This window comes from Oculina patagonica, chromosome 9 (genome assembly GCF_052425735.1).
Source record: "Oculina patagonica isolate OP01 chromosome 9, crgOcupat, whole genome shotgun sequence".
Taxonomy (NCBI): Eukaryota; Metazoa; Cnidaria; class Anthozoa; order Scleractinia; family Oculinidae; genus Oculina; species Oculina patagonica.
In genome coordinates this window covers 24492951-24637129 of record NC_135766.1, presented here as the reverse complement: position 1 = coordinate 24637129, position 144179 = coordinate 24492951, and the positions used below count along the sequence as shown (strand labels likewise).

At 38.9% G+C, this 144179-nt stretch overlaps 8 protein-coding genes and 1 pseudogene across 11 annotated transcripts in view; 1 reads left to right on the top strand and 8 right to left on the bottom strand.

The window, feature by feature from the left end:
• Positions 1-2891, bottom strand: part of LOC144665539 (anthrax toxin receptor 2-like) — a 16962-nt gene extending 14071 nt beyond the window's left edge. The window contains exons 1-2 of the mRNA XM_078526777.1: positions 2190-2891; positions 1604-1681 (exon numbers count right to left, since the gene is read on the bottom strand). Of these exons, the coding sequence (XP_078382903.1) occupies positions 1604-1681; positions 2190-2311 (200 nt within the window). The 5' untranslated portion in view covers positions 2312-2891. The remainder of the gene's footprint in view (positions 1-1603; positions 1682-2189) is intronic.
• A 5323-nt stretch (positions 2892-8214) lies between these two features.
• LOC144665056 (octopamine receptor beta-1R-like) lies at positions 8215-10406 on the bottom strand. Its single transcript, XM_078526234.1, has 2 exons — positions 10372-10406; positions 8215-9309 (listed from the first exon to the last, which is right to left on the bottom strand). Exons 1-2 carry the CDS (start codon positions 10404-10406, stop codon positions 8262-8264), a joined length of 1083 nt encoding a protein of 360 aa, XP_078382360.1. The 3' UTR covers positions 8215-8261.
• A 980-nt stretch (positions 10407-11386) lies between these two features.
• Positions 11387-19790, bottom strand: LOC144665055 (uncharacterized; annotated as a pseudogene). Its single transcript, XR_013572888.1, has 3 exons — positions 19682-19790; positions 14492-16056; positions 11387-13593 (listed from the first exon to the last, which is right to left on the bottom strand). The product of XR_013572888.1 is annotated as an uncharacterized LOC144665055 (transcript).
• Positions 19791-23966: 4176 nt separating this feature from the next.
• LOC144666921 (uncharacterized) lies at positions 23967-30197 on the bottom strand. Its single transcript, XM_078528359.1, has 7 exons — positions 29688-30197; positions 28095-28463; positions 27225-27392; positions 26847-26984; positions 26335-26520; positions 25819-25881; positions 23967-25586 (listed from the first exon to the last, which is right to left on the bottom strand). The coding sequence occupies exons 1-7, from the start codon at positions 30078-30080 to the stop codon at positions 25368-25370; spliced, it is 1536 nt and encodes a 511-aa protein (XP_078384485.1). The 5' UTR covers positions 30081-30197; the 3' UTR covers positions 23967-25367.
• A 23028-nt stretch (positions 30198-53225) lies between these two features.
• LOC144665922 (putative E3 ubiquitin-protein ligase HERC4) lies at positions 53226-75710 on the bottom strand. Of its 2 annotated transcripts, XM_078527205.1 has the most exons (31): positions 75366-75710; positions 74413-74575; positions 73958-74040; positions 73615-73807; positions 73055-73086; positions 72580-72677; positions 71944-72027; positions 71784-71830; positions 71324-71549; positions 71000-71127; positions 70234-70290; positions 68970-69078; positions 68110-68305; positions 67213-67262; positions 66221-66283; positions 65392-65451; positions 64692-64799; positions 63160-63204; positions 62139-62228; positions 60845-61015; positions 60453-60500; positions 59362-59457; positions 58772-58890; positions 58193-58240; positions 57181-57247; positions 56602-56684; positions 56346-56454; positions 56171-56245; positions 55756-55858; positions 55263-55315; positions 53226-54839 (listed from the first exon to the last, which is right to left on the bottom strand). In XM_078527205.1, the coding sequence occupies exons 1-31, from the start codon at positions 75595-75597 to the stop codon at positions 54678-54680; spliced, it is 3198 nt and encodes a 1065-aa protein (XP_078383331.1). In that variant the 5' UTR covers positions 75598-75710; the 3' UTR covers positions 53226-54677. The 2 variants fall into 2 exon arrangements, with proteins under 2 accessions (XP_078383331.1, XP_078383332.1); XM_078527206.1 differs by lacking the exon at positions 63160-63204.
• Positions 75711-77318: 1608 nt separating this feature from the next.
• Positions 77319-90442, bottom strand: LOC144665923 (uncharacterized). Its single transcript, XM_078527207.1, has 17 exons — positions 90293-90442; positions 89655-89990; positions 88914-89078; positions 88162-88278; positions 86166-86291; positions 84628-84724; positions 83984-84202; positions 82890-83050; positions 82116-82337; positions 81452-81619; positions 81053-81163; positions 80840-80953; positions 80587-80680; positions 79687-80018; positions 79020-79167; positions 78296-78399; positions 77319-77800 (listed from the first exon to the last, which is right to left on the bottom strand). The coding sequence occupies exons 1-17, from the start codon at positions 90407-90409 to the stop codon at positions 77447-77449; spliced, it is 2985 nt and encodes a 994-aa protein (XP_078383333.1). The 5' UTR covers positions 90410-90442; the 3' UTR covers positions 77319-77446.
• Positions 90443-92304: 1862 nt separating this feature from the next.
• On the bottom strand, positions 92305-137962 carry LOC144665920 (protein scribble homolog). 2 transcript variants are annotated; one of them, XM_078527203.1, is made up of 37 exons: positions 137644-137961; positions 137449-137566; positions 137109-137187; positions 132181-132270; positions 131660-131716; positions 130786-130849; positions 130613-130687; positions 129814-129958; positions 129617-129689; positions 128860-128905; positions 128575-128658; positions 128243-128358; positions 127631-127697; positions 126910-127009; positions 122740-122882; positions 120898-121035; positions 120614-120799; positions 119270-119494; positions 118066-118099; positions 114438-114565; positions 113711-113800; positions 113483-113563; positions 111961-112212; positions 110677-110769; positions 110176-110271; positions 109804-109884; positions 109088-109258; positions 108884-108967; positions 108093-108203; positions 107944-108003; positions 104526-104642; positions 102484-102663; positions 101621-101878; positions 98315-98371; positions 96217-96270; positions 94983-95004; positions 92305-94585 (listed from the first exon to the last, which is right to left on the bottom strand). In XM_078527203.1, the coding sequence occupies exons 1-37, from the start codon at positions 137800-137802 to the stop codon at positions 94191-94193; spliced, it is 4329 nt and encodes a 1442-aa protein (XP_078383329.1). In that variant the 5' UTR covers positions 137803-137961; the 3' UTR covers positions 92305-94190. The 2 variants fall into 2 exon arrangements, with proteins under 2 accessions (XP_078383329.1, XP_078383330.1); XM_078527204.1 differs by lacking the exon at positions 109088-109258 and having other exon boundaries at positions 137644-137962.
• Positions 137963-139927: 1965 nt separating this feature from the next.
• On the top strand, positions 139928-140958 carry LOC144666011 (uncharacterized). The gene has a single exon (XM_078527349.1). The coding sequence runs from the start codon at positions 140039-140041 to the stop codon at positions 140855-140857; it is 819 nt and encodes a 272-aa protein (XP_078383475.1). The 5' UTR covers positions 139928-140038; the 3' UTR covers positions 140858-140958.
• Positions 140959-141502: 544 nt separating this feature from the next.
• LOC144666078 (N-acylneuraminate-9-phosphatase-like) lies at positions 141503-142723 on the bottom strand. Its single transcript, XM_078527427.1, has one exon. The coding sequence runs from the start codon at positions 142721-142723 to the stop codon at positions 141968-141970; it is 756 nt and encodes a 251-aa protein (XP_078383553.1). The 3' UTR covers positions 141503-141967.
• Positions 142724-144179: the final 1456 nt, after the last annotated feature.

Here is a 144179-nt window from a genome sequence, read left to right as displayed (position 1 = left end):
ATTAAAAATAAGAAGAACGAACGGCAGGAGGATAAATTCAGTTTCGTACATGTTACTGAACAAACAACACGCCCCCGCGCCCCTGATGGCCATGAAAGGTTTATAGCCTGAATAGGCGTTGAGGGACTATAATGTCGAAAAACGATAAAAATGAAAGGCTCAGGATTCAAACCCACAAAAAAAAAAAAATAGAAAAAAAAAAGAAAAAAAAAAAAACCTTAGCCGGATTCGAACCCACGCCATCAGTCCCGAAGATCTGATTTGAAGTTCGACGCTCACACCATTAGGCCACCAGCGCGCGGCCGTGTGTCGTCATTTCCGCCAGACACCAAGCTCACAAATATATATATATATATATATATGACCGTAAACTCCACACGAGATTTCATCCCGCCTGAGCCCTTTGAGGGACAAAATTATACACCCCGCTACGCTCGGCCTTCGGCCTCGCTTCGCGAGGAATAACTCTAAAACTTGGCAAGTTTACTGACTCCATCGCGCTCTTTCCAGCGGTATCGCTGGATTTTCGCCAACTAGTCCATGTGAAAAGTTGAAAACCGTGAAAGAAATTAAAAAAGAAGCGCTGCTTTAGCCCAATAGATGTTTAGTTTTGCTATCTGGTCTTGCTGTTTCACTATCGTCGGTGACATGGTACTAAAACTGCAAAACTCACGTATATGAGTAGTAATTCGATACATATTCACTCAACAGCTGAATGTACGTAGATAGGTATGATTGATGAACTAATAACAAACTTAAACGAATATTTTTCGTAGTTGAACAATGGTCGCTTGACGTACCCGCGTCAACAAACAAATTGTTTAATGAGCAGAATAATTCTGCACGTGCGTTTCGAATCTTGGTACATTTCAATGTGAAGAAATATTGATCATGACTGGAAATAGAAATGTCGAATCAAAATATTGATCTCGAATGGTTATTTTTAGTCAATGTGAAAGAATATGACGCACTTCAACTTGCAGATGTCAATTCTAATATATAAAACGGATGCGAAAAGGAAAAATATACATCCTAGAGATAGGTAAACAACCAAGGAAACAAATCTGTACCAACAGGTGAAAATAACTAACTATAATGTCCCTACGACAAAAACGACCTTGATTTGTCCCACAGGGAGCTCATTCGATGCATGAGATTATTATTTCTAGCTATGTCTACATGTGAGCTCAAAATAAACGCAAATCTACCTCAAGTGTTTTATTTCGCCGTTTCTGCGGCTCAAAATGGTGAATTTGAGCGATTTTGCGTTGACTGTTACTACGGTTATAAGTTCTAACGGTTATAATGCAAAACCCTCAGCTCCAAATCGCTCGAATTCGCCATTTTGAGCCGCAGAGACTGCGAAATAGAACAATCAAGGTAGATTTACGTTTATTTTGAGCTTACATGTACACATCACTAGCAATATTTGCTAAGCAATATATGATAAGACCCCTTCGATATTCTCTTTTTGAACATGCAAACAGTCACACCGCTTGTATGGGCTCCCTGTGATTGTCCTAGCACTAAAGGGATATCATAAAGAGAGGTTGCAGGCAAGTCTAGAGTTAAGCTTGTTCCCATTTACTGAATTTGAACTCACCCATCAAAACTCTCCACTGTCTTCTCTACAAAGTCGACTGTTTGGTTCTGGAAAGACTCTAGACTGACACTGAAAGATCTGTACAATTTTTAAAAAAAGAAACTGTTAGTTTAACTCAGCTAAGAGAGGGGGGAGGTTGCTTTTATTAAGTCGTTCATTAGCAGAACTGAAAGAACGCCCTAGCTCCTGTAATCTTTACTCTTAATTTGCCATCTGTTTCTTAATAAAAACTACAAATACACGTATAACAAAAACAAGCATAAACGACAAAAAAAAAAAACAGCTTGACTCACTCGGTGTACATTTGCTATTCGAAACTGAAAATCTTTTCATTTTGTATGCTAAACTATATTTACCACCTGGGAGCATTCAGTCATTTAAACAGCTTGCCGGGTTACCTACCAAGCTTTCAAAGCTAAAAAGATGTCAAATTATTCAGTTTTACAGCACTCGGTTCATGGACAGTGATACAAGTTTTACGTCCCACGAACATTACGTAACGCTTAAGAAAGTATGAAACTGCTATATCGAGCTGTATGCAGGCTAATTTCTAAAAAGTTATCCAACTTGTGCACTACAAACTTACTTGTCTAGAATGAAGTAAATATCGAATCCACCAAGACATTTCTGCTGACTAAAAACAAGTTTAGGAATGATCCACGCCTGGAGCAAAGCAACCAGCACAAAATAACGCCAAGTAATCGCCATTTGTTTCTTCTTCTGTAATCGATAATTTTTCAGTCCCGTACAGTGTTTTTTCCTAACCTTGCACTGTTGATACTTGGTTGAGTTTTATTGCAACCTTCCAGAAACTGATCCCTACAGCTATTAACAAGTAATTGTGACTGCCGTCCGATTGAAGTCTTATATATGTCCTCTCAAGCACTGTGAGCTTCCGGTTAGTGTATAAATAGAAACTTGACGGCTAAAGCTCCAATCTCGGTCAATCGAAATGAAAACTTTTAATTTTTCAATGATTGACTTTGGAGAGAAGGGGAGTTTCATTCCTCTTCCTTAGAGATTTGGTAACAAAAAAATAAAATCCAAATAAGGGAAAACCACAGCAAAAGCCAATGAGGAATGCCGGATCACTTGAAGACTCGGTAAGTATAAACTCTTGAGATAATAAGTGAAAAACGTAAGACTGATCATCGTACGTGATAAGGAAATTATATTTTGCGTGCTCTCTAGACGTTATTTGGTTTTAAGAAGCAACAAGTTGTTGACAAAGATCCATAAAAGGCTAGAATCTTTCGCACTTCATTTTTGATGCTAATAACAATCACAGGACCTTTGCAAGACATCAATCAGTCCATAGTATTTCCGGCCACTTTTTAGAACTGATACTCCGTGAAAATTATTTATTTACGTGTCCTACCTTCATTTCAATTTACTACCAAGATGAATGTTTTTTTATCATATCATGAATTTACTTATGATATGATATCATCAGGGGCAGATCGTGGGGGAGGGTGCAAGGGGTTCACCCCCCCCCCCCTCCCCCTGAAATGGCATGCGGCTTTCTAACACAACATACGTGGTTTTTTGTGATGCATTCCTCCTAAGAAAAATCCTGGATCCGCAATAATCATGGATTTACTGCCGTGGTCAGATTACATTCTACCTTGATATCAATTTACTACCGTGATGAAATGTTTTCTGAAATATCAATTTTCTACAGTGGTAAGAATAAATGCTATTTTATATAAAGGTGGCGTTTATTTCATTAATTATTTTACCGTATGGAAGTAAATCAGTGGTATCAGTTGTATCAGGATAAAACTAATTTCATCAAGACTAGGGTAGTAAATCGATATTAAGGAAAATTTAAATTATTTACCATGGAGGGAAATTGATCTTTTGGTGGGAAATATTCAACACGGTACACTCTTTTCTTTTCTATAAGAATATTTTTTTTCCAGTCCAGGCTGAATATTCTCATTTTTCTACCGATATTCTTGTGAATATTCTTAGATTATAGCGTACGACATTTCTGTTTTGGAATGTATTGGAGTATCACATACATACATACATACATACATACATACATACATACATACATACATACATACATACATACATACATACATACATACATACATACATACATACATACATACATACATACATACATACATACATACATACATACATACATACATACATACATACATACATACATACATACATACATACATACATACATACATACATACATACATACATACACAGCTTTTTGTTAAGGCAGGTCTCGTAGGGCAACCATAAAGGCTGGTGTGGACCTGCCATTAAATAATACACTAACTAAACATATAACTATTAATGAAAAAGAAATATAAAAAAAAATAAAAATATATGAAGTTAGAATCCTTGAAATTAATCAAGCAGGCCTCTTTCTCAAACTGGATTAGGTCTATAGATCTCATTACAAGTGTTTGGTGTATAACGTCTTGCAAAAATTTTTAAAGTGTTGCAGAAATTTTATAAGCATCAAAACACACGGCTAATGCTGTTTTTGTTGTTTTCTGGCTAGTTTTGCCATTTAAAGTTAGGAAGAATTTTATACTGTTTAGTTGAAAACATATAAATGTATTGTATTTTACAAATTTTCAACACACAAATTATATTCTTTTCAAAACCTCAGCCTAGGGTTTATTCTTAAAATATTCTTAAAATTTCGCAAAGTTTAGCCTTGATTTTCTTATAAGATATATATCCTTATAGAAAATAAAAAAAGAGTGTAGTTAATCAAGGTGGAATGTATTTACCACGGTAGTAAATTGATATCAAGGAAAACATTTCATCTCGGGAGAATTTATTCCAGCACGACATAAAACACGATAAAGGTGGTACGAAGGTTAAATGTTTTTCATGCTATATTGCTACGTGTTGTAGGTCACATAAAAATTATTTTTAAACAAAGGGTGCATCAGTGACGTCAGAGCATGGCGACTTTTAAGGTCGGGACACACTAGGCGACAAGTCGCAGCGACAGGTATCTGCGACAAGTCGGTCCGTGTGTACTACATAAAACAAGCTGCTGCAACAAGGCGCTTGACACGCAGCGAATTTAATTTGGAATAGTGGGAATATGAACTAGTTTTCCAATTCAATATGTCAAAAATACAGGACGCTCTGTCATTGGTTAGTTTATATTTTGTCACAGCGACTTGTCGCAGAAATATGCACACGCTGAGACAACGCTGCTTTCGCTCATTTTGTCGCTGCGATCAGACGCACGAATTCAAACTGGTTGGAATTCGTGCGACTGATCGCAGCGACAAAGATTGTCGCAGAAATGCACCGTGTCACACGAGGATATACGTTGCAGACAATGGTTGCAGCGACTTGTCGCGTAGCGTGTCCACTCGCGAAAACTTGAAGTCTTCGCGAGTGGACTCCACTTGAATTCTTGATTTGCCTTTTCTCGTCTTCCCGGTTGCGTTACCTTCCTGTTAGTAGGGCTGCTATATATAGCTCTAGGGAGCTTAAGCAATGACGACGGCGACGCCAAGGCGACGCCTAGTGAAAAATTAATTTTTATTTTACTCGAGAATCTCGCAATTATCCAGATGTATTCAGTGTATCTATTGGTTTAAAATTGAACGAGTTAAAATCCGTGCAACATGTCGCAGGGACAAAACTGCTGCAAAATTCGTGTTGCATGAGCCAAAAATTATCAGTACACACGAGGGGGACGTGTCGCTGCGACATGTCCCTGGGTCATGTCCCCGCTACATCTTCTTGCGTGTGTACATATTGTGTTCTTTGCAGGAGCCCATGTTGCTGCTAGATGTTCGCGATACACGTCCCTGTTACATGTCCCTTCAGTGTGAACAACACAACATTTTGTCGCTGCTGCATGTCCCCGCTACACGTCCCTGCTCATGTCCCTGCAGTGTGAACAACACATGATTTTGTCGCTGCTACATGTCGCTGCGACATGTTATGTCCCTTCGTCTTGTCCCCACGTGTGCGGAGACCTTTAATTAGTGTTCTTAAAGCACACAAAGTCACAGCCTAATTATATGTCTTTGTAACTTGTACAAATAGGAATATTTAAATTCTTTGGTGGACGATATGTAGTTCTTCTCGAAATGGTTAATTCAAACAACGCCTTCTCACCATTGCTTGGAAAGCAGTTGTTTTCAAAAGCCAACTTTTTGCCAGGTTTTAGTTGGAAAGTTGTTATTTCTCTTATAGTGATACTTTGTTGCTACATGTACGTACCATGTAATGACTAAACGCTGGATGACAATAAATCCATTTCGATACATATTTGTGTCTTTTACTTTTCGTGTTCGCTTGAAATGTCCCTTTAATTAAATTTGACAATAACAGTTTTCTTTGTGTATTTAATAAGTTGTTTTAAATGGTCACGTTTCGCCTTTTTTCACTCAAGGTTAATGAGAACATTTCTGAACTGAAAGGAAAATTCCCTTGGTAACAGATAACGTACTTGCCAAGTCGACCCCACTTCGTCGCCTTTTCTCGTCTTTTGTTTAAAATTGTGATCTATGATCTTAAACAACTTTACTGAGGAATGCTGGAATGGTTGTTGGTTGTGTTACTCATTCTGACTGGTCTTATGTTTCGTAAAATTTCTATTACGAGGACAAATGTATACCTTATTCTTACTTATTTTCGCGAGTACTAATTTTCGCGATTTCAAAATAGTCGCGAAATTTAATACGCGCGAAAAAAACATTGCGCGAAATTTAAGAACGCGAAAATTAATACAATATTATAATTTTTATCAAAACAGTAAAAAATTTAAATGTTTGGAACTGCAACTATTTATCCTTGAAAATATATTTTCGTCTTGTTTTCGACTAGCACTCTTCTTCTGATAACTGTTTTCTTCAGCTTGTAAATCGGCCAAAACCTCTTTAGTACAGTCAGACCAAAGTTTCCGTTTGCCGAGACTCCTTGTAATTACATTGAACAATACCTTTGTATATGTCTAGTCTTTGACTACTGAGCCATATAACACACTGACAAAATCGCGAAATTTAATACACTTTTGCTCTAATTTTTCTTGCAATCGCGAAAATTAATACTCGCGAAATTCGGCTCTCGAAATTTCGCGAAATTAAGTACGCGCGAAAATTAGTAAGAATAAAGTAGTTTCTCTCGCTCGAGGAAAATTTTCTTTAAGTAAATATTGAGAAGCCTACCCTAGACAAATGTAGCTGAGCATGCTCTGTTTACAAGCTCTCTGCAAGCGCCAGCTGATTTTACCAGTTTTAAATTGACAAATATTTGGTGGCGGATTGAAATGCTTGAAAGAAAATTGTTGACTTATAACCGGACAAACAATAATGCAATTCGAACTGTTCACCCGTGTTAATTTTTCTTGCAATCGCGAAAATTAATACTCGCGAAATTCGGCTCTCGAAATTTCGCGAAATTAAGTACGCGCGAAAATTAGTAAGAATAGGGCTTTTGAAAACTCGTCGCCGAGAAGCCCTGGGGCGAGGTTGGATTTTACCCGTTATTTGTCGCTCACTGAAGTTGTAGACAAGGCATGTTTTCCGAATTCCTAATCTTTTATTAGTTTTAAAACATTAATATGCACTTACAGATTAGAAAGCTGTTTGATTTTAAAACCTTTGTCCAAAAAAAGGAACAAAAAACTTGGGTTAATTACGGTAGTGCAGGACCTTTGCTCATTAATAAATTCATTGCCCAAATTTCTTGATGGGGTGTTATCTTGTAGAGCTTACATTCGCTGAATTTGAAACATCGATTCCGCTAAAACTTAACAAGGATATCAGAGGATGATGGAATTATATCATGATTGCCGTTTTACTGAGAGAGGACCATCTACTGTGCTGTTACAAGTCCTTAAAAGTTTGACAGCAGATGATGCGATTTTGTGCCGAAGTTATCAGCTGGAATAGCACACCAAATTAAATGACAATATAACCTAGTGATAAATTATAACCTCTTTTGTGTTATGACAGAAACGAAATTCTCGTATTCAAAAACTGCTGGAAGTTTATTTGCTTCTAAGAAAGTAAAAATGTGAAATCCAAACTTTAAAACGTGCTATCTTCTTTTTAAAAAGGAAATTTTAAAATTCGCTTCTGTCATAACACAATAGAATACACCAAGTTTATGTTCCTCGCAAATCAACTCCTGAAATTCTATATCGGCGGAGAAAACTTGGTCACAAAATTGCAGGTTTTGAAGCTTCCGAAGACCTTCAGAGTCAACGTTTACAACAACGTGTGATGTTCGCTACGTCCTAGCGCACGGGACACAAAGCTGAGAACAATAACGTGTAATTACTTATACAATGAACTATATTCTCATGAATATTTCGTTTGTTGTCGGCTTCACTCGTTGCAGTTCGTGCATACTCTTTAAATAAATACATACATAATGATTTCAAGGGTCCTGCGCGACCTTAAAGGAAAGGTTCCGATGATTTTTCTTTATTGTTACATCAGTCTAACTAATTTCACCCCAGGCCACGATTTCAATGTGCAACTTTAGAAGCAGAGATGAAAAGGATACCCATGTGAAGACGGCTAAGGAAAAGTTCGTGTAAATGAGGTGTGGTAGTGCTACGATATTTATGCAAATGATTATTATGAAGATGGCCTTTTCAGTATTTTATAGTGGTGGCATTATCTGGAGAAATAGACAGGAATTACGGATGTTGTGTGACCTGTGCTGCTGTTGGTCTTGCTGTGGAGGCTTCCACGCCGAGGTTATTTTCATATGCAGAGTTGTTCATACCAATCTCGTTGTCTCTGCTTCCGAAAGAACGTACACAAACAGCCATTCGCCTGAATACATTCTTAACCCCGGCTCGAAAGTCTTTTTTACGGATGCAATAGATGATCGGGTTACACAGGGAACTGGCGCAAAATATCGCGTTGGTGACAAATAAGAGCTTGGCTGGAACTTCAATGTTCTTGACAAACTGACGACAGATTCCCACGATCCAGACGGGAAGAAAACACACCATAAACGCCGCAATGATAATGCAAACATCGACAGCTGCCTTCCGTTCACTTGTTCTCCTTGACATCTCTTGCAACTGGCTTTCAGAGTGGCAAAGACCTGAAGCTCTCACTTGGCTTGTGTTACTCTGCAGAGATTTCGCCGTCTTGAAGACCGACCAGTTCAGGAACATGATTATCAGTAAAGGAACTACAAAGGTAATAACGAGTAAGGCCGTTGTGTTCCTTGCAGTGGAATCACTGTGTACTGCCCACGCCTGTTCGCAAGAGAACACTTCTGGATTGTAAACGTACTGCCCCCAACCGACGAACGGACCGACAGATATTGGGATTGGTGCTACCCAAATAAAAACTATAAGCACTACTCTGCTTTTGGTGATTGTACCATCGTAGGTCAATGGAGATTTCACTATGGCACTGTACCTCTCATATGACACGGCTATCAGATGAAGAACTGTGTTAAGGTAGAAGTATCGCACAAAGAATGGATTGAGATCACACATTGTTTGGCCGTACAACCATCTTTCTTCTGCTGTACTGGCGATGCGGAACGAGTTAACGAAAATTAAAGAAATGAAGTCTGATGCTGCGATGCTGGCGAGTAGAATATACCGCATCACATGAAATCTTCTTTCCAAGACGATCGTCACTATTACTAGTAAATTTCCAGAAAGACCGATCACATTAAAAAGTGCGTAAAACACTGCAATGACTTGGGGAAAGGCAATGCCGCTTTAAAAAATAACCTCAGCAAGAAATCGTAATTATTTCAACCACATAAAAAAAGAATTCTGATCAATCTCAGCCTTTAAAACATCTGCGCGTCCAAACAGTAATAATAAAATATAAAAAACGTTCATAAAAAATAAAATCCAATCACAATTTTTCTCTTAAACAGATACAGGAATCAACATGCCAAAACTCTGATGGATTGCAACTCAATCTACCTGACATGGTATTTGACATACTGTATGGCTGTTTTCACTTCATTTTATATATCGTTTTGTAGTCGGGATTCTGGAGCATTATATGAATTTATTACTACTGTTTTTTTAATTACGTTATTTTGACTATATTCTAGCCATTTTCTTGTCCTTTCTCTCGAGCACAAAAACAAAGCAAAGCAAAACAACACAAATCCTCCCGTGACTTTTTTTCATTTAACTTCCTTTTGTTTTTAATTCCTAGCAGTGGAAAAAGGTGTTACTTATATTCTACATACAGCTATTTCAATAAACGTTGTCGGGTCAAAGCTTAAAGCTAAAAAGCAAGACCGTATGGCGTTCTGGGTATTCACTACAAATTTGCATATAAGCTTCATTAAGCATCATCGCACGTGGAAAATTCACGAGTTTGTCTTTTCCTCTCAGGAGGACTTTCTGTAGCTTTACCTTCACTGTCGCTTGGTTCTGAGTTTTGAAAATTCTTCTTAAATTCAGTGTGGCTAAAACCACTTTGTTTCACATGTCTGAAGAAATAGAAAACGTGCAAATTCGCGTTTGTCATGTCATTATATATATTTAGTATTCAGCACGTGCAGTTGCCCTCTTCTTCTACCCATACTACCTTTCAGTCTTGTCTTTAAGCTTTGATCCGGACAACGTTAATTGAAATAGCTGTATGCAGGTGAAAAAAAAATGTTACAAGATAAGCATTGTTTAATTTTACAAAAATCTGGTTAATCGACAGACGGATACGAAAAAAAAGTTAATTAAATGATGTTGGATGGACAATTTTATTTTCAAGGATGTCATTACCGGACCACCTAGTGCGATTTAAAAACTCTGAACACACTCTGAGAGGCAGAGCAGGTAAAACGTGAAAATCATGTTTGATCGTCTGGTTTCGCGTGGATATGAAATCTGTATTATAAAACATGTAAGGCAGCCAAGGGTTTTATTGTTCATAATACATGATAATAAAACATTCAAGTTATTTGAAATACTCGAGAATTGAAATACTTAAAGAATTAGTAGACATAAACTTGATGAGGGCAAATGCTTTGTAAATTTCTCCAGTGCTGTCAAATTCCCTTCCTCATAAGAAGTTATGACGGTGCTAGTACAATACATAATTTTGGCTTCTTCAATATTTCGTTAATTAATGTGCATTTAAGATGCTGCCTTGCACGTGAAATGTCTTTTTTTTTAATTCTGGCAAAATAACGAAATTAAACATGACAAATTTAGGGATTAAGAGAGTAAAATTTTACCCTTCGATGTTATGATCTGGAGCCAAAATCAGAGCTTCGCGTGGATTGACTTTAGCACACTAGACTTATTGCAGTCATCATGAAACTTGATGAAATAAAGCAAAGGTTTTGGCGTATTAATTAACAATTATCTCAGTAGGGCTGCAAATATCCGGAAAAACAGAAAGTGCCCATCTGAGAAAAAAATTAAAGTTGTTTTCCTAATGAATCTGTCACTGGGATACGGAATATTTCTTGAGTTTAGGGAGTGTTCGTTATTTATGCCTAAGGGGGGGGGGGGGGTGTTTAGAGTATGGGCAGGGCAAGTTTCAAAATCAATGGAATAGGGGGGCGGGATTTTGGGCCCATCACATAATCGTTTAATAGATGTAGATACATTTCCAGAGGTTAGCCTATACAAGTTGACACTTATGATGGAATTTATCATTGATATTGAGGAAGCTAACAAAAGCTTCAACTGCAGACCACGCTATTCTTTAGTTAGTTGGTCAATTCTAAGAACGACAATAATTAATAATTAATTCTACAGATCGAACAAACGAAGACTTCGGAGCATTGTTTTTTTTTTTTAATCCAATCCTCAATGTCCAGTATTGTCCAGTTTTTAGTAACCGTACTCGGTATTAATTTTGGCTTTCCAGTGTTTCTTCTGTGTTTTTCTGCATTAAAAACTATTATTTTACTATAGAAGTTTAATGCAGCTCCGTCAGTTTAATTGTATTTAAAATAGCGTGTCTTAGCCTGGGCGCGCGAAAGAGAGAGTTCAGGGACTGGACTAGTCTTAGCCTAGAGGCAGGGTGCCGTCGCGGCCACACAAAGGCTAACTGTTGATTAATGCGCCTATACTAGTCTTCAATACAAAATGCCTTCTGCTTGCCTTCCCATTTGCTATTAATGAAATAACAACAAAACTAGAGCGAAGAACTAGATCCGGAAACTTCAATCACTGCCGACAGTTTTCAAAATCAGTGTGGATGGGAAAGCGCATTGTTAAACATATAAACGAACTTGACCACTTTATAATTGCAATAGCGGAATAAATATTCAAAAATCACACTAGACACACTACGAGAAGTTCCTCTTTTTCCTAGTCCGTCAAAGAAAAAAAGAGCGCGCAGCAGAAAGGTGAGCGTGGGAAATCTGAGGTCGAGACGCGAGCCTTGCCCCCAGTTTCCCCACGGCCATTTTTCCACTCGTGCTCATTCTTCTCTTCACACTCGACGGACTCAGAAAAACACACACTGGTATAATTTTCACACTAATGGAAATAAAGCATTTTTTGTATGACCTTGAACCGTTTTCTGAGTGATTTTTATTTGTTCCATCTTGTAGTAATTGAAAGGATCACTGAAAGAAAGTATTGGGCGTTTTCCGGCTAAAAATATTCCTAAATGGAAAGAATTTCGGTTTGATTGATCTATTAAAATACTGAAGAGAGAGTGACGTCAAAGAAAATGCATAGTGAGGCAGTCTGTACGCCTTGCTTTGCGTATTCGCTAAAACAACCAAAAGCCATTTGCGTTTGCCTCTGTTCGCTCAGCCAGTGGGCTAACCTGAGATCACGCCGGCTCCCTCCCTACTTACCACTCTTTTTTTCACTTTTCCCTTCGAAAAAAGAACGCCTGATCGCAGGTTACCAGTGGGCTTAAGCTTGGTCTTTTTTTTTTTTTTCAAGCACAAGAATTTCAAGGTCACACAGAAATTGCTGTAATAATTAAGATACTTATGAACTGGTGTTGGCTTCGTTGCCAGTACACACAACAAGAAAAAATGCACAATAAAACTGTTTTCTCACATGGTTAAACAATGTCCAATCAATGTCCAGTCCATTCCATAGCCGTGGTGATTGCGTTAATCGTATCGGAACTGGTATTCCATCACTCGTCCGGTATCCAACTCTCCTATTTCTCCAAAGTAGGCTTTCTGCCCGTACACCGAAAGGACGCCCCGCTCGGATCCGGCATCTCGCATGAAGTCCTCGGTCATCAGATCGCCAGCAAACACCAGTTTCTTGTCCTCGCTGGACCAACGGAAGGCTGCCAGCCTGCCTTGTTGTTCGTAGTTTTCAGCTCCCAACGCCACCAGGGTACCAGTGTCATCTTTGAACAAGTCGGTACAGAACATCTCATCATGAGACCAGTGAAAGGTAGTCATCTGGTCATCATAGTTCGACTCGCTGCCAAGTATTTCCACAACTTTGATCTCACTAACTTGGCCCGACGTATGCAACGAAACGGCGAAAATATTGCCGCTCAGGTGAGCAGATGCCTGGACGTAATAATTCCAGTTTTCCATGTTAAGGATGCGTTGTATCTTGACATACCCGCCAGAAGAACAAATATTCTCAATCTTCCACAACTCGACTTTTTCTCCTTGTAAGCTCAACAAAAAGCCGTTAGCGTCGCCGTAGAAGGAAAGACAGTTGTAATACAAACCCCAGATGCTCCTCTGGGGCAATCCGTAGTCAGAAAGGTCGACGACTTCTTTCGCAGTAATCGTCTTGCCGTCTTCGCTGACTTCGTACATCGCTATGCGAGCGTAATCATCGTTGTCTCTTAACAGGACGCCCAAACGACGTTGGCCGCGACAAACTACCATGTCAAAGGCACTTACATAATTTTCATTGATCACGTCTTTGGAGGCTACTTCGACTGAGTCCTTAAGAATGGCCAGTTTCCAACCGCCTTTGTGTGCTCCGCCGTGGACCACTGCCATGGTGTTTTGGTCGATCATGTCAACACCGCTCACTTGCCTATCTGTGTAGGTTGCATAGGTCTTGAGGCCTGGGCCGTTCTTGGCCATGTCTAACAAGAAAGACAATTAAATAATAATGCAAATACTATAAATCCATTCGGCGATAGAGCTAAAGTTTTTAAAGAACTACCAGACGACAAAGGACTCTTCTTCTTTTGAATAACACACATCGAAAGGCCTTAAATAACCAGCTCTGGATGCTACTCAATTGCATGCCACCAGCATATTTTTGAGACACCACCAACAATATTCTGGCGCACCAACATATAATTTTGGATGGAAAGAGCCATTGTGTAGTTGCGCGTCTTGCCTAAGGACACCGACTAAGGCCTAGAACCAACGACCTTCAAATCGTAAGTCCGAGATCCTAACTACCTGTACGCCACGCCATAACTCATAAAGTAAGCGAGTACCTTAAAAAATAGCCAAAGGTAATCCTTGTACTTATGGGGAACACATTAAAAACAATGTGTGAAAAATACTATTTACTGGCAACTTCACCATGGAAAGCTAAAAAGGATGATATTGTCTTTAGGGAAGTGGTCATAACAAGTGCAATCGATGAGGACCCACCTTGTGTAGGGGGTAGGAGGCAATGCATGAAACCACCTGTCTGATTGCCCAAATGGAAAAAAATTCATTGGCCTCAAAATTTGAGTTTAGACTTATATCATATTCAATGTACATGAAGCTTTTATTACTGGAGAAATAGCACAAGAAGGTTTGAATCTTTTTTTAGTTTCTATTCCATCTTTCGGCACAGTGGTGGGTCCTGTCTGAGTAAAATAGTTTTGACCATTTCCCTTAGGGAGGTTTTTTCTAATACCCCGTAAAACAATTATTAACATTACGTAAAACTATCAAGTAACATTGCGTAAATTTAAGGAGCTGCTTAACACTGAAATAAAGTTATGGCAATTAGGACCATCTGAGAAAAGCCATAAGTACCTGTTGGTGGCATGCAGTCCTTTGCTTTTTGCTCGTCCACGAGCTGAGAGCAGTACTGGGTCAAGTACTCAATCAGAGGCTGCTTTAATTTTTCATAGTCGATGCCTGTGTCACCAAGGAATTCTTCAGTCATGAGTTCTGACAGTGCTGAGATGTCCATGTTGATTGGCATAGGATCATCAGAGCTCTGCGAAGCCCAAGTGTTGGCGTCACCATCAGAAGGGATGTTGGAGCCATACGAATAGGTGGTTTTGCTTGTTCTGGCAGACTCAAACCTCTCCCGTTGCTCTTTCTCTGACGAAGTCTCTGTTGTCACGCCTGCAGAAAATTTCCCAGAGTGTCCGGCAGCCGTGCCCACGTCAAACCCATCAGCTTCCATCTTCTCGTATTCGTCAGTTTTAATTTTGCTTTCTTCTCCAAACTTTGCGCCCATGACGATATCTGTCAAGGAGTGAGTACCATAGTTGTCGATCAGATTTCTAAAGTTCTCATCTGACGGGTCTTTGTCACATTTTGAAAGTGAAGCTATGAATTCATCTGAGGGTTTAGGAGGTAAATCCATGAAGATGGCGCCAGTGTAAACGCTACAGATAGCCTCGGTGTTGACGTAGGAGAAACTGGCCGTTTTCAGTTCTTCAGTCTTACTCTGAACCGTCGTGCTTGCTTTAAAGCCGAATCCGAGAAATGAGCTTTCAGTTCCAACCGTGTTAGACAATGAATTCATGTACGATTTCTCACTGCGACCCTCTGTCGAACTGAAGTCAATTCTACAGCTCACGGCCTTCAAGAAAGATGTGCCATCAGGAACCAAATACCTCATGTCAGATGTCATAGAACCTCTGCCAAAGGAGGCCTTGAAGATCGGCATACGGGAAACACCTGGATCGCTGCCTTCGTTTGGATCAACAACCGGATTACCGTAAAGGTAGTTGTAGCCATGGAAGATGTAGCCAATGTTGGGCATTGGCAAAATGTCTCTCACTCCTTGGCCGACTTGGTGAGAGGCATTCTGCTGGATGGAGCCTGTATTGCTCGAATTCCACAGTTGGCCAGATTTTTTCTTGCATCTGCAATGTCTTTTCTAGCGATCGAGAAGATCACCATAACTGGAAGCTTCATGACAGCCTTCATGTTGCAAATTTGGGTGGCTCCTTGTTTAGATGGATGCAAGTGAGAGTACATCAGCATGGCCTTGGCTTTCTTGTAGGAGTTGAAAACACGGTTGAATGTGACTTGTTTGTGGATGGTCCAATCTGGAGTGTGCCTGGAGTCTATCGAGCGTGCCACAATGTAGTTTTGCATCTTTGAAGAAGACGGGCTGAAAATATTACTTGGGTCGAGAAGAGGAGTGGACGGTCCTTTGGGGCCAGGAGGAATGTACTTAAAGTCTCCGGTCTTCACCTTTGGGAAGGTTTCATCGAGAAGCCAGACTGCACTAAATTCCAACTCTGAGCGGCTCTGTGGGAAAACGTTTGAAACCTGTTGCTTTAGGAACTCGAGAAGTCGGTATGGGATTCGTGAAACAGAGGACATCGAAGGACGAATTGGTTTTTTCGCTCCGCATCCTGAAAAGAAAGAAAAAAACGTCCACTAACAGAATTAATGACAGTAAGATGCAGCGCAAACAAATATGCCAACGTTTGGGGTAAAACTGCTCGAGATGCCACGTTATATAATTTAATTGGACAACAACAATCGGAAAAACCTCGGGTACTATTAGGTACTCAGTAATGGATAGTGTTTGGATTATATTCGGGTATGGTCGGAAACCCTTTGCAAACTATAGCTATCGAAAACACGTTGGGTACTATTCATTTCTACCCTGTTTTACCCTTTTGCGCCTACTCGGAACGTCTACCAAAAATTGTACTTGCTGTTTTGGTTGTACTTGCAAATGCATTTACAGCAGAACCCCGGTAACTCGAACCATGAAGGAAAACGAAAAACAGTTCGACTTGTCGGGGTCGATTGATTGTTTAACTTCCCAAGTTAATAATTGATAGTTTACTGATTTTTTTAGAACTTCAGTTAACAGTACGATGTGGATTTTTCGTCAGAAACGCTGAATTATCATGATAAGAGTGGAAAATGTTTGTCAAATCTGTTCGTTGCTCTATCAATGGTCAACCGTGGCGAATGGCGTAACTGTAATTTGAGTTAGGGACGGACCATTATTTTCTTGGAGGGGGGGGGGGGATGAAAAATTTTCCTCTGCAAACTTTTTTTTTTTTTTAGTTTATGCACCTCTGCAAACATTTTTTTCGAAATTCTTACTATTTTTTGTTATACATATCGTGTTTGCAAACAATTTATTTTGTCTTTCCAGGCCCTGCAAACAATTTTTTTCAATATTTTTCACCCCCCCCCCCCCCCTCCAAAAAAATAATGGTCCGTCCCTTATCGAGGTTAAAAAATAAATGAATAAATAAAGAGTATTTTTATAGCGCCAAAATTCACTAATTGGTCATGGCGCTTTACAATAGAAAAATATTAATAAAATGATGTTAAAAAAAATGTACCTAAAAAATAAAATAATTAAAAAGCCAGTTTAAAAAGGTACGTTTTTAAATGTCTCTTAATAATGTCAATAGAAGGACTTAGTCTAAGTTCAAGTGGGATTGTGTTCCACAGTCTTGGGGCTGCCACGGCAAACGCTCTCTCTCCATATGTTTTTAATTTTGCTTTGGGGGTCGCCAGAAGGTGCTGTGTAGGTGATCTTAAAAATCTCTGAGAGGTGTGATAGTAAAGTAACTCTTGCATGTAACAAGGCGCTGCCCCATGGAGAGCTTTGTAGACTAGTAAGAGAATTTTGTAAATTATACGATAGCGGACAGGTAGCCAGTGTAGCTTCTTAAGCACAGGGGTAATATGATCGAATTTCCTAGTATGTGTAATAATTCGAGCTCCCGTATTTTGAACGGATTGTAATCTTGAAAGTAGATGCTGTGGAAGACCATATAGCAGTGAGTTGCAGTTATCCAACTTCCAAGTAATCATAGGCGTACGAGGCGGGGGGCGGGCGAGGGGGGCTGCAGCCCCCCCAGTGCCGAAATTTTTCGGGCAAAATGCTTAGAATTCGGGGAAAAAGCCTAGAGAAAGCATAAAAAATAAGCCGACAAATCTCAACATTACGATCGAAACGAATTACATCAACAGAAAAAAGTATTGAAAATACACCGAATTTTGTGGTTCAAAAGTCCAAATTTCTCATTCATCTGTTTTCGTTTTCTCTCGCAAAATTGCTATAATCATGGTCAATTTTTCGCGCAAATTTTGCGTGATCCCTCAGTTTGATCTAGAGTTTGTGCGCGGTGGATCCAGTGTAAGATCTTGAAACAAATCTGTTATTTTTACAAATGTGATGAGGCTAGTGCTTTGACTCAAATATTAAGTTTTCCGGGCTAACTCAAAACTTTCAACGAGATTTTTTAACCCATTCATCCCTGGATGTTTGACACGCTTTTGTATAATTTACAAGTGGGAAAAAACAATATAAAATGGCTTCCCCAAAATACTTAAAGTTTTGCTAAAAAAGAGTAAAGTGAATAAATAAAATATTTCCGAAGAAAAGATTTCGGTGCAATGACACGTTCGGGTAACGCCACGAAATTAATAAAAGAACTATCGTTCCTTTAATCAAGCAGGCAAGGTTTGTACACAACTATTTCAATGCACGTTTTTTATCCATTTTACGTGCCTCTTCCTTTGGATTTATTTATTTACCCATGCCATTTTTTTTCGGGCAATAAGGTCATCCGCCCCCCCAGGTCCGAAGGTGCCCGTACGCCTATGCAAGTAATAAAGGCATGAACAACAGTTTTGGCACTCTCTTCATCAATTGACTTTCTAATTTTGGCTAGATTCCTTAGTTGGTAATGAGAAGACTTGCAGATTGATGTAATGTGTTCTTCAAGGTTAAAACACTGATCAAAAATAGCGTCCAGTTTTCGAGCTGAGGATGTTGGTACAACATTCACATTGCCAATTTGAAGAGACTCTTAAGGAGGCCTAGGGCGATATCTTGAGCTGATAAGAACAACTTCAGTCTTGTATTGATTTAATTTGAGCTTGTTGATAGCCATCCAGTTGTCAATATCACAGGCACACTGCTCAATCGAGGTTTTACACTGTGCCATTCTATCAAGACTGTCAGTTTTAAACGCCACGTGTGTCGTCAGCATAGAAATGGTACTCTAAGTTGTGACGCTTAATAATGTCGGCAAGAGGTGATGTATACAGTAAGTATAAGAGAGGACCAAGGACTGAGAGCACGTCAATTAATCCCAAACAGTGCAGAAAGTTGAAATTGAGGGCAAAAAGTTGAAATTGAGTGCAGAAAGTTGAAATTAAATTGATTGACTTGAAAGTCGGAAAGCGCGCCAAAACAAAATGGCGGCCGATGTCGGAGTGTTTGAGAGAGCAAACATCGAGCAAAAACATAACGATTCATGAAAAGTTTGACCGATTTAACGAAAGTTATAAGTATATAAACCAAAGTACTAGGAATTGGACGTGTGTTCCACACAAGAGAGGCTTTACGAAACTACTGAAAGCTACCAATCGTGGCTTTTCTTACGCGACGGCTCGTAAAGAAAAAACAATTGCAAGCGTGAATTGAAGTTGGACATTTCAGCCCATACCAATACAACTGAATAAGGATAAAAGCATTTGATAATCCATGACAGAGAGCTTTAAAATTCCCTACGGCGGTATCTGGATTTTACAAATCCCGGCAACTCCGTTATGTTTAAGAACGAATCGGAAAGGTATAAAGCTACTGAACACGTTTTGTTTGTCATCCACTTCAAGTGAAATTTTTGTATGTGTATTATTAACATGTAATCACATGATTTTTCTCGTACAATTTGGGATTCAGCACTCGTAAATTTTTCAAAGACTACAAATTGCACTCGCCCAGGCTCGTGCAATTTGGTTAGCCTTTAAAAAATTTACTCGTGCTGATTTATCCCAAATTGCACTCGAAATCATGTGATTACCTATACAAATTTGACCCAAATTTTGATCAAGAGAAACGAAATTTAGTTCGAGTTAGCGGGGTTTTTGAGTCATTGAAAAGTGGGTCAAATCCAAGGGATATAAAAGTTAGTTCGAGTAAGCGGGGTGTTTGAGTTATCCGAGGTCAATTTACCAGGGTTCTACTCTATTAGGAAATTTACAAGCTGTACTTACCGCCTTGTTTACAGGATTTGTTATCCTTGCCAACTGAGTCCGTTATAGATGTGGAGTTTGCATGATAAACAAATAGGAAAACGACAAACACTAAACACAGCTTTTCCATTGTCACCTGAAAATATATTTAAATTCAAATTGCCTTAATTGTATTGAATTACTAAAAAATATCAAACACAGACGCTAATGCTAGGGTATCTCAATGCTAGAAATTCCAACCCTTTCAAATACCTAAACTTTCCCTTTGATATACCTGAAGCCTGAAAAAAGGTACACCTTTCGGGTGGAGCCTCCCAATATAAGCCATTATAGGAAGTACCCCCCCCCCCCACCCCCCGCAACCCGCAACCCGGGAAGAAAAGCTATATGGGGGGTATGGGTAGCAACCAATCTGTAATCTGATAATAACAAGGCAGCTATGACTCGCGTAGGGTGAAAAGCAATCGTAGAAGTGAAATCATTTTAAATTCTTATTTTTTAGCATTTTTACATTTCAGGATCTAGTATTTTGCTATTTCGGGGAATTTAGCAGTTTAGTTCAAACGTCGGTCCAGCATTTGTTGTTTCAGAAGCTGTTCTTAAACTAATTTGGACATTCCCAAAATTTTGGCTAACAACAAAGCTTAATCTTAGTAACGGCAGACAAAATAACAAAAACGTAAAACAAATCCTTCTGTCTCTATTGATTTCTTGATTGACAATGTTATTGTTTGTGCTTATTGCTTTGAGTATAAGTTATGTTCTACTAGACAACTTAAGATCAAAAGAAAGTAATGTGGATAATTTTTTTCTTAAAAACATTTTAAGTACAACATCCTTCGAATTTCATACGGATTTGCCTTGAGAAACGAAAGGGAGCCGTCCACTCCACACTCATAGTGGCCGTTTTCACACTAGAGACGGACAAATCGTCTGAGACGGACAAGTCGTCGTAAGGTGGATTTCTACTGACGCGTAGTTTTTTACGTGCGCTGACGTGCGTGAAAAAATTTAGAGACAATGTATGAACGACTTGCGTTATCGCGTTCGCAAGTCGTTTATACATTGGCTCTAAATTTTTTCACGCACGTCAACGCACGTAAAAAATACGCGTCAGTGGAAATCTGCTTAGTGTGAAAACGGGACGGACACGATTTTGGGCGTACAAGTCGTCTAAAATCGGTCCGTCTATTTGTCCGTCTGGGAAGACGATTTTTCAAAGACGACTTGGTCGTCTACATGGACACGTCGTCAAAAAGCCGTCTTAAATTCACACTAATAACGGAGGCTTTCGACGTTATTCGAAATTATTATCGCTGATTTTTATTTTTAAATTCACACTAGACGAACAAATCGTCAGCCCAGACGACTTGTCCGTCATCTAGTGTGAAAACGGCCATTGGCTCAACCTCGTTCGAAGGACTTTTTTGGACGAATGTAAAATTACAGGAGACAAAAAATGCGAGGCTCAAGTTACTTAGTGTGTTTTAAGCTGCGTAGGTGTCTAGGATCAGACTAATCTTGAAAAACGGAAACAAGGATTGTTTTGTTTGGTATGGCCCTATTCTCCCAGAGCAGACCTAGGATAAAGAAGTGTATTGTTTGGGCCGAAAGCAGTCCTTTTTGTATGATATCTTAAAATTTGCATCTAGAGCAGACAAAGAACAAAAACCAACTATTGATGCATGTGGTCCTCTTGTGCAACTCTCTGGAACAGCCTACCCTGTAATCTCAGGATGATCAAATCCGTTAATCAATTTAAAAGTAAAGTTAGACACGGCATTCATGGAAAACAGGATTAGTTTAATGGATTTACTTCTTCAATTTTTATTAATTAGTATTGATTAATAGTGTATTTGTATTAACTTTTATTATAACTGTAATTTAGTAGTATTTTCCTGATGTTTTTAACCGTGTATAAAGAAATGTTAAGAAATAAATACAATAAATAAATACAATGTTCAGGCCAAGATAAAATTGAAATCGCATCTGCTAAGCTTATTATGACTGCCTAACTGAGAGAATAGACTAGAAGTACTTTCAACGAATTCAGATGAAATAAATGTTGTGAGTATTGTACAGTTATTGTACCGCATATTCTATAGCTAAAGCCACATCTTGCAATAGTGTGTTGGTTACAACACCCAGTATACTGTATACATGTCTCTTACATACAAGTCGACACGCTTTAAGTCTTAACACAAATGCAAAGTGGTACTAAAGATATTGACTTTCAAACGGTTTTCTTTCCAAGCTTTTTCATGAAGTTCTATATGTATGTATATATATCTATGGGCCACCTCTATTACTTTTCTGATGGTCCGTCCCTAAATGTTCTGTTTTCTTATGAGAATGCTGGAATATCCACAGACCCAACCTTGTCCCCAGGGCGCTTTTCCGGGCCTAACCCCCCTTCCAAAAAAACCGAAGGGAACAAGAGGAGCATACCTTAGTGACAATGGTATTGAAATCGACTCTAGGCTACTAAGAGACTTGCCCAAAGACCGAGTTTTCTTAGGGTTTTTTTACAAAAACTTTCAATGGACAGTTAGAATTCTGATTTGCTATATCTTTACGTTTTCTTGGTTTTCAAGTGGCGTCATCAAAATTCTAAAACCCAGAATCGCAAGACCCCTGAGCTTTTATTCTTCACTGGCTATTAGACGTCTTATATATATATATATATATATATATATATATATATATATATCTTGTTGAAGGATTTTAGTTCGATAGCATTCGCCGTCTTTAAGATAGAGCATTTTGAATTTTGGAGTTTTACGCCACACGAGATCAAAAATGGCCGCCAGAAGGCTGTCGCGTTTTCTTAAAAAAAATTTGCGGGTCCTCCTGTCGGTAGTCAGCTAAAACTATATGTCAGTTATATTTTTCACCCCTTGTCGCTCAGCGGGGCGGTCTTTCGGCTGATGGATCGTATCAAATATCTTCCCTCGAACTCTAGAGTAGGGCCTGGTGTCATTTGTGGGTTGAGTTTGTTGTTGGTTCTCGTCCTTGCTTTGAGGGTTTTTTTTCTGTGTTCTCCAGTTTTCCTCCCTCCACAAAAACCACGGACTCTTGGTAGCACGTACACGTCTTAACGAGCTCCTGAGCTCTTCTGTGTAACGTGGGTACAGCCAGAAAACCAAGAAAATCAAGGGAATCTGCCCCCCGGGGGGGGGGGGGTACTCCCGTATGTGGCCTATATAGGTATGTGCCGCCCGATAGGGTATGGTTTTTGAGGTTCTCGGTCCTTAAATAGGGTATCATTTTTGCTCCTTTTGGCAATGTGTTCCCGCTGTGGTCCTTAGATAGGGTACCTAAATTCTATTAGCTAAAATAAACGCCCAGCTAAACGAGACAAAGATATCTGAAAACTGAATTTTCAGTTCAGGTATTAGAAAATCGATTTTATAAAGATTTGTGTCTTGCCGTGCGCGGTTAGCCGTTATTGGGTCGTCACGGAACGTTTCTCCTCCCCTTAAATAGGGTGTCATTTTTCGGTTTTGGGCCTAAAAAATGGGTATCAATTTTCGCTTTCTTTATCCTTAAATAGGGTCAGGGTTTAAGAACCTTGGCGGCACACCCCTATCCGAAATTTATGGGAGTACCCCCCCCCCCACGGGGGGGAATCTGAGGGGTTACGCTTCAACTTCTTACATAAAACGGTGTTTTCGAGAGAGATCGACGTGTTCTCGGCAAAGAAAACATTAGAACCACTTTCAAACCTGTTAAAACACTAGGCAACATTTTTTAGAAGCGGAAAGACCGCCTCGCTGCAAATCAGATCAAGGGAATTGTGCACAAAGTCTTTTGAATTCACCTTTGTCGAAGAAAGTAAAAGATCCTGAAATTTGCGCGGCGCAGAGCATAAGCATGGCCAAGATCAAACAACGAAAAGCGCAATTAGACACCACGCGGCCGGAAACAACAACCCATGACATTCATCCAGATTTCGTAGAAATTCTGTCCAGAGAGGAATCTGAACAATAGAGAATAACGCCTTTTCTTTGAAGCGTTGCAAAAAACGTCACTTGATCAATATTTCCCTTTACACAACTCCATTTACATCCGTTTAATTATTTTGAAAATCATATAAGAGAGTCCGAAACTAGCTTTGTGAGTCACCCCTCCCCCCCCCCCCCTCCCCTTCCTCATCGTGCTACTGCTCGGGTTTTAATTGGATTCTTATCCAGGAAATATCATAACAAACATACCTTGGTGTCACCAGTTATTGCATGGTGTGTTTAAATACGTAATCAGATTCAAGACCCCTTTCCGCACTCTTTGTATCAAATTTTATCAAAGGTATATTGAAAGTTTTTATTATGCATTCAAACTTTCACAAAGTTGAAATAAAGAGTAACTTTACAAAATTTCACAATATACTAATCTTCACATCAATGTACAGTTTGCACCGACTTCGACAATCCAACATTTGAAAAATATTACAATGAACAGAAACTAACGAAACTAGTATAAAGAAATTTCTGGAAATGAAAAATGGCATCCAAAAATATAGTAATCATAATTACAGCTAAGCAAGTTGCCCTTATTTTATACAATAAATAATCATCGAATGCATGCTTAGCAACTATCCTGTATGCACACTATATTTACACTGATGCTTAACATTTTGCTAAGAATTCTTGAGCGTACCGTATGTGTATTTGTTCTTTTTTTAAGTTCTATCAGCAGCGAAAAATAATTTAAGCCTTGGTAAATTTTGCAATGTGTCTTTTTTTTACAACACACAAGTGAATAATAGCAGGTATTGGGGAGTAGTTTATCGTCTCTGTGGAATAAGCAGTACAAAACTATATTGCTTACTCGCAGAGATTCATTGATACTCCCCAATACATTACTAGTAGAAATCAATCATTTCGTAATTCAGTCTATGCCTAACTACATTATGAAACCAAAACATTAATTTGATGTCTTTATCTGAATTTAACTCCTCCGATCCCCCGCCATAGGTCATTGTTTATGCATATTTTTTCTTCTTTTTATGAATGAACAAAGAAGCTTCTGATAAAGGTGATCTGTGTATCCCTATGTCCCACTATGGGCACATCACAATGCTTTCTTCTACTGCATGACGTTACTTACCCTGAAACTATTTCTCCACGACCAGGACATGACTCCCACTATTGATCTTGAATGGGCAGAGCTTCATCATGATGAAAATGTCATTTCATGTTGTAACTCGCAATGTAATCTTGAGTTCAAGTTTTCAGTTCAAATAACAAATAAACTCAACAGCAGCAGCTATAAGTCTGTAATAAGCAAGCTGCATGCCACAGCAGTAGCATTAAACCTTCTTCATAACTTGACAACTCAAAAGCTTGCGCTGATCTCAACTTGGCGCAGCTCGTTTTGCTCCACCCAGTGGTAGTGGGCACAAGTTCCTGGATAAAGGCGACAAGTGCCTTCTTATGACGACCTAATCCTTTTTAGCTTACATGAGCAGGATAATGACGAGAAAAACAGTGATGTACCAACAAGCTAACAAACAACTCCAGCCAGCCAGCTAGTGATGTAAACAACATATGTTTACACTGAAAAGGCCATATTGGCTTAATCTGCCAGCCAGATGTCATCTAGCAATACTCTCAGAGCTCTGTCAACAAGCACTTAGCTTAATCCCTGTCAATACACAGCAAAGTCAAAATCTTGTCATTATCCTGCTCATGTAAGCTCCTGGCCATCACTAGTCGTCTCCCGTACAATCCCTCATATGGTTTTCAAGCAAGTCATGTGGAAATAACTTTCTGCAGTTCGGGCATTGCAGTTGACTGCCTTGGCTGTTGTAGCGACGTGGGGGCGGCGGTGTTTCTTTCGGCGGAGTTGTCGGTGAGTCTGTGAAATCTTCAGCAGGTCCATCTGCGCATGCTTCCATTCCAAATCCTCTTTGCCTCATTGCTGTTTGCTGAAAATAAATAAACAAATAAATAAATAAGTGGTTCAGAGAACATCATCCTAATTTCATCTCATTTGCACACTAATCACCTTATCTTCTCATGCCAGTAGGTACATAAGGTCGTAGCAAGTAAACTTGACTGGTCACAAGTAAAATCTTACATGTCCACTTCAGGGTGCAATAAAGTTTACAACTGATGGCTCACGTCTCTATATATTAATGAATTTTACTGTTAAATTACCTGTTGCCAAGGCTCCTGAACTTGTGATTGACACGTGCGGCCAGGCCTAAATGGTGCTTTAGCCTGTAAACAATGCAGATAGAGAAGAAATCAGATTGATGCAATATGCTGTACACTTACTGTAACTAAATAAGATGAGGCAAAACTTGCCATTAATTTGCTCTCATCCTTAAACCCAAAGGTTCCTGTTGAAAGCTTCTGCCCAAGCTTAATTTCATTTTGTTTGGAAAGGGAAAATGAATTAATGTTTAAACAAAGCCTAGATATTTCCTGCAGCATGGAAACTTGTGCACGGAACTCAAAAAATGTCACCAAATGGCCATCACTGTGCATGTTTGGAAACATTTTACTTGTAAAAATCCAAATTCTCCCCACTGCTTTTGCTAAATTTTCTATAAGTAACCTTGAGAGTCCCTACACATTAGGATCAGGTAATCAAATGCATCATTCTCATTAAATGCCTGCCTGAATTAGCTGTAATGTAGTGAAGAGAACTAAGGATTTGATCATTCTTACCTGCTGTTGTGCCTGAGCTTGGGTGTACATGCGTTCAATATTCTGCCTCAAGCCAATATGCTCCTGTTTCAGTTGTTCATAACGTTGAACAATTTGGTCTCGTTCACGTGAAACTTGCTCACGGTCTGACACAGCTTTTACTTTTTCTTGTCTTTCCATCTTAAAGTCATTCTCATAGCCTGCAAGCTGTGCAAAAAGAAAAATAATTACTTGTTAGCAAAGCAGATAATATTATTCCTTGAAATATGTCAAGTTAGGAGACCATCCTGTAAGGGGGGGGGGGGGGTTGGTGTCCACAACATGCACAAACTTGTACACTGTACCGTCTGTAACCCCTACAAAAGGTACACTTAGAAAAATTTCATGTGGGTCCCCTCATTTGGAAGATTGAGTAACCCACACAAATTTGAGTACACTGATGAGAAGGTGGCTGGTGTGAAGGGCAAGAGTTCAAAAAGTGTTCTGTGTCCTTTATTCGCTCGTCAAGAACTGGATGGAATGTTGACACTTACTGCATTCTGCATGAGTTCTCGCTCCATCTGCTGATCATTAAGCTGTTCCTCTTTTTGGTCACGATCTCTCGTCACCGTACGGAGTTCATCACTCAACACACGTAGTCGCTGTGACAGCATTTCCAGCTCTTCTTGAAGCTGAGAAACACAAAAAGGTAGGTCTAGGTTAATACCAAAAAGATACAATGTACCTGTAGTAAAAGTCAGGGGGTGCGGGCTAAGCTAAGAGAGAAAAGCTATTGATACACAGGCAGATAGGTACTTATATGTAGTTGTTACTCGAAAACCCCGGAAGGTTTTTGATTAATTTACAGTCATTTTGCACTTGAAAGAAGTCAATGTTCTCACCGATGTAAAAAAGTAATATTTCTCACTTACAGACTGCTGCTGAGCAGTATGGATATCTTTTGCTGTTGTTAATTCCTCCTTTGTTTTATCAAGTTCAGCTTTTAGATGTTCAATATCTTGTCCCTTAGACTGCAATTCATCCATAAGCTTCTTGACCTCATCTTTGAGTTTATTTACTTCTTCTGAAGTTGCAGGCTCCTATAAAAATAATTAATAATAATTAATACTTACAAATTGAAAGTTTTGAAATTTTGTAAATATCATTACGTAGTAAATAACTTAATTGTCTACTTGTACCTCATAGAATGGAATGATACTCCAGGAAACCAAAAAAATTGGGGTGTAAAGATAATAACTATCTTAACAGACTTTTTACGTCTCTAATAAGTCATTTTTATTTTGACTTCCTACAGGTTTGGCAATATACTGCAAGGCTCCTAAAAAAATACAGCAGTATACTCCATACTAAAATGTCTAATCAGATATGTGTTTACGTTTGATTAGCATCATGCAACAAAGGAAAAGATTACAAATCCCTGATGGGAGTCAAACCAATGGCCTTTCTTCCACGTGCTGGTCACAAGTGTGAGAATAAATGCTAAATAAATCTGGAGGTCCTGGGTTCAAATCCTCCTCCCTACCACTAAACGGATCTATGTTTGGTGATCCCAAATTCAACTCCTCCATGCTTTGTAAATAAACTGGTCAGCCTTCTGCCAGTTGGGATTTTTAATAAGTTTCTTTTTTATTTACAATTATTTGATTTATTTGTTTGCAGTGTCCCCTACTTAGCACACCATCAGTCCGTAGCGGTCCTAAATACAGTGACAAAAATTAAATAGCTTTTTTTTCTTTTTTTCATTTATTTTTTTAATAAAAATGTTCTAATAGTCTGTTTACCTCTGGTTCTCCATCTTGATTGTCATAAACGCGGCTCAAAATTCTTTGGACCTCTGGGGATCTTGTATGGCTACCAAGTTCCTTCTTCATTTCTCTTAATTGTAAGATCCTGTCATCTTTGAGTGACTGCAGGTCATTCTTGAGTGATTCATTCTCTGTTACCACAGTTTCGCAAAATACTTGCTTGGCATTTAGGTTCCTCTCCAGCTTTGTGACAAGTGCTGTGAGGCGCAGCACTTGGTTTTTCAGCTTCTCTGTGTTAAGGTCTTTTACAGCATCCAATGCAAGTTTCAGTTCGTTCACCTCATTACTTTTCAAATCTCTTTCGTCTCTTAGAGTCATGATTATTTCATGTAGATCTCTGTTTTCCTGCGCAGGTAAAAAAAACATTTTTTATGAGATTTTATGCTTCATTCAATATTATTTATTCAGCATACAGGTGAATATAGATTTTACCAATTTTGAAATTGAAAATTTATGCAACGTCAGTAAAAAGCAGTCTGTTGATATTGTTTTTCTGTGTAAAGAAACCAACATATCATGTTCTGTGAAGCATGTCACAGGTTTGTGTTCCTGTTATGATGAACATTCTAATTTAGCATCTTTTTCTCCCCTATCCTTAAAATCAGTTGAGTTTCGAACATCTACTGCTATTACAAGTTGCTCCGTATCTGCTAAAAGTTCACTTCAACTCTGGGCTGATTCGTTTTCAAGGAATATCAGTTTTCCACTGAGGAAGTTAGTTTCAAGACTAATATTTTTCACTATTAGAATGCAGCAGATCACAAATTAATCAACCAAGAAACTCGTAGAGCTGGTTTATTTGTTTGCAATAACGTAAATAATTGAAGTTCAGGGTTTTGCTTTCACAAGCATTTATTGAAATTGTGCTTTGCTTGGACTTAGCCAGTTTCTATAGAAAACAAAAGTGTATTCAAACGTGTTTGGACACCATATCTGGTTTTTAAATCGGACATTCTTGACACAGTGACGCTAAACACTTGGAATTTTAACCAATCGGGAGGTGACGCACATGAACGGGGAATCCCCGGCTAAACAATAACTTATTCAAATTTCTTTCGCTTTCGACTTTCGAAATATCAAAATTAACATAAGGAAGCGAAGAAAGCACATTAAAATTACGAAACATTTCCTTATTGAAAGTAATAACTTTCAGCCAGTGTGTCTAGAATGCGAAGATTCTAAATAGAGTTCACAAAAGTAAGATTTATCATCATACGTGCAAACCTGAAAGGTGCTTACAGAAGCATATTTTATCAATGCGTGCCCGCCTGCAGACCCGTCGCGTAGGGGTCGGGCATGCATGGCAAGGGAAAATTCCCGAAATATAATAAACGAAACGGAAAATGATGAATTTGCTCACTGTAGCTAAAATATTTGCTTCAGAAAAAATGCATTGCTTCTCCTTTTCTTCCTGAGTGCTTTTGCTAACTTGACATAAACTAATCGTCACAATGATGGTGCAAAACATAATTAAGCTTATATTTCTCTCCGCTTCACTAGTTCCGCCGTTCGTAAACAAAATGGCGCAATTTTTCTTAAAACGAAAATCTAACTTTATGTAGCACTTACCACTGCCAAGTCGACTCCAGCCGGTCCTTTGTTTGTTAAATGATCCAAGGCCTGCTTTAGTTTCGTATTATCGCGAGTTAAAGCTTCCAAAACTTTCTTTGATACGCCAGGAGTAACAATGGCGCCTTGACTACCCGACTGTTGCCCGTTACCCATTTGAAGACTTAACTGCGTTATTCTGTTCTCTGCTCTTGCTAGAGACCCTTCCAACCGTTCATTTTTCTCTAGAAGAGTCTTATTCTCTTGTTCCTTCTTTTGTAGCTGCAGTCCCAGGTTTTGAACTCCCGTAAGTTTTGACGCCATCTTCTTTCTGTCTGTGACCATCACGAATAACGTCTGGCGAAGACGTTGATTTTCGGCCGTTAAAGCCTCGATATTAACCTGCTCTGACATTTTTTAAACCAGAAACGATTGTCGGTTGTAACGATTTGCCGAGTTTGTCCTCTAAACTACAAACACAATGTAATGATTGGGTTACCTTGGTGTCCTTCCCTTTTATGCGGTATCACAGGGAAATTCCCTGATGGACAAGCGCGTGAACATTATCATGCGGGGTAAAGTCCCTGCGGGCTTGCCCCGATCGGGACTTTCCATCGACGCCAGTGTTGATTTTCAACCAACTTTGAAAATCTAAACTTCCATTCTAGTTTTCAATTATTGTTATAAAAGAAGTATTCACTAAGTTTCTTTTCTCCTTACTCAACCTAAGCTTTTTTTAAATTTTGTAATATTATTTATCTATCAAATCTCTTTGTCGTACAGCGGAAGTTTTCATGCTTGATCGAAGAAATTTAGCGTCGTGTTTATACGTCCCTTTTTTCTTAACTAAAAAGAGGGAAAATGACCTCTCAAGTTATAAATACGGCAGAAATTTTACACTGTTAAGCAAAATAGGTCGTAGAAAATAGAAGTTACACCACGGGCAGGCCACAATTCCCGCTGAATCATCGCTAATACTAACACAATATTAAACCCCGCCGGCCGCCGCTATTTTCACATTTTAAAAGTAATGTTCTATGACGACTATGGCTAGTCTATATAGGTTTATTGAATAAATTCGCAAAAAGAATTCCTTGTATTATTTAGTTTAAACAGAACCACGATTGGGTGTGTGGTCGACCACAAAACTAATCAGATAAAATAAAATCCCACGTTCCTTATACGAGCCCAGAGCAGGCACACGCGCGCGTACGAAGCCGCGAGAACGAGGCTTTAGGTACGGATCATTTAGAATTATGAGGCGAGCTAAAGCCGACTGGACTTCAGTTATCGAAAATGAAAAAAAAAAAAAATGATTTAACGAATGAAAGGATAATTCATATCGAACCTCGAAAAGTTATAATTGTAAATCCCGGATATACCTCTAATTACCAAAGGTCTATTTTAAGACATTGCATCTTTAGACTGAAATGACAGCCAATCAAATTATACATTTTTCACACGTGACCAGTAAGTTCTAAAAATAGATTTGGAGACGTTCAGCTCAGATTCAGGTCTCTTCCTACTCGTGCCTAGCTGTTATTCTCTCCCTTGCTGTTATTATATCATCTGGGGTCGGTCGGAGAATTTTGATATGTAATCTACTGGACTGACTGAATATACCCTACGAGTAAAGTTAAGTTCCCTTCGATGATCGAAGGGAACTCTGCTCGCAGGTTACTTATTATACCGTAACTTTCCGAAAATAAGCCCTTTTGCAACCCCTGGTATCCAAACCTGTATGTATCGTTGAGCAGATAAATTTTACGGTATCATCACCTGGATTAGCCTGAATTTCAGACATCCCTCTGTGCTCGCCTGCTTGCCAGAAGGGACGACGTCCCTTCTGGCAAGCAGGCGAGCACAGAGGGATGTCTGAAATTCAGGCTACACCTGGATAGCGTTACCCTCCTTTCAATTCAATAGCCTGGACTTGATCCAAAATTTCAGAGAAAAGTGCGTATTGGCAAAAGCCTAAAAGGAGTCCTAAAAGCTTGGAGCGCACAGGGTCTTAATTTGCAGGCTGTAGTAAAAGAGGAGCGAAAAAATGTCCATTCTGTCTACGGGAGTAGAGTGCCCGAACCCGATCAACTTGTTTCATAAAGTAAGTTTTTTTTTTTTTACTTGCAGCAAGGGAAGCATTCGTGTCTGCAGGATGACATGGCCACTAAAACGAATTTAACGGCCGTGAGGCGGTAATAATCGAGGTTAGCACAATAACAGACGGGGTTTTCTCTAGATCGCTACAAGAGCAAACAAACATGAAACCAAAATGCTGTAGCTCAAAAATTTCCCCAAGAAAACATATGGCTTACGGATTTGTCATCGTAGCTCTTTTTGTGAAATGTGACTTGCATGGTCAGGGTAAATGTTTTACAAACGAAAGCGAAATTCAGTATGACGACTTCACACCGAAATAGATCGCCAGCTTATTTTGTTTATTGCACGTCCGGCTCACGCTGCCAGCACGTGTAAGCTTGAAACTGGCACAAAAAAAGGCCAAGGGGTCAGACGAATTTTTATCACCTGATTTCCTTTTATATTCAGCCATGCAGTCCGCGCTTTCCCCCAAAGGAACACAAAGACCCGGTGGGAGAAACAAATACCCCGCTAAATTAACCTTAAGCCGAACCACGTGATGGGCGGAAGTCCCGCTGGGTCAATCCCTCGTGATTTGATTTTGTTCATTGATCTTCATTGAAATAAAATCTCTTTTCTTCTTTTCTTAAACTCAAGATCTCTTCTGTGACTAGCATTTTTTAATTTTCGCAGTTGTCAGAAGTGGAAGATAACAAAAGAGTGCGTTGAATATTAAAAAGTTTATTGTCTAGTGCACATGCATTCTCTTTGATTAATAGTTGTGCAATATGGACATTTGATCAGTGACCTCACTCAACCTTTTGAGATCTATGTTTACATTTGTGTCTGGATCTTCTTGAAACGGATGCAAGCACAAAGCCACAAAGGTTCGATTAAGTAGCCTTAGTTGTTACTAGCCTCCATAAATTTCTCATGGTACCAGTTGGAAGAATTTAATAAAACAACAAGACAACTTTCCTGTGGAGGAAATAGGAGGCTTCTGTGCGCAGCCAGAAACGAAAACAGTTTAACTCCCCAAAGATCTTTGCAGATCAAAGCACTAATTTACCAATCATTTAATTTTCTGATTGTGGATTCCATATTTGGTAATTGTCGCAGTTAATTTACAAAAAATACACCCAGACCCCCCAAAATGTTTCGAAACTTTCCTAAGCCTATGCAACGACAAAACCTTCCGACATCGGTCGAAAATCTTCGGACTACCTTTGTTTTAGCTACATAACAAGTGAACTTTGAAAGTCTTTGGGAAGCTTGAGCTATCCATAAAACAGGGTCCCAAAGTGGGGAAGGGCGGGGGGGGGGGGGGGAAGACGGCCGGAGCCCTGAGGCCGTAATATTTTCGCCCTGGTGCATGGAGTCCCATTGTTTTTCAGCTTGGAGCCTCCTGCTGCAGAACGTGGAAACCGGACATTGTTTTTCACAAAGCCCCGGGGGTCCAGAGCCCTGGACTTTTGTGCCTGGAGCCCTGGAGCCCTAAACCCATTTGGGACCCTGATGATATGAACGTGGAAAGAAAGAGGGCTCAAGAAACTGACAGAAAAAAATAAACACTGAAAGAATGCGGGAACTGTTCGGGAGGCGGGGGAAGATTAGAGAGGGCGGGAAGCAGAATTCCCAAGATGGCAGATATAGGGGAAAGTTTTGCAACATTTCTTAATATTTTGTAACAGAAATAGCACAAAGAAGCAGAAACCACTAAGGAAGAAGCGTGAACTGGAGTAAAAGGCACGGAAAGTAAGAAGTTCAGACCCCTCTGCCCCCTCCCTCCACCCTCCCACCTTAAATTCGTATGAGGGCAATTTACACGGCAGTTTATTGAAGTGTTTATTTTACAATCGAACAGAAGAAGAAGTATATTGTTTCGAGCCATTGGCAATCAAACAGCACAGCTATCAATCTTTGGATTGCATTTGTCAGTGCAAGCCGGTGTAGCAGGCTTGTAACTGCTTGTCGTCGCAAGAACGAGGTGATCCTCTCACGAAGTCCTCGTACCTCATGCCAGTTTCGAGGTTTTCCTAGGAGGATTACGGGCGAGGAAAAATGGAACGCAGTCTCTTTAATTTGTGCGCGCTCCTGAAACTGACGCTGTATATTTCAATTTTCTGTGCCGGTGTGTACAGTTTTTTACACACTACAAACAGTATTTTTTATTTTGTACCTTAACCTTCAGTTCAAAATGCGCGGTTTATTTACTATCGCCTGATCGGACACTGGTGATATCATTTGCGCGTCCCGATAGAATTGAAAGTAAAGCCTTTAACCAGTTAACTTTTCAAAGCAAGATTTATTTAACACAACTGTAAATTCAACAGTGATAATCAATTAAAAATGAATAACCAGTCACAATTAACACTTTCAAAATTAATGCAATTCAATTAATTCTCAATTAAACAGAATGAATTACAATGTTTTCAAAACTGCAATGGAATCCGAAAACTATTTAAAGTTCATAATTGTTTTGGATCGAAGACACTTTTTTAAAAATATTTGGGCGCATGTTAAAATAGTCTGAAATGCCTGACGATAGTGCGTCTTTATAAACATTACCACATTAATCCACGAACTGTGAGCTCATGAGTAACTTGCAAATTTTGCCGGTGTTTTTCCAAATACGCTCCTTGCTGGAACCAGTCCCTCTCTATCTCGCTGCAGATCGCGTTCCGCCTCCGCTGCAGAGTGTGTTCTATGCTTTTCTTTCTCATAGCAAGCTCTTCTGGTGAACTTCGCGTCCTTTTCCTTGACATTCTTGTTATGTCTCCCTGCGCTAGATAAACAGCCATTCTTACTTCTTCGATGATCGCCAAGTTGTTTTGGTTAAATCGCTCACCATCAGGCCGCATGGTAGCGGCACTGGTTGGAGCGTGGTGTCTTCGTTCAAAGAAAAGGCACGGATGTGTTTTACTTCGCCCCTTAAAGGCACGTTCATTACGCCGACTTTTAAATTTGGACGACAAATTATGTAACAAGGCCGGGAAATGTAGATTATGTAACCAACTCTGGAACAGAAAATGAACCGCAGCAAGTGTTAACTTCCACGACCGATCTGAATTTATACCTTTGTTTAAGTTTATTTGTTTCCGTGTGATAATTAACTACCAATTACGGCTAATTTGTCACAGTGCATAGATATTGTTTCATAAATACCGTAGCAACAGAGTAATTAAGGGCAAATTGTGAGTTATAAATTCCATAGCAACATGCCAATTAGTTACCATGGAGGATTAATTTGACACACTTTTGTAATAACATTTAATTGTGTCGTTAAATTGTAAATGACAGTTAGTCGCAAATCATGAAAACATACCAATTGGAACAAGAGTGTTGTTTTTTCTTCACATAGCAGTTTCAAGGTTAATTAAGGCACAATAAATGAACAATCAAGTGAAGAAACTATCCCGTCATCATTTTTGTGCAATTTAACAAGGATGTTTGCATGAATACCAACATTAATTAGACTACGAGCGGTGCTCCTTTTTTGCGAAAAAACAGCGAGTTGAAAAATGGTTGAGATTTCGCGCAACCAAATTGCCGCCGCGTGCTTTTAATTTCTTTGCTTCACACTCGCCGGACAAAGAAAATAGTATTCTCTTGATTTCATTACAGTAATCCTACCTCCTTTACATTAATACACATGAAAAAAACATTGCAACCGTGCCCTTAATAGTCTTAATATTTCCCACAGGATTTTGACGAACTTAACCCTCATTCAGAAGTGAAGTTGTCATGGCCAATTTTTCTTGCATTCATGGCAGACAGAATGCATAGCTATCCGTTTTCCGATAAAAAAAGAGTCGTACAAAAGACTAACGTGTTCAAAAAACATACACGAAAAATGTAACTGTACTTCGTTACAGTTACATTGTTGTTAGTGAAGAATAAAACGATCTAATGATTGAATACAGTGCGTACTCATAACCTGCGATCAGGCTTTCTTTTTTTTCGCGGCGGAGGGAAGGAGAAAAAAAGGAAAGCACAGTGATACAATTACTTGTCAAGTCGTCTGCCGCCCCCTAATTAAAATATCTGTCAACGTCATCGACAATGTCGGCGATGCCATCAGATAAGCGTGATTTTAGCGCCTTCAAATTATAGTTTTACTCTCACAAACAAACATGTTTTTGAATTACCCTTTTTGAACGAGCTGATCGGATGGTTTTTTTATTCGTCGAATACACTCCCTTTGTTCGTCTTTAAATGTTTTGTGAACAAAACTCTTGAGAGATTTTCTAAAAGCTAGAAGAACTCGCTCTCTACTTTATTCCGCTCAACACCCGCTATGATAACGGGATTTTTGCACTCTCCCCAGTTTTCGCTCGCGTTCGTAAACCAAGATGGCGGCCCGTCGGACTGAACGATCGATCTCTACGACATCACAGAAAAATAGGGGACTGTGGACAGTCTATTGTATCAGGCGTTCATTTTTCCGATGACCCCTCCGCCGCGAGAAAAAATAACGCCTGATCGCAGGTTAACGTACTCATTGCCTTACATCAAAATGAAACTTACTTGGTGTTAATGAATCATTGTTTGTGTCGATGCTAATACCCTTAATGATTTATTGAATTTGTCAAAAATCGTAATAACTGCTAATTTGCATTGATCACGGCTTTAAAAGATTATTTTTTTAATGAGTTGTCGAATTAACGTAATTGACGTATCAATATATACCGCAACGCCATATATGGCAGGCAGATTGACGTTAAGTGCAAAATTGCGTACAACGATCGATGTTCTACTGAGTCGTATGTGCACGAGCATCTATCGGCCCATCATCGGAAGTTCAAAGGACCTTCGAATACTATTCGGGTGATTCCCGGTAATGTTCGAAGACTGCTGGTGATCTTAAAGGAGCAGTATCATAGCGATTTTGATGCATTTTTGCCATAACGGAGCTAAAATTATGCCTCAATAGCTTTACTCATTTACAAGATGCACAGAGAACACCAAGGTGAAGATATTACGAGAATATTTCAAAGAAGAGCAAAGTATATTTAGTTTTTAACGATTTGTCCATGACACAGAGTATTGTCCATGGGCAGAGTATTAAAACGTCTGCCAGACGTTTTCAATTTTTGTCTGAAATCTCATGCCTGTATAACTCATGAAAATAGTCTTTTGTTACTTTAGTGGACTGTATTTGTCATTTTTAACAAAGCTAGACCATTATTTTAAAGTTTCCATTAATATAAATATTTCTTTTGACTTTGACTCTTCGAAGTGATTCTTGTGATACCGCCACTTTAACATAAGTTTTGAAAATGTGAACTTGTTTTCAATATTTAATATGAAATTGCCTACTACAACAACCAACAACAACAAAAATTTTATTTTGCCAGAAGAAAACATAGAGAATAGTAAATCATAAAAAATATCTTAAATCGGCAAAAACGTCTCAGAATGATAAAAAATTAAGCAGAAAATAAGATACAATCACGTAATTAAATATATATATCTAACTTGATTTGATAAAAGGTGTCTCCCGAAATTTGACATGACACCGTAGTTGTGAAGCCCTATTTCTGTAACGAACGCTGAATGAGGGCTAATTTTAGCTCAAGTTTAACGTAAGGTACTCTAGTTTATGTGTTTTTTTAACCAAACCAAAAAGACTGCATATACGGCATTTTGTTTAAATCAAGAATTCTATCAATTTAATTAAGAGTGTTTACAACTTGAAATGTGAGTCAAAATTAATACCAAGATAGACATAAGAAAACACTCGGCGGAGAGCTGAACTGTAGCTTTCTTAAAGCATGCACGTCTCAAATAAACTGAACTAAAGCATTCTACATCGACATTCGTTTCAACTTTAAGCAAATCAGGCGAAATATCTGAGGAAGCGGGCATGTGTTATCTCAATTGTCAACTCCATTGTCGCGGCCGGAAATGCACACGATCGCATCGCCTTCCACTAGCGAATCACAGAGAACTATGAACTATGAGTGTTAGCTAGGCGGAGAACGCCTAAAATTGAGGGAAAAAGAAAACTATGTACTTACATCAGCGCTTGAAGCGATTCCTTGGCTATCCACTCCGACATGTTTCTTTTAGAAATAACCGACAATGTCCCGGATGTATTTGAATGTCGTCGAGCGCGTAACGCCCGCTTCCCAAACTTCAACAGTAAAAAACTAAGTCTTTAGCCACGGTAAAGTTCAAGCCAAATATCGTTATGACCGCCTTCAAATCAGCCCGTATAGTCTAGTTCCGAGTCCTAATTGATGTGGCTAAAGACCTTTGCTGTCTAAAGCAAGCTCAACATTATCTGTACCTGGCAAAACGAGCCGACCGGTTATCTGTGTTTAACCGCCTAAAGCTCGGTTTGAGGTACGATAACAGCCGACGCACAACTTGCAAATCGTAAGACTTTCACCTTCACGGGACTTAATGATGTCCTCCGGCAAACTTCCTTTAGACAGCAGAATGGAAAGCTATAGATCACAACTGTTCTACTAGTTAGCGCGCGCAACTAGAATTCAAATGAAAGAGAGGGGTTGGAGTTAGAGACTGGGCTAGACTAACCACAAGTAATTCTAGGGGGAGGGAGACGGGGGGGGGGAGACAGGGAGGGAGAAAAAAAAGTAAGATTGCATTCACTACATTAGAGAGGGCGACATTTCATTGGAAGAAAGCCGAACAATTCTCCGTATCCTCAAAAAAAAAAAAAAAAAAAAAATGAAACCTCATACATTCCTTAACAGCCCGATAGCCACCTTTTATCAAATCAAGGTAGATATATACATTAATAGTAAATCAACGTACAACAACGTTCAAGCAAATCCATATTCCCACCGTGGTACAAGGGCGGGTGTGGATGGACCCCCCCCCCCCCCCTTCCTAAGGTTTTCGTGTTATTAATATGCAGCGAAATTATTTTGCATTGAGTAGAAAGCCCTCAGCTTACTTTACAAGATGGCGTATCTTTTGTTGGCTTTGACGTCATATGACGTCATTAGAGCCGCCATCTTGGATTTCACCATTTTCTTAGAAAGTCAAAAAGTAACAAAAATAGATTCAAGAATAAACCAGAACGCTTGTGGAATGATACATTAAACCAATCGATATCGTACAATTTTGTTTAAAAACGGGAAAATAAAGAAATATGTCAAAAATGGCGATTTATGACCAGACTTGCATGTAGATATGACGTTGCCATGGTGACGTCAAAAATCGTTGACACATAGTTGACATATCAAAATTTTCTGCAAGAGATGAATGAGCCGCTACTGAAATTTTCAGCGTCATTGAGTCAAATTTCTTTCCAAAATTTCAAAAAAAAAACTCAAGGGGGGCATCCAAGCCATCCATCGCCTCCCCCACCGCCCCCGAACGGGGTTTAAGAAAGAAAGTAAAAAAGACGCTACTAACCAGAGCAGGAATTGTGCAGTGGCGAGAGCACTCGCCTCCCACTGATGTGGCCAGAGTTCAAATCCCGGACCCGGCCGAAAAAAGGGGGTTGAGTTTGTTGTTGGTTCTCGGTTTTCCTTCTCCCCCCCAAAAAAGACACTCCAAATTCCAGTTCGATCTTCCATGCACGTCAGAAGTACACAATGAGACAATGATGCACGTACACTTCCAGAAATATGTCCAGTTCCCACACTCTTCTCCACCCCTCCCCCCCCCCCACACTATCAACTCGTGACAGTTAGCAATCGCATTATCGATCAGAGTACAAAGAGTTGATTACATGATTCACGATAAAAGGCCATTTCCGAGTTACCCTTTGCCTCTGTTTCAAAAACAGTCTTCGTTCGAAGCCATTCAAATTAAAACGAGTTTGATTTGCATGACAATAGACCTGTAGGTGAAATTCATTTTCATAAGAATGGTTTCGCACATAGACTCGCTTTGAAACAGAAGCAAAGGGTAACTCGGAAATGGCCTATCGACCGGAAAACTTTTGCATCACAAAAGGCACGGTGGCCTAGAGCTTATTGTACTAGACTCCAAATTTAGTGGCTTGGTTCGAGCCTGAGCAAGATATTTTACTCTAACAGTGCCATTCTCGTCCGATCCCCATAGCCCTTTCGTTTCTCTAAGCCGGCTTGGCACGAGAAAACGTAGGGCTCTGGGGACATAGGATTTTTGAATTAATTCGAACTTTTTTGATTGGCTGTTTGGAACAAAGAATTCCTTAACGGAAGTCGAAAACGTAACGACTCTCTCACACATTCTTTTGAAACGTCATAACTGCATACATAATAATAATTAAAACATATTTATACAGGATGACCATTTCAGTTATAAAAACTGCTATCAACATGGGTCCTGGGTTAAAAATAAATAAATGAATAGTTAATAAAATAGAGTAATAAAAACAGTTAAAAAGCTATATAAAAAATCTAAGAAAAGACATATAAAAAGCGATAAGAAGACTAGAACTAGATTCATATAAAATTATTGAAAATATCGGCCCCTTTATAAAAAAAACGCTCTTTTGGTCGATTCTAATTTAACCCTGTCTTACATGGAAATCCTGTGTCTCCAGAGCCCTTCGTTTTCATCGTACCAAGGCCCAGCCGGCTAAGAGAAACGAAAGGGCTATGGGACGAGATGTAACAGTGCCTCTCTCCACCCAGGTGGATTAATAGGTACAGGCGAATTCAATGCTGGGGGGGGGGGGGGCTAACCTTGCGATGGCCTTGTGTCCCAATCAGGGAAAGAGTAGAAATTCTCCTAGTCCTTCATGCTCAGTGTGGAAACCGGGATAAGCTCCGGCCTGGAGACCACACTAGGCTTTACTTTACTTTACTTTACTTACTAATTAACTTCATCTACGCACAGCTAATAAAGTAATAAACATTTTAATGCATTTGGATAGTACTTACATATATTTTACTTGAGCCTTAATTATCGATTAATTACATGACACACAACTTTGCGACAGCTCAGATTTTGTTCAAACATATGATCCATTTTCATGCATTTTCTCCGGTTGAAAATGCTCCTACATATTATCGCGTAGTTTGGCGTGAATTGAAACAGTCTCATTGAACACGAGAGTGCCACGTCAGTTAGGTCTCTGTTAACATCACCACATTAATCCTCGAACTGTGAGCTCGTGAGTAACTTGCAAATTGTGTCGGTGTTTTTCCAAATACGCTCCTTGCTGGAACCAGTCCCTCTCTATCTCGCAGCAAATCGCGTTTCGCCTCTGCCTCAGAGTGTGTTCTATGCTTTTCTTTCGCACAACAAGCTCCTCTGGTGAACTTCGCTTCCTTTTCTTTGACATTCTTGTTATGTCTCCCTGCGCGAGGAAAACAGCCATTCTTACTTCTTCAATGATCGCCAAGTTGTTCTTGTTAAACTGTTCAGGGCATGATGCACTGTCATTGTTGGAAGTCTTTCGCTCAAAAAATAGGCATGGCTGTATTTTTCTTCGCTCCCGAAAAAGGACGTTTTTCAGGCCCATTGTTGAACTGAACAACGACAGCAAACGAGGAAACTGAATGTAATTCTCCGGTGAGAACAAGGTTTAGTGTTTGCTTGGGTTAATGTTGTTACTGGGATACTTTGCACTGCGCGTTCGCTTTATACTCTCTGTATTTTGATCAGTATTTGTTGTTCGTTAGCAAGGAGTTATTAATAGCCGCAAAAAACAAGTCGGAACGCTTTGAAGTTGCTTTTGCTGCTCCGAACTACCAAAGATTAAACATTGAAAATAAACCACTGAAAATACTTTTAATGAAGTCCTTTTCTCTTATATCTCAATTTTTGCAACAAGAAATCGATCTGTTGTGCTGTGTTAATTGGTTGTAATTAATTGCTTTGGCAACATGTCAATGTTTGCCACAGAAAATGGCTCTGTTACCTATACTTATGCTAATTAGTCCTAATTATTCACCATGGTGACAAGTTAATCTTTGCCACAATAAAATCGATCTGCTAATTTGTGCCAAGGATAATTTGCACTGTTAATCTTCATATCAAAATGTCAATCACATCGCTCTGTTTATTTATGCCTACGTTAATTGGTCCTAATTAATTACCATGGTAACATATCACTCTTTGCCACAATAAATCGATCTGCTAATTGTGCCAAGGTTAATTGGTACTATTATCTTCATATCAACATGGCAATCAAATTGTTGTTTGTCTGTGCCTATGTTAATTGGTCCTAATTCATTACCATGATAACATGTCAACCTTTGCCAAAATAAATTCGTCCTGCAAATTTGTCAGGGTTTGCCACAGGTCAGGAAATGGTCAGGGAAAAATAAAATTCTTCAAGGTCAGGGAAAAGTCAGGAAATTTTATATGGAGTCAGGGAAAATCGACAATTTGAAGAAAAGTCAAGGAAAATTAAAATTATAACACCTCTGACTTAATACCACTAAAGGAGGAAAGAAACATTTCAGGTTAATGTGATCACAGCGATGCTTATCTTTTCGAAGCTTAAGCCAGAGGCCGCGACTTTATCTGAAATTTTGTATTCATTTGGTCAGGGAGGAGGTCAGGAAGGTGGCTCTGAAATCGCTACGGAGAAAATTTTTTTACTTTGCAAAAAGTTGTATCTGAACATGCTGATCATTAGTCAATAATGAAAAATGAGGGTCACTGGACTCGTTTTTGAGTAATAAGTACTTATAGCTAAAATTAAGGGTGTCATTTTAACAAGTTGTACTGTTTCTATGGTTACCAGTGACGTCAAGAAAATAATCACAAGGTGTTTAGCAACGATTGGGCATTTGTTTGATACCATTTTTGTAGTGGTAACTGATTAATGCTTGTAGCACTGACCCATCAAAGTATGAGAGCTGGAAAGTGCTGGAAACCACTGTGAGCCTCCTTTTGGTTGTGAGCCTCCTTTCCATATCAACATGTCAATCAAATCGCTGTTTATTTGAGCCAATGTTGATGTCCTAATTAATCACAATTGTAACATGTAAATCATTGCCACGGTAAATCGATCTAACTGCTCTTAATTTATCACCATGGTAACAGGTCAGTATTTGACACATTAATTACCATGGCAACATGTCAATGTTTCCCACTATCAAGTGGGTATGAAAATGAATTTTGCGTCTGCCAAAAAAACTCACGTTTGATGAGTGAAAATCTACACTTAAAAACTTCTTTTGGCTGCGTAAAATTTAAAGACATTGAAAGAGCAATAAAGCACAGGCGCAACTTATAGGCATGACTACTTTAAACTTAGTGTTCAATCCCTGACAAACAATGGAAAACGAAAACTGTTCGTCAAGGATTAAACAGCAAAGCAGCACAAAGATGTCCTCGAGTATTCAAAAAATTACCGACTGAAAGGTAATATAATGTGGTTGATAACCCAGCTCAAGGTCTTGACAACAGAAAGTCTGCATGCAAGACCAGGCTTTTACCTTTTTTCTCGAGACGAACAACCGGAAAGACCCCCGTGTCGCTACCCGAGCCGGGAGGAGAATGGGGAAAAGGGCATGCTTTCCCCATTCTCCGCGCGGATCTGATATCCTCGGTAAAAGCACGACAAGGACAACGACGATGGAAAATGAGTTTATCGGAGTCTGAACTATCCTTAGCTGAATATGTAAAGGCAGCGTTCAATTCCGAAAAGAAACAAGAATAAGTCGCTAATGTGGTTCACCTCTCCAAACTACGCAGAATTTGGTCATTTAACGTTGTTTTAAAGAGGCACGTGCGGAGTTATGGTGCTGCTTATGAAACCTTTTATTTACATCTAAAGCTTGTCCGCCGGAAGCACAAAAGCCTCCTTGCCTCCTTGCTCCAAGGGTTTTTCTCCGGGTTCTCGGGTTTTCCTCCCCCCACAAAAACCGACACTCCAAATTCCAATTTTATCTTTGATGCATGTATGCTTTCTAATTCCTGAGGGCTCTTGAGGGGTGTGTACGGAGCCTGAACTTCCCGCTTTTCAAATCGAGTGGTCCGGGGTCGAGCCTCGGCCAGGGTCAATGTGTTGTGCTCCTGTGCAGGACACTTAACTCATTGCCTCTCTCCATTCAGGTGGATTAATAGGTACCGGCAAATTAAATGTTTGGGGGTGGGGGAAACCGTGCAATGACCTTGTATCCCATAGGGGAGGGAGTAGGAATACTCCTGGTCGCTTCATGCTGCAGGAAACCGAAGATAAGCGCCGGCTACACCAGGCTCGAACACAGACATTTCCTTCAGGCTTTATCTATGCACTACAGATAAATTAATAAGCTGTTTAATTTATTTGGATAATATTTACGTATATTTCACTTGAGTAAAGACATAGCATAACTTTGAGTCTTAATTACACAACACACTTAACTTAAGGAAACCTTACGACAGTTCAGTTTGTGGTCAGACATCAGTCACAATTTCATGTATTTTCTTCTTTTGAAATTGCCCTCAATTTTTATCGCGTATTTTGGCGTGAATTGAAAGTCTCATTGAATACGAGAGTGCCATGTCAGTTCGGTCTCTGTAAACATCACCACGTTACCATATTAATCCTTGAACTGTGAGTTCGTGAGAAACTTGTGTCGGTGTTTTTCCAAATACGCTCCTTGCTGGAAACAGCTTCTCTCTATCTCGCTGCAAATGAGAATTATACTAGGGCCGCCAAGCGGCCGGAAGTAATAATTCGGATTATATAAACAGACGAAGTGAGAAATATATGAGAAAACAAATGGTAGGAATTTCCCAGTTAGTGCTTCAAACCACTTTTTAACGCTAAAAATATAAGGGGTACGCCCTTAAAAGCAAAACAAGGGCCTGGGTCTACCCATAAGGCCCTGGTGCCTAGGTCCCGCGGACCCATGATCCTTCACTGGCTTTTTGACACCATGGAATAGACAGGCAAAGCAACACCCTATAAATACACCAGGGAAGGGTGAAGGGTGGGAACCTCATATATTTCTCACTTCGTCTGTTTATATAATCCGAATTATTACTTCAGGCCGCTTGGCGGCCCTAGTATAATTCTCATTATATTTCACAGACTCCGTTCGAAATATATGAGAAAACAAATGGTAGTTTTTAACGCCACTTGTATGAGCAATTAAAAAATCATAACACAGCCAGTTTTCATGTAAACTTAAATGAGAGGAAAAACCTCGATGTCAGTGTAGAACGGCTGTTACATCCACCTTGAGGAAAAAAACCTCCATAGCAAAGTTTAAATTAAACATGGGATAACAGTAAAATGTGCTGAATGCAGTTTAAGCACAAGACCAATAGGTCATCTAATGCAAAAAGTAAGTGTGAGAAATATACTGGCGGCTGCTATTGTAGAAGCAACACACACTAGCATAGCTTTAAAATATGACTGTCCATTCCTAGGCCTGCTGCACACATAAAAATTTTCTAGCCAGCCCACAATGCGTTATAACGGTTTGTGGGGCAGTCTAATTGAAATTAACAACTAAACTGTTGACAGAATGTATGTTCCTAAAAAGATAAAATAACTAAATATCGTTCAAGACATTATTTGAGAGAAAGCTTTTTGCCTTGGTCAAAGACGGGCAAAATATACTTCTGTAGGTTTGTCTGAATCTGAACCTTAAGGACTGGTGGAGAACCACTTCAGAGTGTTTTGATGACTTCCTTTAGTTGTCGAAGTCAAAGGAAGAATATCGTCCAGGTTTATAAGGACTTGAATAGACTTTCCCTTGAAGAAAGTTGAAAGAGGCTTAATCAATTCTGTAGGGCCAAACACAGGCCGAATGGGCGGGTCTTGAACCCGAACATATTAAATTTTGAAAAACTCGTAACGAGAACTGAAATGAACGAGTCCTTAAAAAATGTACTTGATATAAAAACTCCTGGTAAAAGCGACGCTTTAAAGCAACTGATGTTTTCCGTCTGGAAAGGTTCGGTACAATATTGAACTTTATTTGATCGGGTCTATCACTAGACACATGGGTCCAAGGTTTTTGGTACCAGGAAAACGAGCTTTCGTGAAAAAACCGTGTCATGAAAAGGGGAATCTTTCATAAAGATCCTTTTCATGGTAACCTATGAAGTGCTGGAATAATACCAGAGCCTCCTGACCCGATATGTGGGTAAAGGTGGAGACATATAGGGATGGTATATTAAAAACCGAAGGCTCATTTCTGAGAGCCCGGAATGATGTGGAGAATACACGGTACGGTTTTGGGGGGATTTTTAAGTCACAAGGCGCTAGGAGTAATTGTACTATGCGAGTCTAATTGACTTCACCTTTTGACCGTCGTAAACGCTAATTCTGGCAACTAAGTTTGGAACGGTGCAAATACACATATCAAGTGGATTGATAATTGGTCAAGCTGTCTCCACGATGATTGTTACAAAAGAGGGAACTATATAACCTTGTTTAGAAAAGTATTGGCTGTATAATGCGCCATATCTTTTCATCTCCCATTTATGGTGATAGCGTGAGGGTAGTTCTGCAAGGGTTACGACCTGGTTCAGGCTGCAAGAAACACTCTGTTCGCAGCTTTTGTGAAAAAAAAAAACACAAAAAGAGCCATAGTTGTAATTTTGAACAAATTTACTGTGGTCAAATTAAGTTTCTATTTATCTGTCTGATGTCTCAAAATAGACAGATAAGCATTTGTTTTGCCAGCAGGTAACGCTTGCTCCATGGTTACTTTTATTATCACATAAGATGGACCTCAATCATTTTCGATACAAGCATGAAGGCCATACAGGGGGCCAGTGACATTTTAGAAGTCAAGGTGACCAGTAAAACACTGAACCTTGTCCCTTTCTTGGACAGAATATCTCATTCGAAGGGGAACTTGATTCGACAATTGCTGATGAAGTTTTGGGAGCAGATAGTGCATCCACTTCAGGAGTTCCCAGTCTTCCAGAATAAGAAGGTATAGCTATTTTATATATATATATTTTTTTGTATCCAAAAGTTAGTATCCACAAATTTGGGGAAAGAGGATAATGGTTTCCAAAAGGTTGACTTGGAAGTGAGTCGAACAGACCATGATAATCACTGTAATACTACTAAAGTTTGCAGCTTCGTCAGATAGTCTTATCAGACTCTGTTTGTTTCTAAATGGTCTCTACGAGTGCCATCACTATAAGACTGCATTAAGTTCCCAGTTTCTTTAGATGTCTATCAGGCTCTCTTTGTTCCTTAATAAGCTCGACGGGTGCCTAAAATAGGCTCTACAAGTGCCTGAATAGGCTCTATTGGTGCCTGCTCTATTGGTGCCGAATAGGCAATATTGGTGCCTGAATAGGCAATATTGGTGCCTGAATAGGCTCTATTGGTGCCTAAAATAGGCTCCACAGGTGCCCGAACGGGCGCAGCAGAAGTCCAAATGACTTATCGGTCGCCAAAGGTTCGCTGAACTTCTATTCTGACGAGTCATTAGCCATAATCGACAGATCATCAGACTGTACAGTATGTTGCCCTATTACCGGACACTTTTTGCACTAACCGTAATATCTTACCTCAAAACAGCACTTACGAGCTGAAACTTACCCACAATGTAGCTTCCACCGCTGGTAAGTAGGTCGTAGAGTTTTATCTTCTAAATCTCTTTGGCTTCTTTGTAATCATGGAAAGAGTTGGTCAAATTCGGTGCCCTAATTCCGGACGAGTTGCCCTAATTCCGGACGATCGTTACGAGGAAAATACTCCCTTTCTCTCGGAAATATTATTACCGATCATGGCAAAATATAAGTCATTAGGGCTGAATAAAGGATTATTCTTTTGAAAAATTGTCTTTCAGGCAAAATTTAAAGCATTTTTCTTTCAATTTTAGCGAGGAAATCATCAGGCCATTGACATAAACAATGTTCAGCGAATGTTTCGGCCACTTGAAACGAAGTTCGCCAAGGAAGATTAATCAATACCAAAACAGGTATCGAAGCTTTAATACAGCACAGACGGTTACAAAAATGCTTGTTTTTCAAGACCTATTCCATAAAATTGTTTTCAAATAGGTAAACAAGTTTGCTGTAGGTATGCGTCCGGAATTAGGCACACCTCATCAAAAATTCAACTTAACTCTTTGGTGACCGTGCTCGGAAATTAAGAGCGAAAACCGAAAATTTATTATATGCTGATAAACCTAGTCCTTTTACCTTTACTTTAATATATAAATAAATATAATATATCGCGCACTTTGCGAGAGCAGAGCGCTTTATTGAAACGATGTAGTTTGACGCGCTGTAAAAATCGGATTTACGAAGAAAAATTTTTTTACCTACCTCCACGAAAACTTGAATTTTCCCCTCTAAACGGAGCGCAGCTCGGTCGAAAAAAAGAGCAAACGAAAGCAGACTAATCGCTAAGTCTTCTGAACTTTTTGTTTAACTTAATTTTACTGTTACGACGATATACGAAATTTTTAAGTCGAAGTGTCCGGAAATAGGGGTGTCCGGGAAATAGGGCAACATACTGTACTTGTTCGCAGCGAATACTGGCTAAAATGAACGGGACTCCAAAGAGTCTGTTCGCTCGTAAAGACTCTCGGTCGAGAGAAGAATCTCCTGAAGAGTATCATCGTCTTCTAGGTGAAAGGTCTTTGCATCGTTTGGCAGGACCATTCATCACGTATTTCAGGCAGACGCCGAAACAGTTTCGGCGGGAAAGATGGCGACCAGCAACGAGTCCTTCTACGCACAGGCGGCCCAAGCTCACAATAAGAGGAGTTTATACAGTAATTCATATGTTAATTGTATGCAAAAACGTGACTCTCGCCTTGCACCATATGGAGGTGTTGTGTTACGGCGGGTTGCACGTATGTTTATGTAAAAGCCAAGCTCTCGATGATGAGATTTTACTCTAATTTAAAATTACCCAGAAATATGTTGCAATTTTTAAATAAAAATCAATTTTTCCTATCGCGCCGTCTTATTTGATGTAAACAGACAATTAGCCGATTTATTTGTGCGGTAAGCCTGACATGTTCGTGCGCGATAAGGCTAAGGGCTCCGCACGCGAGCGGTGTTTTGTTACATGATGACCGTTGTCCGTTGGGTCGAATGTAAATTTCAAAAATATAAGGATTTGTATTGAACGAAACGAAGGTGGTTAGCAAGCCAAATATGTTGGAAAATTTTTCAATAAAAATGACTTACCTTGCCTCTACGACGCTGTTGGTGAAGTTTGCGTCCTCCCTGAGCACAGAGGGGACAGCGCGAAAAAAAAATCGGCTAAAATGGCATTAAATCGCCAACGAACTGCCCAGGGAGGACGCAAACTTCACCAACAGCGTCGTAGAGGCAAGGTAAGTCATTTCTTTTTGAAAAATTTTTCAATATATTTGGCTTGCTAACCACCTTCATTTCGTTCCATACAAATCCTTATATTTTTGAAATTTAAATTCGACTCAACGGTCATCATGTAACAAAACACCGCTCGCGTGCGGAGCTCTCAACCTTATCGCGAACAGACATGTCAGGCATACCGCACAAATAAATCGGCTAATTGGCTTCAAAAATCGCCAAAACACCACGAATCGAGAAAAAACACATCAAATAAGACGGCGCGATAGGAAAAATTGATTTTTATTTAAAAACTGCAACATATATCTGGCTAATTTTACATTAGGGTAAAATCACATCATCGAGATCATAAGTGCAACCCGCCGTAACACAACACCTCCATATGGTGCAAGGCGAGAGTCACGTTTTTGCATACAATTAACATATGAATTACTGTATAAACTCCTCTTATTGTGAGCTTGGGCCGCCTGTGTTCTACGCGACTTTGTGTTGCCAAATGGATATCTTCAGCGATGCAATACATCTGAAGAGCGACAAAATATCGCTAAAAAGAAACCTACTGTGCCAAAAACACAGAGGAATAGCCTGAAAAGGTAAAAAATTAGCAAAAATGCAAGATAAAAGACAAATACTTACCGTAGGGTTTGAAGCACAAGGAAAAAAGCCAGTGAAGGATCATGGGTCCGCGGGACCTAGGCACCAGGGCCTTATGGGTAGACCCAGGCCCTTGTTTTGCTTTTAAGGGGGTACCCCTTATATTTTTAGCGTTAAAAAGTGGTTTGAAGCACTAACTGGGAAATTCCTACCATTTGTTTTCTCATATATTTCGAACGGAGTCTGTGAAATATAATGGCGCTTCGTCTCTGCCTAAGAGTGTCTTCTATGCTTTTCCTTCTCACTGCTAGCTCCTCTGGTGAACTTCGCGTCCTTTTCCTTGACATTCTTGTTATGTCTCCCAGCGCTAGATAAACAGCCATTCTTACTTCTTCAATGATCGCCAAGTTGTTCTTGTTAAACTTTTCAGGGCGCGATGTACTGTTATTGTTGGAAGTCTTTCGCTCAAAAAATAGGCACGGCTGTATTTTTCCTTTCTTCCGAAAAAGGACGTTTTTCAGGCCCATTGTTAAATTGAACGAAGAAATAGCAAACGAAGTAACTGAATGTAATTCTCCAGTGAGAACAAGGTTTAGTGTTTGCTTGGGGCAATGTTGTCACTAGAATAGTTTGCACTGTCTTGGCTTTATACCCGCTGTATTTTGGTCAGGACGTGATGGTTGTTCATAATGAATTGGTTATAGCGGCAGCAACAAACAAGTCGAAACACTTTGAAGTTGCTTTTCGCCATACCAACATGACGTGTTTGCCACAACAAATCGCTCTGTTTATTTGGTCAGTGTTTGTTGTTAAAGGAGCAATGTCACGATATTTTAATTCATTTTTCTGATTGCTTTTAAATTGAAGAAAACCTCAAAATAATAGTTTTGTAATGTAGAAAAACAACAAAGGAATAGTAAAAATGCGAAAATACCAAGGATGGTTTCCATTATCATCGACAAACTTGAAAAAACTTTCCATTTTTTTCAAGATGTGTTGTCCGCGACGTAGCTCCTTTAACAAACAAGTCGAAACACTTTGAAGTTGCTTTTCGCCAAGAAAACATGACGTGTTTGCCACAAAAAATCGCTCTGTTTATTTGTGTTTATCCTAATTGGTTCTAAATATCACCATGGTAACATTTCAATGTTTGCCACAACAAATCGATCTGCCAATGTGTGCTAAGGATAATAGGGACATTCCGATACATTAAAATTCTAACCTGGCTTGGGGAAATAAACTATAAAATATCACGTCGAGGTTGAGGAATGAATAAGAAATTTCTTCTGTTTTGTTCCCCCAATATATCGGAATTGGCCCATTGGTCCTATTAATGTTCATATCAACATGCCAATTAAATCGCTCTGTTTACTTGTGCCTATGTTTATTGGTCTCAATTAATTTCCATGGTAACATGCCAACGTTTCCAACAAATTCTTTTAGTTAATTCGCCTAAGTTGATTGGTCTTCATTAATTACCATCATGGTTACATGTCAATGTTTGCCACATTAATCGCCATAGCAACAAGTTAATGTTTGCCACATTAATTACCATGGCAACATGAAAATGTTTGCCACTCGCGTGCGTAAGAAAATGAATTTTCCGTCTGCCAAGTAAACTCATGTCAGATGTCTGTAAGTCCGTTAGTGAAAATCCACCCTTTACAACTTCTTTTGGCTGTTCAAAATTGGAAGGCAGTGAAAGGGCAACATAAAGCATAGGCGCATCTTATGCTCAATTACTGACAATTACTGTTCGCCAAGGACTGAAAAGCAAAGCAGCTCAAAGATGTCCTCGAATAGTTAAAAAATTTACCGACTGAAAAGTAATAATATGGTTGATAACCCAGCTCAAGATCTTAACAACATAAATCCTGCATGCAAGACCAGGCTTTTATCTTTTGTTCTCTTGACAAACTACCAGACAGACTCGCCTGTCGCTACCCGAGCCGGGAGGAGAATGGGGAAAAGGGCGTGCTATCCCCATACTCCGCGTGGGTCGGATGCTCTCGGTTAAAGCACGACGACGACAATGACGATGGGAAAATGAGTTTTTCGGCGTCAGAACTATCCTGAGCTGAATATCATTCTCGCGTCCCCAGAGCCGGATGAGCCTGTGTACGAGAACCAAGTGGCTCTGGGGGCACATGATTTAATTGGCAGGATTTTAACCAAAGGAGTTTCAAATCGAGCCAATCAAATCAACTGTTTTAAACTCTCGTATAACAAAGGGATTTAAAACGGTTCATTTGATTGGCTGTTCTTTTTGTTCAAATCCAGCTTATCAAATCGTGTGTCCCCAGAGCCACTTGTTTCTCGTGCCCAGGCTCTGCCGGCTAAGAGGGAGAAGTGGCTCTGTGGGCGAGAATGAGCCGAACATGTAAAGCAGCTTCAAATTCCGAAAAGAAAAAAGAAGTCGTTATCGTGTTCTCGTTCTCCAAACTACACAGAATTTGGTCATTTCACGTTGTTTTGAAGAGGTAGGTAAATAAAAACACTACATACAATCCTTACATAAATAATAAATTTCTAGTGATTAGCTAAAAATTAAAGCAGTGAAATCCAGTGATCCCAATGATTGGACGCAATTTAAAAAAAAAACGTAATACAGTAAATAGCGAAATCAGATTAGCCAAGCAAGTCTATTGTCAAAATATATAGTTTTAAAGAGTATGCAGACTATTAATAAACTAACTTCTCAAAAATCTGGGAAGAGCTATGGTGCTGCTGATAAAAAACCTTTCGTTTGCAGCTGTTTCGAGAACGTTTGTGCAACAGAAGCACAAAAGCATACGCTACAATGCCGAGAGGTACTATGGATAGTGTCAGTCAACCGTTGCTGGATCGAAGTTTTACGGCACTTCATCAGAATAAACGTGGCTTTTGATTAAGGTCAACTTTTCAATGAGGTTTTCTGATTATATTTTCTGTCCTCCAGTTTTGACATCGACTTATCTCAAACTCCACAAACCATAGGCAATAAAAACCCTTTTATACAAGAGAAATTGAAACCTCGATCAACTTTTAATCATGATAGCTTTTAAGCTTAAAAGCTTGCTAAGAACAACCCGGCCCTGTAGGACAAGCTCTCTCGAAACAGCGGCTCTATGTCAGCGGCGCTCTCAATTTGGTTTGCTAAAACTCCCTGTTACATGTATCACGTAAAAACAAAATTTCATAAAAATTGCAGTCTTACTCAGGTTTTTTCAGCCACGCCTTTGTTTTTTACATACAAAAAATCCGGTATTACATTTTTCGCGGAGCGTGTCTAAACGAAAAAGATCACTGAAACTGCTAAAATAATTTTAAAAACAGACTTCCAGTAACACAACTTACAGCAATGCAATAAGATTTCGCTTCGCCACATATATAGTTGTCATAATTTCGATGGCATCGAAAATGGCGCACGCTAACTTGGGTCCTTCAAGTTCAACTGATAAATTTATTTCACTCCAAACAAACAAAAGAATGAGAAAATAACTAGTAAAAAATAAGCACCGATAATTTTAAAAAGCATTTGTGGTAGTTTAAGACCTCGGTAACGCAAACGCACAAGGATGGACGCGGATTTCTTTTCAATATGCGAAATGTCCAAATTTAGATGGCAGAGAAAATGGCGGATGTCACACTTCGCGCGTGCGAGGTATCATGGTTACGAGGAATCCTTTAACGATCCTCTGCATACACTTCCATCATAGCAATTTACACCACTACAATTTTAAAAACGTTTATTTCAAAATCTTATATGCCAAATTTAGTTTCCCTTGACAAATCTAATATTGTTGTTGACCCACACCAAACGATCCTCTGTTATCGTTCAATGCGATGAAACTATTAATACAAAATGCAAGATATTTTACAAATGTGAAAATTTACACTGTCTTCTTGCCTATGCAAAACCTACTGGAAGTACCAGCGCTAGCAGTTCATGACATTACTGCCGCCATCTTATCTGGATTAAGCATTTCAGATGAGCAAGGAGACCATCTAGCCAGCGGTTTCTTTCAAAAGGTCGCTAAGCAACACGACGACTACATGACGTCACGCCATGCCGACGTTACACGTTTCGAAGTTCTTCTTGCGAACACTCATTGCAAAAACGAGAAGGAGAGCATGAACCTGAGCCTGTACATATTCCTGATAACTTGATGATGTCATTGTCACGTGACAACATACTATTCGCTGATTGGAGAAGAGCAAATCGCAACTCTTCGGGCAACATAACAAGAAATTCTCAAACATGGTTACCAGTCCACTGTATACCGACATGGAAGACCTACAAATCTCCTTCATATAATTTTGTCAGAATAATACCTTAACACTCTTTTACAGCCATTTATTCAGGACATCGTCCAATGAATCTACGTTCTTTTGCTGTCGAAACGAAAGCGATTAACGAGACCGTATCTTTTTTTCTTGACCAGATACTAAGCTTCAGCGAGCACAAGTACCCTTTGGACCAAAAACTGGACCATAAACTAAGGTTTCAGGTCGTCATGTCTGTTTTATAGCCACACGCTGTGCTGCAGAAAACCAATTGTCGTTCTTGCCCAGAAACAAAAGCTTTAACAAGGACATGTTTTTTGGCGATATACTACGGTTTAAGGATGGTACACATGTCTCCTTCTTAGTCAGAACCTGGGCTTGAAGGAGGACAGGCCAGAAACTAAGCTCTAACAAGGGTATGTCTGTTCTTGGCCATAAATCAAGATGTAAGGTTGGTATGTCTCCAAGGAAACAAATTATCTTTCTTGATCAGTGGCTGAGCTCGTGCATTCAGCGTGACGAAATAAGTCTCTTCCTTTGTCAGAAGTTTGGCTCGAAGGAGGACAGGCCAGAAACTAAGCTCTAACAAGGGTATGTCTGTTTCTTGGCCATAAACTAAGATTTAAGGTTGGTATGTCTCCAAGGAAGCCATTGTCTTTCTCGATCATTGACTGAGGTTTATAGACGTGCATTCAGCGTGACGAAATACGTCTCTTCCTTTGTCAGAAGTTTGGCTCGAAGGAGGACAGGCCAGAAACTAAGCTCTAACAAGGGTATGTCTGTTTCTTGACCATAAACTAAGGTTTAAGGTTGTTATATCTCCAAGGAAACCAATTGTCTTTCATGATCAGTGACTGAGGTTTCAAGAGGTGCATTCAGCGTAACGAAACATTTCACTCAAGCCAGTCCAAATCCTTTAGAGTACTCCACAGCTTGACTGAGTTTTGTTCTCATCATTTCTTTTGTGGGGTATCTTGGTAAGTCCAGCAAATTAAAGCAAGTGTGTGCCACAGGAAGGTGATCTCCGTGTTCTCCACCAGCCACAGGCTGGATAATGACCTGTGAAAACAAAAAATCAAGACAAATCGGGCTCGGTTGCTCAAAACGGGGAACATTAAGAGTTATAAAGCACTTGCCATCATTACTTTGTGGGGGGCGGGATGGCCTACTGGTTAGCGCGCTCGACTCCGAGCTGAACGGCACGGGTTCGAGCCCTAGCTGGGGCACTGCGTGACTCTCACAGTGCCTCTCTCCACCCAGGTGTATAAATGGGTACCGGCGAATTAACTGTTGGGGGGGGGGGGGGGGTAACCTTGTGATGGACTAACATCCTATCCAGATGGGGGAGTAGAAATACTCCTAGCCGCATAATGCTACAGAAACCGGGACAAGCATCGGCTGTATGGGCCACTTGGCTCGGACACAGACTTTTTTTAAAGAGTTATAAATCACTTGTTATCACAACTTTACAACAGCGAATACCTTCATGGATTTCATTCCCAAGATTGGCACCCTGTCACTTCCTGTCAAGAAAACTGAAAGTGCAAACAGATGGTTAACACAAGTTTCCCTATTATTTAACGCATTTTTCATGATTCAAATTTTCCTCACAATTTGGTTGAAAGTCGAGATTGCTAAACGTTGAACCACCAAGTCCTTCATTCGAAATATGAACCTGACAATATTAAGCCGGAGGGGGGAGGCAGGGCATAAACATGGAACTTAAGCAATTATCTGCCCTTAACTCTTGACCATTTAGCGGACCTGCTACGAAAGTTCAGTAACTCTTTCGGCTGTCCATAAATGCCCTGGAGTGGGGCAAATACCCTACCTTTGCCCACCTCGCATAGCTCCAGGCTAGCGGATACTAACTTCTTTGCACGCTGTATCTGAAATGTTCATCAGTTATGTTTTGGACCGTTAATCTGGATCATTAAAAAGGGCTTATTCACACCGCTATATACTACTAACGTACCAAGAAATTTTTTCTTCATGTCAATCGGGAAGTCAAAAAACACTTCCCAGAAGTTTTTGATAACGGGGTGGTACTTGTAATAGTCTCCCTTATACTCTGCAACCTGAGAAAAAAGAACATAACAGAGCTGTTATTCAACAAGCTGAGACAAACGTGAATTACAGGGGCAAAGGGGGTGAGGGGTCAAAGGGGGCAAGGGGGAAAGTAGGGCGTGGGGGCAAAAGGGGTGCGGGGGGAAGAACGGGAAAGTAGGGTAAGGGGGCGAGGGGCAAAGGGATTGAGGAGGAGAGGAGGACGAGGGGGCGAGGGAGGCGAGGAGGGTGAGGGGGAGAGGAGGGCGAGGAAGCGAAATTCCATACCATAGCTTCTTGTCCCCAAAACACTTGACATACTTGACATTTATTGGTTTTGCTACCTGTTCGAGTTCTCTGAAGTCATAATCCTGACATCCCACCACCATCTGCATAAGCTCCTCAGGGTGGAAAAACTCCTGTAACATACAAGACCACAATGGCAATAAGCAAGTGAATACATGGATACGCAACAGATCACATCTTGTTTTTAGTAAATAAATAAATAAATGCACTTACCAAAACCTTACCGCCACACACACGGTGAAATCCGATAGAAAAAGCATCAAACTGTTTTTCTACTGACTTGTTCAAATAGTAATCCATATAGACGTCTACATACTGCTGTCTAAATACAGGCAAACAATGAAGGTTATTACAATTGTTGCTCGAGTGAGTGATTTTCGATGAGTGTTGTAAAACCAAACCAAGGATGGCAAAAAGAAATGGCCCTTATCAAAACCTCAAGAGCAAATGATTCAAAAAAACACCGTACCTGTTTTCAAGTGTGACTGCAGTGTTTGCGCCATCTGGAATCAAATCAATGTATTCCAGTACCCCGTATTTCTCACGGACAATCTATATAATGAAAAAAAAAAGCATTTCAATTGGCACATAACGTAATCATTCAATTTTCATTCACTTCTAACAGTTATGCTTAGTTCCTACAGTGTACTCTGTGCTAACTAATACCTGTTATCATTATTTTTCAACAAATTGCTATGATGCCCCAATGAGGTCAGAAAGTACTTGTTATCTGTCATCCGTACATAACAGATATCCTGGGATATACTTAGCTTACCAAGACTCGTCCGACTTCTCGCAAAGCGCTGCATAACCACAGTTTTTCTAGCTGTAAAATATATTTCGTTGACAATTTGTTGAACATCAAATTAATTATCCTGCTCGATCTGGTAGAATATCGTCTGATCTTAGTACCAGGTGATATTCCGCGCGATTTCGCATGATAATTGTTAACTATCAAGCATGGTCCCTGTGCAAGTAAATTTGAGCAAACTTTCCAGCTGGTGTAGGAGCACGGATTTAAATAACAGCAGCAATACTGGTGACTTGCCTGAAAGTTGAGTCCAAACGTTTGTGTAAAGTCATCTTCATCATACTCCAGCAAATTCTCAAGATTTCTGTAAGTTCAACATGAGTCAAATTCTTATTATCGTGATTCGAACAAAACTTTACGGAACAACATTACTATATTAGTTAGATCAATTTTCAGTTGAGTGTCACAAAAACAAGCACAAAGTAATAACTCTTGAAATCACAAAGGACGCGGACAATCCAGTGAACCAATCAAAACACGAAGCAAATGCATGTAGCCAGCACGAAGCGCGGGAAAACGTGTGTGAGTGAGTCACGATTGGTTTTGGTGTTACTTCTGATTGGTTGGTAAAGTGCTGCGAGTTTTTTAAGCAAATCACTAAGCACAGTAATGTCAGATAGTAATGCAAAACCAAAGCAAACGCGAATTACTTTCGACACTCAAGTGAAAATCGCTTTACCAGTTTAAGAAAAAGTTAAAATAAAACACGGAAAATAAACACGGATGGTTACTGAGGAAGATTAAATAGAATTATAGTAGCATGATACGGATGTTTTACTCCATTTTTTTTTTTTTTTTTTTTTTTTTTTTGGGGGGGGGGGTTGGAATCTCACTAACAACGGGTGGATAACATAAAAGAACGTGACGTTATAGACTCGGAATCTCATTATCGTATAACCAGTTTGACAGGTTGGTCAATGATGTCATGTTCTACTTTTATCTTGGTTGGTATAACCAGTTTATAACCAGAAAATACATCGGGCAAGTCCATAAAACGATGTACTCTATAAACATTTAAGATATTTTTTATAAACAGTAGTCAAACCTGACAATTCACATGCCTGTCATAGCTTCAAGGACTTACATGCACCACACCCACGTTGACTACTTTACCAATATTAAGGATAATTTTGAAGAGTTAAATTTGAGAGAAAGCTGGTCAGTAAAATTGGAGGAATTTTATTTCATATGCTTGTAACCGTCCCGTGCAATAACATAGCAGTATATAACGAATACATGCAGAAATAACCTGGCAACTTGAGGCTTATAACCCCTGAAGTCATCAAGACTTGGTGTCCTGAAATAAAACAAAAACACAATTTGGATATCTGCTGACAAATCAACAAAGAAGGAGTGGGAAGGGTGGAAAAGACCATAATTTAAACAACTGTAAACAAGAGCAAGACTGTTTAGTAAAATTTCTTAGACAAGTGTTTCATTTACGTCTAATGAGTTTCAGTGACACTAGACAACTTACAGAGAAAAACACAATATTTAACAACAACATGCTTTAAAATAACAAATTTTACCAGAGTATTATTTTACCAGATTTAATAGTCTTAAAGGAAAGCTAATTCACCTAGCCGTTTTGGGAAAAAGCAAACTTTCCAAGCAGCATTACTCAATAGCTCTCACGCACAGGAGCTTCAAAGTTGTCATACATAAAGCCTGCATCGGGCAATATGATACATCTTGCCGGAGCTTATTCTGATTGCTGTAGCATTAAGCGACTAGAAGTATTTCTACTCCCCCTGGATAGAATGCTAGTTCATCGCAGCGTTACACCTCCCCCACCCCCACCCCCCTCCTCCAAGCAGGACAAACTTACCTGGCTAACAGTTTCTTGTACAGAACTGGAGGAAACCTGAGATCAATAATGGTTGAGTTGTAGATAGCCAGCCCACAAATGACACCAATCAACAAAAACATTGGACTCTCTTCAAATGTCTATAAGAAAAAATAACAGAATAACACTTAGCAGCCAAATACTGTTTCCAGCCATTGGCCTGAACAAGGATTTTGCCAAATTCCAAAACACATTACTCGTCTCCTTATATTTTATAAAGTCTTCTCTGGACAGGTCTCAAAGGCAGCATTCAGACTTTTATGACTTATATCGAAGAGTACATGCTCATGTGAACGCTGAAAGCCTAGCTTGCTTATATCAGCAATGAATTCCCCATTATTCTTTACACCCATTGTTGGGAAAATACAGTTACGAGTCTACTTTCTTAGAACAACGAGGACCTTGGTAGAACAAGGTAGAATTTGTCCTCAGAGGAAAGTGTTCACCTTTCCCAGTGTAACTTTTACAATGACACAAGCCTGAACAACACAAAATACACAGCAGTCATGCATTGCCAGGTGTCTAGAAAGGCTCACATGTATTCACCCAACCATGTACTGCTTCTAACATACCGTATCATTAAACCAGATCGTCTGCGACTCTTCAATGTAAGTGAACATTCCAAATTTTGGATCTAGGATCTCAGTCAGAAGCAGCATAAAGAATTCCTACAAAAATCACAGTTTCATTATCAGGAAAACGAGGTAGTACAAACCGTTCATTCAACAGATAAATGTACTCACAACACACACATAACATAAGCACTGATTAAAAAATCTATTATTGATATTGGCATGAGGCCAATTGAAAATTACGAACGCAATTACTTTCTGAATTGTACAGCACAAGGTCCTGTTGTTAATTAATAGCATCAATATCAAAGTTAGAAAAGTCTTTCAGAACCTCTTTTGAGTGAAAATTGAAAGGTATACGTATTCAATCAGTTTTTACAAAGAGAAGTAAACTTTAAGTTGATTAAGGCTTTTTTTTAAGTGGGACCGGTTTTAAACAGATCGGGTATGAAAATCGGACTGGATAGGCCTTCTGCTAACCCGAGACCGGTCTGGAACTGGTCCGGAACGGATCCAAAACTGGACCTGATTGGATCCGTTACAGACCAGTTCCAGAACGGTCCCATGTAAACACCTGGATCAGTTCCAAACGGTTCCATGTAAACAGAGGCTGATCTGGTTCAGTCCGGTTCGGAACGGCTCTGGTCTGGCCCCGTGTAAACGTAGCTTAAGTAACTTGATTGCAACAGACATTTATGAAATGAAACGGTTTTTTAAGCCGATCTGTTTTTTACAACCTAAATTTTCGGTTATTTTACTGTTCATCTTCATCGGAGTTCAAAATAATAATAATAATAATAATAATAACCTTTATTTACCCTCGTGTGTTTATAGCACAAAGGCTAGTGGGGCCGAGCAAATGACAGAAACAAATAAATCAAGTTCAACAAAAGTTCGTTTGTGCTTGCGCTACCAATCTGTGTGCTTCTTACGTTTTTAATTTTAAATTTTAGACACATAAGCTTAAGGGAATGCTTTCCGTTCGTTCACAGCATTGCTGTCCATAGACAGTTTGCTTCTAAACTGGTCTCCATACTCTAAACATTTTAATTTTTCTGGACGTTACATCAACAGCGGGATATGCACTTTACCTTTCTAACACCGCCAGCGTCAACACCCTCCTCACCATAAAACACAACCTGCAAAATGAAAATGCCATCAGACGTTGACCAAACAAACCCAGTACAGTCATACAGTCTCTCTTAATCACTTATTATCAGCATTTTATGATATGCTTGTGATACAATATTACATGGCGTAGTCAGGGTTTTCAGTAAGAGCCAGCATACGCCGGAGTTCCAGCAAGTATTCTATCGTGAATCTCCAGCTAAAATTAACGCAGCCCCCTATAAAGGCCAGGTAATGTTTTCAGCTTATTTTATTGCTACCTGGCGGGTACCGTACAATTGAAGCCACCCACTTCAAACCTTACTGAATGCCTTGTCTGAGTAAATGGATGCTACAGAGAATCTCGATTTAATACCTTGAGCGGTTTTTTCAAGTCACAAGGACCACACTTCATGATCTGATTGAGGGTGTTGTCCACAATATTCTCTCTCTTCACCACTATCACCAGTATAGGGTTGTCTGGATTGATTGGCGACATGGACATCATTGAATGCACATTGCGGCGAGTCACTTCCTCCACAGCACTCTAGAGATCACAAGCAGACAATGTTATGTCTCTTCAAGTTGTGGACAAAGTAATTACTTTAGTAGTAAATGATAGATTTTAAGCTCGGTGATAAATTGTGAAGAAATTATTCTACATGACACGAGCGTGGGACAAAGAAAGAATCTAAGTCCCCGACAGGAATCGAACCCATGGCCTCCCAGACACCGGTTGGGCGCTCTAACCAACTGAGCTACGTGAGACTCGCTGTGAGCTAGGCCATTTACTAGGTTGATATATGACACGCGTCCTGCATACTGCTAGGATCAGCAATGTCGAAATCATCAAATTTGTAGTAAATAATAAAGATGGTAGATTTTAAGCTCGGTGATAAATAGTGAAGAATATTATTCTACATGACACGAGCGTGGGACAAAGAAAAAATCTGAGTCCCCGACGGGAATCGAACCCATGGTCTCCCAGAATACCGGTTGGGTGCTCTAACCAACTGAGCTACGTGAGACTCGCTGTGAGCTAGGCCATTTACTAGGTTGATATGTGACACGATATGTTACTTTGTTATGGGAAATTGATGCTCCTGTATACTAAATTAAATGCTTTGAAATTAAAGCAACTTGAAATAACACGAATTGCAGGGAACATTTCTTTCAAATAAAGGAAATTAACGCGAGGGACAAATGTTCAAAACGAAGAAGTGAAATTATTTATGTCACTAAAGATATTTTAAATTTGGCTGTAGTACAAAAAAATAGATGTCAAGAACCGCTCTTCTAAAAGCAGAAATGAACTGGAAATAATGCAGATGACTATTGAAGACTTTTACATTGTTAAAGGCAAGGAGAGAGAGAGAGGGAGGGATGAAGGGAAAGGTAAGTGGGCAGGGTGGGATGAGATGTGTGGGTGGCATGGGTAGGTTGGTGGGTGGAGTGGATGGCATGGGAAGAGGTACATGTTTTGTTGAAGGAAGGGATGGGTGAATAAAGTCGAATAGGATAGGTGGGGTGGGGTAGAGTAAGATAAAATGCTGTGCAGTGGGACAAAGATGTACTTGGGTGTGATGTGATGAGCAGAGGTTGGTTTTGAGGAGGTGGGATGGGATCATTGAGTTAGGGTAGGTGTAAACCACTTAATTCTATTAACTCACTTGCATTTGCATAACAGCATCTGTTTGAAGCAGTGTTGTTTTGGCTTCAGCATCAAAAACAAATGGGTAGCGACAGAATGAAAAGGTTTGCTAAAAAAGACAGTAATGAAGAATTGTTCATCTCAATCTTTTATCTTGACTTTAAATAAAGGCTGAAGGAAAACTGTTGGTAAAACAGCAATCCTCTGCATTGTGTCACAAGTACAGTTACTGTAAGTTTTATCACAAGGTACTGTAAGTAAAGGCTGGTTTTCATTTGTGATATGGCCAGAGTCTTTATCAGAGTTGTAAAGTGAGCTTACCACTAAGAAAAAATCGAAAATTCTTAGTCTAAGCAAAGTAATGAGATTGGCGGAATCAGAGTTAGAAGATTCAGAACGTTTCCATTTTCTTCTGATTCTGTTTATGTTTAATCGTTTCACCCAGGTGGGGGATCAGGCCAGGACTCCGCTAATGACTCCGTCATTTATGATCCAGTGAAAAATACATTATCAAAGTTGCAAGCCAAAGCAGCAGAACAAACCAATCACAAAATAATGATGATGACAACGATGATGATGACTGCAAGTTCTCAGGTGCTCCGAGTTCTTCCTTCCTGCTTGTGCCACCGACAATTTTAGTTTTCAGTAGATCATTAGCAAGGGAGTCATAAGTGGAATTGAAAACTCTTTGCTAACGTAGCCCTTGTAATTATGAAAACCAGCCTTAATGTTGCAACAGTGTAACCATTCTCCTCCTGCCACATTGTTTGTAACACTTTCTGTGGTTACTATCTGTAACAGTTCCGAACAAAACAATCTGTTCCTGTTATTGACTTCGCAAATGGAAGCAAATTAAGCTTCTCAATCTAGAAGCCATCACCATTTTGGCACTTAAGGATTTGGTGCAATGCAATGTGATAACATAATTTGTAGTTTAGATTAATTTGGTGTCTAGCAAGGAATATGGAACACCCTGCTGCCAGATTCAAGCCTAGAGAGTTGATCATAAGCAAATGTGCTTTTGAAAATTAAAGGCCTACCACGTGATAGAGTTGGCGGCGCAATTCTTGATGGTTTGTCAGAATCTAAACAGAAGGAGAAGGATGTGAAGCATGCTGTGCTCTTATTGGCTGTTGTACTGTGTCGAACTTAAATAAGTGCAACACTAGTTTATTGTCAACTAGCATATAAGTAAATAGATTTCTCTCTTTTCATGTTTAGTTTCAAACCCTGCTTCACACGCTCCGAAATATAAGTTGTCAGTTCACAGGGCACCCATACAAGTGGTGTGATTGTTTGTATGTTCAAAATACAAATGTACAAATATTGCGAGTTATGTCTACATTTAAGCTCAAAATAAACGTTTATCTAGCTCATTTGTTTATTTTGTCATCTCTGTGGCTTTTAATGGCAAATTTGAGCAACTTGAGGGGTTTTGCGTTGACTGTAACTAATAATAATAATAATAATAATAATAATAAAACATTTTTATAGCGCCTATCCAGGTCTGCTCTAGGCGCTTTACAAATCTATAAAAATTCGTTAAAATTAGCTGAATAAATCTTAAAAATTAAAAATGTACATTAAAAGTAATAAAAAGTAAAAATCGCTAAGAGTAATAAGTTTTTTTAAAAAGATACAAGTGAGTTTTGAGTTTTGATTTAAAAGATTTTAAATTGTCACATGAGCGGATAAAAAGAGGTAGACTGTTCCAGAGTTCAGGCGACGAAACAGCAAAAGCTCAAGACCCATACGACTTAAGGTGGAATTTGACAGGGTTAAGGCGTGAAGAGTGTGACGATCGGAGGGTTCTTGAAGGTTGGTAGTGCGTTAACAAATCTTGAATGTAGATAGGAGATTGTTGATGGAGAGCTTTGAAGGTAAGTAGCAGAATCTTAAATTTAATGTGTTCAGAAACAGGAAGCCAGTGTAGTTCTTTCAATATCGGAGTGATGTGGTCGTATTTTCGGGAACAGGTGATAAGTCGAGCAGCGGCGTTCTGAACAGACTGAAGCTTTTTTAAGGCATACTTCGGCACATTATATAAAAGAGAGTTGCAGTGGTCGAGTTTGGAAGACACAAAAGCATGGACCAAGATCTCGGTTGTTTTCGTGGATACTACACATTATAAGAAACGAACAACCCTTTAAATCGCTCAAATTCACCTTTTCGGGCCGTAGAGATGATAAAATAAACAAATGAGGTAGATTTATGTTTATTTTGTTGACATTTCTTGCAATATTTGTACACAAAAAAGTCCCTTGCAATATTATCATACATTTCCTTATTATTTTGAAAATACAGTCACACCGATATTTGTATGGGATCCCTGTGGTTAGTTGTGAATAGAAGTGAAGAATAAAATGGTTTTCCCTGAAACAACATCAGATGAAACCTTGACTGTTTTCTGAGCGGGAAATGAATGAGCAGTTCATTGATCTCACATTCATCATTTGGTTTTTCTTTAAGACACAATTATATTCCACAACTAATTCTAGTTTTAATTAATAAATTAATTACTATTTCATTGCTCTTACACCATTATTTTTTCAACAATATATCAGTCTATTACCTGATTTTGAATCCAGTTGTAGTAGTCAGCTCTGATATCAATAGTCGCTTGAATCTCAGGAATGTAAAATTTTTTAAAAGGTACAATGTCACCAGACTCTGTGTTAACCTAAGGTAATGAAGGAAGAAAGAAATGGTTTACACCAAAATATTAAATTATTGCGCTTTTTGGAGGGTGTAAACACAGCAGCAAGTTTTCCTTCCGTTTATTTGGAAATGACATTGTCCTTCCATTTTAAGTACAGAGTAGTTTTGACACAAATAGACACATAGCCCATGAACATTGTCCTTGGCATTGCTGTAGTGGTTGCTTACCTCTATTGGTTATATCTGATTCACCTGCTTTCAGTTTTACATGCATAGCAGCTTTCTATCGACAACCATCTTTTGACGTGCTAAGCAAACAAGATGGATCGAAATCCACCAATCACAGCCTACTACTAGCATAACCTTCTCAACTTGTGGGCTCATTTGCATGAAGCCAACACAGGTATGCATTGGTTTTGTTTGGCGCAATTCAAACAGCACTTAGAGAAACGATGTGGAAAGATGGATGTAGAAAGATAGCTATGCACATAACACTGAAAGCGGGTGTAAGTCTAATCATCTCCACACAATGACAGTCTAAATGTGCACTCGCTGATAATAGGATCATTTTTACCTGAACAGCTTTAGCAGGCAGTGGTGTTTGGCATACTTACACAATTAAGCTGCTCTAAGACACCTAAACATGAAGCAAGGGCTGCTTGTCGTCTTATGACCTAAAAGAAACATTATCACTAGAGTGGCAGTGTCTTCATGATGTTCATGTATAAGGAGTCACAGTTAACTAATCATTGTTTAATTTCTATAAGTCAGAACTTGCCAGCCGGTCTGGTAGTTTTGAATGTGGAATGGGCCTTTTCCACTAGATTTTCCCACAAATCCACCACAATGTTCAGTGTATAATAATAGTATGCATAGACTGATTTTACAGGACAAATCTGACTAACAGCGGAATTTTGTTCTTGAATATACCAGTCTGGCCAGCCTGTACTGACCAGTTAGTTCACCGGACTTCAAATCCTGATGATAACTGCATTCAATACTCGGCAATACAATAAAGTTTTCTCTTCTTGTAGTGCTGGCTGATTGGTTTATTTTAGTTAGGTGACCACATGACTGCCTTAGCTTTGGTGTGTAATAGAGCGGTTTTCATTCAAGTGTCGAAAGTAAATTGCGTTTGCTTTGGTATTGCATTACTACGCTTACTGATTGGCTTAAAAATCCCGCGCCACTTTCTGAGCCAATCAGAACTAAAACCAAAACCAATCATGACTCGCTCGCGCACGTTTTCCCGCGCTTTGTGTCAGCTACATGTATTTGCTTGGAGTTTTGATTGGTTCACTGGATTGTCTGTGTCCTTTGTGATTGGCCAAAGTAATTCCTTTGGTTTTGGTTTTACGGCACTCAATTGAAAACTGCTCTAAATGCATACATGTAACATAGAGGAATTGCATGTTAAAAACTTGTTAAAGTTGTGGTACATACCTCTTCATTAATAAACTTTGGAGACGGAAAACGCAGTAAGTACTTTATACAGTCTTGGAACATCTAACCACACACAAAAATTCTTACTATTAGAATTAATCAATAAAAGAGAATTTGAAAGGTATTATTGGTGGTACCGTAAATGATCTAATAAATGCCCACTCTCAAATACAGTCAACTCTCTCTAAGACGGACACTGTCTTAGAGAGAGTTTGGTATTCTAAAGGCACTGACCTACTATGCTATATGTCGATAACAGGTTTTGAAGTATTATTCACTAAAAATTAACTTTTTGTGCGTGTCCGTTGGCGGTTTTAAAGTGTCTGTTGTCCGTCTTAGAGAGGTGTCCGTCTTACAGAGAGTTTTCTTACAGTAAAATGACTGAAAAACGGCAGGGACCATAACCAGGTGTCCGTCTTATAGAGGTGTCTGTTAAGAAAGAGTTGACTGTAGACGCCTCGTAACTAATAAACGCTCCCCCTGAGGTGTAAAGTTTGTATTAAACACCCCTCTCTAATAAACGCCCTGTGTCTAATAGACGCCCCCCTCCAAGGATCGCCTCAAAAACCAAGGTAACGCTCCATAGAGTAAAATCACGTAATTTATTTAGTTTCTTGCTTGACTGGAACATCAGAGAGGCCAACGATACCAAAATGGTTGACCCCGATGTTGATGGAAACATCGATAGCTTTGCATTAGCGCAGAATAGATTAGTCTCCTACTCACAAACTCTGTTTTCTGTCTTACTCCGCGCCGGCAAACTTCAAGTCTTATTTGTTTAGTAGACATTGTTTAAGTTTGTGTGAAATAAACGCCCCTCTCTAGTAAACGCCTCATATCTATTTAAGGCCCCCTGTAAAACCTCTAAAATTTAATAGACGCACCGGGTTGTTATTACATCATTTACGGTTTTTTCATAAATCATATCAACAGATGTAACAGTTGCTTAATATAAAATTCTACAGTAGAAAAATGGATCAGAAAGGACAAACCTCAATTGTACGAGAAAAATAAGTTGAAGGTAAAGTTGACCACCACCGTTCTAAAGGAAATCAAAACTAAAATCAGTGACAACAACAGGCACAATGTGGTGTGTGGAGGTATAAGGATAGTTTGTCATTAGGTCAAGATTTCAAGCCCAGCTAAATGTCCTGGCAGTGCAATCTGAGACAAAAAAAAGCTATCTTCTCATTGCAGGATACTGACCCAGGTTCTGGGGTCCAAGCTAGCATTATCATTGTGGGTGTGTCATGGCTGTTTATGGTTAGCGCAGTGGACTCTGGATTTTGAGGTCCACGTTCAAGCCTTGGCAAGCTAGGTCATTGTGTTGTGTTCTTGGGCCAGACACTTTACTCTCACAGTGCCTCTCTTTACACAGGTGTATAAATAGGTACCAGTGAACTGTTAGGACAACCTGACAAGGATGGGTTAGGAGGGAGAAGTCATGCACCCTCCAATGAGCTAGTATCCCATCCACAGTGAGTAGAAAATACTCCTAGTTGCTTCACAATACAAAGGCTGGAGTTATGAGCACCAGCAATGATGGACCATCCGGCTCACTGGGCACCAGATGAACTTTGGGATTGGCTACTTTTTAATTTTTAGTTTTCTGTACTAGTTGACGCTAGAACAACTTATCGGCATCCATTAATTTTAATATATCTGGACGAATGCAGTTGTGAGTGTCTTGTGGAAGAACATCACATAAAGACAATGATCTGGGCTCCAACCAACCCAGCTTTTACTACATGTATGCCACCCATCCCTTAAATATTGAAGGATAAATCATCATCATCATCATTATCATCATCATCATCATCATTGTATATCCTGTATGTTACTCATCATACATACATGTACATACACACAAACATGTATAACAGACTCACTTAAGACTTTGCCAGCTTCAGCCGATAATCTCAAGATTGCTTCACTAAAGGGAATGACGATTTCGTCAAATTTAACAGGTTCTTCCTTTTGATAGACAGAGCATTCAGGAAGAAGTAAGTAAACTCTGAGAGCCTCAATATCAGGAGGAGACTGCAGCAAAGAGGGAATGACATGTCGCATTATTACAGCAAACATCTGAAAAGATAAGAAAGAAAATTATTTAAATTTTGCTTAGGAATCTAAAACACTGTAGTTTAAGTTTCCTAGATACATCAAATCCCAAACAAATGAAACACCCTATAGGGATTAAAAAAACACCTCCTCTTACAATAATGAGTCCCCCAGAGGTGTGTTGGCTTAACCATTGGTGTGCTGGGCCTAGTTGTTCAAAGGACGGAAAACGCTATCTGCCGGATAAATCACTATCCAGTGGATAAGTACTAACAAAAGATACTATGCTATCCACTGCATAGTGATTTATTCGGTGGATAGCGTTATCCCACTCTTTGAGCAACTAGGCCCTGGACTCCGGATAGGGTGATCAGGGTTAGTGCCCTGGCTGGGTCACTGTGTTGTTTTCTTGGGAAAGACACTTTACTCTTATAGTACCTCTCTCCACCCAGGTGTATTCTAATGTTGGAATAACCCTACATCCCATCCACAGTGGAGTGGAAATACTCTTAGTCGCTTCATGCTACAGAAAGCGTGATAACCTCTCTGGCCTGATAGGCCACTAGGCTCAAACACAGACTTAAAATGATGTAGCTGCAGCTGGTAGCTCATGCTCAAACCATAGGAAAGGGAGCCATGATCCAACTGATAGACAGTTATCTGGCTTGTTGACTTTACAGGAACTAACCTTGTAAATTATTTCCCTGTGAGGTATATGATAAAGCAAACCAAAACACCTTCTTGCAGAAGATAGATGAATACCATGAATTCTAGAGCTTGTTTGTTCATGGTTTTGGCTGAAAGATTTAATATTATAGAGAATTGATTAATATCCTGCACTTAAAACAAACAAGTATGTACCAAGCCAATAAGGCAACTGATCCCTCCCATAAGCTAATTTATTTGCCCTCACCCCAATTTCCATGCAGCCAAAATATGGAAAACTCTTCACTTGTACGTAATACATGCTACATAGATAATGGTGAATATTTAGCTAAGCTTCCTAGAGCTTAGTTCCCTGCCATGGATGGGAGATAGGGCCAGAAATAATGTTAAAAAAAAAAAAAAAAAAAAAAAAAAAAAATAAAATATACATATACACTAATTCAGCTAAGCATTTTGGACTAGTCTTATGGTTAACGAGTTGGACTTTGATATCGAGATGTCAATAATAATAATAATGATAATCAAAACTATAACAAAATTCTCGAACGTGATTGGTTATCAGCAGCCCGATTTGAGCACTAATTGGACAGTGTACGCGTCATGCAGGCCTGTGTAATTGGACAGTACGCGTCATTTTGCGCGCGCTGTTGTGCATTTTGTTAAGTAAACTGTTATGTTTTGCAGTATTCACAAAGACGTTTAGCAATTTCACCGATAAAGTTTGTTTGTTTCTCAAATTTTAGCATAGTTTTGATTAATTGGTAGCAGGACTTCTTGTTGTCCAATTCTGTCTGTAATCATACTTGTGATTAAACAAATCGGACTCCTGTTACGCAGTCGTCCAATTTTGTTAATCACTCGTATGATTACAGACCGAACTGGACTCCACTCAGTCCTATTACCATTATTAATCGAATGTTTATCCAGGATAGCCCTTCAGTACATGCGTACTGTTATCAACAGGCGTCCTGCTGATTTGAGGTCCACGTTTGAGCCCTGGCTGGGGTCAATTTGTTGTGTTCTTGGTCAAGGCTCTTTACTCTTACAGTGTCTTTGTCCGCCCAGGTGTATAGTGTGTATAAATGGCTGCCGGGAAATTGTTGGGACAACTTGACAGAATGCTGGGGAGTAAGCTGTACAATCTCATATAGCACCATCCCAGGGGAGTAACAGTACTTTTAGCCAGAGAAAAGTGCCAAGGCTTATGAGCCAGTGGGCTTAAAAGGCTTTTACTACCCACAAACAGTTAGAATGTACAGCAAATTACCTGTCCCAAAAAAAATTACCTGTCTAAAAACGATCCATTCAAACAAGCTTTAGATGAGAAAACTGTCTCTAATTTACTACAAGGAAAGAGACAAAAAAAATCTCATGAATAATTAAATTCAGTAGAAAAAGGGTGCTGTTGAATTTTCAAAATGGACACAATTCAGCTGGAAATTCCAGAAGCAAAATCAAATGGAACAGAAGTTATGGGTATAGAAAGTTTTAATAATTTGAGTACACCTCAAATGGTTGTCCTCTTTTTCAGAAATTTTCAAAACATTTTCCAGTCCATTACAGTCAACGTCATCAATGTTTATTACTATTTATTTTTTCCTTTCTTGTCATAAAATGTAAAATAATTATTGTAATGACAAATAAGATATCAATCACTCTATCTTAGGTCTGGAATTAAAGGAATAAAAAAGATTGAAAATTTGCAAACTGCTACTTTTGGGGAGCAGGGATGGTGTAGTGGTAAGAGTGCTCGCCTCCCACCAATGTGACCTGGGGTTAAATCCCTGTCCAGTCATAATAAACTTATGTAGGTTGAGTTTGTTGTTGGTTCTCATCCTTGCTCCGAGGTTTTTTCTCCAGCTTCTCTAGTTTTCCTCCATCCTGAAAAACCAACATTTCCAAATTCCACTTCGACCAGGATAGAGGACCCACATGAAAACCAGCTAGAACTGATGTGGCTTCCTCTTAAAAAGTTCTTTTAATTATGTTATTATTAATTTAAATACAGATAAAGTAAATATTAAACTGATTATTAATTTTAGTACAACTCACTGAAAAAATTCTGCAGATGGATTGGGCTGTGACAACAGTTGAACCAATTCCTTAACACTGGACTCAGACAACGTCCACAGATACTTAGAAGTGTCCTGCATCCTTAGATCACAGGGAACCCGTTCATTCTGGTTAAGAAGCAAAAGAAAGCAAGATTAGTAGGAGAAACAAAATTTTAGCACAACTTGAAAATTCAACCCCAAACATTAATTCCACACTGAAGATCTATGCACATGTTTGTATCTTTACGGATCTCTCGGATGTCTCATACTGTTTACCATGACATAGAAGTTATTGAAACTTAAGGTGTGTTGTATCACTTACATTTTTTGATGTGAGAACATAGCAATGATCCCCGCCTGTAGCAAAACTTTGGACCATGTAGTGACACACTGGGTCTGTTCCTCTTGTGTTGTTAGCCACCCAACTGTTGGCAACAGCAACAGGGCTATTGACAGCGACAGCCTGGTTATTACCCAGCTGGCCATTCTCTCCTGATCCAAAGGCATACAGCTTTGCAGATGACGCTACATAAGCCAGGGTATGCAGTCTGCAATCATGGATGACAGTCATCGAGTCAATGTTAGCAATAGTTCAGTCACGGCACTAACACACCCAATCAGGTTAAAAAAATTTGATGTTTTGCAGAGAGAAAATTACAAAGTTGCAAATAACAGTGTACAGGTACTACATAATTTAATGTTTAATAACTGGCTTGAAATCAAATTGAACAAAGCTTTAGATACTACCATTTAATTTAAAGTACTGCTGCCAACAATCATACCTTCCACAGGCAACTTGAGTTACAACTTTTCCCATTAATTCAAATACCTAATAAACACAAACAAACACGTACAATTAAAATAAAATTCTTTAATTACCACTAAGGTCAAAAAGGATGTAAAATTTATTAGTTATTGTTGTTCAAATATCATGTATTTTACCTTTCTAGGATTATACTCATCATCATTTGAGTTATGACCAAGTTGTCCGTAGCTGCCGCAGCCAAATGTGAACACACCACCATCCTGTGATTATTACAATATGTGAAAGGCAGACATGTACAATCAAACGGTAGGGCTAGCATTTTTAAAAACAACTAAGATGTAAGAAATTAATTTTACCCACTTTTAAACTCAAAATGTTAAGAAGTCACTCATTATTTTTTAATGTGCAAGTTGTGGACAATGGTATAGTCTAAAACCTATAAATAGCAATGCCCATTCGCCAAACAATCGACCTCATCGCCTGATAAAGACAAGCAGTTTTGCAGTTGAAACGCCTCAAAGTGTCAACACCTCAAAGTGATTCTATCGTGAAACAAACAAATAGATGTTTATTGGTATCAAATTACCTATGGGGTAAGCAAAAACAATGAACATCCACCCTGTTACACACAAAAAGATGGAATTCCTGACACTTAATGAGTGACAAAGAAATGAACTGGTGAGAATTATAATTCTGATGACATAAAAATACAGCTAAATTTTAAAAGGCTTTGAAAGGCTCGTAGGTAGGAGGATATAGTGTGAAAGGAATTGAATAAAACATTTAATTCAACATAAATTGCAAGTTAATACCTCTGTCAAGACAGCTGTATGATACTCCCCAGCTGTAACATGTCTCACTCTCTTAGACTGAGATCTTAAAGACTTGACCAGTACTGGCATAAAACGATCTGCAACAAAATTTACCAGCATTTTAGTTCCAATAGAATCCCAATTTTTAGAACCCTTGGTTTTTTTGAAACTCCCTATTTCTCAAACCAATTTTCATTTCCCTTTAGTTAGTACTTCTCTATAATTTTACCAGCCCAGTCAAAATGTTTTTGAGTAGTCCATCATAGGGTTACCTGCAGCAGAACATTATTTTAGCTATACCCATTTATACACCTGGATGGAGAGAGGCACTGTGAGAGTTGTCTTTCCCAAGAACACAGTGCAATAAACCGGGCCAGGGCTAGAACCGGGACTGCTCGATCAAGAGTCCAGCTCATTAACCATTAAGCTGCCACACCAGTCTCACAGCATAATGTGTAGAGTGTTTTAAACTAACCTTTGTTGTCGTTGACTCCAAGTTGACCAAAGCTGGAAAACAAAAATTTTGTTATTTTGGTTTTAACTCCATTTTTATGCATGACACTCAGGGGCTTTCCATTTACAATGTAGCCAAAACTGATCAGAAAGGAATGAATGGAACAGCCTTTTCTAGTTGACAATTAACAGCAGAATAAAAAAAATTTCCAACATTATTGAAAAAGAGGACAACCTCACAAGGTTTACATTAAATTTCTTCCTGGAAATTTTCATTTCATTATTATTATAATTACACTTTGCTCCTGTTTAGTTAAAGGGTTTGCATTTTTTGGAAATTCAACAGTTCTCAGATTTTCTGGAAACCTTTGCAGGAAATTTCAATTCTATTAACTCCATTTCAAATTTTCAAAAATATTTGGTCAAATGAAAAGAAACGCAGTTAACAACAAAATAACTTTAGATCTGACTTGTTGTGGGCTGAACTAGTCAGTAATAAAGGGGGACTGAACCGGATTAAACCAAACGATTAACTTTTATCTGGGTCCTAATACACTACATAACTTGTTATTGGAAACTTACTTGTTTTTGCCCCAGCTAAACAATGCTCCAGAAAGCGACAGAGCAAAGCTGTGATATCCCCCGGCACATAACAACGCAAACGGCACTCCAAATAAAGACGTAACTTCCTCTGGAAGGTGGTGGACTGGACTTGTGTTCTTACCAATTCCAAGCTGACCGTTCCTATTATCCCCCCAGGAAAACAAGACTCCACCTAACAACAAATATACCAAAAAACATAAAACTATTAATACTTTTTTTAGGTTTTTTGGCATGATTTGTTACAATTTTTTGTGAGGACTTAGTGTCTGACAAAGAGGACACATACCAGTGAAAAACACGAGATAGGAAGATAAAACTTCACCTGTTGTGAGTGCTAGAGAATGTCTTGCTCCACACGCCACTTGTGTTACCATCACACCAGCAGTTTGAAATTTCTTTATAATTCTAAACAAGAATAATATTATTAAAGGAATAAACTCATCAACTAGTCTTAAGGTACTGCAGGTTACACAGTGAATGATATCTTGCACAAGGCATCATACACGGAACAGCAAGGAATGAACAAGGCTTTCATTAAAATGAGATTTTATGCTTTTCAAATTTGGCATATTTTGGCGCAATCATTTAACAACTTAAATCATTACTCATGATCATAGATCAACATCATAGAAGCTGCTATAAAAGTGGTTACAATTAGAAACAGATCATACATGATCTTACATATATGTGCCTCTGTGAACTGTTTGATACTGAGTAATGGTTAAATGTAAAAAAAAAAATGTTTATGCCAGAAAACAAAATTTAATGATAACAAACCTTGGATGACTTTGAGCATTGTTTTCCATGTTTCCCAGACCAAGTTGTCCTTTTGTATTGTCGCCCCAGGCAAACACAAGCCCATTATCTGTGACAGCTAATGTGTGCATCTGACCGCAGGCCACTTGCCTGATAGTGCATGTTTCAAGTGCATCAACACGTGCTGTGAAACATTTACCAGATAGACACCATTCACCATTAATACTCAAGACAATAACATGAGCTTATTGACTTAGTTACATATAGGTCAGGCCAGACCAGAAAATATTTGGCTTAAGGACACAGTATCTGGTATTTCCATGGGGACAATAACATGTTTGCGAGAAACATGCACCATCTTTGTTTTGGATCTCACGCCAAAACCACGCACATGTCCACTTTGTCACGTAAATGCAGAATGAACTTCATTCAAGAACGAGTTTCATTCCAGAATGAAAGTCATTCTGGAATCATGTTAACAGGCTCTTACTTGGAAATCGGGTCTGAACTAAAATAACTGACGATAAATGTAACTGTAATAATGATCCAGCCAGAATAAAATTATTGAAAAATAAAGATTCAAAAGGACGTGTGCAAAGTGTTGATCCCTTTAAATACATGGAAATGTGACAAGAAGAATTAATAAAATTTCAGGCTTGGGATTGAAACCAAAAGTTCCTGTTGTCCACATTTGCATGGAAGAAGGTGAAGGTTGAATCAGTAATGTCGATTTATAATCACACATACATAATATAATTGACCAGCTAGTCAAATAGCAATATTCTATTTACAATCTCGTCTTGAACAAGATTACTTTAACATAATCGCATGCACGATAATGTAACGGCAATCTCGGCAAATCAAAATAACAACTGTACATCAACAATAAGCTTATTATGTAGAGGTAAACATTGCTAAACATCAAAGGACGAAAATGTAAAATGTAAACACATGCGTGACCGGACATGACTTACCGAGTTTGTGGCCGTCTTTATGATGCCCAAGCTGCCCATTCTCGTTACTCCCACATGTATAAACAACACCATCTTGTTTCAAGACTGCCGTGTGCTCCCAGCCACATACAATGTCTTTGATTTCTAACACACTTCCAAAAGTGTCCTCCACATTTCTCGGTGACAGAACTGGTTCTTCTCCAATGTCTCCGAGACCAAGCTGGCCTTCGGAGCTTTTACCCCAGCAGAACATAACTAAGGCATTTTTATAAACCTCTCATTCCTTTCCGAGTGGCATAATAGCCTGCGAAGGACTATAAACAGAAACGAAACAATTTCAGCCTTCCGCCATTTTTCCTGCTTTGATTGAGTAGTTTCCAGTCTATCTCGTTAACGCGATCAGTGGGTGATCACGTGGTTTCCCTGAGCAAGCCGACATACCCGACCCGGGCGGGGAGCAAGGCGGGGGAACTCTCGCTGCGCTCTGGATGTCTCAATAGATCCACAACATTGGCAGTTTTCACACTAGAAGACGGACAAATCGTCTAGACGGACAAGTCGTCTGACGATCTGTTCGTCTAGTGTGAATTTAAGACGGCTTTTTGACGACTTGTCCGCCTAGACGACCAAGTCGTCCTCGAAAAATCGTCTTCCCAGACGGCCAAATCGACAGGCAAATTCAGACGGCTTGTACGTCCAAGTTCGCGTCCGTCCCGTTTTCACACTGAGACCACTTGTCCGCCTCAGACTATTTGTCCGTCTCTAGTGTGAAAACGGCCATTTCTGCACATTGTTGATACCTTATTACAAATAAAAGCGAATTCTCAAAATTCGTGTTAATTTAAAAGTCGCGTTAATTTTTGTGAGCGTTAATTTCCGCAACCTTATTTAGTGGAGCGTTAATTTCCGAGACCTTAATTTCATCCCATATTCTGGATACGTACTGCCCAAACACATATAGCAAATTATAGGAAACCAATAACCTTCTCTCTTCTAAACACTATTTCTCAATCTTTTAAAAAACACCTTGAAGATTGCTTAAAGATAAGTCATCTGCAACATTTTCAGTTCATTCTTGCTTTCAGAGGAGCGGTTCTTGACATCCGTTTTTTGTACCACAGCCAAAATATCTTTAGAGAAATCATAACGCGCGTTAATTTTCTTCATTTTGAAGTTGCCCCCTCTCTTGCGTTAATTTCCTCTATTTCAAATAAATTTTCCTTCCAATTCGTTAATTAAATTTAAGACCTTAATTTACTGGAGCGTTAATTTCCCATGATAAGGTAAGCGTCACGCGGAGCAGGTGTTTTGAGTCCGGGGGGACACCTAACGAAAGCATTTGATGGTATGGTGTCGCTCGAAGTGGGATTAATGCATTCTTTTATAAGTATTTTAAAGAAAGGACACTTATTTAGGCCGATTTCTAAGCGCGGTGGGGGGGGGGGGGGGGAGTCGCTCATTTGATCGTTCGTTTTACAAGATTGGAAGACACCCTGGATGGTTTTCGACCAGACCCGGCATACATCAAGGTTTCAACAGACCTGTGAGAGGATTGGGCTTAAGTGTCAGGGGTCCAGAGGATGAAATCAGACCACAGGCGGCCCAGACGTTGTATTCGATTTAGATGATTATAAGACAATGTATGAGAATACTTTGAAAATTGCTCTAAATAGTACTTGTATGAAAGATTTGAATAAAAATGTCTTACGTTATGTTTATCTTGCGTTTTTGACATTTGTGTGCTACTGGAGTGGGTTTAAAGCCGTTTAGACGAGTTTTTCTTTCTGACGCACGTCAGCAACAAAACGCTTTATATTTCCTTAAGACCCTTAACAGTCAATGAGGCAAATTCAACTAAGAGGTACCCTTGCGGATCGATTACAACACAAACAGTCCAAAGCATTACTTTGCAAGTCTTAGTTTTATTATCAATCCCAAAATGTTTTACATTTTGTAACAGCAATCGGTTTCCAGTTGCTTTAGAAAATTCAGCACACTTTATTCTCTTACAAATAATTTCCGCATTGCTTAATTACATTAATAACTTATGCAAAGTCTGATTTTATCAGAAGACTGTTAAATTTTGTAATAAAAACTGCTCTTTATTCAAACACTTTCACTGCCACGACAGTTGGACCCAAATATCGATCGTTCTGAGCCTGCCGCACCCAGGCGGGCCTCTCCCCAGTTCCTTTGTAACCCACCAGCACCCATGACCCACGGTAGCCTGGATTCAGTGGTTCAGTGGCACCCAGGCTCTTCAGAGCATCAGCAGCGTCGCCCACGTACACGTTACCAGACTCGTGTACCGCGATCAACACCACAGTATGGTCCGGAAGTGACGTAATGAAATTCGCCATATTTGTGCCTGCTGAACTGTCTCCGTAAGTGTCAAATGTCTTCGCCTCGATAACACTTCCTTCTTGGTCCACGGCAACTACGTTATGGCCACGTGACTTGAAAAAAAGCGGAAATATTATATTAACAAAATGTTACCTAAAATTAGCTTACCGACTACAGAAGTGGATGCAAAATTGGTGTAAATCAAAAAGGCTCCTTCTATTCTCAATAGGGGTAGGGGTAGGGGAGCAAACATTTTTTCCAGAGCGGCCCAATACCCCACCTCTAAATCGCCACTGGGTTGGAGAGTTACCCGCATGCAGAATTTTAATAAGGAATATCTCACACGTTCGGTCATAAGCTATAAAATAATTTTGATCTTTTCTGTTTTGTGTAAAATAATTTAAAATTACAATGTAAAATAAAACTACAATGCAAACCGCCAGTCGTTATATGAATGCAGAAACTTTCTCAATATAATGAAATGATTTAGGATCAAGCTCCACAGTACTCTACAGTAATCAAATACGAAGATAACGATCCAAACTGTAAACAAGAAACAAACTCTTAAGTCGTCAAGTGGAGCTCCCGTAATGAATATCGCGTCTTACCTTAGGACTCATTTCAAACCCGTCAATCGTGATTGACGAGTCTCCACACAGGTTAGATGGAGGGTCATCACACCCTGATGACATCATCATCACGTGGAGTGGCTCTACAGGGAAATAACAAAATATTTTCTTGATGACGAAACTAACTTGTTTACCGTTAACCTTCTTTTCCTGGTAGCCTCGTGAGAGCGTTTGTTGGATGACATGTTTAGAACGTTTAGAGCTCAAAGGGACTATGTCACGGATTTTACCAGATCAGTTGAACCGCCAAAATGTTTTATTTGTGTTGCACGAAACCTAAAAATAAAAATTCATTTTAATTGAAAATGGCTATATTTGAGCACTGAACCTGTTAACTAGCATCTTTGGCTGCGGATGGCACGGATGGAAACGGATTCAATTTGAAAACGTTAGGCAAACGTTTTCAAATTGTTTCTGCGCGTCTTCAAAAAATCGATATTTATCAGTAGCCGTAGCTTTATTTCTATCCGCAAATAAAGTTTTTGTTTACCTGTAGATGTTCAAAGATAATGTTTTCTATGGGCTTATTTGCTTACCACTTATTTAGAACAGTGTAGACCAAAAAACAGTGAAATCCCCGTGACAAAGTCCCTTTAAGGAAAACTCCTTGGCCTTTACTGCTTCCGCGTCTCTGGGGAAATATTTGATTAAGAAATCGTTATTATACTCTGTGTTTCTTCCTTTGCCTCTTTACTCTTTTTACCTGTATAAGCCTCGCACCCATAAACCTCCACTCGCATACACACGTGACCATACCACGTGATCGGAAGGAATCTGACGTATCTGGTTAACTGGGTTTCCTTGATGCCGTTAACAACCATCATGTTGCTCTCACTGTTGCCGTTAAAAACCTTACAAGCAGAAAATATAGTTAAAAATTGGTCTATAATAAAGGAACAATATATATGAAGCTGCCTCGTCCCCAGGCACCGATCGGCCGGACGGTTAGGGCGAAAAGGCAGAAAAACTGGGAGCGCGGGGGTTGATAGTTAGGTAGGCACACAACGCAAAGCGAACCGTGCACCACCAAGTAGGATGACGCCTGGGGACGAGGCAGTATATGAAGCAGAAATGTAATGTTCTTCGCTCTTGCGAATTGCATGTAGAGCAGTTTTCCAAGATCCTCCAAACGCAAACGACGCAGAGAGCCAATCATAACTCTTGTCACCAGACCTCTGCGTTTTACCCAACCTCGTTTCCAGGGACTTCCTTTCCTCGCGGGCTCCAGGAGGAAAACTACTGAAACTGCGTACGTCGTTTTACCTGATCTAGGAAGAGATCTGGGCACAAGTTTACTGAACTGACTACTTCCCGAGGCATAAAGCAAAAAGTAAAGTTTATAAATTAATAAATATACCAAAGTTATGTACCTGAGTAATGTTATTCTCCTTGTAAACTTCAAACGTTTTGCCATCTTTGCTAAATGAAAGCTCATAGGTCTTCACCCACATGTGATGCAAGGAACTGTTACGACCCTGAGTGGCCACGCCTGTTACAACATGGAGGTAGCCTAGGTCGATCTGTAGCCACTGACCAGTGTTGTTTAAGGCGCACCAAGCTCCATAATGCACTCCAGGGAAAGCTCTGTTATTCAGTCTCGCTAAGCTTGCCATGTACATCTTGCTAATTTGAGAAGAGGCAGTCATCTGGTCGCCCGGTATTCGGCGTTTATACATTCCCACTCCTAATGGCGAATTACATTCTGAAACGAAAAAGGCAAGTCATCTGTTAACAAGAAAGTAACGTTTAGTTAGCGAAAGAGTGAGCAAGAGAGCCCACGAGTGAGAGAGGAAGTAAGCACGTGAACAAACAAACGAGTTTGTGCGTGAGTGAGTGATTCCGTAAGTTATAAGGAACGTGCGTGCGTGGCAAGCGTGCGTGGATGAGTGAGTAAATGATATAGCGCGCGCGTGGGAGCTTGGAATGTACCATGCCGTCTGCTGAAAACGAGAAAACCCTGTTTCCAGAAACATAATTCCATAATTGTTTCCTCTTTAGTCATGCTTCCGTTCTGCGCGGAAACACGGAATGTTTCTGCCGTGTAGCAAAAGCAAATTTTGCTTCTTGGAAACAAAAAATTGACGCTGAAAACAATGCTTCCCGTATGGCAAAACTGGGAAACATTGGGGAAACATGCGCGCTACGTATGTTTCTTGTAACATGTTTCCTCGTTTTGTCAAGTCTTTAGAAACATCTTCGGAAATCTCCCGAGGTCGTTCTCTGTCAGGATTCCCTTGGTCCCGTCCCGTCCCGTCCCGTAACATAATTACCTGGCATTGTTACCCAATTGATGGACACGGGATCATACACTGACTTCAGGTGCAGTTCTTTCATGCAAACTTTAAATCCTGTATTGTCAATGCTCTGCAAAGGTACAAACCTTGATTATATCTTTAATCAATTCATTTCTAAATTGTTGCTCATTTATAACCAAGAAAGACTAAAACTGCAAGGTTTTATTTCATAATAATTCTCGAGGTCGCAGTAGCAACTCTAAGGGGGTTTCCTTATATGACGTCATACCTCTATCCATGCCGTAATGCTATTGAAATCGGGAAGCAATCCCGCCGAGGAATTATGGGTAGCACTGATCATCACAGCTGGCTTCTTCATGTAATTCACCTTAAATGTGACATTCTATAAAAATAAACATGTCGCGCGTTATACGTTAATCAAATGGCACATGGATGGTAATCGAATTTATTTCTGACTCATATTCAAAATTCTTCGCCCTACCTGGCAAAATGCGTGGTTGCTCGAGTCCATGGGAGAATTTCCATTTGGAAAGTAGATGCTTTCAAATTCGGCAAAAGTGTTCCTTGGGAGATATTCGAAAGCAAGCCAACTCTGAAATGTAAAAAAAAAAACGCTGAACACAACTTTGTATATAAAAGTCTAGCATGATCAAATAAATAACTCAAAGTTCTCTTCTCTTGAATATAGGAAAACGCCGACCGACATAATATATAAAGCACGGAAAAACGTGTAACCGGCGGAAAGCGGGGAAAGCATGTAAGCAGTGAAAAGCGCGGGAAACAATGTAACAAGTGGAAAGCGCGGGAAAAACTGTAATCGGTGGTCAGCGCGAAAAAAATGTTTTACCAAGAAAGATCGTGTTTTCTACGTCACACTTACCACACTTATGTTTTTGTGGTGTCCGTCAAAGTTTTGTAATTCCCGGATACATATCTGAAAAGACGTTTTAGTGACGTCCTCCGTCCAAAGCGTGGCGGAGTCGCGTTTTCTATTGGCAACAGCGTGCTTAGCAGTTAATAACACGGATGGGGTCTCTGTGAAGCGGCCCTGAAACAACAACAGTGCACACAATTATAATTAATCAGATGTAGTTGGCATTAAACCTACTAACAGTCCCTAATTTTTTTCTCAGGTCGACGTCGAACGGAGAACAGTGGCCGCGTGAAAAACTGGGGGCGAGGGCGCAAGAAGTAGTCGCGCTTGAATGCAAAATTACATCGTCCCCTTGCCGCGGCCCCAGTTTTCGCGCGGCCTTTTCTGCAGCTCGTTGTCTTCTCTTTTCACACGATACTGCTGGTATTTCAATTCGGCGGTTTCGTACAAGCTTTCCGAATTTTTCGTAGCATTTCGGCCTTGTCGTAATCTCTTTTTCCTCATAATTCAACCATTTTAGCTTACTATTGCCTGTACACCCACGCTTTCGCAAATATTTTGACAAAATTAATTTCCTTCATAACCAATTTACGCAGAGCTTGCCAAGGAAACGAATTGCTGCAACTGATGATCCGAACCAACTCTATGTAATTCACATGTAGTGTCTCACCGGAGGTATCGTGACAAGCTTGCACGTCGTCCCTTCCCACCAGTTGTCTATCTGCTCTATGCCGACCAAGGCCCCGCGCGGTGAACCTTGGAATGCTACCCAGTCCAGACTGGCCAAGCCATAATCAGGAGGGAGGGGTCCGTCGTGCTCAAGTCTTCCAGATTTCATTGCGCACGCCGTAAATACTCCTTCTCCAACGTTTTCTGCCCACGTGTTCACAGGCTAAAAATGTAAAATATTATTTTCACAAAGTAAAGCATTATAGTCACTGGGTAATTTAATTAAACAGTAGATGCTGCAGAGGAGATTTTCTAGATTTCCCAGACACATGCATCCAAGAGCCAAGATAAACTATATGGAATCAAAAGTATGAAATCAAAACTTCATGCGACCCTTAAGAGGGCTGTGGCATGACTGTGCGCACGTGCAACTTAAATTGACAGAGAAGAGTTAAAGAAAATAAAGTTGAGTTCCAGAGGGCATCAAAACAAAACGCGGAAAAAACTGTATTTTAAAACGGAGCAACCTTAACATTTACAAAAAGTATTTGCGTTGTTTTTTTGCCCTCCACGATCTTCACCGTAGCGCTTTTTGAGAAACTTTAACGTGCCTAACAGTTCCATACGTGACAGACCTTTCATTCACTTTTTTCAAGTTCAAGATCGTTTGTATCAAATGAAAACTGGTCCCGTTTAGAGCAGTTGCACTCTTAACGTCTTCTATTCATTTCTTAATACACATTTAAGAATATAACTATAAAATAGTTATGCTCACATCGTGCACCAATCCATTAGTTTGTCCACCATGATTGATTGATAACAAAATATGAACTGGCTGCAAAGAGTAAAAATCGCTTGAGTTGTACACGATGTCACTGCATTTCATCTCATCGGCAGACATGTCCAGCGAAGCAAATCCACGTTGAACGACGAAAGCTGAAAAATATGAATGCGTAAACTGCCTAAGCATGCTGCACAGACAAACACAGACCTGTTAATGCTAAATTGATCAATTAGAGTGTCAAGCAGGAAAACAGCTAACGGGTGACCAGCGCGGGAAAACATCCAACGCATGGCAAGCGCGGGAAAATTCACACGAGGCAAATAGACCTGATTGGCCGAGTACACATGTACCTGCTTTTTGATTGGCTAGAGCTAAATGACGAACGTGGATTGCCATAAATATACGTCATCAGTATGTTTTCCTTTCAGGTTGAATCTCAGACGTCTCTTGAGCAGGAAAGAAATTGAGCTCGTTTAGAGCGAGCTTCATTAATTTTGATTTACTGCTTCGCTTAAATGCTCTTTTATCTAGGCTAAATATTGGATATTGATGAATAATAAGTGCGGTTTTCACTTGAGTGTCGAAAGTAATTCGCATTTGCATTTTCCACTACGCTAAGTGATTGGTTTAAAAAACTCGCGCCACTTTCTCAACCAATCAGAAGTAAACCAAAACCAATTGTAACTCGCTCACGCACGTGTTCCCGCGTTTCACACCGGCTGCATGTATTTGCTTCGAAATTTGATTGGACGGATTATCCGTGTTCTTTGTGATTGACTAGAGTGATTACTTAAGCCAAGTTTTCACTAGCAACGCAAGCACAAGCGCAAGGATGACAGCCCTTATTTCACCGTGTAAACGGCTTTTACTCAAGCAAAAGCACAAGTGCATCGCATTTTGATGCTTGTGCTTGCGGCAAGCACAAGCAAAAAGATAAAAGTTTGTCCTTTTTGCGTGATTGCACTTGTGCTTGCGCTTGTGCTTGAGCTTGTGCTTGCGCCGCTAGTGAAAAAAAGGCTTTAGTTCTTGGTCTTAGGACACTTAATTGAAAACTGCTCTAAAGACCTTTACGCAGTTTAACTTACGTTTACAGCTTCCTGGATGAGAAATCCCAACGTGTTTTTTACTCAAGCAGATGCCTTTTTTGTATTCACACTCGTTGCCGTAGGTAATGCCTTGCGCGGAACACAAGTTATCCTCAAATGATGGACAACTGAAGTCACAAACACATTCATATTCTGTAGCGCTCTTGGCTTTACATGTCGCATAGTATGGACAGTTGATACCATTGCATGGATCAAGATCTACAAAGAAATAAAAACGATAGCAAAAATTCATCACTAATGAACAATGTAGACTTTCTTAAAGCTAAGTCATTCGGTTTTTTCCGGTTTGGCAGTAGAACCCTGCGCGAACGTTAAGACGAGCTCTCGCCCTTCACGCTCTGTAAGTGGGAGCTCGACTTGTAGGCAAGCTAAGGCTCCATTAAGCAAAACAACAGTTTCTTTGTGGTTTTAGTTTGGCAAACAAGGTAACATTTGCCTCGCTCGAGAATTAACTCCACAATTTTTATCGCGCTTAATAAGTCACAATAATGTAATGCTCGGAAGTCAGTTATATCAGTTTCCTATTGGGTATATTGGAATTGTTAGTCCCTCGCATTGATCTAATAAGTGCGAAGATTTAAAGAGAACAGATAACAGCTTGATAAGTGAAAACTATTACTTACGTCCTAAAGCGATAAACTGAATGGTGACCGGAGTGTGCATAGCATCTAAGGCTTGGATGTCTTTTACGCACACAGAGAATCCATCAACACTCACAGCCTGCGAACAACAATAACAACAACAAAATAACATTATCATCGTCATCTACAACAACAACAACAACAACAACATCATCATAAATCATCATCATTATTACCTTCATCTACAACAACAACAATTGCAACATCATTATCATCATCCACGACAACAACACCAACAACTTCATCATCATCATTATCATCAACAACAACAACAACATCATCATCATCATTATCATCATCTACAACAACAACAATTGCAACATCATTATCATCATCAACAACAACAACAACAACATCATCATCATCATTATCATCAACAACAACAACAACATCATCATTATCATCAACAACAACAACAACAATTGCAACATCATTATCATCATCAACAACAACAACAACAACATCATCATCATCATTATCATCAACAACAACAACAACAATTGCAACATCATTATCATCATCAACAACAACAACAACAACAACATCATCATCATCATTATCATCAACAACAACAACATCATCATCATCATCATTATCATCATCTACATTTTACAACAACAATTGCAACATCATTATCATCATCCACGACAACAACAACAACAACAACAAGCGCGCTGAGGTGAAAAGGAACTGTTTACATGTGGAATGTAAACTTTATAATCGAGGATTGTAATAAATCCTATATGTGGTAACGTTACGCTAAAGGGTACATTGTCATCTACACTTGTACCTTTTTTTCGATTAGCACAAGCAAACAAATTCAAAAATCCAAAAGTAATGGTTTTATTTTCAAGAAAAATATCTGGCAAATGACAGAAACCCATTGGGAAGTGATGGCGAGAATGAAAATTTTCAAAATCAAGTCTTTAGGGAAAATCAAAAACCATCCTGTTCAACAACCTGGTGCGCCATCTTTAGCGAACCAGAGTGATGATACTGTGTTCACAGCCAATCAGATGCAAGCTGTGATTTGACCTCAAGCAAATTTTCCCGCGCTTGACATCAGCTACACGCCGACTTCTAATTGGTGCTGTACGCTCTTTGAAGATGTTGCCACGTGATTCGGCTTTGTGCAAACACTCATTGGTGAACCAATATGATAAGGTAAACATTAATTCCTAATTTAACATTTGTCGGAGCAGATTTTGAAGCCTCGTCCACACTGACCCGGGTAAAATTGAAAACGTTTTTTTTTTCTCCGGTTAGGCCAACCGTCCACACTGAACCGGCGTTTTCGGTCACCGAAAACGGAGCTCTTCAAACACGCTCTCCAAAGTGGGTATCGTTTTCACCCGGCGAAAATTCCGCTTTCAATTCTCCTTTTAAATTTATCCGGGTTAATGTGGACGGAAAACATTTTATGCGGCGTTTTCAAATTTCTCCGTTTTCAATTTTATTCGGGTCAGTGTGGACGGGGCCTAATTTTACTGCGGTCGCTAAAAAGTTCAAAGTGTTCTTACCTCAGTCCATTCTGTAAGAGCGTTCTTGGATGGTGGGATTGATAGTGGATCATGTGGATTATATTGATGTGCTACTGTTGTTATGATACAAGGAGGCTTGAAGAAAGGTTCAGCAAATGAAACGTTCTAGGAAAGAAAAAAGTTATAACTTAATGGAAAATGTAACAAACCGGTGTATTACGTGCCGACATTTGATTAAGTTTCACTAGCGACGCAAGCACAAGCGCAAGCATAAGCGCAATCACACAAAAAGAACAAATTTTGATCCTTGTTCTTGTGCTTGCCGCAAGCACAAACACAAGCATAAAACTGCAATGCGCTTGTGCTTTTGCTTGAGTCGAAGCCGTTTTCACGAAAAAAAATTCACAAAACACACCAAATTTTGTGAAATAAGAGCTGTTATTCTTGCGCTTGTGCTTGTGTCGCTAGTGAAAACAAGAAACGCTGACATCTCCTAAGGTTTGACAGTCTTTTGACATCTCTGGTGTACCGATAGATTTTCAAACCTCTTGGCCAACCCAGTAGGAAGACAGTTGCACGTGTAATTTATCTGTACGTGACTACTTTGACGCCTTCTCAGGCAATCAAAGAGCAAACAAGACTACAAGAGCACGTGCGCTTTATCTTCGCGTGACTACTTTGACGTCTTTTTAGCCAATAAAAGAGCAAACAAGACTACAAGAGCACGTGCGCTTTATCTTCGCGTGACTACTTTGACGTCTTTTTAGCCAATCAAAGAGCAAACAAGACTACAAGAGCACGTACGCTTTATCTTCGCGTGACTACTTTGACGTCTTTTTAGCCAATCAAAGAGCAAACAAGACTACAAGAGCACGTACGCTTTATCTTCGCGTGACTACTTTAACTTCTCTTCAGCCAATCAGTGGCCAAACAAGATTACAAGAGCACGTGCCTTTTATCGCCACGTGACTTCCTCCAATCATTGAAGTAACAAGACTTCAAGAGCACGTGCAATTGGTGGGCACGTGACTATTTTAGCGACTCCTCAGCCAATCATCACTCAATAGCGACCTTCAGATTTGAATACGAGTACGAGATAGAGTACGAGTACGACTTTGGCATTTCAACACAATTGTATCCCCCAAACTTTAATTCCTTCCTGTTGCTGAATAACACATAAATAAACGTTAGGTACGGCTTTCCACAAGTTGTTCGGCAACTTTTTGGCAACTTTTTTTATATATTTCGAGCAACTTTTCCCCCTTCGAGCAACTTTTTCCTCTCGAGCAACTTGTTACATTTTGAGCAATTTCCAGACCGAAGATCTCCGAAGATTATCCGAGTGTTGTTCAAAGGCCATACGAAAGTTTCCGAAGATTTACGAAGTTTGCCGGAGATTTTCGAGGAACATCTGAAGACGTTTCAACTATCAGCTAATTCTGCATTAATACATTACAAAACTCGACAGCAAACATGACGTCGCGTCATCGATATCTTCACGATTTTTCTCAATTAAAGAAAACTTTGTTATTTAACAAATTTTCCCCTAATATGTTATTTAGATACTTCTTTTGTTGTAAAGTTGCAGAAAACTGCTTAGAAATCTAACCCTCAAAGGGAAATTAGCATATATTTAGAGAAATTTTCTTGATTAGAAGCAGCGTTTTGGATTTTTTGGAGCAACTTTCGAGCAACTTTTATTGTCAGAAGCAACTTTTTTGAATTTTTGCAGCAACTTTTGAGCAACTTTTCGAGAAATTACGGGCAACTTTTTGGGAAATCTCGAGCAACTTGTGGAAAGCCCTAACGTTAGGGATAAGATTGGTGTGATAAGCGATTATAGGAGACACACGAATTTGGTTTGAAAACTCGTACTCGTAGTCCAATCTGAAGGTCGCTAATGACCAAACAAGATTACAAGAGCGCAGTGGCCATTCCATCTCCAAGACTAACTTGTTTGCAGCACCTAGAATATGATATCAGCGATCCATAAAACGCTTCTTTATAAGAGAGAAATAATTTTAATTCCACTAACCTGACAGAAGCCGTAATTGAACTTAGCAGGAGGTGAGCCTGTGTTCGGCATGTTCAGCGCAGTACTCTCTGGTGCCTCGCTCCAACCGGAGGGGGTAGTCGTCATAGCAACCCAATCCTTGTGACAAAACGCACCAAACGGTAAGCTTGGCAAAAACGTATTTGGGCAATTGAGAGATGAAAATAGATTACCTAAACGTTAGTGTGTCTATTTTGTATATTTTGTAATTTTAAAAAACAACTTTTACAGTCAGGTTTTTGATACAATTTAATTAAATTAAATTTATTTTTTTCAATTTCAAAGCAAGTACGGAGCTCGCTCTTAAAAAAACACAAAAACAAATGCTTTTAAAATAATAAATAAATAGGAGCCCCTCTCCCTCTCCCCCTTTGCTATCAGCAAGAAAATAAGGCCCGCCCTGACTTTGTCCCCCCTTTTACCCCCCCCCCCCCATTTTTAAAACCTGCCACCCTTGCATCCTTGGACCCCACTGGATCCACCACTTAAAATCACTCTAAAAAAAAAAAAAAAAAAAAAAAAAAGAAAAACAAAAAAAAAAATACCGCAATATACGGGGCTATTAATTCCGTACAACGTTGAGTCCTCTTGCCTGTTGCCACTGACTTTTAATTTTGTAAGGTGTCGTAACTTTCTGTTATCTAAACATGTTTATGCGACAAAGCGTATTGAAGGAAATTAATTTTTTAGTCAACATCCGTTACTAAAAATATGGCTTAGCGTCAAACTCTTACCACGAGGATATCAGTATGAATTCCATCGAAGTTCTTTATCTCCCTGAAGCAAGCCTTGAATGTTGTATTTGTGATGTCTTCCACCCACACGCTCATTGCGTCATGTTTATTATGTCGTCGCTTGTGTACAGCGGTGACGTGAACGATTGGACTGCTCTCAAATTTCTACAGAAAAAAAATTACACATAAAATAGCATAAGTTTGTAAGCTTCTAATTCTACTGGTCCTCTAGGCATTGTTCCTGTTGTTTGTTCTATTGTTCTCTCGAGAGTAGTAAGCTATTCAATGTAAGACCTTGCGGGTTCTGCCTCCCAAGTCCAAACTATATCTCCCAACCCGCCTGACTAAGTACTATGCTCTCATCGCGCGCTCAATTCCCCCTCCCCCCCCCCCCCCCCCATCCCCACGCTCTATAGCAAGAGACGGCTGAGATTCCACCTGATGACGTAGCAAGGCATAGATCCGTGTTGTGGTTCCCTATGAGCATCAAGATATTAACCGCGTTGCGGCCGTTTCCTTGTGATTAAAGGAGGGGGAAGGGGGTCCAATGGCACAAGACGGAGCGAAAAAGGGGAGGGTTGAGGGCTTTGTCCCGCGTCCTAAGCTTTCTTGTACCTCTTGCGCTCTAGAAAAGAAAACGACTAACAAGCAGGCTATCAAGGGTCGAAAATTAATTTGGAATTTTGGCACCATTCTCCGGAAAGAATTTCCCTCCGGCCCTAGACAGTGACGTAACTTTACCTGCATAAAAACGTGAATCCAACACCTAGTACCGGTGGTAAAAAGAGGAAACTGAATACTTCCGGTCTGTGTTCCTGGAGGCGTGCCCTGAAAAGCCATCCAATCAGCGCTCAGTTGCCTCGTACTGATTCCTGGTCCTGACGCAACGACACAACCGGTAAAACCTGTTTGAGTCACATCCTCGACCCAGCCCACCGCGGCCTCGTAAATGAAGTTATTGTGAATGGTTACATGAACATGAACATCGCTGCTAGTGAACGGAACAGGGAAAGTGAAACTTGTGCACTTCAATGTCTTGCTATCCACTGGAAATGACTCACGGCCAAACTGAAGTGGCTGACCTGTATTTGATTAGTCGAACAAAAGAAAATTGTAGACTTGATTATTATTGAAACGTGTCAGAAACAAACTCCAAATACGATAGCCGGCACAAACCTGTTAGGAACTTTCAAATCAATACAAAAAGTCGCAATAAGTTAAGTTTGTGCTAATAACCTAACTGTTGTAAGCTTCAAAGTAACTCGAAAAAAAAGATAACATAACCACGAAAAGCTAACTGGTGAACGCTAAATGCTTATTTCGTCGACCTCAATATTTCGCGAATGGGATATTTTTGCAAACAACCATCTGAGTAGAACATGGTACTCACCAAAGACACGAGGAACAAAGACGACCAGTAATAACCAGCGTATAATAGTGGAACTTGACATTTTTCCTGAAACTAATAACGAGTAGAAAACAACCGTGATTGACATGTATACATACAAAACTGACTGCGCGTGCTGCGAAAATTTACTTGCACCGAGTTATATTTGTCCCAGCTAAAAAAACATTAGGATTGCTTCGATAATTTTTAAATGGTATGCCTGGAGAAGCTGATTTGCGAAATGGTTTAGTAAATGATGGAAAATAAAAATAAAATTGTTAAGGAATGCAAGTGTTTTTTTTGTTTTTTTTTTCAAGTCTTACAGTGCCTAACCAAAAGCTGTACATTGTGTCAGGGTTTTTACGTAACCAAACAACTCAGGCCTTGCAACAACCACAACTTAAACAACTTAAGCCCTGGCCAAACGGAGACGCAAGTTTTCAAATTGCGTCCACAGTGCGTTACTGTTTGGCCAGGGCTTTACTCCAGTCCTCGTTAAAATTTAAAACAACTAGCCGCTAAAACGAGAAGAATAAGACATTGTGTCTTTTATACACGTATGACGCACTTGAAAAAAACTTTCAAAGCGATTAAAACTGTTACATCGCGGTAGCCTCGTGTCTTTTCAATTTTACAGTTTTATATCATTTTAATTTTTCCGCATCGAACGTATACAAAAGAGTGACGTGGTCTTAATCTTCTCGTTGTTCTGACACATTCCTGGCGTCGGCGTTCAAAATTTCTCAGAAACATACCTTTGCAGGCTGTCTCAAAACGAACAAAGTCCAGTTAACGTTTTGCGTTCCGCTCCACAGAAAAACAGCCTGAATCAGTACAGATTTCTCCGAAGCAAAATGCCGACAAAAACAGGTCTCGCACCTTTTAACACCAGTAGGTGTTGGTGTTGAATGCACGTGCCGTAACAATTTTGACGCAAAACTCGCGTGCAAGCGCGTGTGTTGATATCACACTTTTGCGTGAAGAAAACAAACAATTTTAATGTGAGGTTGCAATTTTTTTCCAATACTGAATTTTGTACACAAATCTTTGGTAAGCCGCTTTATTTCACGTTCCTCGAACGAATAGCATGAAATTTAGGCATTGGTGGCAAACTCTGCCTTGATTTCAGGTTAAAATTGGTTCGTTGAAGCGCATCTGAAGTCTATCGAAATCCAGCCATTTAATTCCTTGTCGTCCCTTGCAGTTTTTAATAACAATTGGTTTATACTGGCATTGCATAATGAACAGATAAAAAAAGTGGAGGTGATCGAGGCAGGGGCTAACTCTGAACTGTTTTTTACAAGTACTTTTTTTTGCCTCTTAGCAATGAACAATTTGTAGCGAAAAATACCTTTTCTCTCGCCAGTCCCTCTCTATATGCATTTCCCTTTCTCCAGGTCCTTTTACGGAGGTTGCGCTACTCTGAGCTGACGTCAAAATAGATGTTTTGTAATGCGTTGCCTAGCAATTATCGCATGACTACGAACTTTGAATGCAACCTAGTTCCCAGCGTCTCTCATCTTCCCCCGGCAAGATGAGAGACGCTGGGAACGAGGTTGCTTTAAATGAAGTGGGTCAGCCGGTCGACAGTCATATCGCTGTTTTTCGATACAAACCTCGTTTTCATGTAGGGGCTTTTAAATCCATTTCGCAAATCTCTTGGCAGCAGCTCGACAAACTTTTCGAAACAAGTTCTTATGCACGCTAGCAAACATCAACGAAGCAATCTAGGGAAATGAAACGAGCTTGTTTTGTAGATCTTCGAAGCTACAACAGACCATCAGTGCAGACTGCTCTTCGCTCAAAACAACGTGCAAAAATCCTTCGGCGTTCGTAGGCTAAAGCCGCAAAGTGTTAGCACCCCTTCACAGAAGTTACATTTGCAATCGTCACACAACGCTAATGGGTGGAAGCGTTGCGTGATCGAACGTGACCACTCAAACGATTGCCGGCGGAGAAAACCTCAAAGGATTACGACAGAAAATCGCTGGACACAACAAAAAGTCAGTGATAAATGGTCTGTATTATTTATAAAACTCTTGAAGCGCCATTTTACTTACAGACAGCACATATATTTACTACAACATTCAACCTCGTGCCCAGGTTCTTTTCAGTGTTCAAGAAGGGCCTGGAAACGACGTTGCTATGACAACTTTTCAGAAGTGATTAGAAATATAGCAAACTTACAAGGAACTGATGAAAAGTTACATCTCCAGACACAAACTGACTCTTACATGGAGTGGTTCCCCCTTAACCCTTTAAGCCTGAATGATCAAAACGTAATTCTCTGCAATATATCAATACAAATCTGATCAGGGAAATTGTCTTGTTATATATATAATTAAATTCTCCTAACTAGAACTTAACAAGTGTATGATGGGCAGTAAGAGGAATTTGTAAATTGAATCAAGGCTTTTAGGGTTAAGTTAATATTTCTGTACAAGAAGACAAAATACCTATCTACATCGATCTACGATTTAATGATAAGTTAATTTTTTTATATTTTCTAAAGAAATATAAGGTCAGAATCACAGTTTCAAGATTTAAATGAGAGTAATCGCATAAATTTCTTTTTAATTGCTCAAAAAGCTAGGGATGTCACAAAATCAATCTTGAATGGTCACGCAATGCTTAGAGGATCATGGCGTGACCACCCTACGTCAGAAGCAGTACTGAAGGAGCACATTTTCCGCCAGACGAAATGCTCTTTTTTCACAAATGAGCTTGTAACTCGTGTGAGGAAAAAATAAATAACAAGCATTTATACGCAAAATCATCTGAAACTTTACTGCTTTTCAGTGCTCGATCAGTTTTTAACCGCTGTCATTTTGCGATGTTTAATTAAAAGAAGGATAATAAACACACTGTATCCATAGAAACTGTGCTAGACATTTTAAGGAGGCACTGTCAGCTGAAATTTGCTCAACACTGAGATAACGCTCGAAAAAGATTATCTCTTGAGATAAAATTGACAACAAAAACTGTCCATTTTGTGATCCATTTTCATCCCGAATTCCTAGTGATTTGCTGTTATATGCCGATTACTGTTCTACAAGATACGATAATTACTGGTGCGTTTTATTTGATTGGCACGTTTAAATCTCATGCGAGAACCAGATAACAGTGCCATTTCTCTAAGAAAACTTGGAACAGTATGATTCTGTTAAACGCTTTCAGCTTGCTTGGACACTTGATCACTTCATTTACAAAATAAAAATACATCCGACTTAAAAACGTAACTAATCGATTAGGAATTGAAAGATCAGGTTAAAAATCTAACATTAAAAATGTACGTAACGAATTTTACCAGTTTAAATTAAAATAATAAATTCCATTTAAGGCATAGCGCTCGGAGACTAAGTTCTAGTATTTTTCTAAAAACTTTATCTAAATTAACTAATCATTTACAGATAAAATAAAATGAAATTACACAAATCCCAATAATCTAAGTAACTCATAAGAACTCGCCCTCAATTAAAACCTAATTCCTCTAAAAAATCAGCAACGATTTAGTTGCTGCTGCTCTGTGCTGGAAAGAAGACAAATAGTTTGAATAATTTTACAATAGCTGCTTCTTTTCAATTTGAAAAGAAATTATCATACTCAGGAGAAATTTGACGATTTAAAACGAAGCTATATGCACACGTGCCATCCGTTTAAAACTGTCAATACTTAAAAACAGAAAATTTACGAAGTCACTAGAATAAAATGTTCCGATTCGCGAGTCTCTTAAAATTTCCCACAAGCATTGGGTTTATTTTAGACAAAACTGTCCCCAGACTCCTCGCACCTCTCTAGCTGGCTTGTCCCCAGTCTACTTTCCATCACGTACCCCGTTGATCCCCGCCTGTCACTGGAATAACAATTCTCTATTAAAATTCGTAATCGCGTTACGTCGATTTCGTGGAAGAACCGCTGGATCTTCGCCCCGGGCCTCCAGCGGAGCTGCCGTCGTGAAGTTCATTATCAGAAGCGCTGGATTTTCTGTCTGCTTCCGGTGAATTGACCGCGAGGGCCTCGAGCGATGTGGCGGACATTGCTTTGACTTGCGCAATAACCACTTGCGCCTTCAATGCGTCTTCTTCGAGTTCACGCATGCGCTGTTGTCTCAATGCCGCACGCTTCTCCGCCTCGAGGGCGCGTCGTTCAGACGCGGTTAGGGCGCGTTTTGGAGCCTGTGGCGAGGACGCTTTTGGATCCGTCGACGTATCGCTGTTTGTTTGACGTCTATTGTCCATTTTCATCTTTTCAGCTTCCTCGGCATCTCTCTGTGCATGTTCTGATCCTATGAAAAATGATAAAAGAGATTAGCTCTCATCATCCAGCACACACGTGCACAACGCGTGCTAAAGTAGCTTGTGCACAGTCTCCAAGACGCCCGATTTCCGCTGACCACACTATTAGAGGTTCCATTGAAACAAGACACAGACAAGACGGGAAGTAGGGGTGGGGTGGGGAAGAGAACTGACAAGCTAAACAAATTGGCGACGTTAAAAGTTACAATACCCTTATACTAGACATTTTAGGGGGTAAAGATTGATATTATTATCAGGTAACAAGGATTGAAATACGGAAACGTTAACTAAGAAAGGTTACAAATAAAAGAGAGAAGGGTTGTCATGGGAAACACAAACAATTGCCTCAGGTGAAATCACTTTGTTTAACAAGAAAGTAATATTTACCTGTAACTGCCCTGTTGAGTCCCTGAAAAATAAGACAAGAACATGGAATATTAGAATGGATAAATATAAACAGTTATTTTAAGCTTTCAAACGTTAATCTCTGTGACATGTACCAAAAGCAGTAAAAATCACTTACATCCAAATTTTTTTATACAATGGAATAATTAGTTTACACTCAGACATGGTGATAATGCTCGACTTTTCCTGTACGTGAGGGGTGTTTCTGTGTTTACCGTTACATAAAAATCCGGAAAATCGCTGCAACACTCTTAACAGTTAGCTTATATCTCTAAACTTACGACAACAAAGTATTTAACTTTATAGATCAGGCGTGAAGTAACATCCTGTTTACAGCTGGCTTGTGGTACTCACAGACGTGACTGCCGCAAAACACACCCAGACAATTGAATTTTTAGCACAATAATTTGACAAAATTACCCTGAACATCAGCCAAACAGTCAATTCTCCAATAATAACATTGATTAACAGCGTTACTAGCATGCAAGCTCGTAAAAAATACAGCCAAGTTTTACGATGAAAGAGCACGCGCTTACGTTCAACATACAAATGTTCTGTGATCCGTAGATTCACCTCTTAGACCAGTAATTGTTTCAAGCCGATGAAGCAAATCATTTGCATTAAAACTACCCAAAACAACGTGCTCTTTCCCACGGTAATTTCTCTATCATCTGCTATTTATAAACAAGGGCAACAGAATCGAACAAGACAAAGGAAGCCGTTTCTTCGTTGGCCCGACTAAGAATTAACTTTTCTTTATATTTGAATTCTTTGCGAATTATTGTTAAAGTTGGTAAAGCTGCTTTGTGTAAAAATTCGTCAACTGAGTCATCAACTATTCTTGTGTGTCGACGTCTTAAAACAAAACTTAATGCTCAAGCCACCGAAAATTTCAACGTCTTGTTCCAACCCAATAATCCTCTCCGTCTCATAAATGACCAACACCCATGTTCTCCTAACAAGATCAAAATATTGTCAATCAGAGAAGCGAAGAGAAAAAAAAAAAAAATAAATGAGGGATACTACCTTCTATCAAGAAAATCTCGCAAATTTTGTAGTATAAAAAATCACTATGGGACTTTGGACTGAAAGCGGTAATTTAATCACAAGAAACAAACAACTTGAGGCGCATAAATTGTTTAACTGGTGTCCTTCTTTTCCGTCAGGGATTCACAACGAGAAATACAAGCATTACAAACAAACAAACATTACTTACAGTTTTCTCTTCTCCTATGCCTTTGGTATCTTCTAATCGTTTTCGAAGCGCTTCCTGAAACACAACAGTTACAATATTACGAACTACGCACGTAATTAATAACATAAGTATAGTCCCAAGTGGAAGTCAATCCACTGATGACCTTTATAAGCTCTCTACGAACGCCACTGGCAATCACGTTTTGATGTTATCTTACTTGTAAAATATCAAAAGCCAGTTTATTTTATCGCTCGTTTCGAGAGACAAGAACGGTTAAGGTGGTGGCAAACCAGGACACAATGTTGCGGACACAAATGTTTCCCTCTTGGCCCGCGCGCGCAACATTTGTTGCGGACACAAAAATGTTTCTGGGTTCTTTCGGAAACATTCTGTCTGCAACAAATGTTTTCCCGTTTGCTCACCCAAGAAAACATCATGAACAACAATGTGTCCGCCACAGTGTGTCCGCCACAATGTGTCCTCGTTACCGCCGCCTTTACTCACAGTCTGCAAATCGAAAAGGTTTTTAACATGTACTTGCGTTTAAACAACACTTCCACAATGAAAACTAGGTGTAAATATGACAATACAGCAAAAAGACATTTCGTGTCGCTAATTTTATTTTCAAGTCGAGATTGGGAGATACTTAACGATGAATATAAATCATTTTAACAGAATGACACCTCGTTTAGCTAAAAATCATTTATATTCATTTTCCGTTTTCCCACCCTGCTCTCGACTCGTAATTGCATTACCAACACGAAGACGTCATCACATTTTGATGTTTATACGTAAACATACTTTATCAAAGTAAGATATATTGTTGTTAAAGACACAAGTGTAGTTTAACATAACCTTTTCGTTATGTTAACAAACTGCAAATCATAAACATGTCTGTTTTTATACAAGACATACTCGACAGCGTGTGAATTAACCAACTAGAATATTTTTAGACTACAACGTAACCGTCATGTTCAATATTAAAATAAAAAACGACTTCCTTAACCAAAAAGCAGCCAAAATCCCACTGTAAATTGAAATGTTATCTGGCTACAAAGTAAGAATAGTAATTAAAAAATGTTTTATTCAAAACGAAAAGGCGAGAACATTTATGTAGACTTGTATTTCAATAACAATGTATCTTGCAGTCAACAAACTAGTCACGCAAAACAAACTGCTCAGGAAAGATACCAAAACTGAAATTGCGATCAAAAAACTACCAAAAGAAGGCACAATAAAACCAGTATTCATGTACGGAATTAAAATATCACTCTACGTTTTGACTAACTGGCACCACAATGCCGCTTTTTACTTACAATTATCTGCATTAGGTTGATGCAGAAGGCAAAAGGCAAACAAACGTGAAGGGCTAACTCTTTGAGCCTCAAACAAATATGTTTTAATCAAGGCTTTACAAAAGTTCGAGAAATTTCTTGAACACGCATGTTATAAGGTAGCAAGGCAACTCAAACCATCGCTAAAATGTTAGACTTTGCCATGAGTTCCGCTATCTTTTACTCAGAGTCATACCAAAGTCCAAGTTTTCGGATTGTGCATGAAATCTTAATTTGCAATAATTTAAATAAAAGCTACTGAGCAGTACTTTCATGGAGTGTTCGTAGTGTTTGTTTATCCAAAATTTTGCAAATTGCAATTTGGATTTGCTTTTTCCATTTTAGCTTGGGTACTCGAAAGAGTACCCAAGAGTACCCTAGGTGTCGAAAGAGTTCGCCTCTCACAGTCAACAAACACTTCCTAAAGCGGTTATTACATCACAGAAATAAAACAAACCGCAGCAAAAAGTCTACATTACCTGATGAGGATTCTTAAACCTACACCCGACCAAACAAACGGCAAACATTTCGCGTGGAGGCATCAAAGCGAAGTGTTCAGTCGATCAACGCGTGATATATTACTAAACTGGCACGGAACACCAAGAAGGGAAGTCGATTGTGAAACTGAAATGACGCGCACACTGAGCTAAGCACTTTTATATAGGGACAGGCCTTGAAGCCAGTGATCCATAACCGCCTGTCTGTGGCCCTGCATGCACGCCACGCACTGCTTAAAAAAGATCGCCGCAGGCAAACACACAATAAATTTATTGTCTAGTACTTACTTGTCTTTCCTTTTCCTCTCTCTCCCACCGTTCTGCTTCCTTTCTAGCCTCTTCCTCCTTGAATAACAAAAAGAAAGGCGTCGAAAAAAAAAAAACTCAACAATGTACACTTTTTATAGCGCGGGGAAATTACAACATCGCACGAAAAACAGTAATGCCCAGTTAAAATATTCTGCCATAAATATAAATGTACAGTTCTGAGAAATGACAATTAACCTCAATACCACTTGAAACTGTCGAGAAATTTCGCAAACGGTGAAAAGGAAAATTGCTTTGTCATTAAAATCAAATCACTCAGGTTAAAAAGGGGTCTGAGAATAACAAAAACATAAGCAAAATCAACGAAATAAATAATACATCGGAGGAAATTAAAAGTACCATTTTGTTCTTCACGTATTGCTGTAGAATTACCGTAATATCAATTTTCGCCATGTTTCAGAAAGTCTAGAGTAGCAGATTCGATCGATTTTAAGCCGATAAACTTCCAGCGTTGTTAAATGGCGCGGAAACGAATGATAAATTCGCTTTCAAGTTGGTTATTTTGCGGTGAGGTCGGAGCAAACCGCCAACACATGTGTCAAGTGCAAGCCTATTGTTCTCTCTCCTCAAACAAAAGCGAATCTCTGACGCGAAAAGAACACGTCACAGTTTTGTTTATTTTGAAAAAAAATCCGCCTAGGAAATGATTTTTATTACACTGGAGTCTCGCTTGAATTGCTAAAACGCGGGAAATAGAGGGGAAGACAAATTTTCACCAACATACCAAGGTGATAAATAAATTGGAGCGATATCGAGCAGTTTTGTAGATTTTCTGCCCAACTGATTTGCATTTCGAAGCGAATATCCTTAGCAAATAGCACGTTCGAGGCATTAAACCCAATATAATAGGTCACCCTTTCCAATAACGAATGGAAATGTGGATAAACAACTTAATTCGTAAGGAACACCAACCTTCACGTACAAACGGTCCAACGATGGAAACACCCCGGAAAAAGTTGCTAATTTTGAAAACGCCAGCGCACAAAAAAAACTCCGTTATTAAAGTTACGCAAAACACTTGAAAATTGATGTAAAATTGCGTGGGGTAGGACTTCAATTCCACAAGACGCTCAAAAACCTGAAATAGCAGTAGTTACTCAACATCACTTGAAACCGTAAAAAATGTCAAAGTTTTATCCCCACAGACTAAAATAGCTCCAACACAGAAAGCTTTCTAATGTTTTCCATCAAAACCAGGACTCAAAATGAAAATTGAAAAGCCGAAAGGCAACTTGTTGTCGTCAGACAAAAGTTATGCTGCTTTGAAATGCTAATAAATAAATTTCGAGACGAGCAGAATTATCAAGTGATTGCCATGTGTTGTTTGTTCAAACTACTCTTTGTGTAATGTTTACTCAAATGTCTCATCATTAAAAGTGCTTATGTACTTAAAAAATATGCATTTCTTTCAAGCAGAAATGGGGTTGTAAAGTTAATTAATTAAGGCTAAAGCTAAACATTCCACTTGCCTTTAATAAGTAATTCAAGGCGTAAATTGCGACGTAATAAAAAGCAAAGGAACTGTCGCTTTTCAGTCTTTGCGAGAGCAAATTTGATTTTTCCCTCGTCCCAAAGGTTTACTTTTGTGACACTACCTCTCCCCTCTCCCCTCCCCCTCGCAAAATAAACATTTTTCAGACAGCTGGAAAAAATAGTAAATTTGTTCTAGAAATGTAAAAATAGGTCAGGAATTGTTCACATTGCTTAAAATCATGCTGTTTCCACGAGTTTATTTAGGGACACGAGGGTCCAAAAGCTTTCACAAAAGCAGTTTGCAACCAAACTTGTCAGGAATCTGTCCTATCGCGTAGAAAAAGTATTTCATTCTTTCATTCATTCATCACGCTGTTTCCGCGAGTTAATTTAGTCACGCGCAAAATAGCACTTTACAACAAAAGAAGTTATTTTACGTCCGGCAAATTCTAAATTTACTTGCAAAAAAAGAACTCAGCAGGTCTTGTGACGCAGATGGAAAAATACTTTGTCTGTAAACGCGACGGATTCCATTTCTTTTTTTAACTCCCAGCGGTATTTTTCTCGTTACATCTAACAAAGATATTGATTACACATAAGTACACTCAGAACAAAGCCAAAAAAACGCGGCACTTCCCTGGAGAGTAATGTTTTTGTTCTCTGCCAAATGGCGCAGATTCAACACGCTTTTCACAAGTCTGTATTGACTCATAAGTACATCTTTCGTCGCTTTTTCGATGATGAAATATCTTGCATTTTTGACATGTCTTCTGTAGTTGGATTAGCGATCGGGTCACTTTGCTCAAAGAAACGGTTTTGGGTGGAATCTTAAGAATTGCTGCCTGTTCAAGTGCGTTTATCGCTAATCCGTTGAGTGGAGATTAAAAATGACAACAATAGTGGATTAAAGAACATTCTTCCCTTCAAAGAATTTTATATCTCGTCTCAAATGCGCTTGAAAAAAGCGAAACCGATACAAAAGTTACCCGTGTTTACTCAGCTTTGAAGAGAAAAAAAAAACTACTTCACTCATTTCCATAATGAAACGCAATACGAGACCAGAAATATCAACGTTTTGAAAACGTTTCTCACTAAATAATGTTTCAAGGAAAATTAAAGCAATTACTGGCAATGAATAAGCGTATATTCTAGTTTAACACACAATCTAAACAACATCGATAACTGCAATTGATATTCCTTTAAAAACAAAATAAGAAAGAGTTATTTCGTTCGCTCAGAAATTCAAACACTAGCAACGGCTTACCGATTCTCTATGATCTTTGGAGTACAAGGATGTCATTTTAAGCCTTGAATTGCTTACGGCAAAACAGCCCGTGAGTTTGTGTTGTTAATTTTCTAAATGGAACTCGAACTTTGTCGGTCTTTCATAACAACCTTGACTCCACGCCAACGGACATGCGGCCTTTGTATGTCACGTCTGGAACATGACGTGACATGACAACACACGACAAACGTGGGTGGCACACGTCACGCATTCTTAATCAAACTTGACATTTTCGCGACGTGTTTCGCTGACAAGCACTTCCAATTCACCTTATAACTCAAGAAAACAATGTAAAAATTCATCAATGCAGGTAAAAAAAAAGAGCTAAGATTAGTTGTCACGCCTACAAAAAACAGCCTCTAGCGACTCATTTTCTCGACCATTTTCGATTAATTTTGGCCTAATTCGGTTTTGCGGATGACGCTGCGTTAGCAATTTCCTCGCCTTTCTGCTACCAGGTATTCATGAACATAAATAAAAAATAAAAACAAAAATTTTCTTTCACCGACCTGTCTCTTGATTTCTCTTCTGATGTCATCATAAGCTCTTTCGTTAGACGGTAGATCACGTTCCAAAGACTCTTGGCTCTGAGATTTTCCGCTGTTTATCGTTGCCACGGGACTGGCTTGCCAAGCTGCATGTTGTCCCGCGGGCACGTCAGCCGGGTCAAACCCATCACACACCAGTAGCGATAAATTATCCCCAATCCCTCTCAGCGAGCGCACGGCTTCTAGATGCGTGGCGCCGAGTAGACTGGTGCCGTTGACCTAATAAGGCAAAAGTAACAACGTATTTTAGGTTTCTTACAGGTCTTGCAGCATAAGACTTAACTTCTACAGTACACCAGAAGTACATAATCTAGATTATGTACTTCTGAGTACACTTCATTCAATGCCAAGTTCGAAAAATAAATTCTTATACCCGAATTTTTCATCAAGACAGTACTTCCCTATCAGATAATTTTCTCTCCATTTCTGGCCCTGTAGAAGACTAGCAGTTAACTAGTCGAAATATCGGCCAAAACCGATTTAACTTGCCAAAAAACAAGTGCCGTCGTACTAGCCATGCATTTTAAAGTTACTGTTAGATCATTTTACTGCTATCTTTACTTGCAAACTTGATATTCCTGTGGGGATAAGTTAAAGCTCCTCACCTGCCCCTGCCACTAGCTGGATTTGTTTCTTGGTTGTCCCGAGTTTAAGTCCTCGATCACGCTTTTATATAGCCAACTGGTCTGCTTTCTGCCAGTTGGGATTTTTAACCTTGTTACGTTCATTTAAAATATTTGTTTCCTCTGTTTCAGTGGCATGCCTGTAAACTAGCTATCTCGAAGCTAAATGCATGACCACTATAAACAACATTTACATTTTACCTCTAGCAATCTTTGTCCAACTTTAAGGCGTCCATCTTTGAAGGCCACGCCACCTTCATTCACTTTAGACACGAAAATTCCTTCATCTGTCTTGTCTAACGGGTTTCCCGGATGTCCCTTGGCACCACCTCTTATACTGATGCCCAGTCTCTCTCCTGGACCCTTATGCAAATGAACCTCCTGAGGGTGAATAAAGGCACATAAAAATTGTTACAAGATAACGTCTTTTATTGCTACAAAGTCAGGGGACGCCAAAAAAAAATCCGTAGATTTGTGTTCCTTGATAAGTTTCTTGCAAGTTCAAGCAAGTTCCTTGACTAACCGTCATATTTAGAGAACCAACAATGAGATGTAAACATCATTCGGTTCCTTAATTTCAAAACTTTAAAAGCCTTGGGTGTTTTTAAAACATCGAAAACTCTAAACCTACGTTATCCTCGAGAGGAAAGCTTGAATTAATGTCAACAATAGCATGGACGAGTAGTAGAGGACTGGGGAGACACTAGATCACATGCCTCTGACCTAGTCCTCCACTTTAAGTTTTGCCACGGTCCAGCTGTTGTTTCACAAAAAATGTTACTGAGAAAGTTTCACAACGAAACTGGGGCAATTTTCTTTTTTGTCTCGTGGGAAAAAATAAATAACCTTCTATGCCAAATGCGTCTGTTTCAAGGCGGGGGTCGTTCGTTATATTTGCGGTTTTATTGTTGTTAGGCATGGTTTTGTGCCTGTGAAAACAAGCTGTTCTTTCATACCGCAAAATAACAAACAAAAAAAGAGCAGCTGAATACACAAGTTAGTTGTTTTGAGCAAGAATAAGTCTTGTTCCGGCGCAGACAAGAATGGCTTTATTCATTTACAGTGCGTGGGAAATTAACGAACCAAGAATAGCCATAAACTTTAAGAGTAATCCATGCATTGAAGTCTTGTCCGGACAAGTTCAAAATCAAAAATCTCCTCCATGCTTTGCATACATTTCCTATAATCCCCTTACGAAGAAATTGGTTTTTAATCAAGCGTTGTAGCTGACATGATCAGGTGGTTGATTCTTATAAGCTACCTGCTTATATCTCTTCTAAAAACAGCACAGAGAATTTAAAGATTTATCACGACCTGGATTTAAAGGATTATAAATCATACAACGGTATATATATTAAACAAAGGACGAAAGCTTATCTGAGATCACTCCATTCCGCCTACAGGATACCCAATTCAATGAGCACGACTGTAAACAAACATCTTCGACGAGCGAAACACGCCGAGGCAAGGGCCTTTTTCGAGCAATTTCTCCTCCCCTAAACTGACTATGCTAAAATAAAATGTGACTAAATGGTTTTGTTAAAGTGTTAAATTAAGCCACCACCCAGATTTTTAATTGTAGCTCGCGAGAAAGGGATCCAAGGTGTGTCTAGCCGAGGTGTTGACTTTGAAAGTTACGAGAAGTGCCGGTACGCTTTGAAGGATTAATACTTATACGGCAACGAGACTAGTACATGGTTTTTCGATTAGGCGTCAGTTGTCTTAAAAGCTCTAAAACGCAAGGAATGTTATCAATTAAAACTCCACACCACTATCAAAATTGGTAATATAAACACGACAAAATGCCAGCGCGTTTTCTTTTTAAGCTTCGTCCGTGCGCTTTGTACAAAAATACGATTCTTTAGCTGCTACTCTGGTAAACAATGAAGAGATCATAAAGTAATTAATTAAATTTAGATTTATTTATCTTAAGCATGAAAATCGCCGAAACGAAAGTCTAAATAGAAAGGAATTTCGCTTTTAGAAGGTAATCAAATTGAATTTAAAATCAGTTGTGTTCACATGCTTTGACTTAAAAGAAGAAATAGTTTAGCCTTGAAGACAACTAACCCGACGAGATACGCTTCACTAAGCAACACTTGTACATGTGTTTATAAACAGGAAAACGATTTTACACCAAGGGAAAACAACACTGTTAGAAAAAAGTTCTTTTTTGATCGGTATATGTCTACGAAACAAGGCTAAAATAAGACGATAACGAAGGACAAATGAGTGATGCTTACCTGAAGTCCTTTGGGTGGTGGATCATGGCGGACGAGTAGCTTTATGAGTGAAACATTTGCTATCAGCGCTGCAACAGCCTCTTGATGAGTCGAGTTTCTCATATCCTTCCCATTTACCTATGAAAAAGTGTCAACTTGTGTTATACGAGCAAAATTAAAGTTCTGATAAAGTAAACTTAGGTTAAAAACGCCAAGACTTGCAATATCTGCGAAGTATCGGCGAGTGTTTTATGAATACCTTTTCTCAGACTGAATTGGCGCATAAATTGGTGTCACTTTTTGGAAATTAAACTTTTCTGTGAATGAAACTTTTAACCTACTTAAAAGAACAAACTTCGAGCTGTGGATTCTGACCGAATTTCACATTTTTAGCAAAGTTTGCAGCTATACAATGAGAACTTCAAACTAGAAAAAATGACATAACAGAAATGTCATGCAATCCGCTATGAAAGTTACGAGCCAAGATGGACAATAAAATTCGCATCTTTTTACAAAGACTTTTAAGCATTTGAGTATTTTTTTCCAAATATGAGCCGCTCGACTAGGCGACTTTAGCTATTATACAGAAGAAAGAAAATCACAAGGAAGTAATGAAGCAAATTTGCTGACCGAGGCTTAATTTATGTTTGTTTTAAGTAAACAATTGTAAATAACGACAGAATCGCCTGCACTGAGAAGAACTTAAAATAATTTGCCATCACTTGCGCTAAACTCTCAAAATTTCGTTATAATAAGATACCGTGTTTGGCATTGAACCTCTTACTCTCGTCTGAATACGGCACGGAAATAATATCAACACTAGACCCTTGTAAAAGTTCACATTAAACTTTCTGAAACCGGCCAAAAATTACGATACACTGTCGAAGAAAACAAATAAAACGAAATCAAAAGCTTCTCTAAATCACCTTTCTCCGTAGAGAGGTCGTACAAGGCCAACTTCTAACTATATCCACACCAATCATTTTACTTCCGATGTTTTCACTTCGATCCTTTCTCTATACTGCTCACGAAGATTGCTTTACATAAGCTTTTCAATTCACTGATTGCTTTGACGACCACGCATAACGAATGCAAACAACTCATCACCGACGACCAATAAATTTGAATTCCCAAGTGGATTGAGCTTTTACTTAAAAGATATTTTAGTGTATGATGTTAAGAAATTTAATGAGCCCAATGGGGGTACTTAGCGCGCTAAATTTGCACTTAGCGACGTTTTAGACCGACGTGACGTCTTTGAGGGACCGACTCGTCTTAGTTTCTGTAAAGACGGCGACATAAGTATATTTGCCGCAGCAAAAGAACTAAAAGCGATGCTATACATAACATTCAATGGCGGTTCCTTTGAAGACCAACTAGTTTTTGGTGTTTGAAAAGATTTATTAGCAAAAGGAATTCTTTCGCACGAAAACAGTGGTTTTTCGCTGTATTTCGGACAACCGAGCCTCTTAAATCTTGCGATAACCGAAAACTGTATTCGCAAACTACGGAAAGTTCAGACGTGAAACATTCTATAAAAACGCCCAAATAAAAAGCAACAGTTAACCATATTAACAACTGTTTTTATAAAGTGTCTTTCTAGCTGAATTATTCTTAAATCTTCAGAGTTAACTCGCAACTGAATTTAGTGAAAGTGCTTCCAAAATACAAAGAACATATGTTTTATGCCGACAGAATTATTTCGTTTGGCTTCACAGTAAAACGAATTTTAACTCCCTTCAAACGTTTTCATGACTTTTTGGCTTCTTTTACATCTTAATGTTAGGTTTCATAATTTCTCAACTAACAACTGCACGTGCAAGTGCACGTGAACTTGACGTCTCCTCGTCAATTACAAACTTGGTTTCCTATTGGTCAAGGAATGAGAAAGCCATTCAAAAGCTCAATATTTCATAAAGGGAAATACAAAAGTAATCTATATCTGATAAAGACGCGCCTAACTTAACGTCTAATCTTCTAGGCCAAAATAACCCCAAATCTAAATATTACTGCAACAATGAGTTGATCTACATCAGAAGATTTTGAAGCCGTTCAATAAATTCACAGTTCGTGTTTTATCAAGTCTAAACTTGATAAAACACTGCTTCTCATTTATTAAACATTACATAACTATGCTAAAAAGTAATCAATATATATTTTAAAAGTTAATACAAAGCTCTGTCGACAAGCAAGCACGGAACAATTTCGTTCACAACTCTCAGTTGACAAGAAGATTCAGAACAACCCTCGTATTTCTCAGAAGCAATGGAAACCTTTTATTGAGGTCATTCATGAAGTATTACTACTCGTAGATGCCGAGTATCACGAAAATCACCTCTCCTCTGCCCGCCGACGCAAAGGAAATATTATGCAGCAACCCACGTTTTAAAATTGAAAAGAATGTGTCTGTTGATTAAATTCGTATTACAAATATCTTTTTATGGCCTTGTATATTAAGCAAAGTGTTACTGATCTCACATTCCAAGAATTTTACAAGATGCCTCAATAAATTTTCTGACCAAAACGAAAGGGAAGGCGAGTCAAGGAGTGTTCAAACTCTCGGTCTTCTGCTCTCGTCAACTCTAGTGCGTTCTTCTAATTTAAACTTGCTCTGAATTTAATTTAAACTTTGAAACTTTCCATGAGTCGATGCGAGTTTTTTGGCTCTTTTGAAAGGACGCTAGTGCAAAGCTCTCGCGTCGTCTCGGCTTGCTGTTCACCGCGCGGCGATAATCTCCGATGATAGTAAAAGAAAACTCTTAAACAAACTCTCATCCCTCTCTCCTGGCGACTACCTCTTTACATTCGACAAGTGGCGAAATAATACCTACGGACTATTTTCGTTTTCGAACAAAGACAAATAAACTTATTCTTTAGATGACTTGTTTTCTGCACAATAAACTTACACCAGGGCGGCGGCTCTTTTAACTGCTAAGTACCCATTCCCAAACAAGCAAATTACTTAACAATAAACAAAGAAATGGACTTCCGGTCTCTTGTTTAGTTTAAAACAACGAGCTACCAAATTTGTCTAAGCTTGTCTAAGTATTGATCATAAGAGCCATAATAAAGGAAAACATCCGTTATGTAAAGAGAGGTGTGTCGGCGCTTGCACAAAAGGCGGGAATTTTTGTACGCCTTTACGTCATCCGCGATTAAACTCCTGATTGGTTTAGGCAAAAGGTGCCCTCCGCACGGTTGTTGCGTGCACAAAAGGCGGGAATTTTTGAACGTTTCGTCATCTGCGATTAAACTCCTGATTGGTTTAGGCAAAAGGTGCCCTCCGCACGGTTGTTGCGTGCACAAAAGGCGGAAATTTTTGTCCGTTACGTCATCTGCGCTCAAACTCCTGATTGAAAAGGTGCTCTCCGTACGGTTGTTGAGCGAATGAGGTCATCTTGTGCTTAGAAAATTCAACTGTTTAAATAAAATTTCTTACCATTAACATTCTATCTCCGACTCTTAGATGCGTTGTAGCTGCAACTCCGGTTGGAACAATCTAGAAAAGATTAATAAGAAACAAAATTACGCACCACGAGAGAAAAGAAATCAAGCTATGATAGCCAGTGTCGATGACTCTTTCCTTACCTTGGAAATAAAAATTCCAGGTTCGTCCATACCAAACGGGTGACTTGCATGATCAGATCCTCCAACAATGCTAAATCCTAAAGGGTTGTTTCCTTTCTTTAAAACGACTTCCTGAAAACAGCAACAATTTCGAAATATTAGTTTTCCTCAAAGAGGGAGACCAAGCAGTCAGTACACGGGGAGAGGAGGTCAGTGATAACGATGAATTCTCCTTACTGACTCCAATACATTTCTTTTAATGTCAATTCAGAGAATTTGGGGGTGCATTAAGACAATAGCTCCCACGTGCTGAGGAATAAACTATACGTTAAAAACCCTTGAAATAATTAACAAATTTTCCCTCGCATCAGAGAAAGACTGCGCAGTTACATGTTTTCCCGCCCTTTAAACCAGTTACTTTTTTTCCCGCGCTTGGCACCGGTAATATGATTTCCAGCACTTGGCACTTGTTACATGTTTTTCCGGGCTTGGCACCGGTTAAATGTTTTCCCGCGCTTGGCACCGGTTATATGACTTCCCGCGCTTTGCACTGGTTACATGTTTTCCGGCGCTTTAAACCGGTTACATGTTTTCCCGCGCTTGGCACCCGCCACTTTAACCGGTTACATGTTTTCTCGCGCTTTGCATGCCACAGATAACTTGTTTTCCCGCGCTTTCGTGGGTTACTATTGGTTCATTGCACTTCCTGGTGACAAAGTGATTGTCATCGCGTTGACTTCGGCTTTGGGTTCAGGATAGAACTAGGAAAATCCTTGAGAAACCACAATTTATTACGAATTCTTAGTCCTAACCTCAATATCGAGGTCCTCGGCTCCATTCTTGTCCGCGTGGTTGACTTCTGTTGACTTTTCTGGAGTTATGTGGTTCATTTCAGGCTGAAAAGAAGAGTAGTGCACACGTCAAAACAATTAGCTGAGTGATTGCGTGAATCCACGTGCGTCATGCGTGCGTGCGTGCGTGGGAGAGAATTAAGTCTCGAGTGAATTATAGCTTACCTTCGCCAGTCGTTTGTTAAGTAACGACTGATCCTGCAGTTTAGACAGCGGTAACATTCTCTTGTTGATAACGCGTTCACGAACAACGACAAGCGTGACGTAAGAAAGCCCGCCTGTCAACATGGCGACGGCGTCTTCATGCCGAGCGATTTTCATGTCTTTACCGTTAATCTAAAGCACAAACAAACAGAATAGACAATCAGAATGGAATTTAAAATTTGCGCTTTCAATAGAATAACGAGGAGCGAACTACGACTCCAAAACAAGCAGCCGTTGGAAAGCGCGGGAAAAGTCACTAGGTTGGTCTTTGCACCTGATTCGTTGAAGGGACAGCACCTTAATTCTGATTGGCTAGAGCAACGTGCACGTGCTTTATTAAACTAATAGTACAATACAAGACAGTTTCTAAGTATACACTCGAACCTCGTTATTTCGAACCGTCTTGGGAAACCGGAAATAATCGAAAAAGAGGGAGTTCGAAATAGCCGATAGTAAATGACTGAAGTGCACATTCAAGGGAAATGGGTTTAGTTCGAAATAACGAGGAATTTGAAATAACCGAGTTCGAATTAGCGGGGTCCAACTGTAGTAACAGTAACAGTATCTAAGAGAAGATAGTTTCTAAGTATAGTGAGAGTAACAGTATCAAAGAGAAATGGCCCATGATTTGCCAAAAACCTTGACTGGTACTATCGTGTGCTAACAGCACTGCTTACCGAAAGCACTTTATCTCCAACTTGAAGTCTCCCATCTCGCTCTGCTGTTCCGCCCTCGGCAATCTTAGAAATGAAAACTCCCTGTAAAATGATCAATAAAAGATTAATAAACGACAATCACCACCTCAGAATTGTGGACAATTTGATTTGCCTCACTTCTGAAGTTCCACAGCGTCAGTGACTTCCAGAAATCCGGAGGTTCTGCTAAAAATTTCCGGAGACTTTCCGAATTTCAGCTTTATTGACAATTGCAAGAACACGAAAGTCACAACTATCGCTTGTGTGATTTATTTCTTATTAGACATTTTATTTCCCCTATGCCATATTTTAAAAAACTTGTAATACGAAGTAGGAATAAATTATAATAATTACCGCGTCACCATCCTTATATGGCGTCGATCCACGACCCCCAGCAATGCTAAACCCCAGACCCTTCTCACCTCCTCGCTTTAATGTGATAGTCTCTTTCTGCAAAACAAAAATATATAAAAAATGTTCACATTATTTTATCACTTACAAGGCATTGTTTGCGTTTGCACTTTCATTCAAATCGATTCAAACCCTACATCTGCTTTCAGTTACGTGCATCGCTATCTTTCTACATCCATCTTTCGACATCGTCTTTCGATGTGCTGTCTGAAACGAGCCAATCAAAACCGATACACACTGATGTTGGTTTCATGCAAATGAGCCCAAAATTTCAGAAAATCATGCTAGTGGGCTGTGATTGGCGGATTAAGATCCGTCTTCTTTGTTTAGCAGGTCGAAAAATAGATGTCGACAGAAAGTCGCTATACACGAAACACTGAGAGTGGTTGTAAGAAAGTTATTGAGGAGTCCAAGACTAAGTTATTTGTAATAAATCATTCTTACCTCCGTTTTGGTTTGAATGTCTTCCATTTCTGGCTCTGGAGCAAACCGTACGCCGACCTTTTTAGGTTCTTCCTTAGGAGGTTCTTCAGCAACCTGCCAAGGAATGACCAACATTCAGTTTCTCCTCACAACATCAATACAATGTCAGAAAGACAGGTGAGGAGAATACAGAAAAACATCAACAAGGCAACATTGTCTTGATGCAACACTAAATTCTCAGACCTTACATTAGAGGAACTGTGTCACGGCTGAGTTAAAGGGACTATGTCACGCATTTTAACAGATTTTTGAACAGCCCAAATTTATATTTGTGTCGTAGGAACCCTAAAAATAATGGTCCATTTTTATTAACAATTGCTATTTTAGAGCACTAAAACTGTTTTAAAGCGCGTTTGGCTGCGGTTGGTTCGGATGGAGTTGGATTGCAATTTCAAAACGTAAGCCAAATTCTCAGACCTAACATTAAAGAAACTGTGTCACGGCTGAGTTAAAGGGACTATGTCACGCATTTTAACAGATTTTTGAAAAGCCCAAATTTATATTTGTGTCGTAGGAAACCTAAAAATAATGGTCCATTTTTATTGCTATTTTAGAGCACTTAAACTGTTTTAAAGCGCGTTTGGCTGCGGATGGCTCGGATGAAAATGGATTGCAATTTGAAAACTTTAGCCAACGTTTTCATAGTCTTTCCGCGAGCCTTCAAAAATATCGATATTTATAGCCGAAGTTTGATTTCTATCCCCAAATAAAGGTTCTATCTTCAGTTCAATGTTCAAAGATAATGTTTTTCATGGGTAAAGTTGTCAACCACTTATTTCAGAACAGTTTAGACCAAAAAACTGCGAAATCCCCCTGACATACTCCCTTTAAGTTTATTTTATACGTTTTGCCAAATACTTGCTGTGAAACTTAATGTTTGCAAAGAAATTGTTACTCTGTATCTAAATGACAAAACCATAGCTTCTTTGCAACCAAATGTGTCTCCCGGGAGTGATAATTTAAAGCTGCAAGCAAACAAGACTAACTTTGAAAACTGTTTAGCCCAACAGCATTTCAAACACCCACATCGCAATCCGTTTCAATCTTCGTCACTTTTGGCCATCCGTACCTTCTTTTGTATTTGATGTGTTATTGAAGTGTTCCTTCACTGTTTTAAGAGGTTATTTTTCTATTTCGACGAATTTGGTGATAATTTCCCATGCACCCATTTTGCTAAAATCCGTGACAGTTCCTTTTAAAGAAATATGGCAAAACAGTAAGGACAATTGATATTTTGCACCGCACCTTTGGTTGTTCAATTTCTGGTTCCTTGTGAACCTCGTTAACTTCTTCCTTCGTAAAAGCTTCTTCAAGAGCTTGATCAATTTCATCCGCATCATCTGACACAACCAGGTTTTCCCTGGACGACTTCACCACTGTTCTCTTCTCCAGATCTTCCCTTTCTCTTACAACAACTAAGTGAATATCGTTCCCAGCGTTTTTCAAGACATGTACAGCTTCGTGATGTGTGGCAATTGAAATATCGACACCATTTACCTATGGACAGATAGAGAAGGTAAGGTAAAGTTTGAGTCGAGCCAAGTGGCCTATACTGCAGGAGCTAAGTCACGGACAACACATTTTAAAAACATTGGCAAAGTTAGAAATTTGTCTTAGGGTGCGTTTCTTTGGGAAAATCCAAAATTGGATTATTGATCTCAGATCACACGGATACTTTGCTCCCAAAGAAACGAATAATCCGAAAATGGATTTTTTGCCATGACAACCCCGTAAACACATTTCGCACAGAACATAAAATATCAGCACAAATTTATTTTTCGTCGAATGTATCCTAGCTAAAATAATTTTAGCATACAAAATCTTTTACAAAAACCACACGTCGAAGTAGATCTTCTTTAGCGTTAATAACAATGTGGCGAGAATGCATCTGAGAGCGAAGAATGATTGCGAAATGATCAGTGCAAATTTCACTCGTGACAATTTCAAAAGGATACAACTTCCGTAGGCACACAGTAGCTGTTCTAGAAAACCTGTATCCCGTTTAAAATGATACTACATACCTATCTGAAGCTACCGTTTCCTTTTATCGTGAAATATTTTTGTATTTTGATCGAAATAACCGCCTAAAACTTTCCGTATGGCAGTGTTTACAAAGAGCGAACCTGTATTTTCACAGCAAAGACCGCTGGGCCAAGGTACTTTTTTCGAATCCTTTCCCAAAGAAACGCACGGATCATGAATCCTAAAAATCCGGATTCAGATATGATCTGATGTATCCACTCGAAGTGGGGATTCTTCAGATCATTGATCCAAGATTAATCCATTTTCGGATATAGGTAAAGAAACGCAAAATCCGTTTTTGGATCAAGAATCCGGATTCGGATTTTTCCCAAAGAAACGCACCCTTAATCTTTATCAGTCGAAACCATTCTTGGTTATTTTTGCTTTTTTATTACTGCTTTGTTGTTTTTCTATGTTAGAAAACTATTATTTTGACTTTAAGAAAAAATGACTTAATATGTCGTGACATTGCTCCTTTTAGGGACTAAAAGTACTTCTACTCTCCCTGGATGGGATGCTAGCCCATCACAGGGTTCACCACCCCCCCCCCCCCCCCCCAACAAAGCATTAGTTTTGCGGTAAAAATAAATCGGCGACCAAAGCTTACCGGCCGCACTACGGTAGGAAGATCTAGGCGCTTGTCTCTCCGTGCTTGCCGATTTTTTTTCGCACTATACCCCACTAACGGCGTTTCTGCTTAGCAAAACAACAATGCCCCAACAACAACAAAGAGTAGAAAAATTACCTTCATAATCTTGTCGCCCGTTTTGAGAATACCATCCTGACCCGCAGGACCATTTTCAGAAATCTTTGAAATAAAAATTCCCTGAAAGAGACAAAAGAAAAACACTGTACTCAAAACTGACTGCAATGCCTCCATACATGGCTGCAATTCAGAACCTGCAGTGGGTCACATTTACTTAGTTTACTGACGCTAAGAGCTCTCAGAAAGAATGATTGCTATTCAACCAACCTCGTCATTTCCAACATATGGAGTTGAACCTTTTCCACCAGCAATGTTGATTCCAAGACCCTTGTTGTTCCGATGGATCGTGTACTCAATCTGCAAAGAAAGGCACAACTTCCCATAAATTAACAAGCAATCCAAGTCAAGTCTGAGAGCCAGGTCTTGTTTTTTAACAGGCGCAGAAGCTCAAGCAATTGTAAATACTGTTATACCCACCCATTCCTGAGGAAACACTTCTAGTTCAAAACGACCCCCTCCCTACCCTTGTCAAGCAATTGTCTATACTGTCACTCATCGCTCCAGGGAGGAGTAGTGTACCCTACCCACGGTTGCCACTCATTAGAATCCAAAAAATTCCCGACTTTTCACCGACCTCAAAACAATTAACACTGACCTTACATTACGCGAATTATCAAATAAGTCAAATCCACTTTTACATTTGCTTCAGCTTCTTTTGCAGACCATCAAAAGTCTTCTCTTCATTTTTGATCTCTTCACGTTTTCCACGGAATTTGAACACATGCATGGCATTTGACTTCGCCAACACACCCATTTTGTTTTTTGGTTTTAGCCAAAAGACTGATAGGGACTAAGATTTTCCATGACTTTTTGCACAATTTCCTGACTTTTCCCTGACATTGAAAATGTTTTTCCCTGCCACCCATCCCTGAAGCAACACTACTTGTTTGAAAATGATCCCCTCCCCACCCCTGTCTGTCCAAACACTCCTCACCTCCTCCACTACTTTCGTGACCGTGACAAGTTCCTGTTCGTCATTTTCAGTGTCGGCTTTTTCCTCCTCGCTGGAACGACGGCCAAACCCTTTAGGAGGCGTTGGCTTTCTCTTCAGCGCTGGACCCTCTGCAAAAATACAAAAAATATTCTTATTGGTAAAACAGGACAAGAAAAGCATTTAGAGGTCATCTGGAATGCGCAGTGGCCTAATTGTGAGTGTTCTGGACTATCCATTGCAGGGTACTGCTAGCATTCTGTTAGATTGTCTAAACAAAGCCGATTAACACGAACCCGGGATTTAATTTAATCGACGGCTCAATTCCTCTTGTATAAAAGTGTTTTTATTGCTTTAGTTTTGTGGCGTTTTAGATTCGGCGAGGACAGAAAATATAAAAAGAAAACCTCACTAAAAGGCTAAAAAAAATTAAACCAAAATTCACGCTACAACTTCGTAACTCGCTCGGCCGCTTTGTGGCCTAAAGATCGCTTCCTTTGCTAAACTCATGAGGTCAACTTGTGGCAGGTCTAACACCGTATTGGCTTAATTGTGTTTTGAACAACCCGGCCCTGGGTGAAGAGAAGCACTGTGAGAGTGTCTTGCCCAAGGCCGGATCCAGCCACAGTGCCTCAATTGACATTTGACAATAATTTAAAGTAAATACAACATTAGAAGGCGCAAATTGATTTCAGTAAAATAATAAAGCTCTCCTTTAACGTTGGGGCACATTTCTAAATGGAAACGATCATTACACCATAAGTGAACTGAGGAAACCATTTTTTTTATGAAATACCCATTAAATGTAGTTTTATAGCTGGATATCAATCACACCTAATCGCTTCTAAGGAAGAAATAATTAATTCAATAACACTAATTGACAGCAAATGTTAATATATCAAAGTACAATTTAGACAGTATTTGAGTCATTAAAGGCACGTTGTATAAATATCGTACATCGCTTGAACACAGGCCATTTGTGTTCAATTTTCACAGCATTTAAAACTACCCTGTGTAAATTCAAAAAATTAGCTAAGTGTTAAAATGGACTTGATTTCAACATCTAGATCTCTTTCTCTGCATTGAAAACGAAATCACAAAGCTAGAAAATATCCTTATAAATCTAAACACCAAGAAAGAGTCAAACTTTAGACTGTCAAAATATTATTATTTCTTTCATAATCAAAATCCTGCTTATGTTTATATCTTCAGATAAAAAAAATAACAGACAGGTGGCCCACCTGTAATAATGCAAATATTATAATAATTATGCTTATTTCTCATGGTTATATTTTTAGACAACTTGTGCCCTATTAAAACTCCTGTGCTGCAAATGCATGACTGAAAATTTCACTGAAAAATTTCTTTTACTTTTTCCCCATTCACAAGAAACACAAAAGAGCTAAAAGAATATCTCATTAAAAATATCTGCTTTTGCCTGCCTGCAGTGTTAACAAGGAAAATGGCAAAAAGCGATTTTCAAATTTCTTTTAGCAGATTCAAATTTCTTGTAAATTTACACTGATATAACAAAAATACAAAAGGGTTTCTTAACATCAAATAAAGATAGCCGAATTTAAATTTAACCTGTTAAAAACGACTCTAATAGTGAGTTTAAGAAAGAGACACATTTAGCATACTTAATATCTTCAACATGAATATCAAGTTGACAAATGAATTAAAGCAATGAAGCAAATGTTAAAGCAACTCTTTTCCTAACCTGACCACACAACTGTGAAAGGGCCATACTTTCCTAAAACTGATACCACCATGTTAGCTCCGAGAGTGAAGAAACAGATTCTTTGGCTTCAGATTTCAAGCAAACAGAAGTCTGGATGCTTTCAAAACATATATACAGGTGGCACTGGATGCTTCATATGCAAAGCAGGTTCATTTCCAACAAACAATTCATGTGGCAAAAAAAGTTGATAAATAATTCATCACAAACCCTGGAGCCTTTTGTGGAACTCTACACAAAAATATCTCTAATGACACAGAAATAGGAACTACACAAATGGTTGCCAAGTTAACATTAATTTAGTGTATTTCTCTTTACATTGTAATTTGGAAAATCGAAAGCTGTGTATAGCTCATTACTGAACATTTGAATTTTACCATTTTCAGGAAATTCTGTCAAATAAAACTGTCAAATCAAAATTGCTTGAAATGTTCAAATACGATTTACCTGCATGGTAATAATTACTATTAATCTTGGCATAATTACCATTTTCAAAATGAGAATCAGAACTGTTTGAAAGTGGAATCCAATTTGAAACAGGGAATATTAATCACACCCCAAATAATCTTGTTTACTAGAAAACTGCAAATTTTGGAATTTGGAGTTTGTGATTAGACTATTGAGTTGATTGCTTAATAAATTTCCCCAAGACCAAGTTAAGATTTCCAACCCAACAATAAAACAGCTGGCAAAACTAGTTAATTTATTTTGTTCTGTAGTTATTTCAGTTCTGATAAAAATATAAATTCTCCTTGGTGGCTCACAATCCTCACATACATTTCTTTTAATGTCAGTTCTAAGAATTTTACTTTACATCAATATCTTCAAGTTGATGCAGGACAAGAAAAAACTGCTGTCAGGTCGTTTGGGACAAGTAGATTTTTCTGCTGAGCAAATAATTTTTCATGCTCACCTAGGACCCAGGCAAGTCATCTGCTGACTTAATCATAAATAAAGTACAATATAAGATTTTTTTAAGCACCTTTTGTGGAGCTTGTTTTGTATTTTACACTGTTAGAGAATGCCCAGAAACCTGTATGATTGCTTGACGACTGTGTGGTATTCTTATATGCAACTTTAGACACAGTATCCTGTCCAAATAGTAACTCAAAGTTTTTTTGAAATGCTAATTTCTATCAAAACATAAGCCCCCCCCCCCCTCTACACCCCCCTAGACACACACTCACACACACACACACACACACACCATTTATAAGCCCTCCCACAAAAAGGATAAGTAAGTAAGTAAAGTCTTTATTTAACGAGGGTAGCACTAAAATAGCATAAAAACACTAACAAACCAGTGGCCCTCAATAACTATTTACAATAAAAATATAAAAATACACAGAACGATACGAATATTAAAACTATGGATAAACTATGAAATATTACAAATAAAAATACAAGAAATATGAGATAAAATATTAAAAAGGTAAAAAGAGTAAAAATGCAACTAAATTACAGAATAAAATGATTTAAAAGCTGCTGTTCTTTAAAAATTCTCTTCCAAAGAGAGTTCCTAAAAGCTTTAATCGTTGTTAATTTTCGCATAGATAGGGGTAGGCTGTTCCATTCTTTACAAGCAGTCACGGTAAAAGTTCTGCCACCTTCAGTTAATCATTTATAACTGGATGAACAATATTAAAGTTGGCATATCTTGTATTTCGTGAATGAGTCTCGCTAGTAAGGGTTTATTTTTGTAGTTTTACAGTACTATCAATGCTTAGAGTATAAGTAACTGTTTTGGTCTTTTGGAGTGAAAGACTTTATTTCAGATCCATGAAAACACTGCATCACTGCTTCAAAACAAACTGATTTGAGTAAGTTTCAAAACAATGTGAAAGGAAATGACATTAACATTTTCAATATAACTGTTATATTAGACAAACATACCTTCATTATCTCCATCTGGACTCCCATCTTCATTCTGGAAATGCAACACAAAATAGGTTTTGACATTCTGAACATGAAGGTCTCTCAGCCATTTCACTTGGCTTCCAATGGGTGGGATTTTTTCTCTCTTTAAAAGAGAGGTATACACAAAATGATTGAAAAGAAAAGAAAAGAAAAAGAGAGAAATATACATAGATTTAAATAAGTAATACGCAAAGAAAGTATTGTAAGTTAAGTAATGTTAACATGGTAGGTAACACCAGTGTTTTATTAGGATTTATACCATGCCACAGAAAATACAGCCAATCAGAATACAGGAAAGCCGTTGTATATTCGACGGTATTCAACCCAACCTTCCCATCGTGCGCTGCGATTGTATTCTCGACGAAATTTAGTAAGCATATTTTCTATGGCATGGTATAAAATAGTTATACAACACTTTCTCGTGGTATACTATGGAATATCCCATGAGTCACTTGTATTTTCTTGCTATACACACGCGCCTAAAGGCTTGTGTGTATACCGAGAAAATACAAGTGACTCATGGGATATTCCATAGTATACCACTCGAAAGCGTTGCATAACTAGTATATAAGGAATTGTCAGTATTGTTAACAATGTTTTCTTGTACTGTTAGTATTGTAAGTAATGTTAGTTTTGTTTAAGTAATTTGTGGTATCGTAAGTAATGTTAGTATTGTAAGAAAATTTGTTGTTCTCAATAAAAAATAAATAAATAAATAAAAAGGTTTTGACATTCTACCTCATGCACACTAACATTTTTAAATAAATGTGATTCAAAGGGAGAATGCAATGAGCTCCCTTATTAGCACATCAGAATTTTTTCTCTCTTTAATTTTCAGCCAACCAATTTTCAACCAACGGTTTACACTTTTTGCTGCCGTCAATCATGTTAGCGGACCTCTCGTAAAACAGGAGTTCACTTCAACCGGGTCAAAAGGTCACGTCTGTCAGTTGTGATTGGTAGATTTTGATAAATTTTGTTTGTTTCTGTTTTTCATGGTTCATTGGCTGTCACCATAATTATGATTGACGGCAGCAAAAAATGCAATCATTAGTTGCATTTTGGTTTTCAGAGTTCGCATATCACTGAAAGCTGAAATAAAAACACTGTACATAGAATGTACATTACATGATCACAATCACAATTTCAGGAAGTAACGAAGAAGACAAACATTTCTTACCAATTCATCATTCTGTTCCTCCTCCCCATCACGGCTCCCTGCCTTGGCAATTATCTCCATGACTTTATCTTGGTCATTAGACTGGAGATCAATCCTTTTGTTTTTCAAATAATGAGGTGTGTCTCGCCGCCGTAACTTGTCGTGTCTTTCAGTTTCAGGATGTTCTTCGCCTTCAAATCTTATTTTCGCCTCCCTTTCACCATCATCGTCAGACCCTGAAGCATGCTAAGAAGGAGACAGAGTGATTTAAAATCTTATTTCTCAGGGATGCAGCTAAGGAAATACTAAGCTGGCTCATCAACCAGCCTGGCAGCTCTAAACGTTTACCTTAAGTCTTTGTTTTCATGTGAATTTTCAGCTGGATTTAAGTTCGACTTCAGCTGGTTAAATCAGCCGGCAGCCGGCCCTTAGTAACATCCCTGATTTTTCCTCAAGCAAACAGGTGATGAGAAGAGAGACAATGAATCAAGTATACAGGTGATGACAAAAAAGTAAACAAGAAGACACTCAGCCGTATTCTATTGGAAATATGCGAATATGATTGGTCAGGGTTGTCAAAATGTTTAGAAGTAGCAGGAGATATTTTGATAGTAGACAGCACCGGGGGCCAGGCCCCCATCGGGGAGCCGAACAGGCCCCCAGCAAGGTACAGGGGCGCGGTACAGGGGGTTAGGGGTTCAGGACGCGAAGCCCTTGAGAACAAAATGGATTTGAGCTTTTTACACTAGTAAGCTGAAATTGCATCTCCTCAAGGCAATTCTCTCAATTATAAGTCCCACTTTCTCCAATATCATGCACAGAACTGACCTACTAGCATTCAGAGTAGCCAGGGCAGTATTCAGAATAGCCAGTGAAATGCGCCGGCTGCCAGCTTATTTTGACAACCCTGATTGGTTCTCCCGCTTTGTTGTATTCGCTGATAGAACAGAGTCATACAAACAAAAAATGCATGATTTTTGGCTAATAAATACATAATATGGTAGGTTTGGGACTTCAATCCTTTAGAGTGTCTACTAGAACAAGACTACTCGCCTTCGTTTTCTGTGAGCGAATAGTCAACTCGGCCATAGAAAACTCACATGATTTTTGGCTAAAAAATATGTAAAATGGTAGCTTCTGGACTTAAATCATTGAGTGTGTCCACTAAAAACAGTTAGACTACTCATTCTTGTTTTCTATGAGCAAATAATCAACTCGGTCATAGAAAACTCACGCTCATAATCTAATGTTATTTTTAATTATCAACTAGGGAATACTATTGTACCACCAAACTCTCATAACTAACATTAAAATAAATGTATGGAAATCAGTAAGGAGAATTGATACTTTGATGTTGGGACTCACCTCTTCCATAGCTTCTTTGTTGTTCTCTTCAGGTGACGCAGGTGTTTCCACTGCAAAACCCACTCCCTTCTTTTCACTAACAGTTTCATGCATTGCCTCCTTTTTCTTTTCAGCAGCCCTGATCTTCTCTTCAAAACTTGTTCTTCTCCCAGGGCGAAATTCCGAATCTGATCCACTTTCCTCATCCTAAAGTTGTAGAAATGGAAAAATATTATTGATCGGGAAAATTTGTATAGCAACAGAAATTTATAACATCTGAATGAATAAACTGATACAAGACGTACTGTGAAGGACTTCCGTGATTTGATAACTACGCCATCCACTGGTAAGTGATCGGAGCCCCTAATTTTGTGCATCGTTATTTTTGGATGACGAGCTTTCAGATCTCTTGGGTGCGGCGTGTCATGTCTGATGAACTGAGTCTGCGAAAATTAAAGACGACAAATATGCCGTTAGTAATAAATAAACTGTAAGAGAAATCATGTCTAGCAGGTGTAATAATAAAGAGCAGTAGTGTGGCAATTGTCATGAGCTATCAATATTACTGGTTCTCTGGTGTAGCAGCTGCTATTGTTCTTGGAGAAGGGGCATTGTTTCTGTTGTTTGTTTTTGTTCTCTCAAAGGGTAGTTAGTGAGCCATTCATGTGAGACATTCTGAGAGCTGCTACCCTGGGGGGCGGGGGGGGGGGGGGCACCCTATATATTTTTGGGTGGGGGTGTGCCGCTAGGAATTTGAAACCCTCACCCTATACCAGACCATGTTTAGCTGATTTTGCAACCCTATACTAGACTAAACACGGGAAATCCCTACCCTATCCCAGACTTGCATTTTTTAGAACTGTATCACTATCAGTGTTTTAATAGAAACACTATCTGCCAACAACGATGTCATGATGATTTTATTTACGTTTAGGCAAGCCTCTTTCTCTTTCCAGTTTCTATTCCTATTCTGGATATAATTCATCATACACCGATCAGTTTCCCGGCAAATGACACCCTATTCTAGACCAAAAACTCTCTGATTTCTATACCCTATCCCAGACTAAACTGCTTGAAAACCATACCCTTCACAGCGGCACATACCTATATAGCTCATATATGGCAGTGCCCCCCCCCCCCCCCCCCGGGCTGCTACCCGACCTATAAAGAGTGTGGATTAGAATGGAAGCACTCAAAGGCAGGGAACCTTAAGAAGATCAGAGAAAATAGAAGGAGTTCTTTCTGTTTTTGTTCCCTGTGTGCTTTCTCCCTCACGCATACTCCTCCGATTTGTTCCCTTTATTACTCCTGTGCCTACTATGCAGGCAGAACCATGAGAGATTGTACTTAAGAACAGTAAGTAAGTAAGGTTTTGAGTTCAGAGACAATTTCAGAAGTCATGTTGACAACCAGCCAAATGTTCTGGCATTAAAAGAAACCCCTGCTGTGTAGAGCCCAGTATGACAAAATTTTCCATAAAAGAGTGATCCCTCTTGCCAAAGATGTTAAATACACCAAATCAAAGAATACCTCGTATGGTCAATGCTGAAATTGTCTAAAATTAGGGGTGACTATATATTGAGGTCATTAATTTTTACCTATTAATTGCAATACAATTATGAAACTAATTATATATTAACAAAACTATCACAATTGTTATCGATAGATGAATCTGCAATCGATGCATCACTATCAGAACACTCCCAATTGTGATGCATTGATAGTTCGATGTATCGTTACCCCAGGGGGGTACTCCAGGATCCAAGTGACGGGGATGTGCGAAGGATTTTTTTGGGGTCGAAATTTTCGATTCTGGGATTTTTTGGGGTAGGAGAATTTGGCAGGTATTTTTTTGGGTGACTTGATTTAAATAGGGGATTTTTTGGGTATTAAAATCAAACTAAAGTGCCTTGGCGCGGCCTTGGCAATTTAGGGGTAATTTGACTAGGGATTTTTTTGGGCGTTTTTTTTTTTTTGGTCCAGGGATTTTTTTGGGTAATGTCGGGAGACTTAGGGATTTTTTTGGGTCCTGAGTTTTGCCTCCATTCGAGCATCCCCGTCACTTTGATCCCAGAGTACCCCCCCTGGGATCGTTACACTCCTATCTAAAATTGCATGACCAAGCCCCTTGAAATCATCTCACTTACTTCTTTATCACTCTCTCCGCCTGAATCATCTGCAAACTGTACAGCTGGTGCACTTCCACTGCGCGGCCGTTCTATCTCCTCAGTCTCTTCCATTGCAAGATTATCCATCCCAAACCCATGTGTCAGATCATTTGTAAGCATCTCTGAAAGCATGAAGAACATAAAGGTAAATGAAGCACACTTTAAAGGCGATGTTACACGGGACGAGTTGCAACTTACAACGATTTTCTGAACAACAGTGCGTCAACTTTTCGCACAACATCGTACAAAATGTACTTGGCAACATGCATGTTACAGGAGACGATTTTCAGCCCAACATCGACTTGCAACCTTTCACATATCTATACAACACGCATTGAGGCCATGCTGAACAGAATTCTGGGTGTTGAGCAAAGCATCAATGGCGACCCTGTTTCATGAACCAACTTTCTAAATATTCATCATCTTGCATTGCAAGTTTCTTACTTCAGTTGAAATAAGGATTAAAAATCAAAATAAATATTATTTTGATTTTCAAAGCTCTTAAAGGTCATATTGTGTGACATTTTGAATTTCTCAAACTTAATTTATTCCCAGATCAATTGACTCAGTGACATTTTGTGCTGTTTGCACATTTCATAAGGGGTGCATGACCTTGAATTCTGCACATTAAGGGAACATAAACCATTCATGAAATGCCTATTGAGTATATCTGAAACACTTTAAGCAATAATAATACCTAACCAATGAAAATAAGCATTTTCTATAATCAGCAATAAACCAAACTATCAACAAAAATAGATTAAAGCTTGCAAATATCCAGCAAAAAGGCTGATTATCACATTGAAATCAGAAAACTGTCGAAAGATTAAGCATTCATTAAATACCCAGTTTGCTTCTTGTATTTTTTTAAATATAATTTTCCACTGAATGCTGCCAAAATTTGAATTTTTCCAATATTTTAAATAAATGTCAACAAAGTTAAAATTTAGGAGAAGAAAAAACTAGATTTGACTTTTGAACATATACATATAAATTACAAAATGCATGCTTCAACTAAAGGTTAAATTCATATTTAGAACTCATGTGAATATGCAATAAGAAATAATAGAAACATTGGCTTGACACAAAAATACAAATTATTTGGCTCGACGACCACTGATAAAAAAATACCACAAAAATAAATTACCTTTGCTGACACCATATGTCCCATTATGGCATCCCATGATAAAATACTCGCAATTTACGGACTCAGAAAATAACTAGTGAAGTTTGTAAGATATCGGGAAGGATTTTGTTGACTAAATAAATGCAAATATGTGAAGCTTTCTTGAGCCATGGTTTATAGTAGAAGTTATTGAATAGCAAAAACATGACACCAGACTGGTTGTGTTGTGTGTATGTATGTTCCAGCATTATTATTCAAATTTTTGTAATAAAAAGGTACACATTATTATTTTAACACCTGCCATAGATTACACACTGTTGGACGTATTTCAAAACAGCAAGTTTTTTCTTTAATCTGCAATATTCTGTCATTATGGTGAATTTTTTAACAAAACTAAAATGGCTAGGAATCACACAGTTAAGTCAACCTCTATTAAATCATCCACCGTAGATAGATAAAAAATTTGTCACATTATTGCTGCATTTATAAACGAAAAATTAAAACAAGTGGAAACTTTAACTGTCTTTTAAGTGTCTGGATAAGAATTTAAATGCAAATAAGTGCACAGTAGTAATAATAATTCATTGGCAGACCTGTCAAATTTTGAATGATAAACACAATTCGGGAAAACACATGTTCTCTTACGTTTCATTTCACCAAATTAGCACTAACAGTAAATGCAATTAGCACAGAAATGTGGATTTATAATTCCATTTCTTATTGGCTGACTTAGATTTGGATAATCATGCTGAAAAGAAATAATTATTTCTACCAAATAAATTTCTAACAACATCACCATGCAACAAGGTACAATATAACATCTTAAGGAACAAAATGTTTGATTGATCTCAAATTTCTCCTTACAATATCAATACTTTTTCAAGCAGACGAGTGATGAGAATAATCAAAATCATCAACTAGGGAATAAAGGTTTGATGAGCCACCAAAATCATCAGAGCGAAAGTTAGAATAAAATGTGTGACAAACATTAAAGGTCGGGAATTAATATTCTAAAAATGAGTTTAAAAGGAAAAATTACAGCTTCAATTTAAATTTTGACATACAAGTATTTACCAAAAAGAATATTTTTGTTATTATTTCCTCTTGAATCATGTTTTAAAACTCCCTAAAACATCAATTGAACAAACTTGTAAATTGCTCCCTTCCAAGCAGCAAATTTAAATTACATTTCTAATTAAATTACACATACAGTTGAGAGATATTTTCCGACAAAGGAAATTAAAAATCATTGTTTTTATCTTTCAACATCAAAACCATAAAAAACAAACCATTTACTAGGCATCAATTGGTGGCTTATTCATAATCATGAGGCATTCTGCTAAATGCATTTTCAATGACAATGAGCAATATCAGTAACAGATACAAATTCAGAATTGCATTTAAAATTCAGAAACAGATAAAAGAAATTATCCCTCAAACTTTAGGATTTCAATTTTCTGAACATTGACAGAAAAAAAAAACTATCAATGGTAACTGCATTTGAGTTCATTTGAGGTTGAATAATTTATGATAGTTCTACTTGGGATGGAAAACTGTTGTTCCACCTGCTTATAAAAGTTATCTTTGTGTAGCTGACAACATACAACAAATAAAAAGTTGACATCTAACAGACTCTATAAAAGGCCTTCTATAAGGAAACTCTATGTCAAAGCAATAAATTAAATAATTTTAAAAAAGTCTTGCTTAACACCAAGGATACCGGTACATCCACTTTTGTTTACAAAAGATTTGAAAGATTGCCCTACATACTCTTCCTTTAAATGCAACCTCAAATGGCTTTTTATAAGTCAGTTTTTTAGCAACTAATATATTTTATCAGAATCAGGATATTTAAGCAATTTGGAAGTAGCTCTAAAATGCTTAATTTTATGATTGTAATCCATTTTACTCTAGTTGAAAAGCCCCCCTCGAGGAAGCGCACATTTAGGATAAAAAAGTTAATAAGCGCCGCCCCCGAATGGGAAGCGCCGCAGTCCTGATGCGGCGCGGCTTATTCGAGGAATTCCGTATATAAAACAAAAATAGCACTACAACAGAAACTCTAAAACATCCCTTGGAAAATCCTTTTCACTTAAAAGCGATATTTCGCACTTCAAACGTTATTCCTTCTACCGCTCGCCTTATATTTTTTCCTATCCAAAATTCTAACAATACGCAGTTCTGTTAACTTTGTGAAGGCCGTTAACTTTGTCGGGACAGCAAGCGCAACTACTCTCTGCCGTAAGGGACGAATACTGACAATCAAATTACCCTTCTTTTAGTTACTGTAGAAGTTTTGTATAAAGATCAGTAGATTCCTTTACGGCGTCCAAAATTTTAAATAAGCGCCGCCCTCAAACCTTAAACGCCGCCCTCGAATAAGTGCCGCACTTTAGGGGCGAAAATATTTAATAAGAGCCGCGGCGCTTATTCGAGTAAATACGAAGTAGCTCTAAAATGCTTAATTTTATGATTGTAATCCGTTTTATCTCTAGTTGAAAAGCCCCTCGAGGAAACTGTACATTTTATATTAAAGCATTGATGAAAGTGTTTAAAACACTGCCAGCCAATGGGATGTCCAGGCTGTAGGCAGGGGAGATGCGACGGGCCACAAAGGTCTGCCTAATCTGGGAGTGAGGGTTAAAATGACTCTCAGAATACTGGAAATGTGGGTCACTTTAACAGCTTGATCTTTCAAAATTACCCAGGGAAGGATACACCCAGACCCTGTGCTGAGGATAAAAAAGACTAGGAAGACTAGGTATCTTGGGTTAGAAATTCAATATAAAAAGCACGAGGTTCATTTTGTCCGCCATATTGGATATGTAGTTTTCTCTTAGGAGCATGCAAATTGCGTTCTTCCTCCGTTCTTCCTTCCTCAGACTGTTCTTCTTCTGCTAGATCCTCACGCCTCCAGTGCTCACACACACCCACGCAATTAAGTCCTATCTGAGTTTCTTTGCACGATGCATGCCACCCTTCCAAGATTTTTAAATTAAATAGAACATTTGGTCGACACTCACCTAAACTTCCAAGGCCTTGCTGTGGCAACAAGAAACATGTAAGCACTCTGCTGTTAGTCTGCTCATCATCCTCTGTTTGAAGCTTAAGGACTGGTTGAGACTACGAAAAGTAGAACACAGATTAATGTACCCATTTTTAAAATGATTATCACATATCATATCATGATGCAAGCACAGCTAAACCTAGCAGGACAATCAAGTGTTTCTACGCTCATTATTTGCACAAAATTAAAGAAACATTTTTACTGAACAAAATGCCTCTAAGATGTCAGACAAAAACAGTGTATTTACAGTATTTTTTTAGTCCTGTTGTTCAGGACTAGAAAAATGATGCATGTTGCAGCATAATATTATTTGACTACACATACATGTACATGTTGTCCACTTATTACAAATAATTGGATAAAAAGAAAATTCCAAGGAATGCAAAAACATGATAAGGCTGTAAGCCAAGCCCAATTTGGCAACAAAACAAAGTTTCTTTTCTTTTAATTCAGTTGCGTCCAACTTCAACAGGTATGCAGTTTTATCACATGTTAATTGATCACATGCAAAACTGTGTGAATTGCTGGATAACTTGAAACTCATACCCATTGTATCCTAGTAATTTAAAAAAATTCACATTGACACAGTTGGACATACACTTGGCTGATGAATAAATAATATTAGAATCTGTAATGAACTGCAACAGACATTCAATTTAAGAAAAGCCAAGATTTACCTGGTTCTCTGATAACCACAATGCCTTCAAAGGCAGTGATCCAACACTTAATGGAAGGCATTCTAACCTGTTATGAAAGAGCATAGTATGATTTGCATAAGAACGCATGTACCACTCCCAGTTGTGTGTGACAAATACATATTGGTGGCTTAGTGCTGGACTCTAGAAAAAGCAGTCCTGGTTCGAGCCCAGGCTGGGGTCATTGTGTTGTGTTGGTGGACAAGACATTTTTACTCTCATAGTGCCTCTCTCCACCCAGGTGTATAAATGGGTACCGGCAAATTTAATGCTGGGGGGTAAACCTACAATAGACTAGCATCCCATCCAGGGGGAAGTGAAAATAATCCTAGTCCCTTCTTGCTACAGAAGTTAGGATAAGCTTTAGCCTGACGGGCCACTAGGCTCAAACACAGACAATGACCTTTAATCAAAAAATACTTAAAACCTGTACAAGGTGTGTTTATAACAGGTCACCTACTGGCCATGGGTATGCTAAAGAAATTAGACTGCTTGCTCTGTTTCCAGGACTTTGCCTGTTATCGACTATCAGCCAAGCTTACAGCAAGTTTTTTCTTTCAAATTTATCAAGCAAAATGAGTTCTCTTCTCTCACCTGTTTCCTGAAACATCTAAAACGTGAAGATTTCTACAGTTGCCAATTTCTGACGGCAGGCGCATTAGCCAGTTTTCTCTTAATGAAAAAACACTCAATTTTGTACAGCTTCCAATCTGCAAGACACACAGTACCATTAATATGCATAAAAGTGAGCAGTGCTTCCTTGATATCAATTTAGATAATTGAAACCAAATCCTCCTAGACTAGAATACCGGTTTAAGGAAGATGCCAGATAAAGAAGAAAATAGCTGTATATATTCAAAATAATAAATTAAAAAGTTCCAGTGTCTAAAAAAGTTGTAAAAATCTTAACTCCCAAAGCAACCTACCTCAACTGGTAAAGATGTAAGCCGATTCCTATCTAAATTTAGATGTGTTAACTTGTGTAGTTTTCCTATAGTTGATGGAGTTTCCTACGAAAGAAAGAGAAAATATTTTAAATTTTTACCTCCAACTTTATGCTTCTTGAGCCAAAATAACTTGTTGCTTTACATTAATTTATGAGTGGAATATTAAAATTCTAAGTCAAAACTTTAAATGTAAATATTGTATGCAGACTATTTCTCACACTAAATATTTTTTTACTTAAAAGTACAGTAAGTTACATGACATACCTCAAGAAGATTTTCTGTTAATATTAATTCTGACAAGCTGGAAAGCCTGAAATATGGAAAAAGAATATTAGAAGATACAATAATATTGATATTCAACAACAGGACTTATAATTCATTATTTGTTATCTCAGTTTGAAGTTGGGTTAAAAAACCGCAAACTGTTCAAGATGTTGGACCCATGGAGACGACCGAGTTGAAGATAACAGGGTTATTTTGACAATAAATGACTGAAATATTATGACAAAATAAAAGGAAAAGTAAACTTTGTTCGAGAAAACCAGAGATAGCAGGGTCTTACTGCACGGCCACAGAGAAGAACAAATTACTAGTTAAGGAGGGGATGGGACCCAGAAGTAAAAGGTACGGGTACTGTGAAGTTCAGACCACCCTGGCCCCCCCCTCCCCCCCCCAACTACTTACCAATATAAATACAAATCAGAATAATCTTACATCCACCCCCACCCTCCCCACCCTCGTCTGCCAAACAAGATTACTGTCAATGAATCAACTCTCTCTTAATGGACACCTCTATAAGATGGACACCTCTCTAAGAAAGACACCTGGTGTTATCCCGTTCCGTCCATTTTCCAGTCATTTTACTATAACTAAACTGCCTATAAGACTGACGACTCTCTAAGATGGACAGTTGGTGCTTGTCCCGACGGCGTCCATCTTAGAAAGAGTTGACTATTAATAATATTTGAACCCTGTCCTTCCCTCCCTGATTGTTAGAGAAGCTCATCAATAATCTACTCACCCTCCTATCGCTGGGGTTAGACAAAGAAGCCGGTTCTGGTCGATCTTGACCAACTGCAGTTTCTTCAGTTTTCCTACAAAACAAATTCAACCAAGATACTTACACAGGATTTCAAATCCAAAAAACTAAATAAATATCACTTGCCTCCACTGAGGAAGTGTTCAAACATCACACAAATAAAATAAACAGCTACATACCTATCGTGTCGGGAAGCTCTTCAAGCAAATTTTGTGATAAGTGGAAGTCAGTTAGACCAACGCACCCAGATATTTCATCTGGCAAAAATTCAATTTTGTTCTCGGATACATCAAATATCTGGAGCTTCTTGAGATTTCCAATTTCCTGGTAAAGGGAGCACAAGGCAACATTCTTAATATACATGTGAATTATGGTTGGAGAAATAAAAAAAAGAAAATAAAAGTTTACTTAAACAATATCAAGAAAAAGTACAAACCAAAAATATGACTAAAACAGTACATGATCATTGATGTTCAAAGCTATAAAATTAAACTAAATTTATTATTAATAACATGAGGGTGGCTCCCTTACTCCCTAAACCAGATCAGATTGGAACTTTAAGGTGTTGGTCTTTTGTAGGGTCAGGAAAACTAGTCAGAGAACCTGGTCTAAGTCTTTTGAGAAAGGTCGAGAACCAACTGAACTAAGTTAACAAAAAATTAATGATGAAACTGATGCACAACTAAATTGAAATCACATGCGTAGTCCAAGATTTGAATTTGGGAAACTGTGATATTAAAAGGAATCAACCTTGCAAGCTCCCATGACAATAAATTATGAACACAGTGGCAATGACGATGACCATGATGGCAACAACAAATGATGACAATGATGAGGTAAAGGGGGGAAGAAGAGGAAAGGGAGGTAGTAGAAGGAGAATTAAGGAGACGGAGGAGGAGGAGGAGGAGGAGGATAAATATCAATAAAAGTAATGATAACAATGACAATCAGTTGACAGAGAACATGATCAATACTCACTGGAGGTAATGTTTTTAACAGGTTTCCATCTAACCACAACTCTGTCAGGTTTGGTAATGATCCAACAATGTCAGGCTAAAAAGGAACATCAACTCAGTACACAATACCACAAAGAAATATGCAGAGACACTTAAACAGAAGGCAGTCCAGTTCAGCACATTAAATTGACTTACAAGTTCTTCAAGTTCATTACATCCAAGGTCTAGTCTTTCAAGCTTTGTCAAAAATTCCATGGAACTGAAAATCAGAAAAGAAAAAAATTAACTATATTTTTTTTTCTTATGATTAAAACATTTACCAGGATGTGGAAAAATGTGGAAAACGGAACAGTGACTGTTCACTTCTGGGTATGAGAAAGAAGATCAGAAATGAAATTATGAGGAAACTATTATTATAGATAGTGGAATCAAGGCTCAAAATAAGTGCTGTCAGGTCATCCAGGACAAGTAGATTTTCCTGCCAGACAAAAACGCGTATTTTTACTTGTATTTTCCGAGGACCATAAGAGAGTGGAATGCACTCCCTGCGGCGATTGTTGAGTCCGACTCTCTTGCGTGTTTCCAGTCTGGACTGCGCGAGCATTTTTATTAATTTAGTGGTTTACCCATAGAATTTTTAGATTTTTAGATTTTTTTTTTTTAGAATTTTTCAGTTATTATATATGTACATATTGCATTTTACTTATTTTTAGACGTTGGTGTGATATCCGTATGGACTTTTTACGACATATTAAAATGTAGATGTAGATGTACCTTGTCATGTTAACTTGCCCAATGGGCAAGGACCCAGGCAAGTTGTCTGCCACCTTAATCATAAAAAAGTAGACTACGAAAAGCATGCAACTGCTGCAGGCAAGCACAGTTTGAAAACTGCTTGTCTGAAGGACCAAGCTGGAATTTGAGGGGTTTTTTCAAGCTTTGACCAGATTTTGTTAATCCAGTGCTATACCATTGCCCCTTTCTCCACAGTTTTCTGTTAATTCCTTGCCACTAGAGAATAGTTCAAACAAACATGACATTCAAATAAACAAAATACAGGGAAACTTACACTGGCAGGTACTTGATCAAGTTTTCTCTGGCCTCCAGTACTGTGAGTTCTGTTAAACTAACAACAAATCAACATTTCATTATAATAATATAGTCCTATAGGAAAACAAACTTACTTGTACCATACATTCACAACTGCACCGAATAAACAATGGTTCTCATATTAAAGAGTGGAGACTGTACAAAGTGTACACCATACTTTGGTACTTGATCAAAGACTCCGCAGCTGTATCAAGAATGTTTGATCAAGACATCAACAAATTACCAGCAGTCTTCCCGGGGGGGGGGGGGGGGGGGGTGGCAAAAAAAAAAAAAAAAAAAAAAAACAAGGAAGGAAAAAACACGATAAAGAAAGGGACGGAGTCCCGGTGTTGTGGTCTGGTCTTTTCCCGTTGTATTGTGTTATTGTGAAAAGATCGGAGATAATAGCTGTATAAGATACTCTTCAAATCCGAGGGTAAACAAAGTGATGATGATGATGATGTAAATAACATGTTCAAACATTCTGTTATTGATAATTACCTTCCGATGTCCGGAGGCAATCGGATCAGAGACACGTCATTTAGACAAAGAGTAGTAAGATTCTTGAGCTGTGCAAAGCCATCTGGAAGTCTGCGTAAACAAATAACAACATTAAAGAAAAAATCATTCACCCGAGTAATGTAAATCAAGAGTCTTGCACTTTACTTAATATACAATAGTTATAATCAATTACAAAATCGACCTGTGTGAGAGCAACTGACAATACATTGTCAAGAGTATATCATCTTTCCAATTAACAAATTTGGCTGACAAATTCAAGAGGGGGCAGATGTAGGGGAAGGGTGCAGGGAGTGCGCACCCCTCCCCCCTCCTGAGATGACCTGTGGTTTTCTTTTACAACTGGTATTCTACACCCAAAAAAACTACCGTAAAGACTCGTGTATAAGCCGCACTCGTAGATAAGCCGCACCCCCAACTTTGAAGCTTGATTTGGGGAAAGCGGCAAAAAAAAAGGGCGAAAGTAACCGGACGTGATGAGAAAAAAATAAAAACTTAAAAACTTGAAATCCCAATATCCATTAAAAAGGATGCTCGTTTGACGATATATTGTCTTAACTGCTAAAGTCCAATGTGAAAAACGATGAAATTTGAATGGAAATAGTATGAACACAACAGATTGAGAACGATACAAAATGATTGCTTAGTAACCGTAGTCACTTAAAGAGAGAATTTTATTTTCTTTTTTTTTATTTCTCCAACCATAATTCACATGTATATTAAGAATTTTGCCTTGTGCTCCCTTTACCAGGAAATTGGAAATCTCAAGAATTTGGGGTCGAGTCACGTTCGATCGTTCGGTCCTGTAAACAACATAGAAAAAGCCGTCACTGAAAGTTTCCGCGGCCGATTTCGTGTTGATAAAAAAGTTGTTGCTCAATGGGAGTTTAGCAAATAGGCAGCTTTTTAACGGAGGGAATAGAGATTCCATGTCAGCTCAAGTGTAGTTGTGTCTCAAACAAGGTGCAAAGAAATCGTTTTACTGAAAGAACAACTGACGAACAATTCGATGACTTTTACCAAAAGCAATGATCGACAACAGTGCCCAATTTGTTTCGGTTTCAATATGTTAAATATTTATTTACTCTATGTTTGGTTTATTTAATAACAGTGCTAGCAAACACTTGACAACATTCTCATTCCGTGCTTTTCCTGTCCCCAGACTGTATTTTAGCACCTCTCAAAAGCAATGGTCTCGTAGATAAGCCATAAAAAAAAAACAAAAAAAAAAAAACAAAAAAAAAACTACAAAAAGAAAACTTTCTCTGCCATTTCCATAAAAAATTAATGTTCTGAAGATTTCACAAAATGGCATTAAAATATTGTGCACGTTTCCATAGTCACAAGAGTTCTCTTGTAAAAGATTTTAATTTATTGAATGTACTTCATGATAAAATAAATCTACAACAAGAAAACTTGTCTCTGACCACATGTATTCCATAAAAGAATGAATGTTTTGCACAAACATTTTATGGATTGAACAATGTAATGCAGAAACTGTCTGTTTCTCTTTTATCTTGGTCTAAAATAACCTTTCTGTCCCTTTCAATAACATCCAACTAGGGGGTTTACACCACATCAAACAATTACGTTTTACACTGAGCACTGACAATCATTTCTGATGACAGACAAAAGAAAGGAAAAGAAACAAACAAAATCGATCAAAAACCATCAATCACAACTGACTGACATGACCCCTTGCAGTGGCGGATCCAGACCTTCAGATGGGGGGGGGCAATCATCCAGACCCTGGAATAAGGGGGGGGGGGGCTCACAAAAAAAAATGTCTCTGCCCTACAGGCCTCCAGTTGGCCCAAAAATAAGGTGGGGGCCCAGGCCTCACCCCAAGATCCGCCACTGTCTTGGGCATGTCATAGGGCTGTTGTTCATGTAAACTGCTTTACAATCTCATCCGAGCCCACTTTTTGTTTGGTCAACACCAAGAAAGCGACCTCCAGCCAAGTCTATGATCCATGGACTTCTGGTTGTTGTGCACACACTGCGAGTTTACTCAGCTCAAAGCTAATAGGCTGACATTCAATAATGAGCAGTCTGAGCAAGCTCAAAAATTCAGGACTTGGCCGGAGTCTGCAATCTTGATACTGACCAAAGAAAAGCGGGCTATAGGGACAAGAATGACTTTATTTCCTGAGATGTCCACTAAGACAATATTAATGGTAACATGCATGTATTCTATGACCTTGCGATCTCCCCTAATCCTAATACTAGTATTCCTAAATATAACAAGAATTTCTCAATATTTTCCGAAACTTTTATGAAAAAATGTCACACTTTTTAGCAACTCTGTAACCATTTTCTTTTGCCCTAAATCACCTTCACTGTATTCATTCATTTGATGCACTGAGACATGTAGCAAGTACATTCTTACTTTTTAAGTTTCAGTTAGTTTCAGTGACTTTCAGTGAGTTTCATATTTTATAATTAGTTACGTTGTAATCTAGTGTATTTTAAGAAAATTAGGGCATGGTGCAAAGAAACTGGATTTTCCAGCTTGCCCTCTCAGCAAGTTGGAACCAGTGTGCGCTAGGCAGAAGGTCTTTAATTTACAGTGTCCTTATGCATCTGCCAAGTAAAAATCCTGGGCTAGTGATTTTATCCACTAGCCCCTGGTTATCGGCCAGGACATAGTTTGCACACTGAAGAGATACAGTTTTATTGCGGAACTCAAATATCTTGCTTAGGAAAAATAAATAAATAAGCAAATAAATAAATAAAAAATATGAATGATACAAAATTTCCTTAGATATTCAAATGCTTATAAGATAATAATAAAAAGAACAAAAACATAAATGTGCCCAAAGTGGATAATATGTCATAGACGTAAGTAACAGCAGATCGATGTCCATATTTATGTCCCTATAATATTTGGAGTTTTTAACTCTTTTTAAAAATAAATTCTATGTCAACTTTTGTTATGCATACTTTTTCTATACTGTAACTCAGGTAACATCTTGTGATATAAACTTCAAACAACTTGCCAAGACTTGTACAGAATAGTAATATAATTATAATGTTGTTTTTGTAAATCAAAATAAACTGCACATTCCATGTTTAAATACCATATGTAGCCAACATCCAGGGAAATTTAGCATGTAAGCATTTCTACAAAATGAATCACTATGATTTATAATTTTGAAATGAATTTTGCAGTCTCACAGAAATATATAACAAAAATCTAGTTTCAAGCAAGTGACAGTAGAACTATTGTAAGAGATTATATGAATGACCCCAATTATAACAATTATTGATTTGTCCTCATGACACACATGATAAACAATGATCCTAAAGCATTTAACTGGAGAAATACAAACACTGAAAAAAATTAAAATGAACATGCATGGAATCACCTGTGTTATGAACACGTACGCAACACAGAAGTCAAGGTGATTATTGTGAAGAGTCTCTTTGAGAAAACAGTTATATAGTGCCACTAGCTTAAGCAGGCATTCCACAAATGCAATCTGAAGAATGCTGAATGATCACAGATATAAAATCAGCAAAGGAACAACAACACCGCTGATCAGCTTAAAAACAAATAATCAGTGTGTTTCATTACAAGGAAAGCATGCGACCACTGTGCCATCGGAACTAATTTGAGTAAGCAGGCCAGTGTTATACACTCTGCAGAGCGGAAAGCTTTTAATTGAAACAAAAATCACGCCAGTGAGTCATTTGTTTATGTTTTCTAATTTGCATCTATACAAAATCAATCCTGCACAAAAGAATGAATGTGTTGCCATTTTTGCAAGGCTTTCAAAGTTAATCAACCATTTACAACAAAATCTATTTTATACTAGCAGCAAACGAAATGTCTTGTATAAAGGTAAAGATTTTGTTCAATTTGATGGTTAAGATTGAGATAAATCAATTACAAGATGAAATGAAATCGCCCATAGAAGAAATTAGCATGGTATTTCCGACATTTGCAACAGACAGTGGAAAAAATTTGTTTCAAAACACACGCAAATTTATCTAGCCTTAAGATTTTCCCTGAATCAGAATTTTAAGTGAAACTTAGACCTACAGATGTCCTCAATCGTAAACCTACGAGATCAAAATCCAATAAAAGAGTTTGCAAGTTTTAGCATAGCGACACTTCATCTGACTAAACTAGGATCCGGAATTAATACAGCCCCAGGAAGCAGTTATAACCAACAACTACAGGAAACAAGGATTATGTAGTAAAAATCGAGAGCGATAATGACCCAGCGATCATTCGTTCTCGAACGACACGGTTCGAACGTTTTCAGTCATCGCAGAGGTATGTACACCAAACCAGACAAAAGCAGCTTTGCGGAAACTTTCAAGACGGTTGAATTTTGAACATATAACACATCCGTTTTGTGAAGAAATTCTATTGTCTAGTTTGAGTTATTTTCGCGCAAATCCCATCAAAGAAAAGGAAGAAGACACAAAGCTAAATTAATAAAATGGTGAAGCCCTCGTTGATTGATCATTAGTTCTATTTCTTCAAATCGGTTCGAATCTGTGATATTGATTTTCTCGCGTGAGGTGGAACTCACAGAAATTAAGAAGACATATAACTGACAATATTATCAAACTAAATACAAATAACGACTAGAATAAGTCTCTCTAAACACTAAATTCCATTAATATACCTCAAAAAGGTAAGTGCTTTGCTACTGCATGAGTGATGTAGCATAAAATCTGAGTTCATGTAAATGGATTGGAAGCATGCGAGTTTTACATAGCTAAAACATAAACAAAAGTTATACGGTGGAACGTTCCGATCGTGGCTCACTTTTGAAATATAACTTTTGAAGCTACTTTACAACACACGTTCAAATCTCACAGCGTTTCTCTTTGACAATAAACCAAAAAAAATCTCACACAGAACATGACAAAGATCATTATAACACTGCACTCACTTTGAAACAGGATTACCGCTGAGGTCCAGAGAGATCAAGCTCTTGCAGAACTTTATGTTGTCCGGTATATCGCAAATATCTGAACGGAAAAAATACCGACATTGTACAAGAAGAATATATCACTTGAAGATGGTCTAACTTCTTAATATCATTTACAGAAGCATGCGACAACTCGAAGCTATAAGATCAAGTATGAACAATATCAACATCTATTACATATCTAACCCCACAAATCGGCACCCGCATTATGCACACACAAATACTACACTGCCCTTTTCGGTCTTGGAGGATTTTGACGAGATAAACCTTTTATACAGGTCTGTTAAGAGACATATCTTACCATTTCTGCTGATATCAAACTCCTGAAGGTTCGCTAAGTTGCCGACTTCAGGAGGTAAACGTGCAATCTCGTTGTCGCTCAAACCCAATCGTCGCAGATTGTACAAGCGAAAGAACGGCTGTGAAAATGGAGACAAAAATGCAAGTTATAAACACTTTCACTAATCTAATCGACTTTAAGAAGCTTCGTTATTACCCGTGGAAGATCCTTGATTTGATTAGCATCTAAAAGCAGTTCTTCTAAGGATCTATCATAGCGGTAAACTTCATCGGGTACGAATGTAAGGCTGCAGTGACTTCGATCAAGAAAATCGATCTGGCGATTACAACGCCAGGACAGCCAACAACGAAACATCTTTGCGCCGGGATCAAGTCCAATGTGTTACGGTGTCCGAAGGCGATCGAACTTTCAGTAATTGGTGAGTAAATGAGTTGTTATAACAAGTAGAATACGCAAGGCAGCCTTCCAGAGATGTTGTTTCTTATCATTTTGAGAAGACACGCTCAGAATCAACACCATGTGACGTCACGACAGCCGCCGTTCCTCCCGTCCCACAATGCATCAAAGCAATAAGCGGGAATTTTTCGCAAAGAGTTCTGGGATAAAATCTCTGGGCGTGAATCGTAGTTCGAGGCGTGCGCGCGATTTATTCGCGATATTCGTGAAAAAGTCTTGGAAGTAACAGAAGTGGGTTCTTTATCTGTTGCAGGTAGAACAATTTGCATCATTAGGCCTTAAAAAAAAAAAAAACAAAAAAAAAAAAAAAAAAAAAAAAAAAATATTTTCTCCACTAAGAACCTAGGCCCATATTGTCTTTGTCATCGAGATGATGTTTACATCTCAGTGGTGTTGGCGCGTTAATTGTAGTGAATACAGGTTTTAATCGATTTTAACAGAACTGGCCAATGAAAAAATAGCTGCACCATCAATTTCTAATCATTGGACAATCTAACTGTTTCACACCAAATTACAGAACGTTATTCCTCACAAAAAATTCGCTTTTGCGTGTTTTAGAACAAGGCAGTAGTTTATTAAAACTAAACTTGCAGTTCAACATACCGCATTTGCCTAGTTCCTGTACCGCATCAAAATTAGAAAAGTGTTGCCGGTTGAGGGTATTAATACACCTATATTGCAAGTAGTTGCGCGAAGAAGAAAAAAAAAAAAAAAAAAAAGAGAGAGATCCCTTTCTAAGTTGAGACACGAGTTCTACTTTGTGCAACGTATTGTTGAAGCTCAGGATACGACAAAGCCGTATGGCTGGTCATTTGCTTGCAAGTGTAATTTAACTTTGCGCGACAAGTTGCAATAACACTGCTCGTATTACTTGGCGGCTCTACTTGGCCTGTCACTAGTGTATATGGCTGCTTCCCGACACTAGGTCCAGGTATGATTAGTCTCGCGAATGTTCAGTTCCACTGTGAAAATAATGTGTTCATTTCAGGCGGTGAATTGTGTGTTAACAGGTTTTTGGGATGGGATAATCTTTTCCCTAAACTTCGGGATGGCACTGAAGAGGGTCTTTTATAGGGGGTCGTACAGTCTGCAAACCGTCATATTCTGGATATTCTGTTCTTCCTAGACCGCAAATTGCTTTTGTTTGCTCCTAAAGACCGAAACCACAAAAAACCCAAACACTAAATTTGGCTAAACCTGGGGAACCGCCACTTGCTGGCTGAGGGAACGTCGGGATTCTGGGCATGTTGGTTTATGATCTAAACTGCCTCAATACGTAGATTTAATCTAATCAAGGAGATGCACGTTAACCAGGGCTACCGAAAGCGGAGGGAAAGCGAGTGCCCGAAAAGTGAACTTAACATGATGAATGCGACAGCCAGAGTTAAGTCTATTTTTTCGGTTTAAAGCCCTGGTCAAACGGTAACGCAAGTGAACGCAACTGCCAAGTATTCACAAGTTGAACTCGTGTACAGACTTGCGTTGGCTGGCCAAACGAGCTCGCAAGTTTACTCGCAAGTGCACGCAAGTTGTCAAAAAAGCCATTTAAATGCTACTGCATGCGCGCGCTAAAATTCAGTACTTGAAAACAGTAAGACTTGCGTTGGGTAGCCAAACCGAAACGGAGAAAAACTTTCGTGCAAATTTGATCTTGACCAAAGTGAACGCAAGTCATCGCAAGTCAACGCAAGCTCACGCAAGTCCTGGCCAAACTAAGACGCAAGTAAAATCTTGCGTCTTCCGTTTGGCCAGGGCTTAGGCTTAATTATAGGGATTGGATGCACATGCCATAAAACTGCTACATAAGTTACAGAACCAGGTTTTGCAACAGCCACCTAATGTGAAAAACAAAATAACAAATCTGATTAGGTCAAAAATTTTCTTTATTACTCTAAACGCGTTTGCAAGCTCGGTATGAGCGCAATGACGTAATGGTTTTGAAAATGACGTGATAATTTTTGTTTAATGACATCATAGACATAATTTACGTTTAATTATCAGCTGAATTATAATGAGAGGAAAGTATAATTTTCTAATCATGTATGATGGAGGCTTTAAGCTTGGTGGCAAGTACTCTTATGACAAGATATAACAAGTCTGCAACAGTAATTCAATTCCAGAGGGATTACTGAAGATGGTTCTCACGAAAATCTTTCACTGGATCTTTGAGCTTCCTTTGAGTGCGATATGGCAAACGCCGACACCAAAACCGAAAGAAACGGGTTGGCATTATTCAACAATGACAATGATCGTGTTTGTTAGTGTGGGAACTATTTTAATTTTGTTCATTTTTATCTACGCGTATGCTGCTGAGGCAAGGAGATATAGGAGGAGATTTGCGATACCGGAGTTGCCCGCTCTTGTAAGTGACAAGAAAAGGAGAGTTAAACGTCGGAAGTCAACGAAAACAGGAAAACAACGAATGACTAAAGCACAGAGATTACTGGAAGTGAACAGAAAATGGTCAGCGATGTACTGCTCGCCGGACAATTCAGATTGCGAGGAACCTGAAGACATTGCAACAGTACCCTTTGGAAGTCTTGAGATAACAGAAGCTAAAAAAGTCAGTTTTAGAGACAGTATTCAGGATGTGTACTTTATTGAAAGCAAGGAGGAGATGAAAAGACTAGAAAGGTTACAGAACTTGGGTTATGACGTCACTATCACGAGACCTTTGACTTCCGCGCGCGATCACGCGTGCAAGAAGACGACAAAAACCGCAGTCTGCGAAGAGAAAGAAACCGTTTTGGCGCCAACCTTGTTTTCAACTTTTGAAAATTATATTAACAAAAAAGAAGAGCCCGACATTTCCCCAAAGAAATGGCTGAATGTTTTAGATTTTCAAATAGAGGATGCCAAAACATTCAATGATGAAGGCTCGTTCGAGAACCGCATTTTCAAAGATGAAGAAAGACTACTAGAGATTCCGTCATTTATCGAGAGCTCTGTTTAGGAGCAAAGACATGCACCAAGATAAAACATGTGCGATGAGCTGTTTCGAGGTCTCTACTATGCTTGTACGGATGCAACTGGCGCACACACACACAAAAAAAACTTTTATACCACAAAACGTAAAAAAAAAACTAAACAACACATGATGTATTTATTATTTTTTTACGAAGCTTCATCTACATTCTCATACGGTCTAACTTGCTACCATGATATTTTTCATTTTTTGATACATTACCGGTATTGTATTGAATCTCTTTTTATTTTCTCATGGGAGTCTGGGAGGAGCAGCAGCCTCGCCTTTATGTGAACGATGGAGTGCATGCAAATCCAAGAAAAAAAAGAACAATCAATTTACTCTCTATTAACTGAGTAGCGGTAAGCTTGTGTGGTGGTCAGTTGTACCTCAGAAATGTTGCTAGGCAACATGCTGCTTCATCACTGTTGCTGGGTAACAGGTCTTTCAAGGAGAAGAAAAACAATACAAAGTACTTTGAGTTACTCTGTATGATAATTTCATTCCAGACTCAACAAATGAATGCCATTAAATCATACCCCAATTAAAGATAATGTGAACAGCTCCTCTTATGTATTGTCTTGCTCTCCAGGTTGTTGTTTTTGTAGACTGACACCAAAATAAATCACCAGTATCACTTTTATTAGCAGAAATACCAAACTGTGTTACAATATCCAGAATCAGGCACTCTAGCCTATGACAGTAGCCATTATATTCTGATACATTGTGCATCCTGATCTGAATCTGTACTGTAACTACATTTTCACAAAATATTTCCAATTTAGTGCCTTGTCTCTAATTTGTAAGCTTTGTGGAGATGCTAGAAGCATGACACAAAGGCAGATCAAGGATTTTTCTTAGGAGGGGGTGCACCACTAAAGATTGCCGTTACTGACTTTTTTTAAGAATACCAGTTGCATTAGAAAGCTGCAGGCCATCTGGGGGGGTGCACCCTCTCCCCAGATATGCCCCTATGACACATTAAGCAAGTTCATTCATTTCTCCTACCCTGATCTCCAACTACTCAGGTTTATATAGTTGAGTTCCTTTGAGTAGCAGCAAAGCTATCCAATTTTTAGGAGTTTGGCCAATTTTTGATTACAAAGAATTCAATTTGTCCAATATTTCTGGCAAATTCAAAACCGAATCTACAACAAAATCTGGTTCCGGGTCCCCTTTATTCCAGCTGCTTCCTTCAAGTTTGATCCATACAGTGGCCATTAAACCAGCATTCTTGCCACCTTGTATATCATGAGCCAAATTATCTCCTACCATTATACAGTTCTTAGGCTCAACATTGATCTGCGAGCAAGCAGTATGAAACATCACAGGGTGGGGTTTAGGATGCGCTTGATCGCTGCTTATCACGATAGTTTTAAAGAATTTCTCAGCTCCACAAGCAGCGAGCTTTTCTCGCTGGATGACCGAGTCGCTATTCGTGACAATTGCAATTTTGTAGTCTTTCGCGAGCTCTTGGATAAGCGATGAAATTTCTTCTGTGAACGCCATTTTCTCTAGACGTGCAGACCTCCACATCTCGTACATTTCAGCTGCTGATGGTTTGGTGTTGTTGTCGCTGGAAACGTTACATTCATTATTTAGTGCGCTTTCCCATAACTTCACGCGCCATTCATGGTGACCAAGTTTAAATGAATCAGGCGGCCATGGATATGTTTCGGTCACAAGCGTTTGATACTTTGAAGCAATGTTCTCAGCGTCTTTGGCAGCGAAGAATTCAAGCAGCTTATCCTTTACCTTGAGAAACGCGTATAAGTTAGCTTCCAATGTTGGGACAAGCGTGTTATCAAAGTCAAACAAAATGCCGTGTACTCTCCTCCTACAAACGGCCGCCATTTTGAAATCGAAGGTGTCAAAATGTCCCAGGCGTTCTCATCCTCAAGCAGTCACAGGACACCCACGCTAACTAGTCCAGTCCTCCTAGTCCGCCCAAGTGGCCGAAATTCCTGGAAAAATTCCCGCACCATTCGCACCTCTTTCGAAATTACCAGAAACTTTGTTTGAATGGAAAAATGCCCCAAAATCCCAGCTCGCACCATACTGTACTTGAATGGCTGACACTTCACTGGCTATGCTCAGGAATGAATGAAATTAATCGAGCGTGTTTCTTTACGATGTAAAAGAGACAAAATATTCAATACGCAGAACTTTTGTACTGGTTAAAAAATAACATTCCGCATAAATGATTGGAGAGTGTGCTTTTCTTGTGGCATTGTCGACATGACCCAAGGAACAAAAATCTTTACAATAATTTCTGAAAAATTCTTTAATGCATTTTGTTAATCGCAGATATTTCTCGTAGCCATTTAATTTTCTGGTAGATGCGCGGAATAAATTTTTAGTCGCGTATATAAAGAAGTGTCAAATGACACACCCGTAATTTTGCTGTTGGTCTGCCGAAGTACTGTGCTGCGAACCGCGGACATCTTTCTCCATGTGCTTCCTTCAGATAAGTCCACGTTTTCTATCTTCTTTGTATCAGTGTTATTAACTCTCTTACTTAATGTAACTTCAGGTTTTGAAATTTTGCTAGGTCTCCAATTTCGTCCTTTAACGGTCTCATAGGAATATCCAAGCCGTGAATTTCAGTTCAAATTACTCATCGGCTACTCCGCGGAAAACCTTTTAGTTTTAACACTGAGTTGTTTAAAATACTGGGTTACCAAACACTTTTATTCTTGTGAGTAAAACTATTGCATGATTCTGTTCCGGCATTTGGCCAAGCGCAGCCGGTTATTCTTTTTTAACGCACTGCTGATCGACCGTTCGTTCTTCTTGGCTTCGTCCACAGTTTGTTTCATTCCCTTCGGAGCGCTGCCGTGTACATTCAGTGTACATTTTCATGTACTCTTCTCTTCTAATAAAAAAGAAATTCTGCGCCACTGCAATGCATTTCTTTTAGTTGGAGAGGAAATCGATTCTGATTTTTCTGAACAATTGAAACAAAACTCCAGTCAGTTTCCATAACTTTGTTAGCAGTCGATCCAAAAAGATATTCCACAGGCTGAGAGAGTTATTAGAAGCGAGCAAGTGTAGTCAAGTATAGAATTTGTTAATTACAGTTAGCTGATGTTGGTTGTTTGTTGTTCGTTTTTACGCAGGGTATGAGCTGCGAAGAAATTTTGTACAGCCATTTTGGTTCTTGGCTTCAGGGCCGACTGATCATTCCTTTGTAGATATAACGCTGTCGAGCCACAACGCGCCAGTCCTTACTGACCTTCTTTCAGACAGTTGAGGTTTGTTTGATAACTGTTCTATCTGCTGAAATTAAAATCTAAGTGAGGTCCGGCAT

Bases quoted from the DNA above. Each gene is read 5' to 3' on its own strand.
- LOC144665056 (XM_078526234.1), bottom strand. From the start codon at position 10,406: ATGATTTTCACGTTTTACCTGCTCTGCCTCTCAGA. The intron at 9,310-10,371 runs GTGTGTTCAGAG...TATTTTTTAAAG, and splicing joins TACCTGCTCTGCCTCTCAGA to CGGCATTGCCTTTCCCCAAG.
- LOC144666921 (XM_078528359.1), bottom strand. From the start codon at position 30,080: ATGTCAGAGCAGGTTAATATCGAGGCTTTAACGGCCGAAAATCAACGT. The intron at 26,521-26,846 runs GTAAGTGTCAAC...CTTTTTGCACAG, and splicing joins GAGAACTCATGCAGAATGCA to CTTGCAGGCTATGAGAATGA. The intron at 25,882-26,334 runs GTAAGAATGATC...CATTGTTTACAG, and splicing joins AAGCTCAGGCACAACAGCAG to GCTAAAGCACCATTTAGGCC.
- LOC144665922 (XM_078527205.1), bottom strand. From the start codon at position 75,597: ATGTTCTGCTGGGGTAAAAGCTCCGAAGGCCAGCTTGGTCTCGGAGAC. The intron at 72,678-73,054 runs GTTAGTTTAAAA...ATTTTGTTGCAG, and splicing joins TGGAGTCAACGACAACAAAG to ATCGTTTTATGCCAGTACTG. The intron at 71,831-71,943 runs GTAAAATACATG...TGTGTTTATTAG, and splicing joins ATGAGTATAATCCTAGAAAG to GTATTTGAATTAATGGGAAA.
- LOC144665923 (XM_078527207.1), bottom strand. From the start codon at position 90,409: ATGTCAATCACGGTTGTTTTCTACTCGTTATTAGTTTCAGGAAAAATG. The intron at 89,079-89,654 runs GTAAAGTTACGT...TTTTTTCTGTAG, and splicing joins GGATTCACGTTTTTATGCAG to AAATTTGAGAGCAGTCCAAT. The intron at 79,168-79,686 runs GTACATAACTTT...TCTGCTTGTAAG, and splicing joins AGGAGAATAACATTACTCAG to GTTTTTAACGGCAACAGTGA.
- LOC144665920 (XM_078527203.1), bottom strand. From the start codon at position 137,802: ATGTTTCGTTGTTGGCTGTCCTGGCGTTGTAATCGCCAGATCGATTTT. The intron at 113,801-114,437 runs GTGAGGAGTGTT...CTTTCTTTGCAG, and splicing joins TCACGAAAGTAGTGGAGGAG to ATTGAGTACACGATCCATCG. The intron at 110,272-110,676 runs GTAAGAATGATT...TTTGTTTTGCAG, and splicing joins ACATTCAAACCAAAACGGAG to AAAGAGACTATCACATTAAA.
- LOC144666011 (XM_078527349.1), top strand. From the start codon at position 140,039: ATGGTTCTCACGAAAATCTTTCACTGGATCTTTGAGCTTCCTTTGAGT.
- LOC144666078 (XM_078527427.1), bottom strand. From the start codon at position 142,723: ATGGCGGCCGTTTGTAGGAGGAGAGTACACGGCATTTTGTTTGACTTT.